Here is a 132,665-nt window from a genome sequence, read left to right on the forward strand (position 1 = left end):
ATTTGATTTCACTCTATCTTCAATTTCTTTTCTTTTCCTTTTTTTTTTTTTTGGAGACAGAGTCTCCCTCTGTCACCCAGGCTGGAGTGCAGTGGCGAAATCCCAGCTCACTGCAAGCTCCGCCTCCCGGGTTCACACCATTCTCCTGCCTCAGTCTCCTGAGTAGCTGGGACTACAGGCGCCTGCCACCACGCCCGGCTAATTTTTTATTTTTTGTATTTTTAGTAGAGACAGGGTTTCCCCATGTTAGCCAGATGGCCTCGATCTCCTGACATTGTGATCTGCCTGCCTTAGCCTCCCAAAGTGCTGGTATTACAGGCGTGAGCCACCACACCCAGCCATCTATCTTCAATTTCTTCACTCTATGATGGCTACTAAGTGTTTATAATAAAATGTTCCTTAAGACTTGCAAAGTTGTTTCTGCCATCTTGGTAAAATAGCCATTTTGAAAATAAATACTATCAGAATGTTACAGAACTATGCTATAAATAATGTTCTTGTTAATATTTTTGTTTTGTTTTATTAACCTTTGTTTCCCAGGTTTCCCTCTAGTAATTGGTTCGTGTGAAATTTGATGGATTTTAGGACTAAAGGTTACTAAAGTATGAATAATATTCTAGCATTGGTTTCACAAAAATATTTGGTGTTCATTTGCATTTATTCTCCAGAAGCTAAGTTTTATGTCACGTTCACGCATAGTGTTACTTAGCCAAGAAACAAAAACCATGTAATTTAATTTCTTCTTCAAAACAGCATTATTTGGAAATGCAAGGAAGTTGTATTCAGTACAGCATGACAACATGTTCCACTTTTGCAGGAAGTTTTTGTGTTTTGCAATCAGTGCTAAGAAAAAGAGTAAGGTCCAAAGCAGATTGGTTATCGTTTTTAACTACCTGTAAAGATTTCTCAAACTGAGGTCTCACAATAGTGAGAAATGTGTAGATAATTAGAAAATATTTATCTTCAATTTATTTTATCCAATGGGTTTTCCTTCCTGGTTGGGATTGTTACTGACTCTTTTCCAAAAAAAAAAAAAAAAAAGACATATTTACTGGGCTTACACTGAACCAAGGGGAAGTGATTCCAGAATTAGGAAACTTCCATCTATCTGCGCTTTGAATTTCAAGGGGTTCATGCCAAGTTGAGACAGAAAGACTGCTAGTAATGGTTGCTGTCTGGATATGAAATGCAATCTGTACCAGCTTACCAGTCAGAGTGCTTATTGTGTGTTTGGGACACTTCCAGCTGTCTTCTTTACTCATCTTTATGTTCTAGATTGCATTGACAATAGATTAGCTTTGATGTTCATTTTAATCTAACTCATATAAAATGGCTAGATTTGGAAGAGGAGGTTTTCTATTTTCTCTAAGCATAGATGTGTCCTGGGTAGGTAAAAGAGCCTTGTATTAAGAACCAAAAGAATCTAGCAGGTCCTGTTCATAGCAGCACTATTCACAATGGCCAAAATGCAGAAACAGCTGAAATGTTCATCGGTAGACAAGAGATAAAACAAATTGTGGTATATACAGAAAATGCTATATTATTCAGCTACGGAAAAAATGTAGTACTGATATATGCCACAATGTGAATGAACATCCAAAACATTATACTAAGTGAAAGAAGCGAGACACAAAATACCACATATTGTGTGATTCCATTTATATGTAAGGTCCAGAATAGATAAATCCATACAGAGAGAACACAGATGGGTGGTTGCCAGAGGAAAGGGGGAGGAACCGTTTAATAGGCAAGAGTTTGACTTTGGAGTGACACTAGACATAGGCGGCGCTTCACAACATTGTGAATGTACTGTCAATGAATTGTTCACTAAAAATGATTAATTTTGTCCTGTGAATTTTACCTTAAATTGTTTTTAAATTACACATGTGAAAGAGAAATGGACATTTAAAAATTCTTCAATGTGTTTGATCAATATCAACACAAAGAACAACAATCAGATGCAAATTCTACTTAAAATTTGTTCAGATGTTCCAAAATGCCTTTTTCCATCAGCCAGAAGAATTGTGCCAAGAGGAAATGAATTATTTCATTTCAACTGAGCTCTCTTAACACCAGACACTTAAAAAAAAAAAAAAAAAGAGGTCAACATATTGGGTTAAGTGGCCAAAGGAGAAAAAGAAGGAAGGTTGTAAAATAAGAGACTTATGCATTCTCGACATATTTTCCTGCTCCCTTCCTGAAACATGTTAGGCCCTTGTTCTCAGCGACTGTTCTTCATGGGAGTAGATATGCTGAAAATGATTGGGACATCAGGGACCCTTCTTGGATTATAGCATGACTATAACAAGACTCCATTTTAAGTCGCTTGCTCAACAGAGAAATGCATAGCAGTTGGATCATTTGAACTCACATGAAGCAAACAAACTATATTCTGCTATTGTGGTTAATTTTATGTGTCTATTTGGTTAGAGTATGGTACCTAGTTGTTTGGTCAAACATTAGCCTAGATGTCACTGTCAAAGTATTTTTTAGACGTGATTAACAATTATCATCAGTTAACTGTAAGTAAAGCAGATTACCCTATATAATGTGAGTAGGTCTCATCCAATTAGCTGAAAGCCTTAAGAACAAAGACTGAGGTTTCTAAGAAAGATACAGGGAATTCTGCCTCAAGTCTGCAACACAGAAATTCTGCTCGAATTTCCAGCCTTTGGATTCAAGACTACAATATTGACTCTTGCCTGAAATTCTAGGCTGCTAGGCTGACCTACAGAGTTTAGACTTACCCCTCAATCGTATGAGCAGTTTGCTTAAAACAAAACTCACAATAGATGATAGATAGATAGATAGATAGATAGATAGATAGATAGATAGATAGATAGATAGATAGATAGATAGATAGATAGATTAGATAGATAGATATCCTATTGGATTCTGTTTCTGTGGAGAGCCCTGCCTGATACAACTGATGCAAGGCAAGGGAGCACCCAAATTAGAGCTTAGCCTTAGGAAGGTTGTTGACTTCTCCCAAGGAAGAATTCAAGGGCAAGCTGGTGGTGAGAGAAAGCATCTGTTATTGAACCAATGCTGCTCTTCATAGAGCAGAGTTAACCCATAGGCAGTGCGCCCAGAGTCAGTACCTGTGGGCTGTAGCTTGCTGTATTTACACCTACTTTTAATTACATGCAAATTAAGGGAGGATATTCAGAAATCTCTAGAAAAGGGGTGATAACCTCTGAGTCATTGCCATGGCATTTGTATACTGTCATGTTGCTGGTGGGAGTGTAGCTCATTATGCTAATGAGCAGGGAGGATAACTGGAGGTCACTTTCATAGCCATCTGCCTTTTTCATTGCACCATTTCAACCAGAGCCTGTTCTGGTCAGCAGGGTCACGGCTGGAAAACAAGTCCGGCCGGTCTCCTGTCTCACAACCACTTGAGCATCCTCCACCTGCATCCCACCACCTTACACTGATCTCGGGCACTATTCCTGGCTCTTAAAAGAGGGCTGCTGCCACCTCATTAATATCCCCCCTAAGGCCACTATATCAGAAACTGAGGGATTAGCCCTCACGGGTTTATTTGCCCTTAGACTCACTCAGATAAACCAGGGCTTAATTTTATTGTTCCGATTCATACTGTGTAGTGAGACAAGGTTTAACAATTCTGAGAATCACGGACCACTGGTGTCATCAGGTCTCAAAGACAGCACAAAATTATAGCATGCTATAAACCAAACTATAATCAATAGTCAAACAGATTCAACGTAATGTTAATTCCTCAAAGAAAATAAATTACAACAGTCAGAAGGAATAAACTGACAGCTCTTCTTTTCTCATTATCTCCCAAGATGAGTAAATAACAAACAGAATTTTTGAAATATCCTGTACACAGCCTAGATCAAATGAATTTGGAAATAGCCAGTTTTATTTCATCTTATTCCAGGAAGACAGAAGCTGGATAACATAGGCATGTCAGGCAAAAAGCAAGCATCTTCACTTATGTATTACTGTGTAGTAACACATGCAGCTTCCTCAATGCAAATAAACCTTATTTTTCTCTTGGCCTCTTACAAATAATAAATAAAGAGAAAAAATGTGGTTCTTGGCCAGACACAGTGGCTCACACTTGTAATCCCAACACTTTGGGAGGCCGAGGCAGGTGGATCACCAGAGGCCAGGAGTTCAATACCAGCCTGGCCGACATGTGAAACCCCATCTCAACTAAAAATACAAAAATTAGGTGGGTGTGATGGCACACACCTGTAGTCCCAGCTACTTGGGGGACTGAGGCAGGAGAATCACTTGAACCTAGGAGGTGGAGGTTGCAGTGAGCCGAGATCATACTACTGCACTCCAGCCTGGGCAACAGAGTGAGACTCCTTCTCAAAAAAATAAAAAAGAAAAGAAAAATATGGCTGTCATAGGTCTTATAAGCTATAATTAAGGAGAGGGTTTTGTTTGTTTTTTGTTTTGTTTGTTTTGTTGTATTTATTTTTTTGCCTGAGATGCTCCATGTTATTAGTTGGAAAAACGTAAATTAGAAAAATTATAAATGATCGTGCATCAGATTTGTAAACATTAAAACATTATAACATCCAGTGATGACCAGGATATGGTAAAGCTAATAAAACTGACACTTTCAGAGCCAGGCATGGTGGCTCCTGCCTGTAATCACAGCACTTTGGGAGGCCACGGTGGGTGGATCACTTGAAGCCAGGAGTTCAACACCAGCCTGAACAATATACTGAGACCTTGTCTCTAAAAAAATTTTACTTAATTAGCTGGACGTGGTGGCATGTGCCTGTAGTCCCAGCTACTGCAGAGGCTGAAGCAGGAGGATCCTTTGAGCCCATAAGTTGGAGGCTGCAGTGAGCCACGATTGTACCACCGCACTACAGTTTGGGTGACAGAGCTAGATCCCCTCCTAAAAAATATAAAAAATTTAAAAATTGGCACTTCCACGAATTGCTGATCTCAGGTTCAATTGCTAAAACATTCTGAAGAAGAAATCTGTCACTATCTGCTCTATCAATTAACATTTACGATGCACCCACTGATGCAACAATTCCACTGGAAAATGGAGGCATGAAAACATGAGTATTTATAAACACACGTATTTATGGAAGCTTATGTGCAGTTATTTTGTAAAAGAAACAAACCTGAAAATAACCTTTATGTCTGCAAAGAGACAGTGGTTGGATACATTAGGATATCCACCCTATAAACCAGAAGCATTGATTAAAAGTAAAGATATATCTACTTGTAGTTATGTTGAGGGTTGTTCGCGAAACAAACTCAAGTGAAAAGAGATGTATAGGGTGAGAATTCATGTTTATTTTAAAAACCTACATTTGGGTATAACATGTTTGTGCACCTGTGTTTGCACGGAGCAGATGTGGAAGAATACACATTCAAGTGCCAACCTAACTTCAGATGAGATGGAATTGCACACGGGGGTTGGAGAGGGTGTGGATAAGATGGTTCATGTTTCATTTTTAGGCTTCTGTATTGTTTGATTTTGTGTTGTTTCTATACTTTTTTATTTTCAGTATAGTAGGATGTGTTGACATCTTAAAAACCTTTCTGGCTGGGAAGAGACTGCCCGTCCCAGAGCTAGTCAGTTCTTAGAGACAGCAAAGGTCAGCCAGGAAAAGCATGCCCTTATTATTCAAACTAACCAATCCACAGCCACCCTCCTCCATGCAATCCCTCCAACCCAGGAGGCGGCACTCTTCTGCCTTAACTGTCCCAGGAGAAGTACCAGGCAATTAGGACCACCCCATAACCTATGGCCTAGAGCTGCTGAAAGTTTTCCAATTAGCCAGTCGTAAATTGTTTTCCTCTCCCTGCCTTGACTTTCCCCCAGAAGTCCAACAAGGCTGTAGCCTCCATGTTACCCCTGCTGCTGTGTTCTACCTCCTGAGCACCCTGAGGCTTCCCCACGTGATCCTGCATGACCTGCCACACCTCCTATCTCTTGAGCCTGTATAAGAAGTCGTGTTTTGCCAGACACAGTGGCTCACTCCTGTAATCTCAGCCCTTTGGGAGGCTGAGGTAAGAGGATCACTTGAAATCAGGAGTTTGAGACCAGCCTAGGCAACATAGCAAGACCTTGTCTCTGCAAAAAATAAAAAAACCCATAAAATGAGCAGGGCTTGATGGTGTGCACCTGTAGTCACCCAGGAAGTTGAGGTCGGAGGAGCTCTCGAGCCCAGGAGTTTGAGGCTGCAGTGATCACGCCACTCCACTTCTGGGTAACAGAGCAAGACTCTGTCTCAAAACAAAATATAAGATAATACAAGAAAATAGGCCGGACACGGTGGCTCACGCCTGTAATCCCAGCACTTTGGGAGGCCGAGGCGGGCAGATCACGAGGTCAGGAGATCGAGACCATCCTGGCTAACGTGGTGAAACCCTGTCTCTACTAAAAATACAAAAAATTAGCCGGGTGTGGTGGCGGGCGCCTGTAGCCCCAGCTACTCGGGAGACTGAGGCAGGAGAATGGTGTGAACTTGGGAGATGGAGCTTGCAGTGAGCCAAGATCGTGCCACTGCACTCCAGCCTGGATGACAGAGTGAGACTCCATCTCAAAATAATAATAATAAAAGAAAATAAAAATACACTTTGTCTCCCTGAACCTCTCCTCTATCCTCCCTTGCAGCTGCAACTGACCACCTCATAAAAGAACACTTCTCAAATGTGAAAAGTGTGCTGAATGAGGTGGTCTCTGTCTTCGAAGCTCTAATACTCCAGGTCTGTCCCTCACTCACCCTGCCTGGGGATTTCTGTGCCTCTAATCCTGGAATTCCTATCCAAGTCCCCTCTGTTCCCCTCTGGTTTACCTGACAAATATTCAGCAGCAAAGTTCAGCACTTCCACCCTTAATTCTAGGGCAGTTTTACCAGTGATCATGGGACTACAATGAAAGCACCATCATGGTTGAATTTCACAGTTTCCAGGAAACTTACTTCTCATTCTTTCTAAGCTGACACGCCCTGACAGACTATGTTCCTAAAGCAGGCTTCTGTGATGTCTCTTCGACCATTAGGCTGGAGATTTCTTTTTTTTTTTTTTCTTTGAGATGGAGTCTCGCTCTGTCACCTAGGCTGGACTGCAGTGGCATGATCTCGGTTCACTAAAACCTCCGTCTCCCAGGTTCAAGAGACTTTCCTGCCTCGGTCTCCTGAGTAGCTGGGATTACAGGCACATGCCACCATGCCCAACTAATTTTTGTATTTTTCAGTAGAGACGGGGTTTCATTATTTTGGCCAGGCTGGTCTTGAACTCCTGCCCTCAAGTGATACACCCGCCTTGGCCTCCCAAAGTGCTGGGATTGCAGGTATGAGCCACCGCACCTGACCCTGGCTAAGGATTTCTGATCCAGTGAAACCACATCTTCTTCCCAGCTCAGACTACTGCTTTACCATCTCTCTAGGTTCTCTCCAAAGACTCACGGGATTACCAGTATTGCCTCTGGTTTGGATATTCCTGCCTTCAATGCCCAGTCCACGAAATAGGCCCTGAATGACACTAATCCTTGTATTGCCCCTCAGTAAACCATCTAATAATCTTTTTATTTATTTTTTCCCTGAGGTGCGTGTGTTCACACAGAATTTCCCATCTCCGAAATAAGAGAAAAGTTGCCGAATGCCTATACATATAAGAAGCCCTCTCACCTCCACTCCCTAAGCAGAGGAGGAACAGTTAAGCTTGGTCGTGTCTAAGTACATGTTATTGTGCCAGTGGAGAAACTTTCACTGGAGGCTGAAAGGGCCACTTTAATGTGGAGGCAGAATTTCAGACTCGCCCTGCCCCAGGGCTGCAGTGATGGGCACGACTCTCTCCATCTGTCCACCGTGCCCTCACCCCAGCACCTGGCACAGAAGCTGCTGTACCGTTTGAGAAAAACTTGAGGCAAACACCTGTCTTAGCTTGAGCTGCTATAACAAAATGCCATATACTGGGAGGCTTTAACAACAGACATTTGTTTCTCACAGTTCTGGAGGCTGAAAGGCTGAGATCAGGGTCCCAGCATGGTCAGGCACTGGAAAGGATTCTCTTTATTGTAGCTTGTGGACTTCTTGTGCCATGACATGGCAGAAGGAAAACGAGCCAGCTCTCTGGCCTCTCCTTAGAAGGGCACAAATCCCACGCAGGAAGGCTCCAGCCTGACGACCTAATTATGTCCCCAAAGCTCCACCTCCTAATTCCATTGCCTTGGGGGTTAGGGTTTCTGCGTTTGAATTTGGGGGAGACACAAACTTTCATCCCCTTGCAACACCTACCTGCCTTTGCTGTTATGTTCCCTCTTGTTGGTGAATGAAATTCTTTCGCATTGGAATAGCGAGATATGAACAGCTTGGGGTGATAGGAGGTAGGGAAAGGAAGGCTTTGATTCTTTTGGTTCTAAGCAAAAGGACAACACTGGCGTCTATCATTCTTCCCTGGAGTGATTCATACGGGTGGAAATTAAATGTGGCTTTTCGTTGCTTTGTTAACATATTGTCCTCATAATGCTGCAGAGGAATGGTGGATGCTTAAAAATCAGACTCATTTGTTTGGTCAATTATCTCTTTATTCATTAATGAACATGCTGTTTTATCATTATTTATACTAGATTTCTAACATTCATTTAATATAAGAATAGAGTCTCTTGCTGATTTCTTAGTAATAATTAAAAGTAATAAAATACAATGTTTTAATATAGATAAGTTTTAAATGCCTTGCACAGTGCAATTATAGAATATATGTCCATTTAAAAAAACACTTTTTTAATGACCACTATATTTTTTCCTAAAGAAAGATCTGGCTGGGCAAGGTGGTGCACACCTGTAGTCCCAGCACTTTGAGAGGCTAAGACAGGAGGATCTCTTGAGCTCAGCAGTTCAAGACCAGCCTGGCTAACATGACGAAACCCCATCTCTCCTCACTCACCCTCAAAAAGAGAGAGAAAGATCTATCAATAAATGTCAAATAAATTTTGGTAGTATTTCTGGATGAAAAATTTTAAAGTTACCTTCTTTATATGTTATACTGAATGTAGAGAATGAAAAAAATAATGAATAGAAAAAAATGAATACTAGAGCTAAAATCAAAGCTTTATTAATCAATGTGTATGCTTCTGCACAGATTGAGAAAGGCCACAAAGGGAGACAAACGTTCTTGACAAGGCACAGGCAAACCTTTTTATGTTTGGGGTATTTCTGAGATTCCATGATGAAAATCAAACCTATAGGTGTGCCAAAGGAAAGCACGACTCAACACTGAGAGACAGCTCTGTGGCCCTTCTCTGGGACAGGCAGCACATCACCAAATCCCAGGGTAGGACTGTGAAAGGCAAGAATTTGACTTTATCATCCTCATCCTTCATTCTTCCTCCTTCCTGTTCTTTCCATCCTCCCCCTGCCCTCCCTCCCTCGTTTCCAGCATTCCTGTTTAGTCTTCTGTTTCAGGTACCAGTCCAGATGGGTGGAAATCTCCTGTGATGTGTAACTCATAGGCAGTGATACATGCATTCTCATAATAGCTTTCAAAAATCATAAGCCTGGCTCAGTGACTCACTCTGCAATCCCAGCACTTTGGGAGGCTGAGGCAGGTGGATCACTTGAGATCAGAAGTTCGAGACCAGCCTGGCCAACATGGTGAAACCCTGTCTCTACAAAAATACAAAAATTTGTCGGGCGTGGTGGCCAGTACCTGTAATCCCAGCTACTTGGGAGGCTGAGGCATGAGAATCACTTCAACCCAGGAGGTGGAGGTTGCAGTGAGCCAAGACCATGCCACTGCACTCTAGCCTGGTTGACAGAGCAAGACTCCATCGAAGAAAAGAAGAAAGAAATAAAGAGAGAAAGAGAGAAAGGGAGAAAGGAAGAAAGAGAGAAAATCAAAAACCTTTAACTTTTATTACCAAAGTAATAAATGCCGACATTTCAGGTACCAGATCAAGGAAGGCTGGGGAGAGAAGGAACCAAGGACAAGGTGCATTTCCCATCTCTTCAATCGCATTGTAGAAAAAACTGTCTCTGGTGTAAGGCTTTCAAAGCACGAGAGCCAGACAAGGGTTCAGGTTTGAAACTACTGTAAGCTGTTCACAAAAGATGGTGAAATGATCAGATTGTGTATGTGAAGAGAGAAACAGAATAAAACGATTCATGAAGGCTTCTCTCAAAGGTGCCCCCACCGCCTAACTGTGCCCCTCTCCATTAAGTACTTGATATATAAGACTATTTCATCAGAAGAAGCATGAGATGCTGGAGGAGATGTTTAATTTTAGCCTCTCATTCTTTCCTTTAAGTATGATTCAGCCAATTTGTTTCAAGCTTTTGGCTTCATTTGAGGAAGCAGATGTTTAACCTCCTGTTCCTTGAGCTAGTAATCTCTATAATTAAGAGTTTTGAAAGAATACTGGAAGGGGTACAACCTAGTTCTTGGATAAATTTATATCTGTGCGTGGGAAATCTATTTCCTTCCAATTGCTTTAATTGTAATCTGGAGCGTCTATAGCATTTGTTTAGCATTTAAATTTTAACAACAAAGCTTCACTTGAAAAAAAAATTGCAGAGATTCTTGAATGACTTCTTTCCAAGTAATCTTCTATTTTTACTTTTTTTATTTGCAACCAGTGAATTCTTGTGGACAATTTTGAAGTATAAGTATACATTTACTTAAATGTATAAGTCAGGCTAAACTCAAACTGGCTTGGCTCTGCTATAAGAATGACAAAACCCTGAAATTTCAGTGGCTTTACTTCTTTATTTTTAAGAGACAGGGTCTCACCCTGTCACCCAGGCTGGAGTGCAGTGGTGCAACCATAGCTCACCGCAGCCTAGAACTCCTGGACTCTAGTGATCCTCCTGTCTCAGCCTCCCAAGTAGCTGAGACTACAGACACGCGCCACCATGCCAGGCTAATTTTTAATTTTTTTTTTTTTTTTTGTAGAGAAGGGATCTCCCTGTGTTGCCAGGCTGATCTCAAACTACTGGCCTCAAGTGAATCCTCCCATATTAGCCTCCCAAAGCACTGGGATGATAGGTGTGAGCCACCACCCCTGGCCAAATTTTAGTGGCGTTAAATCAGTAACAGCTTCGCACAAAGTCACTTAGATCAGTTGGCTCTCATTTATTTTATTTTATTTTTATTTTGTTTATTTATTTTTTTTTTAGTCAGTCTCACTCTGTCACCCAGGCTGGAGTGCAGTGGCGTGATCTTGGCTCACTGCAACCTCCACCTCCTGGGCTCAAGCGATTCTTCTGCCTCAGCCTCCCAAGTAGCTGGGATTACAGGCATGTGCCACCACACCCAGCTAATTTTTGTAGTTTTGGTAGAGATGGGGTTTCACGATGTTGGCCAGGCTGGTCTCGAACTCTTGACCTCAGGAATACGCCCACCCTGGCCTCCCAAAGTACTGGGATTACAGGCGTGAGCCACCATGCTCTCTAGAACACAGGGCCTCCAGGGTCACTGTGGCGGGGAAGAGAGAATACAAGGACTGTATGGTATCTCTTATGGACCAAGATTTAAGGCAACTTTAGTTACTTCTCCCTAGATTCTAATCGGCAGACTTACAGCCAGCTTAACTGCAAGGGAAGCCAGGCATGTAGAAAAGTCAATGGAGGTGTGGTCAGCATCATCAGCTTCTATGTTAGATAGAAGCATTTAAAATAAGTCCTCAAAATAGAAAAACAAGGGAGGAAGAGAATCATTTTAATAGTGCACCGTTTCTGTTTGCTTGACATGGCTTTGACACTGAATATCAAAAGGGCACTGATTCTTACATAGAACATGTGAAACACTCTTAGATGGCTACATGTGGAACAGGCAGTGGGGATGGGCTGAGTCTGAAATAAAGTCACAGTTATGCATGGCCCCTGTGAAGTCAAGACAAAAAGAAAACAGGCAGCAAAGGTGGGGTGTGAAAGAGAAAACAATGCTCAAAGGGGATGTCTTTCTGGAAGAGACAAGAGTAGTTAGAGTTTCAGTTTCCAAAACTCTTTTTCAGGCCAGGTGTGGTGGCTCATGCCTGTAATCCCAGCAGTTTGGGAGGCCTAGGCAGGTGGCTCACCTGAGGTCAGGAGTTCAAGACCAGCCTGGCCGACATAGAGAAACCCCATCTTACTAAAAATGCAAAAATGAGCTGGGTGCAGTGACAGGTGCCTGTAATCCCAGCTACTCAGGAGGCTGAGGCAAGAGGATCACTTGAACTCAGAAGGTGGAGGTCGCAGTGAGCCGAGATGGTGCCATGGCACTCCAGCCTGGGCAACAGAGCAAGACTCTGTCTCAAAAAAAAAAAAAAAAAAAAAAGAAAAAAAAGAAACTCTTTTTCACACATTGATCTTTCCCTCATTCTTATTCCCTAAGATTGCCTCAATATTCCTCACTCTCCATTTCTCTACCCACTTCTCCTAGTTGGTCACCACCGGAAAAGAAAAAAAAAAGAAAAAGCAAAAGAAAAACCTTGAAAATTTAATTCAAGGGGAAAAAAGAGGTAGATGATTACAGACAAGTTAATGTTACCTCAATTTTTATAAAGGAAAAAGGAATATATCCAGGGACAGATAATTAAGCCTCATGTCCGTGTCCATCATGAAGGGTGCTGAGATGGGTGCAACAGAGCCTCTTCCCCGAAGGAGCTCACAGTTGGGTAGGAGGTGAACTGTAACTCTTACACAACACGACATGAACATAAGGGCCCTACATGCAAAGCACAAGGGAAACTTTAAAGGCACGGCAAACACTATCTGCCTGGGAGTGTGGGGGATGTGTCACAAAAGTGATATTTGAATGTGTCTCAAAAAATGAGATGGGTAGAGTCAGAGAAGTTTGAACTGATAACAACTTGGTCTAGAAGGGTGAGCCCAGTTGGATGTGGGAAAATGAGAGGGGCCAAAGCTAGAAATGTAGGCTGGGACTAGACCAGAGTGTGCATGTCTCCAAAAGCCAAATGAAGATATTTGAATATTACTGGGCAAATGATAGAAAGCCATCACAGGTATTCAATTAGGGGAAGGAGAATGATTCTACAGGAAGTTTCCCAAAATGGTGTTTGTAGGACAGCGTGCCTTCCCAATGCTGTGGTCAGTATGGTTGAGGAAACACGTCGTACTGGATTTCCTTCTTGGAAACTCATAAGAACATCAATGAGCATCGATATACACTGGAGAATTTTTGAAATAAAGAAATGTGTTAAGCTTAACTCAGTATGTACAAAATGTAGTTATTAGTCTTTTACTTGTGCATAACAAATGACCATGTGTTTAGTGGCTTAAAATAAAGCCTGTGGCTGGGCACGGTGGCTCATGCCTGTAATCCCAGCACTTTGGGAGGTTGAGGCTGGAGGATCACTTGAGCCCTGGATATTGAGACTAGCCTGGGCAACATGGTGAAACCTCACCTCTACAAAAAATACAAAAAAGATTTAGTCAGGTGTGGTGGCGCATGCCTGTAGTCCCAGCTACTCAGGAGGCTGAGGCTGGAGGATCAATAGAGTCCAGGAGGTCGAGGCTGCAGTGAGCTATGATTATACCAGTGCACTCCAGCCTGGGTGACAGAACCAGACTCTGTTAAAAAAAAAAAAAAAAAAAAAAAAGATCCCTTAGTAGCTCACAATTCTGCAGGTGAGAAGTCTGCCACAGCATCATGGGTTTCTCTGCTTAGATTCTCACAAAGTTAAAATCAAGGTCTGGGCCAAGGGGAGTTCCTGTTTGGAGGCTCTGGGAGAAAATCCACCACCAAGCTCATTCTCTTGTTTTAATTGTATAAATTTAAGGGGTACAAGTGCAGCTTTGTTACATGGATATGTTGCATAGTGGTGAAGTCTGGGATTGTAGTGTAGCCATCACCTAAATAATGTACATTGCACCCACTAGGTAATTTCTCATCCCTCAACCCATCCCAACCTTCCAAGACTCCAGTGTCTATTCCACACCTGATATCCTTGTGTATACATTGTTTAGCTTCTAATTCTAAGTGAGAACATTTGGTATTTGACCTTCTGTTTTTGAGTTGTTTCACTTAATGTTTATATATATATACACACATACACACACACAGAATATATAGGTATATGTGTGTATACATATACCACACTATATATATACGTTTTCTTTATTTTAGATGACACCACCTTCTTATTTTATTTTCTTATTTTTAAAACTTCAACTTTTATTTTAGATACAGCAGGTGCAGGTACAGGTTTGTTACACGGGTATATTGCACTCAGGTAGTAAGCACAGTATATCCAATAGGTAGTTTTTCAACCCACTACTCCCTGTCTCCTCCCTCTAGCAGTCCACAATGTCTATTATTCCAATGTTTATGTCCATGTGTGCTCAATATTTAGTTCCCACTTATAAGTAAGGACACATACATATCACATTTCCTTCCTTCCTTCCTCCCTCCCTTTTCTCTCTCTCTTTCTCTCTCTCTCTCTCTCTCTCTCTCTCTCGCAGTTCCACTCTTGTTGCCCAGGCTGGAGCGCAATGGTGCAATCTCAGTTCACCGCAACCTCTGCCTCCTGAATTCAAGCGATTCTCCTGTCTCAGCCTCCCAAGTAGCTGGCATTACAGGCATGCACCACCACTCCTGGCTAATTTTGTATTTTTAGTAGAGATAGAGTTTCTCCATGTTGGTCAGGCTCGTCTCCAACCGCCAGCCTCAGGTGATCTGCCTGCCTCAGCCTCCCAAAGTGCTGGGATTACAGGCGTGAGCCACAGAGCCCGGCTGTATCGCATTTTCTTTATCCATTCACTCCTTGATGGATGCTTAGGCTGATCCCAAATCTTCACAATTGTGAACAGTGCCAAAAATCAGTTCTTCAATGTTGTAGAACTGAAATCCCGATCTACTTGCTGGCTGTCACCTGGGGGTTGATCTCAGCTCCAAGAGGCCCCTTTCATAGTATGGAGGTTTACTTTCTGGGCTGACCAGAGCACGTGTCTCTGTCCTTCCTTCTCTGACCGATGGGGAAAACTCTGCAGGTAAAGCATTCATGTGATTTGGTCAGGTCCACCAGGATAATCATTCCATCTTAAAGCCAGTGGATTTGAGACTTTAATCACATCTGCAAAATCCCTTTACAGCAGTAAGTAGATTAGTATTTGATTGAGAAACCAGGGGTCAGGAATCTTGGAGATCCATCTTAAAATTCTGCCTATCTTTTTTTTTTTAATGGAAAATCTTTTAGCATATTTCAAAATTTTTAGAGGTTTTAGAGGTGCCCAGTTTAGCAAAAACTGAGTTGATGTTTTAGAAAGAACATTCTGGAGAGGGCAATGGAGGCTGGAGGCATAGGAACGTGGAAATCAATTTAAAGGCTACTGTGGTTATCAAAATGAGATAAAATGAGCATCTAAATTATAATTTCTTGGAGATAGAATTGATACAACTTGATGAGCAAATAGGTAAAGCAGGCAATTGAAACAGGTTTTCAGCCTAAAAAATTGGATCAGCTTCGATGGTATCATAACAGAAATGAGATCTAGAAGTGGGATTGGCAAAGAGAAGATAATTAGTTTTTGATGCGTTGAGCCTGATGTCTTGTGTTAGGCCATTCTTACATTGCTATAAAGAAATACCTGAGGCTAGGTAATTTATAAGAAAAGAAGTTTAATTTGCTCATGGTTCTGCAGGTTGTACAGGAAGCATAATGCTGGCATCTGCTTCTGGGGAAGCCTCAGGAAGTTTTTATTCATGGTGGAAGGTGAAGTATGAACAGGCACTTCCCACAGAGAAAGCAGAAAAGACTATATCTGGCCAGGTGCAGTGGCTTGCCTCTGTAATCCCAGCACTTTGGGAGGCCAAGGCAGACAGATCACTTGAGGCCAAGAGTTTGAGACCAGCCTGGGCAACATGGTAAAACCCCATCTCTACAAAAAATATAAAAATTAGCCAGGCCTGGTAGTGCACATCTGTAGTCCCAGCTATTGTAGAGGCTGAAGTGGGAGTATCACTTGAGCCTGGGAGTTTGAGGCCATAGTGAGCCATGCACTCCACTGAACTCCAGCCTGAGTGACAGAGCAAGACCCTGTCTCAAAACAAAAACAAAAACAAAAAACAAAAAAAGATCTCATGAACTCACTCTCACAAGGGCAGCACCAAGAGGATGGTGCTAAGCCGTTCAGGAGAAGTCTGCTCCCATGATCCAATCACCTCCCACCAGGCCCCACTACCAACACTGGGGATTACAATTCAATGTGAGATCCAGAGCAGACACACATGCAAACTCTACCAAGTCTGTAGTACAGATAGGAAGAGAAAAGTTTGAACCTCTGAGGAAACATAGGGGCTGATGATATATTTCTGGAAATTATCACAATGGATAAGATTTCCTCAATTTAATGAATAACAGAATGGAATAGGACTGAAGATGGAGTGAAAAATATATTAATATCCAAGCAATGTCAAGTTAAGTCCATATAATCATTGACTTATTAGGGCAGGAGAAGGGTACAAATTTATCTTAATATTAACAAAAGTATTTTACAGAATATTCCATGATATCCTTACATATAGATAAAAGTGACATAGGGGCTATATTAGTCCATTTTCACACTGCTGATAAAGACATACCCAAGACTGGGCATTTTACAAAAAATAGAGGTTTGTTGGACTTAAAGTTTCACAAGGCTGGGGAGGCCTCACAATCATGGTGGAAGGCAAGGAGAAGCAAGTCACATCTTACATGGATGGCAGCAGGCAAAGAGAGAGAGAGCTCATGCAGGGGAACTCCTCTTTATAAAATGATCAGATCTCATAAGACTTATTCAGTATTACAAAAACAGGATGAGAAAGACTTTCCCCCATGATTCGATTATCTTCCACTGGGTCCCTCCCACAACTCATGGGAATTATGGGAGCTACAAGATGAGATTTGGGTGGGGATAGAGAGCCAAACCATATCAGGGGCTTTGAGAACCATATAAACAACTCTATTCAACGGTGATGATTAATGATGCATTATCAAAGGAATCAGTGGAAAACAGTCCTGGCCTTGGTGTTGGGGAGTATCTAGGCTTTTCCACCAGAAGTCAGTTCATGTAAGAGATTAAACAAAATACACACACATGAATTTCTTAACAAATGGATAACTAGTTGTATGATATTGAACCAGTCAACCCACTTTCTAGGTCTTTGGGTTTCAGCAATATGTATGTTGCATTCAGTGTTCTGAAAAATCCTTTCATTTCAAAAAATTCTATAGGTTATAAAAGACAGGGGGGTGGTGTGCCCTCTTGCAAAGCATCACACAATTCTCATCTTTGTTCTGCCCTGTTTAACATATTTATCTATGATTTAGATAAGTACATTTGTAGCAATTTCATAGTTGAAACAAATCTGAGAGACACAGTTAAGTGACAGATGGCAAAAATCAATATTAAATTGCTGACAGGAATCTGGAAACAAAAACACAAATAGCCAATATTTTGACTAAGTAAAGACGGTTGCTAGAACTTAGAATATATTTTTCAGTACATATAACATGAAAGATTATAACATGGGCTGGGTGTGGTGGCTCATGCCCGTAATCCCAGTGCTTTGGGAGATCACGGAAGCTGAATTTCATAAGGCCAGGAGTTCGAGAGCAGCCTGGGCAACACAACCAAACCTCCTATCTACAAAAAATAAAAGCAAAATTAAATTTAAAAGATTGTAATATGGTTTTCAGACCAAGCCCCAAAGTCCCATTTGGTCAATTTCAGAGTTGTGGGTTACCCTAGCTGGTGTCTGGTGGGGCTCCCATTAGGTTGCAGGTGGGAACCTCAACTCCTTTCCTGAGTTGTCAGTTTCTACCTGCCGCTGCTGTCTGACTTACTGTTTTCATGCTCCCAAATCACTTCCTATCTCATTTCTCCATGTATCTTGCTCTCAGAGCAAAATTTTCTTCTACAATGATCTTGACTAGATGTTTTTCTCAAATACTTCATTACTTTTCAAATTTTCAAAATGATCATGCTCATACAATAGAGTTATGCCTTTCATGTTGTGGGTGGAGGGTGGGTTCTAAAGTCAATGTGTAAAGGTGAAATATCCTATAGTCAAAACTACCATTGAGAACTCTGTAGGAAGCCACCACAGTGAAGAGTGACCTATGGTAATTGTGTAATTCCAGCATAATTGTTCCTCCATGTTGGAACAGGTCATTGTTTCTTCAGCTAAGCACCAGATGAAGTGGTTGGCTTGCATTCAGAGGTCACATTGTACCCCCCAAAAATACGCATCTTAAAACCCTAGACTCACACTGAGCACAGCCAGAAGCTTATTCTGTGGGCCACTTGGTTTTCAATTCCCACTTTGTCCTCACCCTTGAGTAGACAATCATTGAGTAGAGATTGTGACTGGAATGGTTTGAAATCAATATGCATTTACCCATTTATCTGTCTATCTCAAATGCATCCCTGACGGAATGGCATTGTACCACCAGGAGACTAGAGAAAGATGGCTGGCTGAGCAAACTATCCCTCTAACAGAGTTTGGATGTTTTGTCCCCTCCAAATCCCATGTTGAAATGTGACCACCAATGCCGGAGGTAGACCTAGTGGGAAGTGTTTGGGTCATGGGAACAGATTGCTCAGGAATGGCTTGGTGTGCTCCCCACGGTGGTAATGAATGAGTTCTTGCTCTATCAGTTACTGCAACATCTGATTGTTTAAAAGGGCTTGGTAACTCCTCCTCCCTCTCTCTCTCTCTCTTGCTCCCTTTCTCACCATGTGATACACCTGCTCTGCATTCACCTTCAACCATGAATAAAAGCTTCCTGAGGCCTCACAAGAAGCTGAGCAGATGCTGGTGCCATGCTTGTACAGCCTACAGAACGGTGAGCATCTTTTCTTTATCAATTACCCAGCCTCAAGTACCTCTTTATAGCAATGTAAAATGGACTCATACACCCTCTGCATCTAATTCCCTAGAAATAACATGAAGTGTATATTTTCAATATGCCAGTAAATAAGACAGTATGGTCTCAATTGAACAAAAGTAATGGGAAATCCCTAAAAGAAAAGCAATGAAATGTTTGACTGGCGGATCATAGCCCAAAACATAAGTAACAGAGGACAGAAGTGGGAGTTGGGTTGCAATTCACCTTGACCTTAGAGGTGGTGACTGGAGAGCAGGAGAGAGAGGGGGGCAAACATAAACATAACAGGTGCGGTACAGCAAAAGAGCATCTAGGCCAGTTGGCCACTTCCTGTCTCCTCAATTGCACCAACCAATAGACCACAGAATCATCAGTTCTCATGTCCAGGAGTCCAACTACTGGCTTTCGAGACCTAGCAGCACATCCCATACTTTCTTAGCAAACTCTGCAAGGGTTAAAGCTAGGGTTAAAAAAAATACTAAACTCACTAACTGGGCTAAAAAAATAATCAATCATCATCAAATATTTAGGGAAAATTTATACAATGAAATATATACAGAACATTTTTTTTATCTGAAAAGTGGCAATTTAAAAATTAAAAATATCTTACATTGATAACGTGGAATAAGAACTTTCTTACAGTATTAGTAGCAGTAATGTTATTATAGACATTTTTTGCAGGTCATTGAGCAGGATTTTGAAAATGTTTAAAGGTACATACCGCTTTAACATGTCAATTTCACTTCTTGACAAGAGTGAACTTTTAAAATTATTTTAAACTAGTTCTTTTGTTTTCATTAAAGTGGCACCTGCATGTGACAGAAGGAAAAGGAAATCAAGCCATTCAGAAGCTTCTAAAAAGGAAAGTTTAGAATCTCCTCATCTTGTTCCATTCCCCCGAAGGCACCACTTTCTCCAGTTTCTATCTAACAGTGTTTGTGGTAGTAAATTGTGCAACTTAATATATCTATTAATTGATTTTTTGAATGAAAAAATACTAAATTTAGTATCTACATGAAAGGTGAGAAATATACAGTTACGCTACCTTCCACTACCTCTCCCTGCCTCATCACATTGAGAAATTAGTGATTAGAGTAAGTTCCATGGATATAGCAGTGATTACAGACTCCCAGAGCTATCTGCATTTCAAATGTTTCCGTGCAAACTAATTTCCAACCAACAGAAAGAGAAAGAGGAGAAAAGTCAAGTCGAATTTTTAAACAGGTGGATGTGCAATGGAGAGGCTCTCCCACTCCAGGCCACCTCCTACCCCCATCAGAGGGCCGCCCTTCCCTACTTCCTCCAAACCCCATCGTCCACCTCAAACACAAGGCCATCCTTTCTGAGATGTTCCTGCTAGCCTGGATGGTATGGTTATGCAATACTTTTAATTTTTCAGCTGGGAACTCTCTTTATGTTAGCCTATCCATTTACAGAACGTATGAGGAGAGGGCACGAAAGATTTTCCCTCCTCCGTGATCTCTTTAGTAGTTACCACCGATGAACACCTGAAGGTGCTAACCTGCTTCCACTGCATCTATTTTACTGAAATCAAACCCCGAAAACACCACTGATAATTCTGCCTTCCTCAGGGGTGGGCCCTGCCTAGCACTAAAACCTCCCTATTACTCCCTATTAGAGAAGCGTGACTCAAGCCCAGCACTCGTCACTGTAATTAGATTTACAAATGAGTGACTGCAGTAGAGAGAGTACAAATCTTTTAAATTACCTTGATTTAATCTCTTCTATTAACTTAATAGAAATCTTGGTCGGAGGAATCCACCAGGAATACTATGTCATTTGCTCATTAAAAAATTGCATCACAATAACAAGAAGGCTATGACCTGATGAATGCATACAGCTCCCAAGCACGGCAAAGTAATACAGTTTTATTTGTTTCTTTTTACAGATTTAAAAAGGAAGAAAGGAAGGAAGGGAGGGAGGGAGGGGAGGGAGGGAAGGGAAGGAAGGGAAGGAAAGGAAAGAAGGGAAGGAAGGGGAAAAGAAACCCAGCTCAATTAAGAGGACTTCTTAGCTATCATTACTATCCATCCATATAATTAAAGTTACGCCTGGCCTAATCCGACTTTTTAATGACAGTGGATTGCAATGTAATATCCTAGATGTTTGTGTCTCTTCAGTATTCTGATTCTATGGCTCCTACATGGCTATACCCTGGGGTACCTGTTTATGAATGCGGAGTTTGGTGTACGGGTTGTAGAACATGTTGACTGGGTTGAGAATTTCCTTACTGAGAAAATACAATCAGACCATGGCCCTTGGTCCAAACCTCTGGACCTTGGACTCAGAGGAGCATGTTACACTTGGTACAGGGATGTTTAGGAGGTGGGACAGATAGCCCTAAACACAGGGCCATACTTATCATTTAGTGAGGCCACTTTGCTTTCCTATGAGAAGACAGAAAATTCTGGGGGAGGAGTAATTGGGGTATTCTTACACAAACAACTTCAATCTGCTTCCTGGGATGTTAAAACCTAAATGCAAGAATTGTATTCCAAAGTTACGAACAACTTCAGTGGACTCCAACTTTTGGATCTCATTTTTAATTTCTCCATTATGCTTAAATATTTGTTGAATTCTCTCTGCCACAGGTTAAGGCACATGCATTATGGTGGCTAGGAAATTGAATAAGGCAGAAGGTCTATCTCGAAAGGGAGTGCAGAAGGCCTGGCATGGTGGCTCATGCCTGTAATCCCAGTACTTTGGGAGGCTGAGGCGGGTGCATCACCTGAGGTCAGAAGTTCAAGACCAGCCTGGCCAACATAGTGAAACCCTATCTCTACTAAAAATACAAAAATTAGCTGGGTATGGTGGCATGTGCCCGTAATCCCAGCTACTTGGGAGGCTGAGGCGGGGGAATTGCTTGAACCCGGGAGGCAGAGGTTGCAGTGAGCTGAGATTGCGCCACTGCACTCCAGCCTGGGTGACAAAGCACGACTGTCAAAAAAAAAAAAAAAAAAGCAAGCAAGCAAGCGAGCGAGTGTGGAGACAGAGCTGAACTACAAGGAAGGGAGCAATATTTGGGGTAATTTGGTGGCTGGCAGAGATATGCAGAGTGATGGCTGAATATGATTTACCAAGGCAAAATTTCCAGATTGGAAATGTAATAGGTAGGTGCAGCTTTAAAATGAAAACTTAGCATTCGATTCTTAAGGGAGTGTTTTCCCAGATCTGGGTGCTGAATAGCAGATCCAGTAGTGAGGTTAATTTAAAAATTCATTCCAGTGTCTGAGTTACATGTACCTAGTCCTGCTAAGTACTGCCAATCATTTGAATCAATAGTTAACGTCCATCTCTGTTGTCAAGTAAGTGTTTCAAATGTCATAAACTAAGAGCTGGATGATGAGGACTTCAAAAAAGGCTCTGACCGTCTGGCTGCACCCCTCCAATAAACAGCTTCCATTTCAAGATCCTCACAGACAGATGAGATAAAGGCAATTTAATATGTCCTTGCTGGAAATCATTTGACACAAGCATCTCTCTGAAATTCCTGGAACCACAGACTAATAGACTTAAATATTTTACTGCTGTCAGGTTGGAAGGCTCTTGGAACATTGAGTTTAAGCAAGAAAATTAAGTTTAAGCTTTTTAATCTCTTAGCTATTCTGTGGGAACTGACTGATAAGGACAGTGAGATAGACATGAAAATATAACAAAGGAGACTTTTAGATCTTTTTGATTGTGCTTTGATACATCAGCACAGTCCCCTATGTTTAGCTCCCAAGGCAACCAATTGAAATAAATCACAACCCACTTGCGAGTCCTTGTCAACCAGCAGGTACTGAACCCTAATACATGCCTGTCCATGTGCTGAGAGGGCAGGGAACACCAGCAGGTGTCAAACTTTGCTTCCTTGGGAATGATTTCCAATTGTGAATTAGCTGTTCTCCATGATCTTAAAACATAAAAAAGATAAAATCATAAACCGTAATAAATGAGAACTGAAAGTCAGGAAGAGCAAGAACTGATTTCTGGCCAGGTGCAGTGGATCACACCTGTAATCCGAGCACTTTGGGAGGCCGAGGAGGATCGAGGATCACTTGAGGCCAGGAGTTCGAGCACAGCCCGGATAACATAGCGAGACCCCATCGCTACAAAGAAATAAAAAATAAAAAAATTAGCCAGGTGTAGTGGCACTTGCCCGTAGTCCCAGCTACTGGGGAGGTTAAGGTGGGAGTTCAAAGTTGCAGTGAGCTAGGATCACACCACTGCACTCCAGCTGCAGTGACAGGGTAAGACCCTGTCTATATATTTTTTTAAAGGCCTGATTTTTATTAATCACATGCTAGGTATTAGGCAGTAAGCCAGGCAGATCACATTTGATATCTCACTGAATCCTCCAAATATCCATAAAGGTAAATAGTCTTACTAGCTTGTTGAATGATAAAAGAAAAATGTCTTTGTCTTTTAAAACCCCTCAAATGTTACCTAGAGAGCATACATTCTGGTCACCTGCGGGTCTGAGGTTTGCAGATCTTGAGATGGGGCAGAAGCATATTATATATTAGAGATGCTAAAGCTGAACTGCCCTGCTTAAGAAAGGCTGAGGGAAATAGAAAGGATTGGAAGACTAGAGGAAAATCTTCAGGGGAAGAAGAGGCTGTGTGAGGAATCATCCAGGGAGGAAGGAAGGAGGACAACAGGGTGGCAACGGAGAAGAGACATTAGCAGGGAAGTAAATATTTATGGAGTTTAAAAAAATAATACCGGGCATGGTGGTCCATGCCTGTAATCCCAGGACTTTGGGAGGCCAAGGTGGGCAGATCACTTGAAGTCAGGTGTTCGAGACCAGCCTGGCCAACATGGCGAAACCCCGTCTCTACTGAAAAATGCAAAAATTAGCCGGGCCTGGTGGCGTGCACCTGTAGTCCCAGCTACTCAGAAAGCTGAGGTGGGAGAATTGCCCTTACTAAATCTCATGTGAGTGCTTCCGATTGGTGGAACCTACATCCGTCCCATCCAGAAGCCCAGCTACACAGGAATCAGGGTATGTGGTTTTTGCTTTCTGGTCTGCAGCACTGCGGAGCACTAGAGAAAGAGACTGGAATGGATCCTGAGCGCCAGACCTCAGGACTCATTCATTGCACTCCCCTACTTAACCACACAACAGCCAGAGTCACCCTGTTACACACAGTCCTCGCTGGCCACCGCCCTGCTCACGGCCCTCCTCAAACAGCTTGCCATCTTGCTAAGAAAAAGATCCCAAGTACTTAGCAGACTTGACAGCAGGATTCGCTTCTACTCTCTTTGCTCTTTTTTCAGGGGCCACCCTGGCCTTCTTTCATTTCCTGAAACCTGCTAGAACACGCCTGCTTCTAGATCACTTGCTGTTCACTCCGCCCAGAAAGGTTTCTGCCCCAGTGCTCATGCTGCTTGCTGTCCTACGTCGCAGGTAGGTCTGGCCAAAAGGCCTCCGCAGCCTTCACTGAACACCCTAAGTAGCACTGCCTGCCCTCCTCCGCCCACACCTCTCCTTACTCACCCCACCACCTCCCTCACCTCTGACATTTTCTAGGTCCGCATTCTGCTTTATTTTTCCTTGTAGCTCTTGTACTACCTGGGATCATAGTTACAACCCCTGCCACCTCATTAAAATGTAAGGGTTGCAATTTTGTTCAGTTATACCCAGGACCAAGAACAGGGCTCAGTCCATGGCAGGGGCTCGATATGTATTTTGCAGGAAAAAAAAAAAAAAAAAATCAAATTAAGTAAAATAGTAAAATCAAAATTCAAGCTTTTCAGTGAAACTTAAAATTTTGGATAACTTGAATTTACCTTAGCGAGCTTGTCCACTTTCCACTGCTTGAAGACCTTTTCTGAATAAATGGATTATTCAGTCTGAGAGGTGACAACACGCTAGCACCCCTCACTCTGGGTGCCTCCTCGGCCTCGGCGTCCACTCTGGCGGCGCCTGAGGAGCCCTTCGGCCCGCCACGGCACTGTGGGAGCCTCCGTCTGGGCTACCCGAGGCCGGAGCCTGCTCCCTCTGCCTGCAGGGAGATGTGGAAAGAGAGGCACGGGCGGGAACCAGGGCTGCGCGTGGCGCTCGCGGGCCAGCGCGAGTTCCGGGTGGGCGTGGGCTCCGCAGGCCCCGCCCTCGGAGCGCCCGGCAGGCGCCGCCGGCCCTGGGCAGTGAGGGCCTTAGCACCCAGGTCGGCAGCTGCAGAGGATGCCCCGGGTCCCCCAAGCAGTGCTGGCTGGCCGGTGCTGCGCTCGAATTCTCGCGGGGCCTCAGCTGCCTCCCCAAGGGACAGGGGCTAGGGACCTGCAGCCTGCCATGCCCGAACCTCCCGCCCCCAACGTGGGCTTCTGCGCGGCCCAAGCCTCCCTGAGGAGCGCTGTCCCCTGCTCCGCGGTCCCCGGTTCCATCGACCACCCAAGGACTGAGGAGTGCGGGCGCACGGTGCGGGACTGGCAGGCAGCTCCGCCTGCAGCCCCCGTGTGGTATCCACTAGGTGAAGCCAGGTAGGCTCCTGGGTCTAGTGGGGACTTGGAGAGCTTTTAAGTCTAGCTGGAGGATTGTAGATGCACCAGTCAGCACTCTGTGTCTAGCTCAGGGTTTGTAAATGCACCAATTGGTGCTCTTTGTATCCAGCTAATCTAGTGGGGACTTGGAGAACTTTTCTGTCTAGCAGCACTCTGTGTCTAGCTAAAGGATTGTAAACGCACCAATCAGCACTCTGTGTCTAGCTCAGGGATTGTAAATGCACCAATCAGCACCCTGTCAAAACAGACCAATCAGCAGGATGTGGGTGGGGCCAGATAAATGAATAAAAGCAGGCTGCCCAAGCCTGCCAGAGGCAACCCACTTCTGTCCCAATGGACACTATGGAAGCTTTGTTCTTTTGCACTTTGGCTCCACCCCACCTTTGTGAGCTATAACATGGTGAAGGTCTGCAGCTTCCTTCCTGAAGCCAGCGAGACCACAAACCCACCAGGAAGAGTGAACAACTCCAGATGTGCTACCTTTAAGAGCTATAACACTAACCGTGAAGGTCTGCAGCTTCACTCCTGTCAGCGAGACCACGAACCCACCAGAAGGAAGAAACTCCAGACACATCTGAACATCTGAAGGAGCAAACTCCAGATACACCATCTTTAAGAGCTGAAACACTCACTGCGACGGTCCACGGCTTCATTCTTGAAGTCAGCGAGACCAAGAACCCACCAATTCCTGACGGAAGTCCATCATGATGAGCCCCCGGGTATGAACTATGAAATGGAGAAATCAGTAATGAAGTAAATGTAATTCAGGCCCACTCTTCCTTATCCTCAATTCTGATCTCCAAAAAGCTCTATAAAGTTTAAACAAAAATTTTTTTCTGATAATTTACTCTCTTTTTTTTCATGGAATCCTGTTTTTACTTGAAAGAACAACAGATAGCTCTGGGGTATTGGGCTGATATTTTCCTTAAAAGGGAATGAAGTGGCTGGGTGCGATGGCTCATGCATGTAATCCCAGCACTTTGAGAGGCTGAGGCAGGTGGATCATGAGGTCAGGAGATCGAAATCCTTGCTAACACGGTGAAACCCCATCTCTACTAAAAATGTAAAAAAAAAAAAAAAATTAGCCGGGAGTGGTGGCAGGAGCCTGTAGTCCCAGTTTCTCGGGAGGCTGAGGCAGGAGAATGGTGTGAACCTGGGAGGTGGAGCTTGCAGTGAGCGGAGATCAGGCCACTGCACTCCAGCCTGGGCGACAGAGTGAGACTCCTCTCAAAAAAATAAATAAATAGGTAAATAATAACAAAGGGAATGAGGTGAGCCTGTTGCTTCAAAGAAAACAACTGACTGTGTTTATTGCTAAGGAGAAAATTCAAGCTTTTAGCAGGTGGGGTAGCTCACATCTGTAATCCCAGCTACTCTGGAAGCTGAGGCAGGAGCATCACTTGAGGCGAGGAGTTCAAGACCAACCTGAGTAATGTAGTAAGATCCCATCTCTAATAATAAAAAATAATAACAAAAAAACAAAAATTTAAGCTTTTAGATGAAACTTAAAATTTTGGGTAATTTGGATTTATCATCATGAGCATGTCAGCTTTTCACTGATTGAAGTCTTTTCTAATCAGATCAGTGGTGATATTAATGAGTGTGCTATCTTGATTTCGTATAAGACGTGTTAATATTTGGAAGATCACCATAACTCAGTGAACCAGTGTTTGCCAGATGATCAGTGAATCATGTTGCAAAATACATGAATAAAAGATCTAATTAAAAGTACAAGACAGATCAATGGCTTTTAAAGAATCTGAGTAAAAAATTTCATTGACAAATTTTCAGATTCAACATTTTAGCTAACCTCTATGAAAATACTACTTATCAAGTTGCAGTGCAGTAGCAAAGGAAAATATCCACACTTATCTGAAATGGCTATTAAAACACTCTTTCCTTTTCCAATTCCATATCTGTGTAAGGCAGATTTTTTTCATATACTTCATTCAAAACAACATATCACAGCAGATTGATTGCTGTACCAATATGGGAATCCACGTCTCTTCTATCAAGCTGAACATTGAAGACATTTGCAAAAATGTAAAATAATGCCATTCTTCTCACTAATACTTTTGTTTTGGGAAATATAGTTATTTTCCTAATAAACATACAATACATTTTATCGTTACATTTAATTAGTTAATAAATATTTCTAAATTTTATCAGTTTTAATTTCTAACATGACAAATATTAACTAATATATCCCACATAAACAAGAGCTCTGTAACATCTTTATTAATTTTCAAGAATATAAAGGGGTCTTGACACCAAAAGGTTTGGAAACCACTGTTTTAAAGCATGTTACCAAATTAAACTCTACATTAATGTAAATGAAATCCTAATGTTGATGGTACATTTTATGCAACTCAGCCAAATAATTCTGAAGTTGATTTGGGAAGGAATATGTTCATGACCAGCTGAAGACATTCTGAAAAAGTAAATCAATGGAAAGAAACATTCCTACTCATAGTAACCCATCATATAAAACTATAGCAACTAAAACTGTGTGGAATCGGCTGCTCACGCTTGTAATGCCAGCACTTTGGGAGGCCGAGGCGGGAGGATCACCTGAGGTTGGGAGTTTGAGACCAGCCTGACCAACATAGAGAAACCCCATCTCTACTAAAAATACAAAAAAAAAAAAAAAAAAAAAAATCTGGGCGTGGTGGTGCACGCCTGTAATCCCAGCTACTCAGGAGACTGAGGGAGGAGAATCGCTCAGACCCGGGAGGTGGAGGTTGCAGTGAGCAGAGATCGTGCCATTGCCATCCAGTCTCAGCAACAAGAGCGCAACTCCGTCTCAAAAAGAAAAAAAAAAAAAACTGTGTGGAATCAGTACAAAAGTAGGTAAACAGATCAATACAATAGATAAAAATGAAGAAATTGATCCTTCAAATATAATTATTAAGACTTATGAAAAGAGGCATTTCAGGTAGGAAAAAGGTTGTGCAATAAATGGCGTTTAAATAGATTCGGGGCAAAAACAGAATGTCATATTTGTTTTGGTCAAGGTTCTTAGTTTCAAACAATAAAATTCTTTCAAACTAGCTTAAGGTAAAAGGAACATATTAGAGGGTACGTGGAGTACACAAACCTTGCAGCAAATTCATGAAGAAAAAGATTCCAGTCTTTATTTTAGGGAATAACCAGCAAAACCAAACCACAGAACTAAACAGCCCGAGAACTGATGCATGTACTACAAAAGGGGAAGCTGCAGAAATCCGAAGTTTCTACCACAGCAGTGACTTCAGAACCACACCACTTCTCAGGAAGCTGCCAAAACAGGAATCCATCTGCCTGACGAGAAGCGGCCACCATAGTTGCTGATTTCAGGCCTTGCTACTTCTGCCACGACCCAAGCCTGCAAAGTGAATGCCGCGTGCCCTTTCTTTCTCTCAAAATAATTCAGTTCAAATCAAAGTCTCTTGTGAGAACCTCTGATTGGTAGAATGAGATTCGCATCCCCAAACCCTGGTTCTATGGAAGTCTGGAAGGTCAGAATGGTCATTGAGACATACTGCTTTGATGACATGATCCTTATCTCTCACCATAGCAAAAATAAATAAAGAACAAAGCCATTACACAAAAATATAGGCAAGTGTTTTTATAATCATAGGAAGAAGATTTCCAAAACAAAATATGAACCCCAGAAGCCACTGTATAAAAAAGATTAATAGGCTTGACTCCCTAAAAACTGAAAACTTTTATATGACAAAAGATACGTAAACAAAATTTAAAAGTCTCATAGCTGGAAGAAAATTTTAGCAACATTTATAGCAAAAAAAGGAGGGCTTAGAATTAATAAAAAGACTCTTACAAATCAGTAAGAAAAAGATATCCAACTCTACGAAATCAGGGGAAGTGAAATGAGCAGGCAATGATATTAGGCTGTTCTTGCATTGCTAGAAATACCTGAGACTGGGTAATTAACAAAGAAAAGTCTTTAATTGGCTCACAGTTCTGCAGGCTTTACAGGAAGCATGGTGCTGACATCTGCTTGGCTTCTGGGGAGGCCTCAGGAAGCTTTTACTCATGGTGGAAGGAGAAGCAGGAGCACGCATGTCATATGGCCAGAGCAGAAGTGAGAGAGAGAGAGTGGGAGATGCTGAACACTTTAAACCAGATCTTGCATGAACTCAGTCATCACTAAGGTGATAAGCCATTCATGAGGAGCCCATCCCCATGATGCAGACATCTCCCACTAGTCCCTACCTCCAACACTGGGGATTACATGTCAACATGAGATTTGGCGGGGAACAAATATCCAACATATTTCAGCAATATTTATATAAAAGCTACTTTTTATCCTATTTGTATAAGAATATACTTGTTTTGTAATTGCACAGAAGTCTAGAGGAATAAAACACCCTTAACAGAGGCTACTTCTGGGAAGGAAAGGCAAGTGAGGGGAGAAGGAGGTTGTCAAAAGGGCCCTTTCTTTTGTACATCTTCCTTATTGTTTGAATTTTTACCAAAATATATTTGGATATTAGCTGTACAGTTAAACTATAAAATCTTATTTTGCTGTCTTTATAATAATTAGCAATAAACATATATTTTTGCATTTCAGGATATGATTGGAGGCCATTTCAGTGCAATAACAACCACGGTGGGCTTTTTCAATGCTTAGATATATTTTCTGAAATCAGAATATTATGTTTATGCTTTGGATAATTACAAATTCTTGATAATTAATTCCATGCAACTTTTACCATTTTACTCATATGATACACATTTCTTGATTTTATAATTGGGAAATAAATATTTTATTTATTTCATTTTTGAGACCAGGTTTTACTCTGTCACCAGGCTGGAATGCAGTGGTGCAGTTATACCTCACAACAACCTCAAACTCCTGAGCTAAAGTGATCTTCCCACCTCAGCCCCCTGAGTAGTGGGACTACAAGTGCAGGCCACCACCCCAGCTAATTTTTAAATTTTTTTGTAGAAGCAGGGTCTCACTATGTTGCCCAGGCTGGATTCGAACTCTTGGCTCAAGTGATCCTCTTTCTTTGGCTCCTGCAGTGCTGGGATTACAGGCATGAGCCACTGTGCCTGGCCTAGTTTCTTTTCTATTTATAGTACTACTTACTGAGCCTTCAGCAACAGAGTAGGCGTCACCAATTGCCATCTCCCTCACTTCTCCCCAAATAATGATATTCAATTTTTCACCTTCATACAAGCATAAATTCGTGACTAATTATAGAAACCATAAGGGAAAAAGAATATATGGAGGGAGAAGTGTCTAAAAACCCTGTCTTTCCTGAAATAATTCAGCAGTATTGATTTAGAGCAGTTGAATCATTACCACCTCTTCTGTAAATATATCAGTCAAGACAGAAATAGCTTCTGAGAACTGAGCCTCTTCGTGCTCAAAAGTGCTGTGACTGTAGAGGAACCAAGAATCATTAAAGACTTGAAATTGCAACAAAAGGAATTTAGATTAAATTTAATGACAAATTGCCCCTCTGTGAAAGTTATTAAATACTTGAAGAATTATAAAACTCTGATGAACACTTATATTTAAAAAATGCACCTCTCTCAATCATCAGTAATAATACCTTAGCCATTCCACAAACATTTTTTGAGTATCTACTGTGTTCCAAGTTCTGCGCTTGTCTCTGAGAAGTAGAAAGATGAATGAGACATGATCCTATACACAGGGAATGTTTCAAACCTGTGAGAGAAATGAAATGCACTAATTCATTCATTTGTTGGATAATTATTGTAAGTGCTAACCATTGGGCATTAGGGATACAATGGTGACCAGCACTCATCTATGGATGTGGAATATGGGAAGAAAATTCTATGATGGGTTACAGTGGAGCAAGATTATTTTGCCTGTGATATGAAACAAAGCTTTATGTAAGGGGCATTTGAGCTCTGTCATATGTAGAGTTTTAATAGATAAAAATATGGAAAGAGGAAATGTCAGGCTGAGAGAACAGTATGAGGGAAAGGAAGAGAGATGTGATAGTAGAGGGTATGTTGATATGTATCTGAGGCACAACTGAAACTCAATACCTGATAAACACAATAGGATGCTAGAGACTATCACAAACAACCCCCAAATCTCAATAGCTCACATCACAGTCAAATTTAGAATTCAGACTGTGGTCTTCCACATGGAGATTCATGAATCTCTTGGATTTGTCTTCCTTACTAATTCTCCCTGTATTCAGCAGACAAAGAGAGACAGAGAATGAAAGAGCAAGAAAGAGAGATCATAACATAGAGGAGGCTGTACAGAGTAAGGACTAGAACTTGCCATGCATCATTTGCCCGCATCCTATTGGCCAGAACTAAGTCACATGGACATGGTCCCATTTAAACACAAAGGAGACTGGGCTATGTAGTCTCCTGAGTGCCCAAGAGATAACTGATCCTAGTTTGTTGATCACTTAACATTATCTTTGCCACAGAGACAATATTATCTATAAAGACCAATTTATTTAAGAGGACTATTGTTTAGTGTTTAAGTACTTTGTATTTAGTTACTGATACATGAAAAATGAACACCATTATGTACATTGCAAAGAAATTTTTTTTAATTTTCTTTTTTTTAAGAGACAGGATCTTGATATGTTGCCCAGGCTGGAGTGCAATGGCTATTCACAGGCACAATCATAGCACAGTATAGCCTCAAACTCCTGACTTCAAGAGATCTTCCCACCTCAGCCGCCCAAGTAGCTGGATGGAAGCAAATATTGAATAACTGTTTTACAGGATGCACTCAACTCTGAAAGTGCAGTAAATAATACAATTACTGAAGGTGCTTACAATTTAAACAGGGAGAGGACACACAGAATGAGAGAATTACAGTACAATGTGGCACATGGTAAATGACAATATCCAAAACAACACTTTATATGGTTTTAATTTATTATTCATATAACGCTATTCTGAAAAAGCAGCAAAATATATTGTTATTTGGATTTCCTTACATAGTTTTCAGGTAGGCTTATAGTATTCTCCAAGCATAGACCAAATGTATTGGCCTTTAAAAAATCAGACAAGTGTAAATGAAAACTGAAGACCTTGATAAACAGACAGTATTATTTACTCTCTAAGGAAAGATGCAATTCACACAGCTGTCGTGGCAATTTAGTCAGTACACCTGAAAAAAGTTACTTGATCTTCTGACAAGTTAAAAAAAAAAGATTTTGACATTTCATTTGAATCATTTACATTTCTCACATAGAGAAAGTTTACCATAATCATTAATAATACTGGCGTTAGAGTTAGATGCAAATCATTGCAAGTCACAGCCCAGCTGTGTCGGCTTGGGGAAAGTTCCTTAACCTCCCTTAACCTCGGTTTCCCCCATTTGTGAAAAAATAGGGATAATAACAGTAATAATACTAACGCTTCCTGAGGATCTCCTAAGGATTACATGAGTTAAAGCACCATTGTACTTTGTCCACCACGGGGCATATGATAAATACTTTCTTAATGAAAGATTATGAGGATGTTAAAAATCAATGTTTTTGTAGATTATTTAACAACACGATATGTTGCACAAAAAATCCAATTTAAAGTAAAAATGAATACAATGTAATCCCAACTTTGATTGATTGACACAGACAGAAAGGAAATGCACCAAAATACTAACAATGATATTTTTAAGTGGTACAATTGTGGATGTTTTTATATTCCTGGTCATGCAGAAGTTTAGGGGTAAACATTTGTTTCTTTTATTTGCATCGTATTATTCCTAAAATCCTTTACATCTCTTAAACTGTGTATGCATACATAATTGCTTTATTAACATGATGTGATTTCATCTGTTATTTTCTCCTAAAGATAAGACCTCCCCAAGGAAACTCTTGACTTTGCTCTTGCCTTAGAATAATTGGCCAGCAACATTAAAAATTCATCTGCTGAGAAGCAAACAGGTTTTTTATGTGTTTGTTTGTTTCTAATTTTTTTTTTCTTTCTTAGTCAATAGTAAACACTTAACATACCTTTTCAAATTCTCATTTTTTCCCCTTTTTTTCTCTAACAATTCCTGGATCCTGAATGAATACATATTGGAATAATTCCAAATAATTTCTAGCATAAAACTTTACTGACATTTGAACATGACAATTGGAGATACCAGACTCTAGAACCCCAAACCATTGCAGAGTTTCTTTAAAGCTGAAGCTAAGGTATAGAGAATGCATACATTTATTTGGCTTTATATATTTAGGTATAAATTGCAATCTTGAGAAAAAGTGTTCATTTTTGTTTCCATGTAAGATAACTTTCTCTTTTTGCATGAATATTTCTTTAAAAACTTTTTAATTGACAGATAAAATTGTCTGTATTTATCATGTACAACATGATGTTTTGAAGTATATATACATTGTAGAATGACCAAATCTAGCTAATTAACATATGTGTTATCTCACATAGTTATCATTTTTGTGGTGAGAGCACTCAACATTCACTCTCTTAGCATTTTTCAAGAATACAAGATTTTCTTATTAACTATGGTCATCATATTTACAATAGATCTCTTGAAGGCATTCTTCCTATCTAACTGAAACTTTGTATCCTTTGACTTACATCCCCACCACCACACCATACCCTTGTAACTACCACACTACCCTCTAATTCTGAGATAGACTTTTAGATTCCCCATATAAGTGAGATCATATGTTATTTGTCTTTCTATACCTGGTTTATTTCACTTAACACAATACCCTCCAGATTCATCCATGTTGTCACAAATGGCAGGATTTTTATCTTCTTTTTTTGAGACAAGGTCTCCATCTGTTTCCCAGGCTGGAGTGCAGCGGTATGATCACAGCTTACTGCAGCTTCGACCTCCTAGGCTCAAGCAATTCTCCTGCCTCAGCCTCCCAAGCAGCTGGAACTACAGAAACACACCACCATGCCAGCCTTTTTTTTTTTTTTTTTTTTTTTTTTGTAGAGAGAGGGTTTTGCTATGTTGCCTAGGCTGGTCTCGAACTCCTGGGCTCAAGCGATCTGCACCTTGGCTTCCCAAAGTGCTGGGATTACAAGTGTGAGCCACTGTGCCTACCTGCCTCCTTTTTTTTTTTTTTTTTTTTTTTGACTCAACAGTGTGCATGAATATTTCTTGAATCTTGATTATGAAATTACAAGTTATTCTTTGTGTAAACAAAATTTTCTTTTAACATGTATTAAGTTTGAATATAGGAAAATTGTGCTTGACATTTTTCTTAAATTGTGTGCTCCAGGTTATGCTGATCCAATTTATAACCAGATAGAATTGAGAGAAGTGAACTATGTTACTTTACAGTTGCCGGATGTGGCCTGAATAGTAAATGTAGAAAAGCTTTGCTGTGGGGAAAGAAAAGAGCCACGGTCCAAAATCATGGAAAAACTCTCTCCTGCAATTAAAAAAAAAGATGCGCCATCAGAGAAATGCAAATCAAAACCACAATGAGATACCATCTCACACCAGTTAGAATGGTAATCATTAAAAAGTCAGGAAACAGCAGGTGCTGGAGAGGATGTGGAGAAATAGGAAGACTTTAACACTCTTGATGGGACTGTAAACTAGTTCAACCATTGTGGAAGACAGTGTGGCGATTCCTCAAGGATCTAGAACTAGAAATACCATTTGACCCAGCCATCCCATTACTGGGTATATACCCAAAGGATTATAAATCATGCTGCTATAAAGACAGATGCACATGTATGTTTATTGCGGCACTATTCACAATAGCAAAGACTTGGAACCAACCCAAAAGTCCATCAATGACAGACTGGATTAAGAAAATGTGGCACCTATACACCATGGAATATTATGCAGCCACAAAAGGATGAGTTCGTGTCCTTTGTAGGGACATGGATGAAGCTGGAAACCATCATTCTGAGCAAACTATCGCGAGGACAAAAAAGCAAACACCACATGTTCTCACTCATAGGTGGGAATTGGACACTGAGAATGCTTGGACACAGAGTGGGGAACATCACACACCGGGGCCTGTCGTGGGATGGCGGGGAGTGGGGAGGGATAGCATTAGGAGATATACCTAATGTAAATGATGAGTTAATGGGTGCAGCACACCAACATGGCACATGTATACATATGTAACAAACCTGCATGTTGTGCACATGTACCCTAGAACTTAAAGTATAATACAATAATAAATAAATAAATAAAAGATGGAGAAGCCAAGACAACTTCCCACCTGCCTGGCCCTGAGCAGTGACTTCAACCTCTGGGCTATTTCACCTGCAGTCTTCTCCTGCGAACGGCATTTTCTCCTGTTTTGTTGTTTTTGTTTCATGATGGTAATTTATTTTTCTTTTAGACAAACTACAAGAAAAAAATACCTTCTCTGACCTTTAGTGGCTGTTTTGACTGCTCAGTTGGATTTTTAAAATGCTTCTAGTCATCTTCCTACTGATAATCGTTATTTGTGGCAACCTCATGGAAGAGGCTAAGGCACAAAATACAATTTTAAAGTGTTTACTTGAGCCAAGATGAGGACAGCTGCCTGGAAGACTCAGACCCAAGTAACTCTGGATATGAGCTTCATTCAACCTTTCTTACAAGCAGGTTTTAAAAGGCAACAAGGCAGACAAGTTGTCAGAAATTCCCATTGGTTTATGGAAATGACAATGATTAGTAATTGGCTATATATTTTTAAACTATAGGATATTAGTTATGATGTCCAGTGCACGCCATCGTTAGGTTAATTTACAGCTACTTGTGGCGACAGTCAGTCTAGAGCAAGCAGATTCTAGAGATGATGAGCTTAGCTCCAGGGGAGAAGTGGAGCATGACTGCTGCCTCATTCCTTTGCCTCTCTGGGCCTGACCATTTACAGGAGGCTTGCATTCCTCATAAAGTTTCTTTTCTTTCTCATTTGCTTATTCTCTTTCCTTTTCTTCTTTCACATTAAATGGGAAGAAGAAAGTACAAATTCCAGTTCAACAGGTACGTGCAGTCTTATGCCGAAACTAGGACCCCGTTTTCCTTGATTATCCATGCAAACATTCTTCATGGTCTCCAAGGCAGATTCCCTGTTCTAGTCTCAGCTGGATCCCTCAGATAAATTGGATGAAACCAATCTTTGCATCTCTTTCTCACGTTACTTATACCTTGACTACTATTCCAAACATAATGAGCTTCATCACCAGTACAAAAGGTGACACCATCAGAGCAGGAAAGAGAAATTAGAGCTACAAAGGCTGTGTTGTGAAAATACTAGGCTCATTCTTTCTCCAAACACCGGAAAAGACTGTGTATTCTGTCATTTCCCAAAGTACATTGTCACATCGCATCAAAGAACCCCAGCCCAGGATAGGACATTGAGGTGTCTGGCACGACTTTCTGTCTGATGTATGAGCACCCTCTGCAAACATCACCAGTAAATGAGCTGGCCGATTCCTCTGCCCATTCAGAAGCAAAGAGTTGTGCCTCTTGAAAAAGCTCTACTTTTATGCAGTTGGAATTTTAGAAATCTCTTCCTCTAATTTAGTCTAAATGTTCCTCCTCATAACTTGCATTCACTGGTCCAAGTCTGCCCTCTGGAGCATCTCAGAATAAGTCTCCTTCCCCTTCCATCTCACAAGTTCTTCCTAAATTTTTCGGATGAATTAAATAGAAGCTTCTATCAACTATTAACTCCACATCCAGTCTTTTGAAACGCAGCTTGGAAAATGGGAATTTTTCCTACTGAACGTTTAGATCATAAATGAATGCAATAAAGAAAGCACCAAATCTCTTCTTTATTTTACAACTCTACATTTTCACTCCAGATCTAAACAAAAATGCTTTTTCTTTTAAGAACTGTGGGAGATCTCAGTGATTATCTAACTCAACCCTCTCACTTTTTAGATAAGTGACTTAAGGCCCAGAGGTCTTGATTAAGATCAGAGTCACCGAACTCTGGTTATTTGAACCCTGAGCGCAATGCTGAAGTGGAGTAGTATTGTCTTGCTTGCTCTCAGAAGATAAGAGTTGTGCTTTGCCAATTGCAAATACTTTGTGAACAAAATTTTCTTATGGCACAGCTTTCTGAAACTATATTAAAATGTGTTAATTTCTAGTGACATACATTAGAATCTATTCTTAAGTGATAATTTATTTGAAAATATCTCAAAACTTGTATCCCCAAAAAGTTCAAAAAATATCTTCAGAGAAAAATAAAAACCAACCATCTCAAAATTCACCGTTTCTTTTCCCTAGAATCAAATCTCTAGGGATGACATAAGCACATGTGAGTGTACAACTACACAAAATGCACGAGCGCACACACACACACACACACACAGACCCTATTTCTCCATTTTTCCTAGAGCTGACTTTCATACAAACCCAAGATTACCATTACTAATAAGTAGATCTAATCAAGACACTTAGCCAGGGAGCCAACATTTGCCTTCACCTAACAAACAGGATGTAAATACAATAGGCAAATTATTTTTGACATAGACATAAAATAGCTTTTTACAATGAGAATGATGAGGTCATTGTGACTCCTTCACTTGAAACAATTGGACTTTCTTGTACTGTTGCGCTAGAGATTGTAAAATAATAATAAAGAGAAAGAACAAGAGAGCACTATGTTGGTACTGCTCCTCACACACTTCATTGGTAAGAGCAGTGATGAAATAGCAATAAAATTTATGAGACAAGAGTTGTGGCTATAAATAGGGATCTGCTTTGCTCCCAAACTGCATAGGGTCCCTTTCCCTTTAAGAAATATGTACTTTGGGAGGCCGAGGCAGGAGATCGAGACCATCCTGGCTAACACGGTGAAACCCCGTCTCTACTAAAAATGCAAAAAATTAGCCGGGCGTGGTGGCAGGCGCCTGTAGTCCCAGTTACTCGGGAGGTTGAGGCAGGAGAATGGCCTGAACCCAGGGGGCGGAGCTTGCAGTGAGCAGAGATTGTGCCACTGCACTCCAGCTTGGGCGACAGAGCAAGACTACGTCTCAAAAAATAAAAATAAAAAATATATAGATGAGGCCAGGTGCAGTGGCTCACGCCTGTAATCCCAGCACTTTGGGGGGGCCGAGGCGGGTGGATGACCTGAGGTTAGGAGTTTGAGACAGCCTGACCAACATGGTGAAGCCCTGTCTCTACTAAAAATACAAAAACATTAACCAGGCCTGGTGGCACTCGCCTGTAATTCCAGCTACTTAGGAGGCTGAGGCAGGAGAATTGCTTGAACCTGGGAGGTAGAGATTACAGTGAGCCGAGATTACACCACTACACTCCAGCCTGGAGGACAGAGCGAGACTCCCTCTCAAAAAAGAAAAAAAGTATATATATATATATATATATATATATATATATATATATGAAGATAAAATTCCATCACCCAGAGAAAATCATTAGTCATGTTTTTGTATAGTTGTCCAGTATTTTCCCCTACATATATGTAAATATACTATATAATCTTAAAATATTGGGGTGAAAATGCTTTTTATTTAACACTGCATTGTATCTCCAGGTCATTAAATTGTCTTCAGTATCATGGCTCTGCATTTCTTGACATGTAGTTGCTCCCTTATTTATATAACACATTCTCTGTTGGTGAGATTTATTGTATTTTTTTGCAGTTTTTCTTTTCCTACCATGACAAATAAGCTCATCTTTTCCAGTCCTTGTTTGTTCAAAGCTGGAAACAACACACACACCCAAATCAGACCTGAGATTCTATGCACAAAAGTACTTCTTGAAACGAATTATGTAATAGTATTGTAAAAAAGAAAAAAAATAGAGATAAAATAAGCCAAGTGATGTGTGTCACTCAGTGTTCCAGCGAAAAGCTGACTTCAAAAATTACATGATCACAATAGCAGAAAGACGAAAGAGTGACAGACAAAAGGTAAGAGCGGGAGGATGAAGAGGTAATACTCAAACAGCTTTGGAGATGGAAAGGAAGCTGGCAAATGACACAAAGGATAGCTGGAGGATGACCCAGTTTCCCATGAGGCAAAAGAAACAATGTTGTTTGACATCTTCAGCAAATATTCCAAACTGTAAGGAAGAGGGATGATGGGTTTGTGTTGGTGATAACAGCAAAGTATTAAAGCGTGCATAAAAACTTTCACCATAAAGCAACAATTATTCTTGGTAATGCTACCGGGATAACAAGTTTCTACATGTTGCAATGCTGGCAAAGAAAATAGGGTGTGTTTAGAGATTAGATGCCCCATGGACTTGTGGTCATGGAAACAAAAGCAAAGAGCTAACATGGCTACGTGTTGAGGTTGGTATTTGAGGGAACATCCGGCGTGTGTTTTATTCAGTATTGTGTAGTACAGAAAAGGTCACACACTTATGTGTCAGAAGTAAGATGCATATGAGGCTTTTTTTTCTTTGTTTTATTCTTTTTTCATTTTTTGTGGGGATTTTCGTTTGTTTTGATTTTTTTTCTTGATGCATATGTTCCTTCAACAGAAACTTATTCAGCACTTCCACGTGCAGAGCTCTGGACTAGACTTTGAGGATCTAAGGCTGAATCCTACACAGTCCTCCCTCTGGGAGAGTGATGAGACCTGCGAGCTCTCCTAGCAACTCTGCAGTCTTCCTTCAAGGTGCGTGTTGCAATTTGGGGTTGCACATTTTAGTTGTGATATTTGTGATTATTTGATTAATGTTTGTCATCCCACGAGACTATAAGTGCCATGAGGGTAGATATCTTACCTGTTTTGCTCCCCCTTGCTTTTCTCACAGACTGCTCAGCATAAAATAAATGTCCAGTAAATCTTTGTTGAATAAAATAATACTTTATATGAAGGTTAGAGATAAATGTTACAAGAGGGATCTAGATCAGGAACTGATAAATTCCTAGGACAGAAAGATTAATCTAGACAAAAGGTTTTTGTCTGGAATTATCTTTTATGGAAGAGACGGCCTCGAAAATCAGAAGAGCAGATTAGGCAATTATTGTAATCATCTAGGTGGGAAGTAATGGGAAATAAACAACTAGAATAGAAACAGTAAGAAGGGAGCAGAGTTGATAAATAAAAGCAGTACAGATATAAAATTGTCAGACGGTGGTCACCAGTGGGCTATGAAGGACAAGAAGAGGCAGAGTCTAAGAATGTGCCAGGTGACTGGGAGGATGGGGATTGTAGAAGAAAGCAAAGGGCAGCTGCTTTAGGTGCACGGAGGGCAAAGGACCTCAGTTTCGTATGTGTTGAGGTCACCCTGATGGAGATGTCAGGAAAGATGAGCATGGGGATCTGGAGGTTTATGAAAAGACCAATTCAGAGATATAGATTTTTGAGAAATCTACACAGAGTTTTCCTTGCAGTTAGAAAGGTGGATGAGGTTGTCCAGGGAGATTATATAGACAGAAAAACAGAGGACCAAGGAAAGGTACTTGAGAAATGATGAGACTTGGCAGGACTAGTTTTTAAAAAGTTCAGGAAGACAGAGAAGTGGCATTTCTCTTTTTGGTGCATTAAACCCTATGAGAGAAGAAACCATCCTGTTCCCAATGCTGGGAAGTTCCCTATGTACCTTAAGAAGGTCTTCTGGGTTTCACAGATGTGAAGGATATCAGATAAAGGATATCTTGGATAAAGGCAGCAGCTACACACTCTCTGGCAGCAAAATCACTGGAGAACTGAAGGGTTTAGGTTTTAGGAGATGGCAACTGGGACTCCAGCCCATGAACATCCCAAAATGACAAGGACAGCTCTGGGTTAGCACTCCTGTCTCTAAACTGTGCTGACTAATAAGTAGCTGTGAACTCTTTGATTCTCAGTCCAGTCTGACTGGGTCACTGTGGGGAATCCTTTAAAACTAATGAGGCCATAAAGCTGGAGCTTTGTCTATCCCTGTTGTTGGAATATTTTGTCTCCAGTGTCCTAAAGATCAGTCTGGGAGACTGGAGCACACCTCACAATTTCTTCCTGTAATCCGAAGCTAAGCTCGCCCGCTCTACCATTCGCCCTGGTGAGGGTTCCACTTCCTTATGCATCAAGATGTTATTCTGCTAAACTAGCTAACATCACTAAAAAAAAATGGGATGACTTGGAAAGGTGGAGAAAAGAGGGTAAAAATACAGTAATTTTTTGGTAAGTCTCCATTATGCTAATAATAGGTAAGCACCCCCAATGGCTAAGAGCCTGTACCTTAGACCAGGTCCTTTAATAAAATAGACGGTCAAGGCTGAAATGAATGAAATGGTGACATGAGCATCATGCAGCACATTTTGAGGCTTATGGCAATACATGCATATTAATGCATATATGTGCATTGAGTTCTAAGTGCGAAGGACTGTGATAGCCAATGAGGATAAGTAAAATAATGGTCAAAAGCTCTAGGAAAAGAACTTACGTGCATTCCTGACTTAAATGCCACACCTTAAGAGACTTCAGGTGTGGAGTAGTTATTACATAAGCTGGAGAAATTTCATGCTTTGCTAGGCAATGGCCTTGTAGTCCACAGGACATGCTAGACTGAACTGGTCACATTGGGAAAGTGTGCAGCCTGTGTACCTATGTGTAAGGAAGCACTGGGGCTGCCTTGCTCAGAAAGAGGCAGTGAGAAAGGCAGGCACTCAAAGAATCATGGCCAGCCATCTGCAGCCTCAAGAGGTATGTGCCAGACCCAGGCAGTTGACTAATAAAGAAACTGAGTTAACTGAGAAAGGTCATAATAATATTATATAGTACTGATGCTCCTTGACTTATGATGGGGGGTTACATCCTAATAAACCCATTGTAAATGGAAAGTGTTGTAAAATGCATTTAACACACCTACCCTACCGAACATGATAGCTTGGTTTAGCTTACCCTTAAAATGTGCTCAGAACACTTACATTAGCCTGCACTTGGGCAAAACCATCTAAGACAAAGCCTATTTTATAATAAAGTGTTGAATATCTCATGTAATTTATTGAATTCTGTACAAAAATTGAAAGACAATGGTTGTATGAGTACTAGAAGTATGACTTCTTGTGAATATGCATTGCTTTCAAATTATCATAAAGTAGAAATATTGTAAATGAACCATATAATGCAAGGAACATCTGTATATATAATATATATAAAATATATTGCTACATATAAATATATGTGTATATATGACATATAATACAATAATTTATATTATAGAAATATAATAAAATATATAATACATATGAATATATATTCATATTGCATATATATATTTATATTGCATAAGAATATATAATATATGAGTATATAAACTATATGCATGATATAATAATAAAATGTAATGATAAAGAAAGTTAAGCAACATACAATGAAGTTGAGTGTAATGTTAGAAAAAAACAGAAGGCCTGGCATGGTGGCTCACTCCTGTAATCCCACCATTTTGGGAGGCCGAGGCAGGCGGATCACAAGGTCAGGAGATCAAGACCATCCTGGCTAACACGGTTGAAACCCCGTCTCTACTAAAAATACAAAAAATTAGCCAGGTGTGGTGGCAGGTCCCTGTAGTCCCAGCTACTTGGGAGGCTGAGGCAGGAGAATGGCGTGAACCCGGGAGGCAGAGCTTGCAGTGTGCCGAGATGGCACCACTGCACTCCAGCCTGGGCAACAAAGCAAGACTCCATTTCAAAAAACTAAACTAAACAAAACAAAAAACAAACAAAAAAACCAGAAAACCACGTGTTCAGTGTTTCATAGTTGTCTAATTTATGTTGAGACTATGGCCAACACACTTTATAATTCTTCCTCAGAGAAAACGTATGGTTCTACAAAGACTCTGCTTATTAATAACAATCTTATATGTGGCATCCCTGACCTATTTGTATTGTTTTCTTTTTCTTTTTTTATATACAAAAATCTCCATTCTAAGAACCCAAGTTAGGAAATGCTATAGGATTGGGTATGACTACCAAGAGTAAAAATCCACTGAAATTTTTTTTAAATGAAAAATGCTAAACCTCAAAAATAATGAGAGAATAATACAATAAAGCCCCACGTGTGCACCCAGCATCAGCAACTGTCAATATTTTGACAGTCATTTTTTTATCTATTCCTTTCCCCTTTTTGCTGAGATATGAAAGTGAAATTCTCAGGTACGAAAAGAACATAAATGGTTTAAAAGTCTAGCTATGTTTCTCTAGTGTACAAATTTTCTTTACAGTACATTTTTCTTTCCATTTCCACAACTATTACCCAAATTCTACTGGTGGTCATTGAAATGCCTCTTATGATGGTCTCAACTAGAAAAATCTCTTTGTTTTTCTACCTGCCTCCAAATAAGAAAGACATTGGTAACTCATGTCATAGTTCACGAGTCTCTAGGGATTCTACACATCTGCTTCAGCCAGTCTGTGAACTTTCAGAAAACATATGCAAATATTTCACATTTGTTTATTATATAAGGGGGTTTCAAAGCTTCTATCAACATTTTCATAGGGGCCTATTACCTACAAAAGGTTAAGAATCTCTGCCTCTATTACATCTTGAAAGCATATCAAATATACTATCTCACTTCCACTCCCTAATTGTATGTATGTATGTATGTATGTATGTATGTATGTATTTATTTATTTTGAGATTGGGTCTCTGTCACCCAGGCTGGAATGCAGTGGTGCAAGCATAGCTCACTGCAACTTCAAACTTCTGGGCTCAAGCGATCCTCCTGCCTCAGCCTCCTGAATGGCTGGGATTGTAGGCATGCACCACCATGCCCAGTTAATGTTTTGTATATCTTTCAGAAATGAAATTTCACTATGTTGCCCAGGCTGGTCTCAAACTCCTGGCCTCAAGCGATCCTCCCATCTCGGCCTCCCAAAGTGCTGGAATAACAGGCATGAGCCACCTCACCTAGTCCTTAGCCATTTTTTTATATTTAAATCAGGTACCGGCCACCACTTCCAGGATGCCTTCCCTGACAATGTCATCTACAACTGATTTCTCGCATGGTTGCTTGCAAAAGTTAAGCTAGGTTACTTTCCTGTTTATCACAGTCGCTCAATCACTGGACAAGTATTTATCAGGTCCTACTATTTGCCAGGCACTATCCTATACTTTAGGTATACTTTGTCGCCTGATGCACTGTTAGAAGAGGACAAGGAACATCACAGTATCCAACACATCTTCTGTGTCCAAGGACATATTGCAGTTGTAGCTCCAGTGAATGGAAGCAAAAGGATGAGCAGTTGCATTTCTGTAGCTGGCGTTCAGCTCAAGAATACCAGACTCGTGGTGTTTTTTATTTTATTTTATTTTTTTCTTTCTTTCTTTTTGAATGTGAGGCCTTTACAAAAAAAGAAAATGTCAATCTGATTATCCAGGGCATGACGATAAAGAGAAGCCCAAACAAATGTTCCCCCACTCTACCCCACTCAATATACTGTGGCACTAGAAAACCATTCCGGAATCAGAAACTATATGCTGATCTCCACCAACCCTCTTAGTAGCACCTGAAATAGACCAGCGTCTATGTGAGACCTGTAGTTGGGTCCCCACAAATAACCTGTTATAGACCAGTGTCTATGTGAGACCTGTAGTTGGGTACCCATAAATAACCTGGACTGGAAAAAACAGCTCGACATGAACTCTGCCCCCTAGGCAGGGGATCAGGAGCACGAACCTCTATACCAAGGGCGGCAGAGCGGTTACTAAACGTGCTCGTTTTTCGTCACTGGGAACGTGCATTTTTAAAGTGCATAGGTCCCTGATGATAAGGGAGTTGTTTAATAATAGGCGGTTGGAGATATTATCACGTTAGGGACTTGGAAGAAAGTAATTAACGCTATTGTAACAGAAGCAATGGGGGGAGGGAAGGTTTGTGTCCAGTTTTGGGCAAAAACTTATAAGTTCCACCCGCCTTTTGATGGATGCTTTTTTGATGGGGCTTGTTTTGCAAAACTCAACAGATAAGTCATGCTGTGTACTGGAATGATTTGGAGCGTCTAAGCCGTGGCACCCTACTTAATCCCCCATCTCCAGTTATCCCAATGGACCGACCCCAAGGGGGCATTTCCGCTGAAGTCCGGGGCTGTAAAAATTAAGTGAGAAAAGCCTCGCTAAAGTCACACGTCGCCGTCACCCCAGGTACTACGCTGATGCGCTTCGGGCCGACCAGGTGCGCCCGCCGGGGCGTCTTCTACGCAGGACGGGCCACGCCGAGAGACACCGGCAACAAGGGCAAGGCGGGAGGCCGGAAGGTCACCCCAGTCCCCGGCCGGGCGGGCGCGGCCCAGCCTCACTTCCCGGGCACGTTCGGGCGGGGCGATTGCAGGGAACGAGGCGGGGAGGCGACAGTCCCCGGCTCCGCCGCCCGCCAGCCCGCCTTCCCTGCCCGGAGGCGCCGCAGGCCTGGGTTCCCGGACAGCTGAACCAGAGCGCCGCCTCCCGAAAGGTGAAGGCAGCCCGGGGAGGCGGGGACGACGACTGGGGCGGGGGCCGCGGGCGGTCTCCCCGCGGCTGTCGCGGGGCCAGCCCAAAGCCCCGGATCCCCGGGAGCTGCGCTTCCCGCGCGGGGCGCCGGAGTAGGGCGGGCCAAGCTGGCCTGCGGCTGCGGCGGGAGGAGGGGCTAGCAAAGCACCCCCGAGCTGGCCCAGGCGCGGGAGGCCGGGGCTCGCTGCAACTTCTCTTTGGAAGCCCCTACACTAGCCCGGGCCCGCGCGCGCGCTTCCCCACGGCCACGCGCGCACCCTGCCGCCCGCTCCTCCGCGCGCCCTCCGTCTATTTTTTCCCTCTTCCTTTCATCCTCACACTCTAAAATAGGTCAAGGGGTGGAAGTTACACCTGGTGCAGCCCTCGGCTCTGATGCAAAAGCAGCTTTTGCCCCTGGCTGCGGGACAGCAATGTGACTACTCGCATCGGGAGAGCTGCTGTCCGTCCCCACACCGTGCAGAAAGCGCCGGCGACTCGGGCGCTGACAATGGTCTGCAGCGGGGAGCGGAGAGAAGCCTCTGTTCCACCCTAGATCCGCCGCCTCGGCGCCCGCCCGCGGGGAGGAGGGGGCGCGACAAGTCATCTAGCGCGTGCTCCGGAGCCCGCGCCCGGGTCCGGCCGCCTGGGTGAGTTCCTGGTCCTCCCCTGCCTTTCGGTAGCCCAGGGTGGCCTGTTTACCTTGCAAACTTAGATACGATCAAAAGAGGCGAGACTGCCATGCCGTAAGGGATTGCGGGATGTGCTTTGGGTGTGAGATCAGATAAATCAGAATTCAGAGATAAAGAACATGTCTAGTGCTTTAAAGGTTAAAATGGATTCGTATTTTTTCATGGAGTGCACGTGTATCTTTCCCTGGGGAACTGATTTTTAATTAGTAAGAGGCAAAGAACTAAGATAACTTGAAGCCAGAAAGTTTTCAAAACTCACGATGAAAATACAGTTTAAGAAGGAATGCCAAAATAGGAAGGTAAGGATTTGTATGATATTATTTGCTATGTGTGGGATTTGTTTGTTTGTTTGTTTGACGGAGTCTCTCTCTGTCACCCAGGCTGTAGTGCAATGGCACGATCTCGGCTCACTGCAATCTCCGCCTCCCGGGTTCAAGCAATTCCCCTGCCTCAGCCTCCTAAGTAGCTGGGATTACAGGCACCCGCCACCACGCCTGGCTAATTTTTGTGTTTTTAATAGAGACGGGGTTTCAACATGTTGGTCAGGCTGGTCTCGAACTCCTTACCTCGTGATCCGCTCACATCGGCCTCCCAAAGTGCTGGGATGGGGCCCGGCTGGGTCTTTTTATATTACCTGGGTTCATTGTGATAAATGATGTGAGCCCACAGTGCTCTATGTAGAAAGAAGATAAGGCTGTAAATGTCTACTTGCAGAGCTTTATGTTAGGTGGTGGGCATGAATTTAAATGTACATTGAAAATTTAGTGTGTAGAAAGAGCTAAAATATATCTACACTGTTTTAGGTTAAGATTTTGGTAATATTACAGCTAACCATTGGCATTTAACCCTGTTTCAGCAACTAAAAGTGCTATTATTCATGTGACATCAGCAAATGGAAGCCTTTATCTTTCTATTTTTTATTATTTATTTGTTTGTTTCTTTGTTTGTGTTTGAGATGGAGCCTCACTCTGTCGCCCAGGCTGGGGTGCAGTGGTGCGATCTTGGCTCACTACAACCTCTGTCTCCTGAGTTCAAGCGATTCTCCCGCCTCAGCCTCCCCAGTAGCTGGGATTACAGGTGCAAACCACCATGCCCAGCTAATTTTTTTTTTTTTTTTTTGTATTTTTAGCAGAGAGGGGGTTTCACCTTGTGGGCCAGGCTGGTCTCAAACTCCTGACCTCAAATGATCCACCCACCTCGGAAGCCTTTATCTTTTAGCTAATGAATGGTTAACTTGTTTGAAGTTTGGGGAAGGGAGAGTTGGAGCTTTCTTTGTCCTTGATGACTGGCTGAGAATACAGGGTAAAGAACTGTCCAGTATTATGAGTGGTGCCTTAGAGTTGCTCATAGCAAGATCACTTAGGAGAATGGAAGTGGCTGTCAGATGGTCATTGGTTATCTATAACTTATTTGAAGGAGACCTTGAGAAGTTGGGACGTATCTTGTCACTGAGGAAATTATGCCAAAGAACTGCTGCTTTATTAACGCATTTGATCAGATTTGAGACGGGAGCTTTGTATACACTCTTTTTCTAACTCCAAAGAAATTTTTTTTCTAGAAAGATTCAATTGCCGTAATCATGTCCTTTGGAAATGTGCCGTTTTGCGTGTATATCTTAATATGGAAAAAGTTCCAAGGTAGTTCAAAGGTTTTAATAAAATTTTACTTACCAGAGGGATGTGAAATTGGGAATACCCTGTGTGGATAGTTAACTCTGCCTTAAATTGGAAGGTCAATGGGAGCAGGGATCTTCCCAGTATATCTTAAATCTCTGTGTATGTGTATCTTTGACAGCCATATCTTACTGGAGATTGCAAGGGTTGTAAAGAAGAGACCAGACCTTATAGTATTTCTGATAGGTGGATATGTGGATGCTTAAATGCATTTCACTTGTAAAGAATTTATATGCTCCTTTAGAGAACTAGTCTCCACAATTTGAAACAGATTTATGAAGAAGACTCTATCATTGCTTTAAAGAAGACACAAGCAAGACATACTTGGCACTATACAGGCTCATGATGTTGAGAGCAAAATGCAATTAAATGCCTGTGTTTACTACATGTCAAAGTTCTCATTTGTATTTTTAAACAGGAATTGAGTGAAAGCTCTCACTGCAATTAAGCCCCTGGTATAATGCATTATTGAAATTAGGCTGTCAGCACTTGTCTGTGCAATCTTATGTTTTCACTTGTAGATAAATTAGGAATTCTTCTGAAAAGAATGGCATGAAAGCATTAAGATAACTGGAGAATTCATTTAAGGACAGACTGAAGAGTGATGCCAAATGGCCAGTTAAATGTCCTTCAGCTTTTGTGATTCACTTCTCTTGATGCCATAGAGAAAGTACATTGCATAGACCTCCTAGCGGAGACATCTTCAAAAGGAGTTAACATCATTGACTTTGGATACTCACTTCTCATCCAGAGAAACTTCTAACCACTCAAAGAAAGCATTTTAAGAGTTTGAACTAGATCACCTGGATTGAAGCCCAGCTCCGAGCCATTTCCTTGTCTGTGAAATGGAGATAATGACACCTCCCCAGGTGGCTATGGAGCAAATGACTAGGTGTAAAATGCTGAGTACACAGTTGGCACATTGTGAGCAGTCATAAAGAGGGGTTTATAACAAGAAGTAGGAATATGTTGACTAAATATCATCTCCTGGAGGCTGCAGAGAGGTTGCTGCCTAATTGACTCTAGAACTGAATATATGGGTCACTGGTTCAGTCCCCCATCTGGGTATACTGAATATATTCCTAGTATACGCCTATAGCATAGAGTATAGAATATGTTGTACTCTTAGTAACCAGTGTCCTTTGGGAGCCAGAGGCTGTCACACTTGCATCTCCTCCACCCTAGACAGGCCTTTGACTCAGCTAGGTTAAAGAAGTAACCTGTGGTTGTTTTTAGAGATGACAATGAGGTGGTGGGGGGAGGTGGGCACTTGAGGGGTTTGGTGTATGGTCCTCTTCACACATATGCGTGGTTTTCTTCTCTTTGCTTTTCCCTGTTCCCTTCTATCCTCCCTTCTTTTCTCTCTAGGGGTCCGGACGATTATTTCCCAGCCTTTGTTAATATGTCTCGGCATCAACCCTAGGCCGTAAAGGGTTGTTAGTCCTGATTTGGGTAGTTCTGGAAGGTGCAGCCTGTGAGCTTTTTGTTCTTAAAGGTGTAACTGCGAATGTCAAATGGGCACAACCTTTGCCACTTCCATGGTTCTTCTGGGGTGTGATGTCCCATCTTGCTATATTGAATGTGCTCATTTCTACCTTCTCTTTCTTCTCCATCAAGTTGCAGATAATGGAAACTATCCTAACTATTTCAAGCATGCAGGGGTTGAATATGAGAATTAGGTGCTCACAAGAAGGTTGGAATGAAGGTTGCAACTGAAAGTAGAGGAGGGGACCTGGCCTGAGCCTCATGTCTTGGCTCCCAGGCAGCAAGCTTGATTGGCCCCCAGGGTTGCTGCTGTCATTGCCACAGCCTGGGGGATGGGAATCAGAACCACCACTAGAACTGCTAACATCAAGGGTGCACCTTTCGGGCTAAGTTCCATTGATCAGAGAGGCTGCTGCAAAATGCCTCTCCACCCTAGGAAGCTAGTGACTGAACATTGCTACCAACAACAAAAACAAGGAAGCAAATGTTTTCCTTCGATGCTCTCCACCTTCCTTCTTACCCTGCTCATCTCCCTGGAAGAACACTGTGCCCAGAACCCTAGCTGCAAGGGACTCTGGGAAATGCAGCTTATAGGTTTCTAGCCTCAAAGATAGAGGGATGCACACCTGAAGGAGATAGGAGTGAATGTTGTGTGACAATCCATCATGCCTAACACATATCTAAAATATATTTCATCCAAGATTTGGCTAGAATATTTATTTTTAAAGCTGGTAGAGATTGACTTTGGAAAGGTAAGAGGATATGTTGTAAAAAATTTTTAAAGGAGTTAGTTGCTAACCAGTTACCTTTTCAAACAGATGGATGTTATCCTTTTGCAACTGAAATTGCTGGAAAAAGCATCAAGCAAATGAGTAACTAAAAATTACCAAGCGCCTGTCTCTGCATGTGGTACTAATTGAATGGAAATAATGTTCCTTAGGTTTGGTTTCATAATCAAGGTAAAATATTAGGAAAATGATTTTTTAAAAATTATTTTTCCTTCTCAAAGCCACAGATAGTCTACTCATTTAATGAACCACAATACAAAGGAAGACAATAATGTCCTAAGAGAGAAATAATAGCACCTGGCTTGCTAGTTCTTTCGTCAGACGAATTATCTGTGTTTTTCCCAAATCCTTCTCTCCCCTGTAACTTTCAGCATGCTCATTTTAAGGATTACAGGAATAGACGTGACTTGTTTATTGGAGAATAACATAAGAGTATGCTTGAGTTCACTTTAATTACTTATTTCATACCCTGGTGCTTGTCAGATTCCTTTTTTTCCAAAGTATTGAAGTAGATATGATTGGATCTCTTCTATTTTTAAGCAATAAATTACCAGTTCATTTGCACTCACAAATTACATTAGCACATCAAGGGATGGTCTTGATTATTGAACAAAATTGTGTTATATTTACCTCTGATATTTGGAGTTGGAAAATGAGAGAAGATATTCATCCAGGGGGTGGATAACAATAAGCTTATGATAGTATGGTACTTTTATTATAAGTGCAGAACAGTAGGTTACTCGAAGAGAAAGTGGTGTGTTCTCTCATGGTGAGGTGGAAGATGGAAATAATTGAAACATGAACATATTTCTGACTTCAGGGAATATTTGTTGATATTTTTAACAACAACAAAGAGGTAGCCAAGAGAGACAAGAAATAGCAACTGTCTGGAACCATGTCTTTCTCTTCTCTGTTCCCTTTAACCCAGAGCTAGTGAAGTAGGAGAGCTTGACAAATGTTAGAGGGTTTTAGTGTTTAGAGAAATAATGTGTCTATAAGAAATGAGGACTACTTTTGGTGCTCTAATCAGTGTTCAGAAAGTAATCAGAAACCTTTAAAATTTTATCAGAGCCTATAACTTTCCATGGGTCATCAAATTTATGATTAGAGTAATCCAAGAAAACACAGGTACGTTCTGAATGTTAAGGCATTTGCATACAAAGATGGCAATTCAATGATTTATACAATTATGAAATAGATCTAGGGTGATCAGATGACTTATTCTTCAAGCCAGGACACTTTTGAGAGTGAAGAGGGAATGATTAGTGATTGCCCTGAATACAGAAGCATAAATAGAGACTGCCTCAGCAAACCTTGGGGTGACCAGGACTTAACAGTCACCCAAGATTAAGGTGCTAGTATTACAGCTTGATTGCATTAACTGCAATACTGATTTTTAAAAGTTGTAATAAAATATACATAGAATGAAATATACTATTTTAACTGTTTTTTGAGTATACAGTTCAGTGACCTTTATTTTTACATTGTTGTGCAACCATCGCCACCATCCATCTCCAGAATGTTTTTATCTTCTTAAAGTGAAACTCCATACCCATTCACCCATAATTCCCCATCCCTCCTCCCCACAGTACCTGGCAATCACTCTGTCTATATACGTTTGATTATTCTAGGAACCTATATGACATGGCTTGGCTGGGCACCCACCCAAATCTCATCTTGAATTGTAGCTCCCACAGTTCTCAACATGTCATGGGAGGGTCCTGGTGGGAGGTAACTGAATCATGGGGGTGGGTGTTTTCCCTGCTGTTGTGATAGTAAGTAAGTCTCACGAGATCTGATGGTTTTATAAGGGGGAGTTTCCCTGCACCAACTTGCAGCTCTCTTGCCTGCCGCCAATATAAGACATGACTTTTACTTTCCGCCATGATAGTGAGGCCTCCCCAGCCACGTGGAACCGTGAGTCCATTAAACCTCTTTTTCTTTATAAATCACCCAGTCTCGGGTATGTCTTTATCAGCAGCGTGAAAACAGACTAATATACTATATAAGTGGAATCATATAGTATTTGTCCTTTTGTGATTAATTTATTCCACGTAGGACAATATTTTCAATGTTCATCCATGTTATAGTGTATATCAGAATCTCCTTCCTTTGTAAGGCTGAGTAATATCCCATTGTCGGTTTATGCCACATTATGCTTATCCATTCAGCTGCAGTTCGGATACATGGCTTGCTTCCACCTTTTGCGTATTGTACATAATGCTGCTGTGAACATGAGTGTGCAGATATCTCCTAGAGTCCCTGCTTTCAGTTCTTTTAGGTATATACCCAAGTATTGGTTTTTAAATGAAGAAATTAAAAATGGAAGGAAAAGAAAGCATTCTTTTCCTCTGTAAGATATTTCTGATTCTGTTCCTCCAGCATAGTACTGCATCACATTGGTGCCCAGCTATGCCTCTGTAGGATTCATCAGAAAAATCAGGTAATTCAAAGAAACTACCGCTGAAAAAAGCACCCAAGATCTTAAATTTCATCTCCATACAAGAAAGGAAGCTAGTTTTTCTGTAACAACTACCATGATGCATTAACCACAGGTGTATGTCTCTAAATGAACAGGGCTGGCATCTACAATGTCAGAATCTGAACAAAGTGAATGATGACCTTCAGTAGCACAAAGAACCAGCATGAGATTGAACAAAAGAATTCTCCATGTTACCTATACACCATGGAATACTATGCAGCCATAAAAAGGATGAGTTCCTATCCTTTGCAGGGACATGGATGAAGCTGGAAACTATCATTCTCAGCAAACTGTCACAAGGACAGAAAACCCAACACCACATGTTCTCACTCATAGGTGGGAATTGAACAATGAGAACACTTGGACATAGGGTGGGGAACATCACACACTAGGGCTTGTCAGGGGTGGGAGGCTGGGGGAGGGATAGCATTAGGAGAAATATCTAATGTAAATGATGAGTTGATGGGTGCAGCAAACCAACGTGGCACATGTATACCTGCGTAACAAACCTGCACGTTGGGCACATGTACCCTAGAACTTAAAGTATAATAATAATAATAATAATAATAATAAGAATTCTCCATGTGACCAAGACCATCTTTGTAACACAGGGGACCATGAACTTCCCGAGTGAAAGGGTACAGACTAACAACTACAGGTTGAGCATCCCTAACCTGAAAATCCAAAATCTGAAATGCTCCAATATCCAAAAATTTTTGAGCACTGACATGATATGCCACAAGTGGAAAAATCCCACACCTGACTTTACTTGACAGATTGCTGTCAAAACGCAGTCCAAACTTTGTTTCATGCATACAATTATTTTAAAACATTATATAAAATTACCTTCAGCTATGTGTATATAAATCACAAATGAATTTTGCTGGTTTATGTCTATGCAAATATGCTACAATTGGAAACATTTCTGATCCCAAGGATTTTGTCCTCTCCTCTCCTCTCCTGCCCCTTTTACTCTTTTCATTTGTTTTTGTTGTTGTTGTTTGTTTGTTTGTTTGACAGAGTCTTACTCTGTAGCCCAGGCTGGAGTGCAGTGGCATCATCGTGGCTCACTGGAACTCAACCTCCTGGGCTCAAATTATCCTCTTGCCTCAGCCTCCTAAGTAGCCGGGACCACAGGTTGATGCCACTACACCTAGCTAATTTTGTTTACTTTTTGTATATACTGGGTCTCACAAAAAGCCTACTTTGCCCAGGCTGGTATTGAACTCCTAGGCTCAAGTGATCCTCCCACCTCAGCTTCCCCAAGTGCTGGGATTACAAATGTGAGCCACCGCGCCTGGCCTGGTCCCAAAGATTTCAGAAAAGGGATAGTTAATCTGTATCTGTTGATTTGGAAGCTGAGATGAAAGGAGACAGGCTACAACAGAATAGGGAGCTTCCAGGTACAGAGAAAAGTATTCTTCCTTTGGCTGTGGAACTAGATACCTGCATGCCAGTGTCAAGAACATTCGCGCAGCTGCTCTCAATTTAGACAATCCCTTTATGGAAGTGGAGACATCAAAATGCAACCCTTCATTGGAAGTTTTAAGTAACACAATTTCCACTGGAGCTTTATAGTCCTGGAAAGTAATGTCCATGTGTCTGGGACAAATACGGAGTTGCTGCATTTACTATATGGGAATTGCTCCCCCTGTTTAATTCTCTGAGCCAGTTTTGACGCTCTGAGGAGTCAACAGAGGAAATCTGCTCATTTAAAATGGCAGCCTTGAGGAAAACAGATACATTTCAGTCATTAGTAGTAACCAAGCTTAAGAAAATACATCTGCAGAAGTTACCTGACGATCAGAAATGGTAGCTGAGAGCCAAACAGGTATTAAGGAGCTTTCAGAAAAATGGAGCCCACGGAGTATCTTACGGCAGCCCAGAATGGACAGTGTTCCCAGGCCTGCTCTCCTTGGGCAGTACCTGTATCGGTGAAGACTGAAAAATGAACAGGCAAGTCCATACAGAAACCTGCACACAAATGTCTGTAACCACTTTGTTCCTAATTGCCAAAAACTGGAAGCAACCAAGATGTCCTTCAGTAGGTGAATGGATAAGCAAATTGTGATATATCCTTACAATGGAATATTATTTAGTGATTAAAAAGTAATGATTTTTCAAGCCACAAAAGGACATGGTGGAACCCTAAATACATATTACTAAGTAAAAGAAGCCAGTCTGAACAAGGCTAAATGCTGTGTGATTCTAGCTAATTGACATATGGAAAGGCAAAACTCTAGAGACTGTGAAAAGATCAGTGGTTGCCCTGGGTCTAGTGGGAGGGGAAGAGAAGAATAGGTTAAACACAAGGGATTTGTAGGGCAGTAACACTAGGCCAGGCGCGGTGGCTCACGCCTGTAATCCTAGTACTTTGGGAGGCTGAAGGGGGTGGATCATGAGGTCAAGAAATCGAGACCATCCTGGCCAACGTATTGAAACCATGTCTCTACTAAAAATACAAACATTAGCTGGGCGTGGTGGTGTGTGCCTGTAGTCCCAGCTACTCGGGAGGCTGAGGGAGGAGAATCGCTTGAACCCAGGAAGCAGAGGTTGCAGTGAGCCGAGATTGTGCCACTGCACTCCAGCCTGGTGAAAGAGTGAGACTCTGTCTCAAAACAAACAAACAAACAAAAAACTATTCTGTGTGATACGGTAATGGTGGATATGTGACATTATGCATTTGGCAAAACCCAAAGAACTGTCTAATACAGAGTGAATCCTAATATAGCCTATGAATGTTAGTTAATAATAAATATCAATAGTGGTTCATCAGTTGTAACCCAAGTACCACACCAATGCAAGATTTTAATTTAAAAAAATTCATAATTTTTTTTTTTTTTAAGTTAACAAATACATCACTTGATGCTAGCACAGGAGTTGTAGAAAACGTTAACTTCAGGGCTCCAAGTGATGACAGGTCAAATGGTAGGCTACATAGCTCCAAGTCAAGAGAATTAACAAAACAGAGCAGCTCTGTTGCCCTAATCCCAGAGGAAACATCTAATCAGCTACACTGCACCTTCAGTGCAGACATTTCAACCAAGCTTTCAACAGGCGAGGAGAATATATTCAATCAGACTTCTCAGCAGACCACTTCCTTGCCTTCCAGTTTCATATTAGTTAAAGACTTGGGTCAGAGACCACAGAATCCATTAACAGACACACCTGAAACCAGAGAGAATGCCAGCCCTGAAGCTGCAATGCCAACCATCCACAAGTTTCTCCAACCTTCTACCATTAATGTTTCATCCTACAGACATGGACTGGATTCTCCATGCTAGCTTTCCTCTGCAAGAAGCTCTTGGGGCTATGCATTGAGTTGGCAGAAATGCAGACCTTGATATTCTTGCTTTGCTAGCAAACCATCATAACTATGGAAAAATGGGCTTGATCATATGTCATTCCCTTCAAAAAGCTATGTAGGCACACCCATACATATACATTATGTGTAGAAACCTACATGTAGAATGTTGAGTTAGATAATTTTAATGATTTTTTTCAGCCAAAATAGTTTATGATTTCTTGTCTGATAGTTTGTCTATTCTACTTGTTAAAATGTGGGCCTTTAAAATATGTTGGCAGTATGTGCATACAGAGGATTTTTTTCACCTTAAGATGATGTGTTCTGGCATAAAATTAATAGCTTTTTTTTTTTTTTCGGTAGAGTCCCTCTCTATTACCCAGACTGGAGTGCAGTGGTGTGATCTTGGCTCACTGCAACCTCTTCCCCCTGGGTTCAAGCGATCCTCCTACCTCAGCCCCCTAAGTAGCTAGGACCACAGGTGTGTGCCACTGCACCCAGCTAATTTTTATACTTTTTGTAGAGACGAGGCTCGCTGTGTTGTCCAGGCTGGTCTGGAACTCCTGAGCTCAAGGGATCTGCCCACCTTGGCCTCCCAAAGTACTGGGATTACAGGCATGAGCCACTGCACCTGGCCAGATGGATGGTTTTATGTGTAGCATACCACTTTAGAATGAGAGCGAATCTTTGAAAGGCAGAACCTACTATAAATCCTACCACTTGTGCAGCTAACAGCTGACTGACTTCATGCTGTGGCTGTGTGTTTCTGCTGTAGATGAGGTAGGCCTTGTCAACTCAATTGTCAAATTAAAAACTTGTAGCCACATGGTTTAGGGGTTTGGATTCTTCCCAGTCTGCTGAATATTATGATTTATCCATTAAAGCAGGAAATTCAAGAATAATTGAATAACTAAAAAATGGAGGAAAAATTATGTTATATTTTTACATAGAACTTTTTATTACAAGTAAATAGTAATCACTAAACCATGTATACTGGCGGCTGGGCGCAGTGGCTCACGCCTGTAATCCTAGCACTTTGGGAGGCTGAGGTGGGCGGATCATGAGGTCAGGAGTTTGAGAGCAGCCAGCCAATATAGTGAAACACCGTCTCTACTTTAAAAATTCAAAAATTAGCCTGGTGTGGTGGCATGTGTCTGTAGTCCCAGCTACTTGGGAGGCTGAGGCAGGAGAATCGCTTGAACCTGGGAGGTGGAGGTTGCAGTGAGCCGAGATTGTGCCAGTGCACTCCAGCCTGGGTGACAGAGTGACTTTGTCACAAAAATAAAACAAAACAAACAAACAAACAAAGCACATGTATACTGTCAGGACACAGTGGCTCATGCATGTAATCCTAGTGTTTTGTGAGACAGAGCCAGGCAGATCTCTTGAGTCCAGGAATTCAAGACCAGCTTGGGCAACATGGCAAAACCCCATCTCTACAAAAACAAAAATTAACCTGGGAGTGGTGGAGTGTGCCTGTAGTTCTAGCTACTCGGGAGGCTGAGCAGGGAGGATTGCTTGAGCCTGGGAGGTCAAGGCTGCAGTGAGCCATGATCGCACCACTGCACTCCAGCCTGGGCAACAGAAGAAGACCCTGTCTCAAACAAAACAAAAATGTATATAAGTTTTTTAAAATCTTGTGCAATGGCTGCCTTCGTTAAAGCTGTACCTGAGTAGCTCCTGTTTTCTGTTTATTTAAACTAGACTGCAGCGTGGCATGATAGATCTGTAGACATGTGGATTCAGCCCATGTGGATTCTAGTCCTTGCTCCTCAAGAAACCAATGATATTGTTTCCATACTGGTTGATTCCCAGATATTTATAAATGACACCAATCGCATCAGCTTTCGTTTTGTAATCCATTCACCTGTTTTTGACTTTGGTCTTTTCGTACATGAACTATGTAACTTCTCATTTTCTAACAATTTAGGATGCCCTAAAACAAAGATTTGATGATCAAGGTAGAATATTGGCTTTTCTAAGGAAACTCAAAAAGACTCATGTCATTATTGTGATATTACTTTTGTTCTTTTAAAGCTATTTTTCAAAAATATCGTATTTCATCTTTTTGAAAAACATTACATTTCAACATCATTGACATGGGGTACATCTTACAGTTGATGACACATCCTCATCTTTCTTGGCAATAACTAAAATAGTTGTGCATTTTACAAAATAGGTGGCTTCCTAGCTTCTGTGAAATGTTTTATAGCCATTTACCAGAACATTTCCATCCTGCCACAGGAACTTCAGGTCAAATGCTTTGTCTTACTTATTTTGTAATTTTAAATTTCGGGCCAGAGTTCTGTATTCCTGTTTAATTTGTTTTTTTATTTTTAAGGTAGTTTATGATAGAACTCCTTGAGGTTAAAAAATAGTATTTATAGTTTTTAACTCTAAATAATAGACTGTGGTTTTTTGTTTGTTTTTGCTTGTTTGTTTGTTTGTTTTTGAGACGGGGTCTCTGCCACCCAGGCTGGAGTGCAGTGGCACAATCACAGCTCACTGTAGCCTCAAACTCCTGGGCTCAAGCGATCTTTCTTCCTTATCTTCCTGAGTAACTGGGAGTATAAGCATGCACCACACGAGGCTAATGTTTTTTTTAATATTTTTTTTAAATTTATTTTTATTTTTTGTAAAGATGGGGTCTCACTATGATGCCTAGGCTGGTCTTAAACTCCTGGCCTCAAATGACCCTCACACCTCGGCCTCCCAAAGTGCTGAGATTACAGGTGTGAGCCATATGCTTGGTTCAGAGATAAGACTGTTTTCTTATACACCGGCTTATCTCTGAAAAAACAAACACAGTCATAAAATGGAATATGAAAACCGAAAAAATCAAACTTTCCAAAACAGTCTGGTTTATTCTGGTCGCAGACTTCGTAACTCCTCCCACTAGGAGAAGTACAATTTGCTGCCACAGGAAAGCTTAAAATGCCAAACACATTCTTATGAAATACAGTGCAAGCTGCCTGCAAATGAGGCCATTCTTTCAACTGGTGTTATTTCCTACTTCAGTGCAGTTTTCATAATTGTGGCACTTACCCAGAACCAAAAGCCTCTGTGTGTGATGTAAGCATTCAAGCCATATGGCTGCATTGGTTTTTGTAGATACCAAGCAGGTGTGGACTCGGAGACTCTGGAGGGAACTACAGAATCCAAGCTATTGAGGAGCTCAATTTGAAAGAAACAGAGCTAGCACCACAGTGAACACAGAGCATAGAGATGGTGGCAGGGAGATCTGACTAAAAAGCCGAAGGCTGGCAATCAGAAGGCCAGCTACCCAAGGGTTTAGCAGGAAGACATGGTGTGGCCAGCTTTCCCCAGCATCCAGATCCCTGTCCAGAACCAAGGTGGCCTGTGAGCTGTCAGTACAGGATGTCACCAAACTCATTTATCCGAAGCTGACCCCTCTGATGACCTGAAAGTCTTTTTCTTCATATTTTTGATAGGATCCCAAAAGGCTTAGTTGTCTGAAATTTTTTTTTTTTTTTTTTTTTTAAGCCCAAGGTATACTACAAGCAGGAAATTAGAAAGTAGAGGAGCTTATGGAGACAGGCACAATGAGAGTGAGAAATGACAGCCGACCGCAAGATGGGGCAGGCTGGGGCACGGCGACTCACGCCTGTAATCCCAGCATGTTGGGAGACTGAGGCAGGCAGATTGCTTGAGCTCAGGAGTTCAAGACCAGCCTGGGCAACATGACAAAACTCCATCTCTACTGAAAATAGAAAAATCAGCCGTGTATGGTGGAGGGCACCTGTAGTCCTAGCTACTCGGGAGGCTGAGGCAGGAGAACCACTTGAACTCAGGAGGCAGAAGTTGTAGCGAGCCAAGGTAGTGCCACTGCACCCCAGCCTGGGTGACAGAGCAAGACTTTGTCTCAAAAAAGAAAAAGAAGAAGAAAAAAAGAAGCATTCCACGACTAGGCATGTCATGCATGCCTGTAATCCCAGCACTTTGGGAGACCAAGGCAGAAGGATCGCTTGAGCCCAGGAGTTCAAGACCAGCCTGGGCAACATAGTAAGACCCTCCATCTCTACAAAAAGTAAAACAAAACAAACAAAAAAAAACCCAGTAGCTTGGCATGGTGGCCCATTCCTGTGGTCCCAGCTACTCAGGAGGTTGAGGTAAGAGGTTCACTAGAGCCCAGGAATAGCAGGCTGCAGTGGGCTATGATTGTGCTACTGCACTCCAGCCTGGGTGGCAGAGTGAGACCCTGTCTCTGTGCTCAGGGTGGGGACGGGGGGAAGAAACACTCCAAACAAATATAGCCATGTGCCATTTAGTGTGGATGCAGACACTTTGTGAACTCTGGAAAGCATTGCTACTGTATAACACTTTGTCATCTTTATTGATAACCCCTATGTTATCAATAAAGATGTGTTATTTACAAGCTAGACATTGCTGTTCTGTAATACTTTGTCATCATTAGCTCATATGTTACCAATAAAAAATGTGTTATTTATAGACTATTGAGATAGACATAAAAGCATGTGTTGGAAAGATTTCTATGATAATACAGCTATTTCTATTGTCAAGCCATGTGGCACAGCATTTATTTAAATTGGTCTACATTTTTAGTTCAGTGTCCATTTATTTAGCCTGGGACTTATTTGATTAATACAGGAGATGGCACACATGAATACCATCCAAAGTATGAGAGTAAGAACTAGATGCTGTGGGAACTCTCAGAGAACCCTCATTTCTAACACATAGGGTTAGGGGAACCATCCTGTTCAAGATGGGGCCTGGGCCTCATAGGGTTTGTTGAGGAGCTGGGTACAGTGGGGAAGTCTGCAGGCCTTGTTTTCCTAGAGGAGCAAAAAAATAGACTTTACCACATTCTTACTACCTTGCTTTCATTTTACAGTGTTCCTTTCCATGTTTACATTATGAGATTATAATCCAACAGCATTTTAGGGCTAGGTAGTACTCTAGTACTCACCTTCCTTACAGACACCGATGGTGAATACTCCCAAGGTGTGGGAAGGATAGGTCATGACATTCTAGGTATTTTTTTAACAGCACACAAAATTTGAATTGAGAAGCAGAAATGTTTTACAAGTTTCATGTCCAAGCAAGATATATCTCTAGGATCCTGGGTAAGTCATCTCCTGAATTTGTTCTCTTTCTGAAATGATCATCCAAAGATATGCACAATGTCCAGAAATCTTTGATCACTTAAGTTAAATACCAGTGGTAAAAGTCATCAAAAGTTTTAGGAACAAATGTGTTTCATAGGACTAGACAGTGGCACAGCTGAGACTTGACCTTAGGACTATAAGTCTAGAAAAATCCTTTTCTGAACTACTACTCCACCCTGTAGCTCCCCCACAAACACTGAACCTCATCAGACCATAACGAAATGGCAACAGTGATGACAAGGATGATTTGTTTACCCTGGAGATTTTTCTTGGGTTGAAGTTGACATTAAAAAAGGATGACATTCTCCAGTTAACATTTGACCAACTCAGACCCTCTTCATTTAGATTGTTTTTTGCTTTTCCCCACCAATGAACTAATAATGAAATGCGTCCTTTCTAATTAAAGCAGCTCCTTAACACTGGCACAGCCTCCTGAGTTTTCAATTTTTCTTTTTAAGTGAGTAGTCACTTCCATAGTAGAATTACAATTACTCACCACTTAGAATGTCAGAAGAGTATTAAGTACATCTTTATGCATGAAAGTGGTCAGCATGAATGTGGTCAGCAGTACAAAGCTTAACAAGTGGATTTTGAAGCAATATTATTAGTTTAATTTTCCCATGTCGTTGGACAGGCTGAAGGTCCTTATACAGCTGCTAAAACAGACAACATTCTTCTAATTTATTTACTTATTTACTTTTTGAGACACGGTCTTACTCTGTTGCCCAAACTGGAGTGCAGTGGCACGATCTTGGCTCACTGCAACCTCCGCCTACTGGGCTCAAACAATCCTCTCACCTCAGCCTCCTGAGCAGTTGGGACTACAGGCACATATCACCACACCCAGCTAATTCTTGCATTTTTAGTAGAGATGGGATTTCACCATGTTGCCCAGGCTGGTCTCAAACTCCTGGGCTCAAGCAATCCACCCCTCGATCTCCCTAAGTGCTGGGATTAGAGACATGGGCCACCACCTGGCCAAAAGTGCTATTTTAAATGAAATGTTCAAGTCACAGAAGACATACATCCCAAGAGACTATAAAGTTCTACAGGAGTATCTGACTTTCTGGGCATGTGACCTGTGTGATGGGGATGAGGGCAAGAAGAGTGAGGAAGTGGGCCGATCTTCCTCGTTTTTGTCTCTTTAATTTAGAAAACCTCAGCCTTGCTGTTTGGTGGGAATTGCTACAAAAGGAGACTTTTCCTTTCATAAACAGACATTATCCAGTGACAGACATTTTAGCAATTTCTGGTATATTTGTTGTAAAGAGCTAAATAGTTTTAAATAAATTACCAAAATCCCTTAATGCTTTCTAACTGGAGGTCTGCATTTTAATGGAATGCAATCAGGTTAATTGGAATCTTAAGACAGTGACATTTGGAGGCATGAGCTGTGAGCCGATGGCCACGTGGACTCCAGGTTCAGCTACCCACTCTGGGAGGAATCAGTCCTCAGGGTGGGAGGGGCAGCCTGAGCAGCTGGCAGCCCAGAAGGCCCCTCCCTGAGTCACAAGAGTGCACCCCTACCTCTCGCAGGAGGTGTGGTCCTGTTTGACAAGGTCAGTTACTAGAAGAAGTGAAGTATGGTGGGTAGAGAGCCATGCTGTTCATTATCTACACAGGCCTGGCCTGACTCACCCCATGGAGAAGCAACACACTTGCAGGCCTTCAGCAGTGGTCACGTAAGCCTGCTATTACATATTTATATAAAACCAAAAAGTGGGCTGGGTGTGGTGGCTCACACTTGTAATCCCAGCACTTTGGGAGGCCAAGGCGGGCGGATCATCTGAGGTCAGGAGTTCGAGGCCAGTCTGATCAACATGGTGAAACCCCATCTCTACTAATAATACAAAATATTGGCCCGGTGTGGTAGCATGCACCTGTAATTCTGGCTACTCGGGAGGCTGAGGCAGGAGAGTCACTTGGAAGGTGGAGGTTGCAGTGAGCTGAGATTGTGCCACTGCACTCTAGCCTAGGCGAGAGAGAGAGTGAAATTGTGTCTTAAAAAAACAAAACAAACCAAAACAAAAAGCAACAACAAAAAGAACTGAAAGGCCTGCCCTCTCTTGATTACACAGGTTTCCATCCATCCTAGGCTCTGGGACAGTGCTAGCTACCTTTGGGCTCACAGAGGCGTGTAAATCTACCTTCCTATGTTTTTGTGTTGTTTATATATAAATACATACACACACACACACACACACTCGCTCCTTTGCATCCAAAGGGGATTGGTTCCAGGGCCCACTCTACCCCCACACCCCTGTACTAAAATTCATGGATGCTCAACTCTGAGATATAAAAGGGCATAGTATTTGCATGTAACCTGTGTACATTTTCCCATTATTTTAAATCATCTCTAGATTACTTGCAATAACCTAATACAATTTAAGTGCTAAGTAGTTGTAATAATGTATCATTTATTTGTATTATTTTTTATTTTTCCTAATACTTTTTCTTTTTTAAAAATTCTCTTCTTATTATTTCTTGTTTCTTTTTCTAGAGGCTGAGTCTCACTCTATACCCCAGGCTGGAGTGTGGAGTGCACTGGCACAATCACGACTTACTGCAGCCTCGAGCGCCTGGGCTCCAGGTGTCCTCCCACCTAAGCCTCCCAAGTAACTAGGGCTACAGGCCTGCACCACCACACCCAGCTAATGTTTTAATTTTTTTTTTTTTTTTTGTAGAGACATGGTCTTGATATGTGGCCCAGGCTGGTCTCAAACTCATGACCTCAAGCCATCCTCCCACCTCAGCTTCCCAAAATGCTGGAATTACAGGCATGATTCTGATTTTAAATGTTTTTGATACACAGTTGATCAAATTGGCCCACGTGGAACTCAGATACAGAGGGCCAACCATGCCTAACGAGGCAGAACTATTGCAGATCCTTGGTGACCTCACTGTTGCTCACCTCCCTTCCCTTTAGCCCTCTTCTGGTGATAACTCCAGTTCCACTTGGTTTTCTTCCAGGTATGTGCAAACTATTTTACTTCTGTGAACAAAAATATATGAAACAAAACAAAACAAATTGACTTTGTTAGCTTGTAGACATCTGTTATTATTAAACAGGCCAGTGTCTTCCTTCACTGTCCTTGTTTTGGTCCTGTTTTTTATGTAAGCCTATTTCTCCTCATTTATTCACTCTTATTTCCAAAGTAGTATTTACCCAACTTTTAGGTTGTCATGTATTCACTATTCTCCATCCCAGCCTAACAGTGAAGAGAGCACATTATGGCAGGTGCCTTCCTCTTCTCATTGCTCCCTGCTTCCAGTCCATTTTCATGGCTTGGTGCAGGGCTTCTTGCTAAACGTGGGCTCTGTGGTTCAGATCTAGAGCAGACGCCTTCTAGGTGGTCCTACAGATTTACATGCGTGAAAGAGATGAGCCGGCTGTGCTGACCTTTTTTGAGACTTGCAATGTATTCAAATGTGTGAGATGGTTAATGCTGCTGTCAATATTAATGCTATTCCATGGATTAAAAATGGTCTTAAAAATATCCAGCCAAGTTTAAAAAGTATTACTACAGAAAATCACAATGTTATTTGGAACTGGAAATAGAATTGGCACCAAGGCTTTTTACGACACTTTTGGCTTCCTGTCAGTCACTTCATGTCTTTCTAGCCTCTTAGTCTGTACAGGGTGATGCGTTTGGGAACTGTGATAAGAAGAAATTCAAGTCTGTATATTGACTGCCGATGCTCGAAAGTTCTGTTGTGATTTGGGGGATGTTAAAGCACATTTCTTTTTTTTCTTTTTTTTAATTTTTATTATACTTTAAGTTCTAGGGTACATGTGCACAACATGCAGGTTTGTTACATATGTATACATGTGCCATGTTGGTGTGCTGCACCCATTAACTTGTCATTTACATTAGGTATATCTCCTAATGCTATCCCTCCCCACCCCCACCTCCCCACAATAGGCCCCAGTGTGTGATGTTCCCCTTCCTGTGTCCAAGTGATCTCATTGTTCAATTCCCACCTATGAGTGAGAATGTGCAGTGTTTGGTTTTCTGTTCTTGTGATAGTTTGCTGAGAATGATGGTTTCCATGCTGCATCCATGTCCCTACAAAGGACACGAACTCGTCCTTTTTTATGGCTGCGTAGTATTCCATGGTGTATATGTGCCACATTTTCTTAATCCAGTCTGTCACTGATGGACATTTGGGTTGATTCCAAGTCTTTGCTATTATGAATAGTGCTGCAATAAACATATGTATAAAGCACATTTCTATATGAAGGCTCAGTCTTGAAAGAGGAGAGGCACTTCAGAAAGTATCTGTATTTCTTCATTTTTTGCATTTTTAATGATATATCATAGTGATACATATTTTGGGGGTACATGTGATATTTTGACACATGATGATGATTAATCTGAGTAATTTGCATACCATCACCTCAAACATGTATCTTTTCTTTGCCTTGGGAACAGTACAGTTCTTCTCTTGTAGCTATTTTGAAATAGGTAATAAAGTTTTGTTAACTATCATTTCCCTACTGTAGTATCAAATACTGGTATTTATTTTTCTTTCTTTCTTTTTGTTTCACCTTTGTCCAATTTTTTTTCTTTTTTGTTTTGTTTTTCATTTTGGCATTTCTTTATTTCTAAGGGGATTAGCAGGTACGTAGAGAAGCTAAATACTTTGCTGAAGGTCACTTTGCCAGGGAATGACAGAGTTGGGCCTATGACATCAGGGTTCTCCCACTACAGCATTTTTTCAAAATAATGAAATCCTCTAAGTTCTACTTTGGAAGTTTTCTTTGTGAGGTTTAACATATGGTATTGGTGTGCCAATTTCAAATTGTGTATCAGCTGGATTTAAAATGAACTTGTCATGACTGTATCGAGTGTGATATCCAGTATACAGTTGACATTAAAAAGTATTTTACTGGCTGAATGACTATCTCATGGATAACATGCCCTAATCTACAAGAAAAAAAAATGGAGAAACACCACTGACAAAAATTAGCAAACAAGAAAATGGGGGTGGGGGGGAAGCAGAAAATGGATATTACTAAAAATTTCAGAAAAAGAGAGTTCAGCTACTTACTTTCCTCCAAATATATTTAGATGTGGTTATCGCTTTTACACAAGCATGTTTTCATGACCAAAATTACTTTTTTTATGTTTAAATATTTCCTATTTATTTGTCCAACAGATATAATTGGGTGCCTACTTTGGGCCAGGCTGTGTTTAGAATGCAGAACATAGCATCAGTGAACCAAATTAAAAAAAAACCCAAAACCCTGATTTTATGGAATTTATAAACTCATTGGGAGAGACAAGCCATAAGTAACTCTAGCCAAATATTGAAAAGGAACTCTTTATAGTTTTCATGTTTTGCACAATAGCGCAAAAATGCAGCAGTGTTACGTAGAGTCTGGGAGGGAAAATCCCATCAGTTATGTTAACAGAGAACATTTAACATAAGGAATTGGTTAGACAGGTATTAGGAGACGAGCAATGCAAAGAGGGAACAAATGAGGCAGGATAGCAAGAACAGCAGCAGGAAGCAGCCGTCCCTGTGCTGAGGGGACAGATAAGAAAATGAGCTTCTCAGAACCTAGAAGCTTGGACAAGGGGTCTGCAGAACGGGGACCCAGACTCCCGAGGAGACGGGGCTGGCCAGCTGGTGCGGAGACTTCGAGAGCTCAGAGGAGAGTCCCTAAGGAGTTGGGAGACAGGTCTCTTGGAGGGAGCCTTGCTTGTGGGTGAGGTGTCTTTTGCGGGTGCGCAAAAGAGCTAGTCCTGGGGAAGTGAGAGAAGCTGGAAATGAACCGACTGCTAACGGAAACAAATGCTGCTGCCAGGGTGAAAGGCTGTTGCTGGCCAACTCTGGCAGAAACAGGAAGCAAACAGAGGGGCCAGTCCCCTCTCCCTCCCTGTCCTTCCAGGCTCCCTATGGTATCCCCTGTCAGCAGAGACAGTAAAGAAGCAGTGCTGTTTACAGAGTCCCCGCCCTCTCCACACAAAGCGGTGTGTAGGAGGGAGTGTTTGGAGGGGAGCGACAATGTCTTGATAACAGGCACAGTCCCAAATACGCTAGGTGACAATGACTCTCGTGTTCTGAAGCTAGTTGCTAGACTGCCCAAGCAGGACTTGCAGAAGAAATGACTGAAATGTTTTTTATTGTGGTAAAATATGTATAATATAAAAACGACCATTTCACCATTTTTAACTGTACAACTCAGGGGCGTTAAATACATTAACGGTGTTGTACAACCATCACTATTATCCATCGCCAGAACTTTGTCATCTCCCCAAAGTGAACCTCCAGGCCGCTTAAACACTAAGCCCCATTTACTCCGACTCCCCAGGTCCTGGCAGCCACCATTCGACTTTCTGTCTCTGTGTGTCTAACTGTTCCAGGAACCTCACATGAGTGGAATCATGCAGCGTTTGTCCTTTCGTGTCTGGTTTATTTCACTGAGCATAATGTCTTCCGGGTTTATCCGTGTTTGTGGCATGTGTCAGAATTGCATTGCTTTGTAAGGCTGAATAATATGACATCTGGTTTTGTGACCCTTAGTCCAACACCCAGTTGGACACTGGGGAGAAGACGTATTGAGGAAGATTTTTTTTTTTTTGGCATGCTGTGGGTGCCCCTTCCCTTGCCAACACATGCACAGCATCGTGGGAGGAAAGAAGAACGTATTTCTCCCCATCCTCAAGTCAATGACAGGGGTTTCAGGAGGACCACACAGAAAGCTGGATATGTGCCACTGCAGATGAGATCTCAGACACAGTGGTCTGGACTGAGCTATGCCTGAAAAATCTAAAGACTGGTAGAAGCAATCTGTGGCAGCAGAGTGGGTATTGCTTGGGAAGTAACTGCCACTCTCACTGAAGAGAGAAAAAAGGCGCTTGTTTTCCTTGGACTAGATGTGGGCCATGAAAGACAGATGGCATTGGCTAGGATCTCATCTGGAGAGGTGAAGAGATTGCGGGTGAAACATGTTGGAAGTGTAGGGGTGGATGACATGGAACTGTCATAGGCAGCCAGCAGGACAGTGGATTATCCGTTTCAGAAAACTGCTGGCTAAAGGACTTCATCCATGAGCATCTGCACACAGCCAATGAAAGATTCCACGAGGTCCACAAAATGCTTCATGAACGAGAACAGCCTTTAGTTCCCACCATGCCCAGAGAGCACTGAACTCAGTTCACACCAGTACCAGTCAAAAAGAACATTTTGGCCAGATGCAGTGGCTCATACCTGCAATCCTAGTACTTTGGGAGGCTGAGATGGGAGGATCGCTTGAGGCCAGGAGTTTGAGACCAGCCTGAGCTCTCTAAAAATATATTTAATTTTTTTTTTTTTAAGCCAGGCATAGTGACAAGCACTTGTAATCCCAGCTACTCAGAAAGCTGAGGCAGGAGGGTGGCCTGAACCCAGGAATTCAAGGCTGCAGCGAGCCATGATCGCACCAGTGCACTCCAGCCTGGATGACAGAGCAAGACCCTGTCTCTTAAAAAAAGAAAAGAAAAGGACTTTTCTGGCTCCCTAACCTCTACTTGCTGGCTCCCTTCACCACCACCGCGACCCTGTCCCATTAACTACTGAACTGGGAGTGAAGGATGCACCAAGAGAAGAAGCCACCTTTCCCACCGCAAGCTTCCTGATAGCAGCAGGTCCAAGCTGGAGATGAGAAGTTTCAAACGGTGATGAAACGTGGAGCCTGGATTTTACACTGGACGGGGAATCTTAATGTCAGAAGTGAGAACGTTTTGTGATTTGGAGAGCATTTCCTTATTATTGAAATTTATGAAAAATCTGTGGCCCTGCCCGAGTTTCATTCAAGGGCAATGGAAGAATGAGCCCCTACAGAATAGGTTTCCAGGGATATGAAGTCACCTATAGGTCCTGCTTGTTCCAGAGAAGAGGTTGGCCGACAGATGTTTCAAGTGGTGATGAAAGCTGGGAGCAAAACGTGGCAGTCTGGAGTGCTGCCTGCGCTGCAGTGAAAGTAATGTTGTGGGGTTGATGAAAAGTAAACCACTGCATTAGGTGTAAAATAAAAGCATTTCACTTCTCTTGCATGAAGAGGGACATGAGGTGGGACAGCAGCAGGCAGGGTTTTGTTTTGTTTTGTTTTGTTTTTTTAAAGTAGCTCCCCTGGTTACACAGCTTGCTGGGTGCAGCTCTTCACTGCTGAGGTTGACAGGTGTTTTATGATCCCCTAAAAGATCATAAAGCTAAAGTTTTCAGATCAAAGGAAAACCAACAAATAGAGGCAGCATTATTTGTGAAAAACTTTACCATAAAAGGAAGCAGGGAAGTTAGGGTTGAGACTGGATGACGGTCTATGGTCATACATAAGCAATTGTTTTTTTTAGTTGAGCTATTGAAGTATATTTTTACACTAATGGGGAAAATTAATGATTGAGAAGAGAGAGAAGAAAATTACAGGAGAGAAGCTGTTAATTGTCCAGAACATAGGATTCCATGTACGGCTAGTGGGGTTTGCATTCTAGAAGTACAGATAGTTCATCCTCATCTCTCTTCCAGGAATCTATGAGAAGAGATACAAATAGATTAGTAGATTTGCTGGTATAGGCCCATGGAAATCAAAGTGGGCCACTCCCCTGAACTTGATACTTGATACTATACTTGATATAGATATCAAATATTTTGTTGATCATATAATTGTTGAACATATATAGACTGACCCCAGAATAAAATTTAGAACTTCTTATTTGGTCCTTTCTTCTAAAAGTAGCAGGAAAGAAAAAAAAAATGCTCTTAAATTGATGCTTCTAGGGGAGGCACAGTGGCTCATGCCTGTGATCCGAGCAATTTGGGAGGGAGAGATGAGCAGATCACTTGAGGCCAGGAGTTCCAGACCAGCCTGGCCAACATGGGGAAACCCAATCTCTATTAAAAATACGAAAAATTAGCTGAGTATGGTGGCACGTGTCTGTAATCCCAGCTACTTCAGAGGCTAAGGTCTGAGAATCCTTTGAACCCGGGAGGTGGAGGTAGCAGTGAGCCGAGATGGCACCACTGCACTCCAGCATGGGTGACAGAGCAAGACTCCGTCTCAAAAATAAAAATAAAAATAAATAAATTGATGCTTCTAGCTATTTGGGGGCATTCATTCCTTCAATTGATGATAATCCACCACCACCATATTTGCCAGATATGATGACAGACATTGCAGATAAAGAGATGAGACAGGTATAGTCATTGTCCAGAAAGAGTAAAAGTTGGGGGCAATAAATAAGCACCAACAAATGAATACGATAATGTTTTCTCAGTTCTATGTGAGCCATGGTTGTTGATTATAAGCAACAGACACTGACTCGTGATCTTTGGACTAATCAGGAATTTATTGAAATATGGAGGACATAGAAAGCCAGAGAACTAGACTTGGAAAATAAACATGCCCCAGAGAAGCTCCATCATGCCAGGAGTCTTAGGTACAACAGTCAGTCGGACCAGGACCCAGTGCCACTGGTGAGGTTCTGCTGCCACACTCGGCACCTGCACTAGTTCTCCCTTGGGAGGACAACATATACAATGTCACTTTCCCAGCTCTGAAGATTTTCCCACTTGCAGCTTAACTGAGCCTTTTTACCATCGTAAAAGGCCAGGGATTTTTAGGTGATGAGTACGTGGTAGGATCAGTAATAGGGCATTGTTTATGCTTTACTTTTTTTTTTTTTTTAATTATAAAGTGAATTTCTTGGTCAGCAGCAACGTTGTGTGAGATACTATATATTAGTTTCATTAAGATAGCATATGGGCTGGGTGCAGTGGCTCATGCCTGTAATCTCAGCACTTTGTGAGGCAGAAGCGGGTGGATCACTTGAGGTCAGGAGTTTGAGACCAGCCTGGGTAATATGGTAAAACCCCATCTCTACTAAAAATACAAAAGGCTGGGCGCAGTGGCTCACACCTGTAATCTCAGCACTTTGGGAGGCTGAGGCGGGCGGATCACAAGGTCAGGAGATTGAGACCATCCTGGCTAACATGGTGAAACTTCATCTCTACTAAAAATACAAAAAAATTAGCCAGGCGTGGTGGCGGGCACCTATAGTCCCAGCTACTCAGGAGGCTGAGGCAGGAGAATGGTGTGAATCCGGGAGGGGAGCTTGCAGTGAGCCGAGATTGCGCCACTGCACTCCAGCCTGGGCGACAGAGCGAGACTCCGTCTCCAAAAAAAAAAAAAAAAAAAAAAAAAAAAAAAAAAGATGACATATCAGTACAGATTTCTGTAAAAAGTGGCATATTCAAAAGATGTTACTGAAGAGAATTTAGTAAAGGGTCCATTCACAAAGCGTCAGCGAGGTTAAGAAAACTAACTAGGGACCGCGAAGCATCCTGGGATTAGCAGTGACAGGACTACCATCCTTAGCCTGAAAGGCAGCAGAGAAAGACTGGATTCCAGAACTTGGCATAACTTTAACCCCAGGAAAGAGCTGCCCAGCAGGAGCTGTGACCTGCAGGCAAGAGACAAAGCCATTGTTCAACCTAACTTGACCTCTGCTTCTGCTGCCTCCTCCCAAATCCTGCCTGTGCCTGCTTATGCCCCAGATGGAGGTCTGAGAGGAAAGAAGCTTCCTTGGAGAGCCTCCCGGAGGTGTTGCTAGCAGATGGTGTTGCAAATAGAAGCATGGTGGGCAAAGAGGAAATTCAAATGCAGATTAAATGTCTATTCTATTGAATTCCTCTCCAGTTGCTGCCCCCTCCGGGATGGAAGGTGACCCCAGACAATCAGCCTGCTGTCAGGCAGATGGCTGATTCGCTTGAAGCTTTGTATAATACCATGGGCTCAGGGTTTATTACTTCTGCTGGTCGATGGAGCACTCAGCAGTGCCAATGGCAAGATCAGCCTGGAGAGGAGAGGAATATGTTACTGTGCACACAGATAGCCGTCAACCTATTCACGACCTCAATGGAGCAAGCCCTAGAGTGTCAAGCAAGGAGGTCACCACGACCATCTTATTTTCTGGACTTAAAAATATTCTTGGCTGGGCATGGTGGCTCACACCTGTAATCCCAGCACTTTGGGAGGCTGAGGGGGTGGATCACGAGGTCAAGAGATCGAGACCATCCTGGCCAACATGATATAAACCCCATCTCTACTAAAAATACAAAAATTAGCTGGGCATGGTGACACGTGCTTGCAGTCTCAGCTACTTGGAAGGCTGAGGCAGGAGAATAGCTTGAACCCAGGAGGCAGAGGCTGCAGTGAGCTGAGATAGCACAACTGCACTCCAGCCTGGCGACAGAGCAAGACTCCGTCTCAAAAACAAACAAACAAAATATATACTTGCAGCTGGGCGCAGTGGCTCATGCCTGTAATCTCAGCACTTTGGGAGGCCAGGGTGGGAGGATGGCTTGAGGCTAGGAGTTCAAGACCAGCCTGGGCAATATAACTAGTCCCTCTCTCTACAAAAAAAGGAAAAAAATAATACAAAAACATTAACCAGGTGCCATGGCATGTGCCTGTAGTCCCAGCTACTGGGGAGGCTGAGGTGGGAGGACTGCTTGAGCCCAGGAAGTCAAGGCCTCAGTGAGCTGTGATTGCACCACTGCACTCTGGCCTGTGTGACAGAGCGAGACCCTGTGTCCAAGAAAAAAAAAAAAAAGGATAGTGGGATAGTGTGGAGTCTTAATTAGGGAAAAGGAGTCAGGCTGGCAGGACCAGGGGAGAGCAAAGAGAGAAAGCAAATAAGCTATAGGTCTGCCTTTCTTCATGGCCCAGGACATATAGCCCTTCTGAGCAAATAACGTGCATAACTCACAAACTTCCTGCTCATCATCAAACACTGCGATTTATCATCAAGCTCCTTGGCTGACAGAAGAATGCAGGTGAGCTCCCTGCTACCTTGGCGTTATCGATCAACCCAGGAATCGTTCTATAAAATCTCCAGCAAGCCTTTGTTTCCTGGCAGTCAGCTCCTCTTCCACTGATTCTGCCCATTGCACTCTGGCGGCATGTTTTCCTACTTTCTCTAATAAATCTGCCTCTCTTTACCTACAACTGTCTTGGTAAATTTGTTTACCCCTGCACCACTGGCGCAGACAGTTGCTGCTCACCCGCAACAGAGAGATAGATGATAGATAGATAGATAGATAAATAGATAGATAGATAGATAGATAGATAGATAGATAGATAGATAGATAGATTCTTGCACTATGAGCAATTCTGAGAAGTTCATTTATATGACTCTTCCCAGACTGTTTCTGTGTCACTAACCAGCCAATACAGTAGCCACTGCAGGGCATGAAACAGGCCCACTTGCCATGCCTTAGTTGATCTTTGATCAAGAAATGTACAGCATCTCAACTCTGGTTAGGCCACCACTGAGTCCAGGTTTTGATTTAACAGATGAGCAAGCTCCTAGAACTGCATTCAGTCGCCCAGGTTGGCACATGAAGCCCAGACTCTCTGGTAAGCTCACCCATGTTGATAAACTTAGTACAGTCTATAATTACATTCCTCTCTTTGGCAGTCACCTTCAGAATCCGTATGTGTGGATACTTACCCCAGATCTTTTCCTTCTAAATTCAATGGGCTGTAAATCTGGTGTGTAAACCTTCTGGGGCTGACTTTGTAATATTTTTTCTCTGGAACCTGCAGGAAAGTGGCCAGTTACAGACTTGGGGACAGTGAGAAGGGGAGGGAACATGGTGGTGTGGAATGGGCTGAGCTCTCTCCCTCTTACAGGAAACTCCGTCTGGTGGGTGCATGGCGGGCCTATGAGGAAGTAAGGGTTGTCCTTTTCAGGGGAGTGAGGGAGGGCTGCATCCAAAAATTCTCATTCCTGTTCTCGGGGCCCAGTTTTGCCCCCTGCAGGCAATGCCCTGACTTTCACATAAAATATTTGGGGAGGCTATGAATTCAAATAATTTGGCAGCCTATAGATTCTCACTAACCTAGAGCTTGTATTTCAGCTGCCTTAGCACTACCGCTTCAAGAGATAAGAGAATCAAGCCTGTGTCGAGTTAAGAATTAAATGGGAGGTTGCAGTGAACCAAGATCATGTCACTGCACTCCAGCCTGGGTGACAGAGTAAGACTCCATTTCAAAAATAAGAATAAAAAATAAAAATAAAATAAAAAATGATTTGAGTATTTTTTTTTCTTAAGCTCATTCAAATGCCTTCCTGCCTTCTTGAATTCCTCATGCCCTTGGTAGCATTCTCCAGTGAGAACGGTGTTAATTCCCAAAGCCTTGCCCTACTTGGATACCTAAATCCTACAACTACAGGTGATTAGTTAAATGAGCTTTCTGCTACTGTACCCCACTGGTTGCCAGAGTCCCGTTCTGGACTTAATGATGTTTCTCAGAATCTTCATATTTCTCTTGGAATGGCCGGAACAACGACCAACACGTTTTTAAAAATTTAGTTAAAATTGTGAATTGCAGGCAACAGAAAGGAATTCTGGATTTCTTAAACAGAGAAGAACATTGTCTGGAATACAGCAGGGACTGTACAGAATCAGGAGAACCTGGGTTGGAGAATGGGTTTGAATCCTGATTGTCTGAGAAGGACAAGGGCCCCTATTAGTGGGAATGATGTGGCCAGGACACTGTCACCCCGCCTGTGCCTTTGAATGACTCCCTTTGCATTCAGAGTCCAGGATAAGAGTTCACGGTTGATTGAATCTAGGTCACAGGACCAGGCATCTATATTTGTTTCCTGGGGCTACTGTAATAAACGACCACAAACTGGGGGCTGAAAACAACAGAAATGTATTCTCTTGCAGCTCTGGAGGCCAGACGTCCTAAATCAAGTTGTCAGCAGGGCCCTGCTCCCTTTGAAGACTCCACAGGAAAATTCCTCCTCGCCTCCTCCAGTTCCCAGTGGGCCCAGGGACTCTTTGGCTTGTGCCAGTGTAACTCCAGTATCTGCCTTCCGCCTTCTCTCCTGTCTATTTCAAGGACATTTGTCATTGGCGTGTAGGGCCAACCCAGATAACCCAGGATGATCTCCCCTTGAGATCCTTAATTACATCTAAAATAAGGTCGCATTCCCAGATTCCAGAGGTTAGGATGTGGGCATATCATGGCAGGAGTACACCATCTCACCAGGGGACAGGGAGTGGGGAAAGCTCCCTGCTTCCGTGTCTATGGTGAAAGGCAAGGCTCTGCATCCCACCAGCACTGCACACTATGGAGTTGAGTAGAAAATGCCCTGAGATATGAAAGCCAAAATAAACCAGATTGCAACCACAGCACTAGTGCCAAAGCCTACCATATAATACAGGAGAGGTACAAGAGAGCACAGAAGACGAATCCTACATGGGGGGCAAGAAAGGCTTCGTGACACAAGCTGAACCATCAGAGATACTTGGTCTGTTAGGTGGTGTAGAGGAGAAAGGAAATTCCAGGCAGAGAGGGAACAGATGAGCAAAAAGCACGAAGGTATCAAATGTCCAAAGCTTTCAGGGAATTTCAAGTCCAGAGGGAAGAGCAGTGGCACTAGATAAGGAGCTTGTGCTGGAATATAAATCCACGAAGTCACTATGCGGATTCCTTTTTTGTTTGTTTCTTTGATCACTGCAAGAGTTTCTCTATGATAGAAGTAATGCACTGATTTACATTCTGGTGCAAAGTCCTCCTCTCGTTGTCACAGAGAAGTCACTAGCTGGCTACTTCAAATGGCGCTGGCAGAGCACAGGGTGCACGAGTTGCGGGTGGGACATCATGAGCGAAGATGCAGATCAGATCCTGGGGGCTTTAGGTGACATGCTCAGGTATTTGGACTTCCTCTTTAGAGCTGGAGAGTGATACAGTGGTGACATAGAGGATGACTTTCAGGACTTGAGTGTGATGGCACGGAGCGTGTGAGATTGGAGACCATTATGTTATCTGCTTCCCCAAACTCAGTTCTTTATTCCAGTGTTGGTTTCTTTTTCCTTTCCTTTTGTTTTTCTTTTTTTTGATAGAAGCAGGGTCTCGCTCTGTTGCCCAGGCTGGAGTGCAGTGGTGCGTTCATACCTCACTGCAGCCTCAACCTCCTGGGCTCAAGTGATCATCCAGCCTCAGTCTCCTGAGTAGCTAGGACTATGGGCATGCACCACCACACCCGGCTATTTTTCAATCTTTTGTAGAGATAGGAATCTCATTAAGTTGCCCAGGCTTATCTCAAACATGTGGCCTCAAGTGATCCTCCTTCCTCAGCCTCCCAAAGCCAGTGTTGGGAGGTGACAACATTTTCATCAATCTGTAGTGAAATGAGAAAACTAAACCTGATATAGTCAGTTCTTCATAAATTCTGTTCAATTTCAAAGGACTCTCCTTTGGTTTGAGATCATGACTTCCTAAATTTTATGAGGGTAAAATTGTCCATTTGTCTATGAAATTGTGGTAATAGTAAATAATAGGCTTTACAATCTCTGTATCTATCTATTATATCTATCTATCTACATACCTATCCATGTGTTTGCCTTCAAGTAAAAAATCAGCTGGTCCCTCTAGTTCTCTAATTGTCCCTTTGAGATTTTTCTGTACTGTGCAATCTGCAAGAGTGAGAACTCCTGGCCCAGGTGAGGACTTAATCCCAGGTGGAGGTGATAGGGAAGGGGCAGGGGTACTCACAAGAGGGATATGACAGAGCTGGAATCCACACCATGAGATCCATGACAGTCCAGATTCTACTATGTTTTGCATACACATAGACTCTGTCTGAAATTCAAATACATAATCAGGGTCGGACACGGTGGCTCATGCCTGTAATCCCAGCACTTTGGGAGGCCATGGTGGGCGAATCACTTGAGGTCAGGAGTTCAAGACAAGCCTGGACAACATGTTGATACCACGTCTCTACTAAAAATACAAAAATTAGCTGGGTGTGGTGGCAGGTACCTGTAATCCTAGCTTCCCGGGAGGCTGAGGTGGGAACGTCACTGGAACCCAAGAGGCGTAGGTTGCAGTGAGCCAAGATCATATTGCTGTACTCCAGCCTGGGTGACAGAGCGAGACTCCATCTACAAAAAAAAAAAAAAAAAAAAAAAAAAAATCATAATAATCAGAGTTTATTTAGTTTATCTTTTTAGTACAGGTTGGATATTTCTAGTCTGAAATTCCAAATCCGAAATGCTCAAAAATTTGAAACTTTTGAGTGCCCACGTGATGCCACAAGTGGAAGTCACGCCTGACTTCATGTGACTGGTTGCAGTCAAAACACATGGTTTCTTCAGCATCTCCAAGGGACAAAAGGTCCTTCCATCCCTCTTTAGATACGATCTATGTTCTCCTTACATGCCCAAATTTCCCCACGCGAGCATGCTCACAAAGTGTAATAAAATGACCTGTGTTCGGGCACCAACGACGGGTTCCCCACGATGCCCCACATGAGGCCAAGACCTGCGTGCATTACTCAATGTGGTCTTTTGCTTATTTCCTGCTCTGTGGTGTGAAGATATTGTTGAAAATGTCAAAAAGACCTGCAGATACCCCTATGAGTAACGGTGATGAGAAAAAGGAAGCATTTACGTAGTAGTGACGATGAAGATGACATTGTCAACACTGCAGAAAAAGCGCCTGTCAATGGCATGGTGAAAAGGTACGATGGGCTTATTGAAGGACTAGAGCAGTGTGCAGCCATAACACAAGAAATCATGTCAGTTTATAAAATCAGAGAGTTCCAAGACAAAAAAAAAAAAATCTTAATGAGGCAGGTGACTCTGGAGGAAACATTTTCTAAAAGCCATCTAGCCGGCTAGGTGCAGTGGCTCACGCCTGTAATCCCAGCACTTTGGGAGACTGAGGAGGGCGGATTACCTGAGGTCAGGAGTTCAAGACCAGCCTGGCCAACACAGTGAAATCCCATCTCTACTAAAATTACAGAAATTAGCTGGGTGTTGTGGCGGGTGCCTGTAGTCTCAGCTACTCAGGAGGCTGAGGCAGGAGAATCGCTTGAATCCAGGAGGCGGAGGCAGCAGTGAGCCGATATGGTGCCACTGCACTCCAGCCTGGGCAACAGAGCAAGACTCTGTCTCAAAAAAAAAACAAAAACCAATAACAATAAAACCCTTCTAGCAGAATGTCTCCTCATCCCTAGAGGCCCCTCTTCTTGGTCCCTCAACTGCTTCTGATGTTTCTTCTTGCCTTGAAAAATAAAATACAGTGTACAGTAGCCTTTTAATGAAAACACAGCATTGCAGATGGAGACTGAAAGCCTGTCCTTACTTGTTGCTGTTAACAGCTGACACAGGTATCTGATGTTGTGCTGCTCGGCTACCCTGAACACTTTTTAAAAAAACTGTATTAATGATGTGTCCTATTTTTACTGTTAAGTATTTAAGCGTGAATAAGTATATGAACACGATTGCTTATCAGAAGCATATAAATTTAGAGTCAGGAACAATGGTGCTGTCACACAACCACAGATTGTCCATATGGGTGGCTGAGATAGTGACACCTTTTCTTTCTGATGGTTCAGTGTACACAAACTTTGTTTCATGCACAAAATTATTAAAAATGTGGCATAAAATTACCTTCAGGCAATGTATATAAGGTATTATGAAACATCCATGAATTTTGTGTTTAGACTTGGGTCTCATCCCTAAGAAATGTCATTCTGTCTATGCAAGTCTTCCAATATCCAAAATCCGAAACACTTCTGGTCCCAAGCACTTCGGTTGAGGGATACTTAAACACTAATAATCCCATGAGTGCCTCTTTGGGATCAACTGTGTTATAAATTTATTTTATGAAATACACTAATATATAATTTATTGTCACATTTCCCCTTAATTCCATCCTTAGAAAAATCATTAGATAACTTACAGCTTTATGGTTGAAAACCATGATCTTCATCTAAAAACTCTTTCTTGAGCAACCTTTTTTCAGTAAAATGACTTTGGGATTCTTTGTCCTGTATCCTGCCTAAACCTTCTTTCCTGGGAGAAAAGAGGATGAGTAATACATGTTCCACTTCTTCTCTGGAAGTGCCTTTCATATGTAATAGCAGAGCAGCCTTCTTCCAAGCTGCTATTTTGGAGGACCTATTGCTTTTATCTCAACACAAACCGAGAGCTGTTTTTGTCAAATTGACACCAGCAGCCAATGCCTAGGGGAAGCCGGCCGCTATATTTTCATTTTTCTTCACTCTCGTGTTTGATTTTCTTGTTCATTTCTGACATTCTTTCATCTACAAAATCAAAATGAATTGTAATATAGTTGCAATGAACATGGCCTTATCATTGCCTGAGGAGGAATGGCCTTTGGTAACTGATCTCATGATCAATATTAAGCCGCGAACTCTCTTTTCCTAATTTTTACATTATCCTCTTACACCCACTCCCTGAAACACACACACACACTCACACTCCCCACCCAGATGTTGTCATGTTCATTTCCCCTATTTCGTTTTTGGGGCTAATATCCTACTCTTAATGAAGGCCATTTAGACACGTACTCCTTGACATTTTTCGAGGAAAACAAAGTGCTCTCGGGGTATTTGATTTCTTCCCCTAAGGTAAACTCCCCTCACGTTGTTCACTTTCTTTCAACATGGTTACGGGGAGTAACTTTCTAGTCCCTGATGGGATTTCAGAGAGGATCATATTCTCCAGATGCAACGTATTTTGTTGTTTTGAAGCTCTGAGTTTGTTCTGCTCATAGGATTTCAAGGAGAGATGCCAGCTGTTCCTTTCTTTAGCATTTCTGTTGTAATCTCTCTGGTGTATCATTGAGGAGTTTTGTGTAGACGAGAAAATATTTATGAGGTTGTTTTACTTGCTTCATTTTTAGAGGGAGTCAGAACCACAGTCCAAGTGTCACCCCAATCTGGAAAAGCTAATATTGCTTGCTGTCTATACTTTTGTATCCACCTGTCATATGCTTACCCCTGGCTATGGTTATTCAGCTGTTATTCTGTGTCACTCCTGAATTAGTCTGTAGCTTCGAAAGAGTAAGGACCACCCATCTTTGTTTGTCTTACAGTTACCAAAGCATCTGTTGCCTAGTAGGTGCTTAGTCAACATTTCTCAAATTAAATTTAATTATAATAGAGCTCTAGCGTACATGGTAGTCTCTCCTCTGATGCTAACATCTATGAGACTTAAGAGTTTGTGATTCTTCCTCTTCTAGCTCCATTTCTTTTCTTACCATATGTATTCTCTTTTGATTTAATATACTTAATGTCTCTAATGGGCTGTGTACTAGGATAATGATTGTTTTATTTTATTTTATTATTTGCTGATTTATGTAGTTTTTTTGAGATGGAGTCTCACTCTGTTGCTCAGGCTGGAGTGCAGTGACATGGTCTTGGCTCATTGCAACCTCTGCCTCCCAGGTTCAAGTGAATTCTCCTGCCTCAGCCCCTGAATAGCTGGGATTATAGGTATGTGTTACTGCACCTGGCTATTTGTAATTTCAAAAAAAATTACTGTATTTGTATTTTCAGTAGAGATGGGGTTTCACCATGTTGGCCAGGCTGGTCTTGAACTCCTGACCTCAGGTGATTCGCCTATCCCAGCCTCCCAAAGTGCTGGGATTACAGGTGTGAGCCACCATGCCCAGCCAGTGCTGATGTTTAAATGAAGTTCTCCTCAGCTTCATGTCCATCTAACTTTGTGGTCCTTCAGATACCACAGAGACAACATGCCCAAGTCTAAAACCTTGACCTCTTATCGCATTTCCTCTGATGGTGAACCACTGCACTGTCTACCCAGGGGCCATCCTTCTTTTCTGTTCTTCACATATTTATACAGTAGACATTTATTGAACATTGTAAAAATACCGAAAAAGATGCAGAGATCATAAGACATATTGTTCATGTCTAGAAAGTGCTGCCGTCAATTATAGAACTTATGTTCAAACAGCTCATACCGTAATATAAAGTATAATGCATTACTGACCATCATGGCATTTCAAAATCAGTTACCAGTATCTAGTCCTTCTTATATCCTATTTCCCGCAAGTGCATACATCTTAAGTAAACTAATTTGGATGTATACACATGCATTACAAAGGAAGGGTTTATTAGAGTTTATTTTATTTATTTATTTATTTATTTTTTTTGAGACGGAGTCTCACTGTGTCTCCCAGGCTGGAGTGCAGTGGCGCGATCTCGGCTCACTGCAAGCTCCGCCCCCCGGGTTCACGCCATTCTCCTGCCTCAGCCTCCCAAGTAGCTGGGACTACAGGCACCCGCTACCGCGCCCGGCTAGTTTTTTGTATTTTTAGTAGAGACGGGGTTTCACCATGTTAGCCAGGATAGTCTCGATCTCCTGACCTTGTGATCCACCCGTCTCGGCCTCCCAAAGTGCTGGGATTACAGGCTTGAGCCACATACGGCCATTACTAAAAGTTTCCTTTGCTTTACCTTGTATTCTTTTTTTTTTTTTTTTTTTTTTTTTTGAGACGGAGTCTCGCTCTGCCACCCAGGCTGGAGTGCAGTGGCCGGATCTCAGCTCACTGCAAGCTCCGCCTCCCGGGTTCACGCCATTCTCCTGCCCCAGCCTCCCCAGTAGTTGGGACTACAGGCGCCCGCCACCGCGCCTGGCTAGTTTTTTGTATTTTTTAGTAGAGACGGGGTTTCACCGTGTTAGCCAGGATGGTCTCGATCTCCTGACCTTGTGATCCGCCCATCTCGGCCTCCCAAAGTGCTGGGATTACAGGCTTGAGCCACCGCGCCCGGCCTACCTTGTATTCTTTCTTCTTCTTTATTTTAGGATAGTAGGGGTACATTGTACTGTATCAGGCTTATTATCAGAGCTTCATCTTCAGTATGTTCCCTGCCTTAACTTTTCATGAATCATCAGGTCCTATTAATTTGGTTCTTTCTCCTTAATATCGCTTGTATTGAATCCTTTCTAAGCATTATTAATATCATTCTTTGCTAACATATTTAACCAAGTTCTTTCTCTGTCTTCATTGTGGACGCATCCACGCAATGCCAGTCTACACTACTACCAGAGGCAATTTCTTAAACCCAGATCAAATTTTGTCATTCTTCTTTTTGAAATAATTCAGTGGTTCCCCCATGATGTTCAGAAGCTGGACTAGGACCTATGTGATCTGACTCCTACCCATTCTTCCACCCTCTTATTTCACCATCTGCTTCCCTGCCTCCATTTCTCCTCACCATCTGTATAGTTAAGAGTGTGAACTCTAGGGTCAAATTGCCTCGGTTAAAATCCTGGCTCTGCCACTTACTAGCTATGTAACTTTGGGAAAATCACTTAGGTCTTCTGTGCCTCAGTTTTCTTATCTATAAAATGGGGGAAGTAGTAGTTCCTATTTTATATAGTTATTGGGAAGATTCAATGAGTTAATATGTGTTAAATGCTTACAACAGGGCCTGGCCCATAGTGAATAACTAATACAGACACTTCTCAACTTATGATGGGGTTACAGCCCAATAAACCCATTACAACTTGAAAATATTGTAAGTCAAAAATGCATTTAGGCCTGGTGCAGTGGCTTACTCCTGTAATCCCAGCATTTCAGGAGGCAAAGGCAGGAGGATTGTTTGAGCCCAGAGTTTGAGAGCAGCCTGGGGAATGTAGGGAGACCCCATTTCTACAAAAGTAACCAAATTAGCCGGATGTGGTGGCCCACGCCTATAGTCCCTGATACCTGGGGGACTGAAGCAGGAGGATCGCTTGAGCCTGGGAGGTCAAGGCTGCAGTGAGCTGTGATGGTGCCACTGCACTCCAGCCTGGTCAACAGAATGCAGACCCTGTCTCAAAAAAAGAAAAAAAAATGCATTTAATACACCTAACTTACAGAACATCATAGCCTACCTCCCTAGCCTGCCTTAAACGTGCTCAGAACACTTACATTAGCTGACAGCTGGGCAAAATCACCTGGCAACAAGGAACACTGTCGAATCTCAGTTGTCTACTTTCATGATGATGTGGCCGACTGGGAGATGTGGCTCTCTGTGGCTTCCCGGCATTGTGAGAGAGGATCCCACTGCATGTCATTGGCCTGGAAAAAAGATCAGAATTCCAAATTCAAAGCACAATTATTGCTGAATGTATATCACTTTCACACCATCATAAAGTCAAACCTTCATAAGTCTGGGACCATCTGTATATATTTGTGTGCGTGTGTTGCTGTTATTGTTGTTGTCATTCATTTATTGGCTTTGTGTCTTTCTTTTTGCATATGCTGTTTCATATGCCTGGAATCACCCACTTCTCCTTGTCACCTGGCTGACCCCACTCATCTTTTGAACTTCAGTTTAGGTGTCAGCCCCTTGAAGGAGCCTTCACTCCCCCTTCCCACTCCAGGCTGGATTAGTTGCATCGCCTATGTGCTCCTGTAGCACGGGTGCACACCCACATCATAACATTCATCACACCAGATAAGGGGTATTGACACTGTGATTTTAAACACCATAAGTGACCTAAAGGTCCATGATGTTTAATAATTTGCAATGACACAAAATAATTATTTTATAATGATTGTATAAATATATGATTATTGTATTAGTCCATTCTCAGGCTACTAATAAACACATACCTGAGACAGTGTAATTTATTAAGGAAAGTTTAATTGACTCACAGTTCCCCATGGCTGGGGAGGCCTCAGGAAACTTACAATCATGAGTGGAAAGGGAAGCAAACATATCCTTCTTCACATGGCGGCAGCAAGGAGAAGTGCCAAGCAAAAGGGAGAACAGCCCCTTATAAAACCATCAGATCTCGTGAGAACTCACTCACTATCATGAGAACAGCATGAAGGTAACCACCCCTATGATTCAATTACCTCCCACCAGGTCCCTCCCACAATACATGGGGATTATGGGAACTACAATTCAAGATGAGATTTGGGTGGGGACACAGCCAAACCATATCAATTCTATTATTTTGTAGATGATTATATCAAATAATCTTGATTCTTGGTATTAAATAAGGCAAGGCATGAGTTTGGGGAATCACATTAGCTCAGGATGTATCCATCCCAGAAGTAAAGGTTCTCCTACACTTTAATTTTCTATTTATTTGTATGCTTCCAATATTAAATTCTGGGGTCCCGAATGCGGTGAGAGCTGTTTTATCTCTATCCTTAGTGCTTTACATTCACCAGAGATTCAGTTAATATTTGTTGAAAAGATGAATGTGTATTTTTAATTTAATACAGAAAATTTTTTTTTTTTCCCCAAAAATCTGGCTTTGCCCCTGAGCCGTGGTTTGAGGTGCTGACCCTCTTCCCAGGAAAATACATGCATGGCTCATTTCAGAAGGTTTAAGGTACAGACCTTGCCCTAGAAGATGGCCTCCTGCTTAGTCAAAGAGAAGAAGGGAAGAAATGTGTTTCTTTCAATACTAAATAGGACTGATTTAATGAAAAGACTCAATTGGAATTCAACTCCTTTGAGATAGATATGACCCCATTCTATCTTTGCCCAACAACTTCTTGGAGAAGGTGATATGATTCATGTACTTTAGACAGAGGCAAATTTGGATCCGAATTTAGGAAAATGAAGCGAAATCAGTCATATCTGTAGGTGTTTTGGGTGCCTGATTTGGCATATAGACAAACCTCCTGCCCAGGTAGCTTACATATGCCTCCTACTTCTACGCTAGCTACAACTTCTCTTCTCATTGGTACCCTTACTGACGGGGGCATTCAAGACTTTGCCTTCGGTGGCTTATCTGAGGGGTCTAACACATTTAGGCACAAATGCCTGAAGAAAAGGCACAAATGCCTGAAGGAAAGGCGCGTAGACAACCACATTGTCTGATGACAGTTGACTGCCCAGGTCAGAGCCTGGCAGGGTAAGTCTGAACAGAGAGCTTTTAGCTTCACCCTGTCATAGGGACTCAGTCAGCAAACATCATCTCTCTTATAATTAAGGAAGGCTCTAAAATTGCATGAGCAAAGATGAGGTGCTTTGGTAGCTCTTTCAAAATGCTTCTTAAATGCACTTCTAACAAGTTAGCTTCTGTGGCTCTCAACGGCACAGATCATGTGCCTACATATGAGTGAGACGTAGCTGGGGTTAAAATCTATAGGCAAGTTCTGAAGACTAGAGAGAAGCTTTCCAAAGCACATCCAGATCAATGATGTTTTAAATAGGGGCCAGGACTGGGGTGGGGCTGGTGTAGGGGAATGTTGGGGGAAGCCACATGCATCTCTGAGTAGGAATGCCACATGCACTCTGCCATTGTGGGAATCACTGAGAGTAATGAGAAGTACAGTTTGTGGCAGTGTGGTGAACACACAAGTGAAAAGGAAACTAGGCAAAATGGTTGCAGGCTGGGACTTAGATTATAGTCCATTCACCCCACTTGCAGACAAGCAATTAGGGTCCAAGGTGTTACAGGATGGGCTTTTCCTATCACATCAGGCATCTCTCGGGATCTCATTGTATACCACAAGGCCTCTATATTACAAAGTGGTTTTTGGTGCATTATTTTTTTTAATTACTAAAAGCTTTTTCATGGGTTTCATGACACTCTTATGAACAAGAAGAAAAATGTGAACAATGATGAATAACTACAAGTACTTGTCAAAGTGACATGAAAGTAGCTGGTAATATGGAAAATATTGAGCAGTCCAATTGTACTGGAATGATTTAGTACAATTTAGTAATATTGTCTTAGATAGCATACATTTAATTGAGCCCCTGGAATCAGAGATGACTCTCAATGTTAGCAATTTTCCCAGGAACAAGATGAAATCATTCAATTTAACTTTAGGAGAAAGTATTGTATGTTTTATAGAAAGCTTAGGAATTGATTTATTGGCCCATTGATTTGAACTACTTTTATAATTCTGGCACACTCCACATATTAACAATTCTTTCTAATTCCTACTTGGCTGGGTAATTTATGCATAGGTCAGGAAGTCAACCTGGGCTGTAGCTGGTTTCATATACTTATCATGTGAAATGACGTTTACTATCTGTTTTCTTCCTGATAGGGCCTGTGCTCCCTTCAGAGACTCACACCAGTGGTTTCTCATGAGAAGGACTGCACTATTTGATTTCACTCCTACAACTTTTCATTGACGTTACACATTGAGAAAGTTATGAGAAGTAACTGTCACTCTCTGGAGGTGGAGACTGCCGTGATTCACAAAGACAAGAGGTAATTTTCCTGTAATCACAGGATGACTCAGGTTAGTAGCTTTCAGCCCTTCAGCAACTCACATACCATGAGGCGTTTTTAGCAATGTGCATCTTTAGCGAATCTAATTCTTCCCAATCCCTGTAATTTTAAATTTATGACAATGTGATATAAAGTACGTTGGAATTTGTTTTTGCACAAGGTGGAAACAGTATCTGAAAGTAGTTGTACAGGGTAAGTAAAAATTATGAGAACATATTTAGCATTTTTAGAAAGCAAAATGCTTTGGTAGGACTTAAACATATTTTTAAATGAGATTTTTATCACACAAAAGTTTACAGTATCATTTGTACTTGGAAATGATAGATGTTAAGTGTGAAGTCGCATGTATTAAAAAGTAAAATTAAAAAGCTATGCATCTTGTAATTAGGTCTTTTTTATAACATAAAAGATCTGTCTTTTAATTGTGCGGGCCAATTTGCATTTTCAGTTTAGAATTGTAGTTTAAGTATGTCTTTGAATTTTAAAGCAGAATTTTATGCTCTCTCTTTTGAAATTCTGTGTCCTCTGTGGCATTTATAATAGGAGAACCATTTCCAGTATTTATATTGCTTTTTAGTTATGAAAAAGTGACCATTGTATGCCTAGATTGTACCTATAATACAGACCTGGCTGGATGCGTTGGCTCATGCCTGCAATCCCAGCACTTTGGGAGGCCGAGGCAGGTGGATCACCTGAGGTCTGGAGTTCAAGACCAGCCTGGCCAACATGGTGACCCCATCTGTACTAAAAATGCACAACTTAGCCGGGCGTGGTGGCGGGCCCCTGTAATCCCAACTACTCAGGAGGCTGGGGCAGGAGAACTGCTTGGATCCAGGAGGCGGAGGTTGCAGTGAGCCAAGATCGCACCACTGCACTCCAGGCTAGGCGACAAGAGCAAGACTCTGTCTCAAAACAACAACAGCAACAACAACAACAGACCTCTGGGGCAGCAAATCAGAAAACACAAAATAAAACTGGAAAAGCTCAGTCTTCGTTCTGCTTTCCTCCAAGTGTCCACTGACTCACAGCCGGCTCTTTAGGATTTATGACCAAAGAGTCAAGGACCAGCTTGTACAGAGTAAAGTACTGCTGTTTTGCAGAGGGAGCTAAGAAACAGCTCCTTGATTCATTGGCTCTACAATTAATTATTGAGTGATTCTCTGTGTTCTGCACTATCCTAGGCTCTATGATGTACAGATGAGATATAGATATAGATATATAAAAATGTCACATTTCCATCTCTGCCCTCCAAAACCTTATAATCTAGTTGGGAACATATATATAGTTGAGAGTTCATGACAGTATCTGGAAAAATGCCCTAAGAGTGATAGAGATAATAAGTTTGCAGCGTATAGAAGTCCTGGGGCCAGGCACAGTGGCTCACACCTGTAATTCTAGCACTTTGGGAGGCCGAGGCAGGCAGATTGCCTAAGCTTAGGAGTTCGAGACCAGCCTGGGTGACATGGTGAAACCCCATCGCTACTAAAATACACACACACACACACACACAAGCCATGTGTGCAGCGTGCACCTGTGATCCCAGCTACTCAGGAGACTGAGAGGCAGGAGAATTACTTGAACCTGGGAGGCAGAGGTTGCAGCAAGCAGAGATCGTGCCACTGCACTCCAGCCTGGTGACAGAGCAAGACTCCATCTCCCCCCCTGCAAAAAAAAAAAGTACTGAGACGGATGATTTTTATCTGTAGTTATCCATGAATCCTTTATGTAGGAGGAAGAAACTGTGCTAGACTTTGCAGACCAGAAGATTTTGGCAGGAGGAAGTGATAGGAGAGCATTGCAGGTGAGAGAGAATAGACTGCTGGCTTCAGCAAAGACCTGAATAAGGTCCTGAGCAAGTCCTACTTGGGAAAAAGTGAGTAGATTTGTGTGGGTAGAACTGAGAGCTTGAGGTACTGTAGTTGCAGGATATAAGACTGGAAAAGTGGACTGGGCCAGGTCAGGGAGGCTTTTCATGACAGACTGAGGAGTGCAGGTGCTATCCCGTAGGCAGTAGAGGTCCCCTGAAGGGCTTTCAAGAAGGAGTGAATATTATCCAATGGGTTGTATAGAAAAATTAACCCTGCACCGGCATGAAATACAGATTCCAACCAACTTTTCTTGAATTCATAGAAGAAAAATCATGAATTGTAGCCAGCAAACCAGGAATGGCATGTGTGCTACGTGGTATACGCAGTTACCTTTTACTATAGGAATGTGTTGTGTCTCCAGCCAAGTGGACATTAACAGAGAAGGTTGTGTTGCCAACTCCCATCATTATGAGTATATTAGAAGGGATAGATGTAGGCGGTGCAGAGACAGCGAGAGGAACAGACAGACCAGCTAGACTAGCTGAGATACTAGGGGATGGCAGTACAAACAGAAAGACAGAAAGGGGGCAAAGGTGCCAGCACTGCAACAACTTTGATCTTCTAGGCTGGCATTCCAATAGCACATTGCCATCTCAGTAGATTCTTTTGCTCCAACGAGAGTCCCTTCATCCATTTGTGATGAGTCCCGTTGGCAACCCTAGTGGCCATGGTACCTCTCTTTCACTGTGGCCCCCACTGGGGTAGACGCTGTTGTTGTGAAGGAGCATTCAAGTTTGTAATACTTTAGTCCTTTTGCTATATATGCCAAAATGAACTAAAGCAAGGAGGAGGATGTGTTGGGAATGCCTAAGTAGCTGGCACAATAAAAGGAACCGCTACAAACCAAACCTCAGGAAAGTTACAACTTGGGATGAGACATGAGGATCTTTGCTTCAGGGCTGAGCCATCAGCAGTTCTGCTCCAACCTCTTGTCAATTTCCCGGGCCAGGGAGAATAACTGTCCGAGATTGGATCATGTACCCACCGCACTGCCACTGTCAGTGTGCCTGGCAGGCCCCAGTGACACTTGGAGTCTGAGAGAGGTGCAGTTCCCCAGAGGAACAGAGGATAAACAGAGGCTTTTAAAAGTATTTTAATCTCTAAAATGTCTGCGATTGCAAATAGTGGTCATATGTGCGTGGCCTCAGGCTTGGGAAGGGATCAGATATTCCCCAGAATCTTAGATCTCCAAAATTATTTTTCACTACTACCTCTGATGGACCCTCTGGTCTTTCAAACTAATGTCTTTTTTGTTTTTTAAAAAGATACTGATATTGACTAGAAGCTTTTTCATTTTTTAAGAAGACACTGATATTGACTAGAAGGTATTGACTATGCATTACCTTCATGCCTGCATGCCTCTAGCTCCGGGGATTAAGCATCTTTACTCTTTCTCCCTTTCCTTTCCTTCCTTCTGTAGTGGTCAGCTCTTCAAACACATCAAGTGCCCTGAAGTGACTTGATTTATACGCCTTACTTATGTTAGAATTCTCAAGTTTGCTACTTTCCCTGAAAAGCAGGCTAAGAGGACCTGAAAAGCACAGTGACTTGTCCACCTTTGGGGAACCCTGGAATTGATTCTTCTTGCAAGTGCAATTTAAATGACAAGAAACGAACATTTTCCTTTTTTTTTTTTTTAATTTGAGATGGAGTTTCGCTCCTGTTGCCCAGGTTGGAGTGGAATAGAGCGATCTCGGCTCACTGCAACCTCCACCTTTCAGGTTCAAGCAATTCTCCTGCCTCAGCCTCCTGAGTAGCTAGGATTACAGGCATGCACCACCATGCCTGGCTAATTTTTGTATTTTTAGTAGAGACGGGGTTTCTCCATGTTGGTCAGGCTGGTCTCGAACTCCCAACTTCAGGTGATCTGCCCGCCTTGGCCTCCCAAAGTGCTGGGATTACAGGCGTGAGCCACTGCGCCTGGTTGAAACAAAGATTTTCTTTTTTTTTTTTTTTTTATCTTTTATTTTCTTTTATTTATTTATTTATTTATTTATTTTTTTATTATTATACTTTGAGTTCTAGGGTACATGTGCATAATGTGCAGGTTTGTTACATATGTATACTTGTGCCATGTTGGTGTGCTGCAGCCATCAACTCATCAGCACCCATCAACTCGTCATTTACATCAGGTATAACTCCCAATGCAATCCCTCCCCCCTCCTCCCTCCCCATGATAGGCCCCGGTGTGTGATGTTCCCCTTCCCGAGTCCAAGTGATCTCATTGTTCAGTTCCCACCTATGAGTGAGAACATGCGGTGTTTGGTTTTCTGTTCTTGTGATACTTTGCTAAGAATGATGGTTTCCAGCTGCATCCACGTCCCTACAAAGGATGCAAACTCATCCTTTTTTATGGCTGCATAGTATTCCATGGTGTATATGTGCCACATTTTCTTAATCCAGTCTGTCACTGATGGACATTTGGGTTGATTCCAAGTCTTTGCTATTGTGAATAGTGCCGCAATAAACATACGTGTGCATGTGTCTTTATAGCAGCATGATTTATAATCCTTTGGGTATATACCCAGTAATGGGATGGCTGGGTCATATGGTACATCTAGTTCTAGATCCTTGAGGAATCGCCATACTGTTTTCCATAATGGTTGAACTAGTTTACAATCCCACCAACAGTGTAAAAGTGTTCCTGTTTCTCCACATCCTCTCCAGCACCTGTTGTTTCCTGACTTAAGATTTTCAAATCTTGCCTACGCTTCTAGGCTGAGTTCCAAGGCGCAGTTGCCGACTTCTCAAGCATTCATTAGAAGGCGTGTCAGCTTGCACACACATAGGGCTCACTGAAAATTTCCCTTTTTAATAATTTCCTATTATTCTGGAAATGAACATAATATATTAAACTTCAAAGCACTACAACTCTAGACTTTCTAGAGCAAGAATTTTTAACCTTTGGCATTATTTTGGATTTTAGTTTCTTAACACAAAGGTTCAAGCAAGTTTCAGTTGCAGTTAGAAGTCGTCAAAATCTAATTTCCATTAGTGATACATGTGTAAAAAGTTATACGAGCAATTGATATTTGACTATATAAATCTAGTTGGAGTGCTAATTGGAGTAGATATAAACAAATATATACAAAATTATATATTTTTACCTTTTCTTCTCTTTATTCTTTATACATATTAAGTCATAGCTCTTAGCTCTTCGTCTGCTTTTCTTACTCCCCGTTTCTGGCTTTCTTTGTGCTAACATATATGAACCACATGATAATCATTCAGTACATATATTCATTCCCCCGTTTCTTCTCCTTTTACTTCCCCTGGTTTCTTTCTTCTTTTCCTTGTCATTCTATCTTGATCCTTTTCTTGATTTTTATTAAAAAAACTTCATTGATACATGTTTTTGTCTTCTTTGTGTTGTTTTTGTTCTGGGTTTGGTTTTTTTGGAGGGAACACTGATTCTTCTGTTAGTTGTGTGTGTTTCGGGAGATTCACCATCCAGATATCAATTAGGCCCCAAGTCATTGTTGTCTTAGGTTTTAAGCCTTATAAACACTATAACATTTTTCAGAAAGATTTTATTCTCTGCAGAATAAAAAGCTCAGCAGATTTTTCCAATAACTGCACATATAAAGAGCCACATAAACAGTAGACTGAATATTACAGATGATCCACATGGGAGTAATAAATGAGGACACTCTAGTTTGTCCATACATTCTTCGTAAGGTACTGAAGTAACTGAGAATTGTCTTAACGAGTAACAGTAACAATGAAACAGCAAGGTAATTAGAGAATGAAGGTAAGTAGCAATAGCAACCACCTGCTGCTACAAGCAGAGGATCATGTAGCCTCCTTGCTGGACCTTTAAACAGTTTTATGTTCCCATCTATTTATTGAGATCAGTAATCCTCATATATTATTATAATTGTGCTACTTGGAAGCTGTGGCTGGCACAATTCATCCTTAATTTCACTTTGAGTTATTGAGTAAAGCTCTTCAATGTGTAATAAGATCACAAATATAAGGTAGGTAGAATGAATTTCCTTCCTCTCATCATACTGATGAATCACTTACCTGCTGCCCTAACTGAAACAACTTCTTTATTGAGAGCAAATGGACTCTATTCTTCGCTGGTTACTGGATAATCTGGCATTGGACATTACCTCATTTAAGTCACTTATTTCTTCAGTTAGATTTCTTCTGAGCTAAAACTCTCTCAGCAATTTCTGTATATACTATGACATAATCTTATTGAATGGGGATACTGCTTTGACATTTCACCTGATCTTTGAACCCAGTGATCTCCAGTTTCTAGCTGCCCGGAAGGCACTGACTGGATGGCATTCATCCCTCAGGGGAATGGCAGAACACGGATGAGAGAGGACACTCTGCTCAGTTTCAAGTTCTAACATGGTTTAAAATAAAGGCAATTGCCTGAAAGCAAAAGGCAGTTTTAATGGAAATATACATGGACCAAAGTACATATATCATAAATGTGCAAATAAATGAATGAATCTTTCATAACCTAAGCACCCTCATGTAACCAGAGCCCACATCAAGAAACAACATTACCAGCACCCCAGGACCACCTCCCGACCCCCAGTGCTCCCTGCCAGGTGCTACCCCCAGGCAGCCTCTATCCCACTTCTAATGGCCCACATTTGTTTTACCTGTTTTTGCACTTTTTTTTTTTTTTTTTTTTTTTTTTTGTCTTTTTGAGATGGAGTCTCCAGTCCACCCAGGCTGGAGTGCAGTGGTGTGATCTCGGCTCGCTGCAAGCTACGCCTCCCGGGTTCACACTGTTCTCCTGCCTCAGCCTCCTGAGTAGCTGGGATTACAGGCGCCTTCCACCACGCCCAGCTAATATTTTGTATTTTTAGTAGACACGGGGTTTCACTGTGTTAGCCAGGATCGTCTCAATCTCATAACCTCATGATCTGCCCGCCTCGACCTCCCAAAGTGCTGGGATTACATGTTTTTGTACTTTATTTTATTTTATTTTCTCTGATCTATATATTGGCTCATGTTTTTGTACTTTCCATAAATGGAATCCTACAGTATGTATTCTTTTGTGGACTTCCCTTTTAATATGATATTTATGGAATTTTTATCGTTTGGATATTTGTCCCCTCCAAATCTCATGTTAAAATGTGACCCCCAATGTTGGAGGTGGGGACCGTTGGGAGGTGTTTGGGTTATGGGGATGGATCCCTCACGAATGGCTTGGTATCCTCCTTGTGGTAATGAGTGAGTTAATGCTCTATTGGTTCACATGAGAGCTGGTTGTTTAAAGGAGCCTGGCATCTCCTCCCCTCTCTCTTGCTCCCTCTCTGACCTTGTGACACACGTGCTCCTCAGTCACCTTCCACCATCAGTAACAGCTTCCTGAGGCCTCACCAGGATCCAAACACGTGCTGTACAGCCATGCTTGTACAGCCCGCAGAACCGTGAACCAAATAAACCGCTTGTCCTTATAAATTACCGAGCCTCAGGTATTCCTTTACAGCAGTACAAAATGTACAGATATAGAGATTGATCCATATTGTTGCATACGGTTGAAAACTTTCATTATTTTAACTCTGGTAGCATTTCATTCTATGAATATACCACAATTTATTTGATCATTTCACTGATGATGGGCACATATGCAGTTTCCAGATTTGTGCTACTTTGAAGAGTGCTTCTTTGGATATTCTAGCATATGTCTTTAGGTGAATATAGGTGTCCATATCTTTTGGATATATGTATATACCTTTAAGAGTGGGGTTGCTGGGCCATAGGATATGCATATGTTTAGCTTTAGTTGTTACTGCCAGGCAGTTTTCCAAACAGATTGAAACAACTCACATTTCTTCCAGCAGTGTATTAGAATTCACCAATTCCATATTTCACCAGCGCTTGATATTCCTTGTGTTTGTCATTTCAGCCATTCTTTTGTATAGGTGGTGGGATCCCATCATGGGTTAAATTTGCAGTTCCCTGATACTAGTGAAGTTAAGCCCCTTTGTGTGTGTTTCCTGCGCATCTCCTGCCCATTGTGAAGTGTCTGTTAAAGTCTCTTGCCCATTTGTCGGTTGTGTTGTCTGTCTATCGCTTTTTTATTTGTAAGGAATTGTTTATATTCTGGATACTACTCTACTGTCAGCTGTATGTACTATGAATACCTCTTCACACTCTGGGGGTTGAATTTTCCCTCTCTTCATGGTGTGTTCATTTTAATATCGTCTACTTTATTTTTCCTTTTATGGTTAGCACTTTATATGACCCTTTGTAAGAAATTTTAACTTACTCCAAGGTCATGAAGACGTTCTGCATTTTCCTCTAAAAGCTTTATTGTTCTATATGATAGCAAGAGGTTTTAATTCATAAACGTATGTCAGTATTTGGAGACAGAACTGTTTTAAAGCCACGTGTGTTTTCCATTGAGCTCAAACATAGAGGACTCACTGCAGGGAAGAGTGTGGTACAGAAAGAAACTCAACATAGAGGTAATGGAAGTTCCCGTCACAAACGAATGAGAAATCCTTTCTGATGACAGTGCTTATAGCCTATCACCTCGGTCTCTGTGCTAACGTCTTAGGAGGAGCGGGTATAATAAGCACCATCTTGAGGACATTCAGTTATAGCACCTCCTCCCTGGGGACAAGGAGCCACTCTTGGGGACAAAGCCTTCTCAGAGTTCACTAGACTTCTGTGGCTCAAGTACAGAGTCTCATCTCCTTGATGAGACAATAGAAAAACCTTTTCCCTGGAAGCCTTTTCAGTTCCTCGGAATATTTTTACTATTTGCATCTGGGTGCGAATATGTTTGTAGCTTTCCAGTGATCATTAAGGAACTGGAAAAACTTGGGAAACCTTTTTATTTTTATTTGTCGACACATCAAATGCTCAAAGTTGCCTTTGAAATTGTTGTCGTTGGATATATATGTCAGTGTCCACCTCTCTATCCCTATTTCTTTGCCTAGAAACATGACATTAAGAAAGATTGTTCAGAGGCTGAGTGCAGTGGCTCACGCCTGTAATCCTGGCACTTTGGGAGGCTAAGGTGGGTGGATCACAAGTTCGGGTGTTCAAGACCAGCCTGACCAACATGGTAAAACCCCGTCTATACAAAAATACAAAAATTAGCTGGACGTGGTGGTGTGTGCCTGTAATCCCAGCTACTCAGGAGGCTGAGGCAGGAGAATCTCTTGAACCTGGGAGGTGGAGGTTGCAGTGAGCCGAGATTGCTCCACTACACTCCGGCCTGGGTGACAGAGCAAGACTCTGTCTCAAAAAAAAAAAAAAAATAATAGGGAAAGAAAAAGAAAGATTGTTCAGGGTAGGGGAAGATGGGAGGGTTGATTTATTGTGGGAAGGATATGTTCATTATCTTGAGTATCTTGATGGTTTCACAGATACATACACACATACACACACATATGTGTGTAAAAACATCAAATTATATTCTTTAAATATATGCAGTTTGTTATATGTCAGTTATACCTAAATAAAACTGTTAATATGATTTAAAAATGTAAAAGAAATATTGTTTAATTGGCTAGAGTTCCATCATTCATGTATTCACTAAACGTATTTAGACCTATTACATTTAGGCCCAGTGCTAGATACTACGGGCTAACCAAAGATGTGTATGAAATCTTGTTTCTTCTTTAGAAGTTCAGAATCTAGTAGAAATACTTAAGCCATTATAATACTTTACAGCATGCGATATATTTCAAGTGCTGTGGAATTATGATTGTGGAGATTATGTTTCTTTGAGAAGGTAGAGAAGACTGTAGGTAGAAGTTGCCACTTGGTTCATAATATTAAGTTCAAAAAAGTAGGATTTAAAACTGTATCCAGTTTTCTCTCAATTTTTTAATAATATATATCTATGAGAAAGAAAACTTTTAATCTTTATGAAGAAAAAAGGGAGAACTTATATGGTAACAAGTTGTCATCTAATAAAAATTGATGTATACTTTTTACTTTTTCATGATCTAGATATTTTGCAGTTCATATGATGAACTGAGCTGTTTATTCCTTTTGGTAGGTGGGGTTAGAATACCCATGATGTCTCTCCCTCAAGAGTTCTGAGGGACCTAGGCTGATGCCTCCAGGACAAGGAACCTTTCCTTGCAGAGACAAGGGATAGGGAACTTGGCAAGCAACACACTGGGATCACATTTATGCTATAGCAAGTCACATAGGGTTTACCTGAATTCAAGTAGGTAGAAAAATGTTAGCCTAATCACATGCCCAGGGCAGGAAAACTAAACATTCGTGACTTCTCAATAGAACCCTGTTGCTAGAAGCAGGAATTGCCAATGTCCTTCTCTTTGTTTTTCTAGCCTTGGGAAACATGCCAGGCCACTCACTCTCCTGTTAGTTTTCTGTCACTTTCTCTCCTCTCTTCCATCCTCCAAGGAATAAATGCTAGAAATAGGCAGAGTTTGTGGGGCAAGAGAAGGAACAAAGATGATTCAATGTCTGAGGTCTGCTCTTCTGTGCCTACATCAGCTTCCCCCTGGCAAAGTTAGTTGTATCTTTGTCTACTCAGTTTCATTTGTGTTTTTGTCATCATATTTATGATTTCTTTTGATCATTAGCATTCAATTTTGGGGGTTTGATTTAAGGTTACATTGTAAGCTTTACAGGTTGCTTGAAAAGTAGCAATAAAGGTAAGATATTACAACACTGTGTGTCAGCATCACTGCACACTAGTTATTTAAAGTGTAAAATAATCATTTCAAATTGTTAATAAAAAAAGCAGTTTGCCTGCCTTTGGAAAGGTGTGGTTATAGAAACAGAAATGAGTTCAAGTGAAGAATATTTTAGGGCTAGAACAGTGTATCCATTTGAGATTCAAAGTTAGGAAATGTGGTACCTCAGGACGCAAGGGTGGTACTCTAAAATGAACAGGTTTCTTGTGAGTTGAATGACCCTGAGACCCTGTCCAGAGCCTACATAGGGACTAGAACTAGAATATCTTCTACTAGACTTCCCTAGTCCTTCTGCTTTTCCCCCTGCCATGTTATGAAGCATCCCAAATTCTCATCTTGTTTTTTTGTTTCCTACAGCTACATTTATTTTGCAGAAAAATATTCTTTTGGTTCATCCATATGTGCATGGCTAAAAACAGACTCCCTAACACAGACTCCAAGTGATCACAACCAACCACTTGCGGTCATTTGACTATTCAGGCCTTTTAGTTCAAATTCTCAAGATTGGGTCAGTCTCACCCATGGACTGGTTCCCTGTAGGTCTGGTTTTCAACCTGGGTCCACTCAGTGAGGCAGGGATCCCTGGAAAGAGGAGGCACAGGCTCAGAAGCAGGTTCTCTTGGATCGACAGCAATGAGCAACTCTGATGTGCATCCTTCTGACTTTCTAGTTAAAATGTTTACCGTCTCATACTTTCAGTCATTTTATAAACCATCTTAGAAGTTATGATTTGTAGATAACATACTTCACTAAAACTACATGAATGAAAAAGGATGCTCAGGAAAAATGCTTCCTTTGTTTGGGGGACATTCTTAAATTGCAAAACATTAAATTAGCATTTCCAAAGTGTCTCTCACATAATATTATTTCCTAAAAACACAGGAGGTGTTTAAAGACAGAAAGAGTATGTTAGGCCGGGCGCGGTGGCTCAAGCCTGTAATCCCAGCACTTTGGGAGGCCGAGATGGGCGGATCACGAGGTCAGGAGATCGAGACCATCCTGGCTAACATGGTGAAACCCCGTCTCTACTAAAAAATACAAAAAACTAGCCGGGCGCGGTGGCGGGCGCCTGTGGTCCCAGCTACTCGGGAGGCTGAGGCAGGAGAATGGCGTGAACCCGGGAGGCGGAGCTTGCAGTGAGCAGAGATCCGGCCACTGCACTCCAGCCTGGGTGGCAGAGCGAGACTCCGTCTCAAAAAAAAAAAAAAAAAAAAAAAAAAAAAAAAAAAAAAAGAAAGAGTATGTTAGACCCAGTAATTCTGAGAAAAGATTTTTCAAAACTTGTAGTATACTGGGGTGCATTTTGAATCTCAAAGGAGGGACACAATGTGAGGCTTTAAATACTGACTTTTTATGTGGATTATTTTATGGGCCTGCAATTTGACAGCACACAGATTAGGAATCCTGGCTAATCCAAACCCTTTATCCCTCGCTTCATCTGGAATCCTGTGCTCCTGTTTTAGTACTAGTCTTATTAGCTTAGTCACACTTTCAAACTCAAGGAATTTGTTTATATACATAAAATTCATGTGGAAAATAGTGTAGGAAATTTAAATCCACAGCGTTTAAAATTTAAATCTGCAGTGTTTATAAAGTTAACTGGAAAACATCAGAAAAACAAAATAGATTCATATTGCTTATACACTTAAAAATAACTCTTAGGTTACCTGATGATAGCAGAGGCCATAGAAAACTCAGGGCAAGATCTCAGGGGGTGCTGTTCAGGTACTACAAATTCTGAGCTTGAAATTGGAGTCATTTTGTAAACTGCATAGTGCAAGGAATCCAGTTTATGTTGGTTACCACTTAACATTTGCAAGTGCAGTAAAGAAAAACTTACTTGTTCTAGTGTTCTCTAAATTGTATTGCTTGATTGATTCCTTGAGGAAGCGGAAATGTAAATAGACTAAAATCTACTGAGATTTTGATTTAAATGAAAAGCACATAGTGTTTCTGTTTTTCTCTTGTGTGGGCAGTTCTAGCCAGCCATATGTTTACTTTGTAAATTTCAGTTGAAGGTGCAACATAAGCTGTTTCAATTTGGGTGGAAGTTTTGTCAGACCTCACAAATTAGATTTATACTCAGGAGTTTGCTAGAATTTTTTGCAGGGGCTGTGGGTTGGTTCATACTGATTAAAGACAACCTATTACATTTTAAGAGTAAATCCTGAATAGCTCTTCCTTGAAATGGAAGGAATGATGGAATTATATTATCATCATTTGGTGATACTTGTAGTAATAATTGGGGCAAGAATCATTGGTAGATGCTAAAACTGGCGGGTGAGCAAATAAGAAACAGTATTTGCACAGTCTGAAAGTCTCTCTCCATACAGGGAAGTAACTTGGCAGACACCACCTTACCCAAGTACTTCCCAGTTCCCAGGACAGGGGTAGAGGTGTGGGGACAGAGGCTGTCCAGGGATGGTACCTTCTCTCTAGTTACACTCCCATCTGCCTACTTTGCAGGTGTCGGGTCCCCTCCCTTCCCCAGCTCCTCAGAGTGATCACTCCCTCTGCTAACCAAAGCCAGTACTACCCTCTGTACTCAGAGCCAGATTCCATTCCCGTGATGTGTGTTTATTTGATCATTTGCTGAGGGTCTGCTGTGTCCTAAGTGCTGGGAACTCAGTATTAAATAGGACAAGTCCTTGTTCTCCAGAGTCTTCCAGCGGACTCTGCCAGAGAAAAATATCTTATCTGAATTCAACGATTACAGGACTCTGTGATCCCTGTAGAGGTATGCATGGGATGCAATAGCTGATAGCCATCAGTAGGGCCAAATGGGTTATTAAATGATTGAAAATACTTTCCTACTGATTGGTAAAAGCCACAACCTGGGCCCCTGGCCACTTCCCTGGGCTAGCACTCACTCACATGCCAAAATAGAATAGAATAATTACAGAGTTAAGCCCAAAACGGGACCTGCTCTCATGCTTTTCTTACTCCTTCCCTGTTGCCCTTATCCTGCCTGGAAGGTCAGGAAAGCCTTCCTGGAGGAGGCGATGCCTTTTCCAAGAGTCACTAGAATTTAGCCAGGTAAAGCATAGCATCTGTTCAGGCCCCTGGATGAGAAGGAATGTGTCACCGCTGAGAAACAATGGGTCATTGGGTATTATGGCTAATGCTGAGGAAAGATGGTGAGAAATGACCCTTAAGAGGTCTGGTGAGGCTAGATCAGAAAGAGCCTTATGTGCCCGCCTAAGCCAGCTGAATCCAATGGGACAAGCTATAAAATGCCTCTGAAGAAGTTGAAGGTAAGAATTGAGGGGAGTGGCGTGGAGTAAGATGGCCAAATGGAAGGCTCCACTGATGGTGTGTCCTCCCTCCGCCACCCTCCCGACAAGGACCAAAGTTAACACCTATCTACACACAAAAAAGCACCTACATGAGAACCAAAAATCAGGAGAGCACTCACAGTGCCTGGTTTTGACTTCATATCACTAAAGGAAGCACCGAAGAGGGTGACAAAGATGGTCTTGAATTGGCCATGCCATCCCTCCTCCAACCCCCTGGCAGCAGCCATGTGGCATGGAGAGAGAATCTGTGCTTAGGGGAGGGAGAGCACTGCATTTGTGAAACACTGTATCGAACTCAGTGCTGCCCTGTCACAGTAGAAGGCAAAACCATGGGGCTGAACTCAGCTGACACCTGCCCACAGAGGGAGCATTTAAACCAGCCCTAGCCAGAGGGGAATTGCAGATCCCAGCAGTCTGAACTTGAGTTCCTGCAGGCCTCACCACTGTAGGCTAAAGGGCTCTGGGGTACTAAATAAACTCGAAAGGCAGTCTAGGCCACCGCTCCTAGGTGAGTCCTGCTGCTGAACTGGCCTCAGAGCCAGTGGACTAGGTGGGGAGGAGGGAAGGCCACCTATGGAGACACCAGCAAGGGCTGCTAAGAGAATGCTTGCACCAACCCCTCCCGCTACCCAGGCTGCACAGCTCCTGGCTCCAAAAGAGAGCCCTTCCTTCTGCTTGAGGAGAGGAGAGGGAAGAGTAAAGAGGAGTTTGTCTGGTATCTTGGATACCAGCTCAGCTACGGTAGGATAGGGCCCAGCCAGAGTCCTGAGGCCCTCTTTCCAGGCTCTCCCTCCCAGATGACATTTCTAGACACTCCCTGGGCCAGAAGGCAACCTGCTGCCTTGAAGGAAAGGAGCTAGTCCTGGCAGGACCCATCACCTTCTGACTAAAGAGCCCTTAGGCCCTGCATAGCCAGCAATGATACCGAAGTAGTACTCTGTGGACCTGGGTGAGACTCTGAGTCTTGCTGGCTCCACATGAGACTCAGCACATTCCCAGCTGTGGTGGCTGTGGGGCAAGACTCCTGCTTAAGAGAAGTGGAGGGACAAGGAAAGGGGACTTTGCCTTGCACCTTAGGTACCAGCTTGGCCACAGTGGGGAAGGGGTCTTTGGAAAGGGGAGGGAAGAGTGGGAAGGGCTGCATCTCGTGGCTGGAGTGCCAGCTTGGCCACAGTACAATAGAACACCAAGTAGACTTCTAAGGTTTTTGACTCCAGTCCCTGGCTCCCAGACAGCACCTCTAGACCTGCTCATGGCCTGGGGAACTGGCCACAGAGGTTACAGTGAGCTGAGATTGCGCCACTGCACTCCAGCCTGGGTGATAGAGTGAGACTCCATCTCAATAAAATAAAATAAAATAAAATAAAAAACAAAAAGGACAAAATATCTGAATAGACAATTTCGCAAAAGAAGACATAAAAAATGGCAAACAGGTATATGAAAAAGTGCTGAACATCATTGATCATCAGAGAAATGCCAGTCAAAACTACAATGAGACATCATCTCACCCCAATTAAAATGGGCTTTCTCTGAAAGTCAGGCAATAAAAAATGCTGGTGAGGATGTGGAGAAAAGGGAACCCTTATTCACTATTAGTGGGAATGTAAATTAGTACAACCGCTATGGAGAACAGTTTTGAGATTCTACAAAAAAACGAAAATAGAGCTACCTTCCGATCCAGCAATCCCACTCCTAGGTATATAACCAAAAGAAAGGAAATCAGTATATCCAAGAGATACCCATGCTCCCATGTTTTATTACAGCACTATTCACAACAGCCAAGATTTGGAAGCAACCTAACTGTCCATCAACAGATGAATGGATAAAGAAAATGTGGTGCTTATAGACAATGGAGTTCTCAGCTTTAAAAAAAAAAAAAAAATGAAATCCGGGCGAGGCGTGGTGGCTCACGCCTGTAATCCCAGCACTTTGGGAGGCCGAGGCGGGCAGATCACGACGTCAGGAGATGGAGACCAACCTGGCTAACATGGTGAAATCCCTTCTCTACTAAAAATACACAAAATTAGCCACGCATGGTGACATGCGCCTGTAGTACCAGCTACTCGGGAGGCTGAGGCAGGAGAATGGTGTGAACCCGGGAGGTGGAGGTTGCAGTGAGCCGAGATCATGCCACTACACTCCAGCCTGGGTGACAGAGCGAGACTCCACAAAAAAAAAAAAAAAAAATCCTGTCATTTGCAATAATATGGATGGAACTGGAGGTCATTATGTTAGCTGAAATCAGTCAGGCACAGAAAGACAGACTTCGTAAGTTCCCACTTATTTATGAGAGCTAGAAATTAAAATAATTGAACTCATGGATATAGAGAGTAGAAGGATGGTTACGAGAGGCTGCGAAGGGTAGTGGGGAGTGGGAGAGAAGTGGAGATGGTTAATGGGTACAAAAAATAGAGTAAGACCTAGTATTTGCTAGCACAACAAGGTGACTATAGTAAAAAAATAATTTATTTGTACATTTTTAAATGCCTAAAAAAGTATATTGGATTGTTTGTAACACAAAGGATAAATGCTCGAGGTGATGGACACCCCATTCTCCCTGATGTGATTATTGAACCTTGCATCCCTGTATCAAAACGTCTCGTGCACTCCATAAATATATACACCTACTGTGTACCCACAAAAATTAAAAATAAATAAATGAGAAGCAACAAAATCAGTCCTATATTTTACAAAAATAATTATGACGTAATTGAACTTGGGAAAAGCAATTGAAGGGCAATAGAACTGTTTGTCAGCTGTTGAAGTAATTCAGTAAAGAAATGGGCACCTATACTAAAATAAAAGCAGTAGTGATATAGAGACATGACTGGAACCCAAACGCTAAAAAGGTAGAATTAATAGGGCTTCGTTATTGGGTTGAAATGGTGAGCTACCTGTTATGAAATTTTGAAATCTATTTAGCGTCAGATACAATGGTGTTATCCAAAGTAAACCGTTTAGTAAGAATTTTGGTTATGCTTCTAAAATTAAGAATTCATCTTGGCCGGGCGCGGTGGCTCACGCCTGTAATCCCAGCATTTTGGGAGGCCGAGGCGGGCAGATCACGAGGTCAAGATCAAGACCATCCTGGCTAACACGGTGAAACCCCGTCTCTACTAAAAATACAAAAAATTAGCCGGGTGTGTTGGCGGGCACCTGTAGTCCCAGCTACTCTGGAGGCTGAGGCAGGAGAATGGCTTGAACCTGGGAGGCGGAACTTTCAGTGAGCAGAGATTGTGCCACTGCACTCCAACCTGGGCGACAGAACAAGACTCCACTTCGAAAAAATAAAAAACTCATCTTGTCCAGGAACTTATTATATAATAATTAACTCATTTTCAAACCATTGTTTTCCTTAACATAGCAGGTAAAAACCGTGTATTTGCTAGTCTTTTGGCAACGATGGTTACAGTGAAGGTATTGTACTTTGCAGCTTATAAGAAAGTGTGTGAACAGCAAGACTTTTGCAGTTGTAGGTTCCAAAGTTTGGGAAATATGCATCCTCCTTCAGTCACCTATGGTGCATAGGCTGACCTGCATGCCTTGGGTTGGTCCTGTTTTCCCCAGGATGGATCATGAAGCTGCCCAGCTGGAGAAGCAGCATGTGCACAACGTGTATGAGAGCACAGCCCCTTACTTCAGTGACCTGCAGAGCAAAGCGTGGCCTCGTGTCCGCCAGTTCCTCCAAGAACAGAAGCCAGGCAGCATCATCGCAGACATAGGTAACCCACTGTTGGGCCATGCAGCATGAAATATCTTCCATTGAGCCTTTGCTTTTGAGATTCATTTTTTATTTTTGTTCTAATAAGAATCCTGAAATTGTACCCTTGGCATGCCAGTACCTAGAATATTCATTTTACAGCAGAAACTCAGTCAAGTCAGCAGCAAGTAAAAAACTTTCTCAAACTCTTTTTTTTTTTTTTTGAGATGGAGTTTCACTCTTGTCAGCCAGATTGGAGTGCAGTGGTGCAATCTCAGCTTGCTGCAAACTCCACCTCCTGGGTTCAACTGATTCTCCTGCCTCAGCCTCCCAATAGCTGTGATTATAGGTGCCCACCACCATGCCCAGCTGTTTTTTGTATTTTTAGTAGAAACGGGGTTTTGCCATGTTGGGCAGGCTGGTCTCGAACTCCTGACCTCAGGTGATCTATCTGTCTTGGCCTCCCAAAGTGCTGGGATTACAGGCATGAGCCACCATGTCTGGCCTCAAACTTTACATTTAGACAGTGACTTTTCAGGGCCTTTGTGTACATCCTCCACCAAAACGGACCTAACATTGATTGAATAAATTAGGATGGAAATGATGGCTTGTGAAACTGACCATTGTAAATTTAAAGACCTTCACATTTGCCAAATGTGTTCACCGCTGATGGCTCACTTTCAGTGGTTCACATGCCTTCTATGGAATTGTGAGATTATGCAAGAGGTCCAGTAATGCCTTATGAATCTCATGGGTCCTTTCCCTTAATTATTCTGTAGGTGTTTCATTATAGGAGCATATCTTTAATTAGACAGTATTTTCATAATAGCTTATTTGTCTGGAGGACATTGGTTCAGCATCCTCCTAAATCAAGAACTGGTAAACCACAGCTTAGTAGATCTAGGACTAAGACTTAAGTTGTGGTTGGAATCTCATGCAAGGCCTGCCCACCTAAAACTGCATTCTAACAAATGCATGCTGACTGCACCCATGAGTCGTTAAGTCTGTAGTTGCAAAGTCTGTCTAGTTTGATATTCACTCTAAATACTGGTAAGAGAAACAGACATACTGTAACTTGTGACTTGCTGAAGATGGTATGAGTAATGTGGAATCTGGGGAAGGGGTGCAGGTCACATGGAAATTGGGAATCTTTGAAAAATATCTCTACCATGTAATTTAAAAAATAATAAATCTAGTTTCAGAATGTGCAGTGACTTTGGATCTATTACCACCTGTTAATGTAAGTAAGCCACGTACCAGGATCTTAAAATCAGTGGGGAAAAGGAACTATTAGGTAAATGGCTTTGGGATAACGACATACACAATCAGAGAGTTACTTTCTCACACCTTACATCAAAATAAATTCCAAATGAAGCAAAGATTTAAGTATAAGGAAATGCGCTCATTAAAGGACTAGATGACAACTAGATTGTTATTTAAAATATTCTCAGAGGCAAAATGCCTATGTATGATACACATACAAAAAGAAATCATAAAAGAATATACAGTTCATTGCCATTATTCACATTACTTACATTTCATATATTATCATAAGCATTGAATTGGCAAATACTGAATCATTACTCATAGGGGAAATATTGGATTAGGCTCCTGTAAGCTTTGGGTCACAACATTTTTATCAATTTACCAATGTGTAAGCTTGTTGCATTTGTGCTTCTGTTTAAAGACACCTTGATTACTATGTATCATTATTTCATAAACATTAGGCTCATGGCCAACACACTATAACTCTTTCCTGAACAAAGCTTATCTAACACATATATTTTGTCCATCAGAGACATCCCAGCCTTCTTATGTTCAGGAACACTAGACGGCATTTCAGCCCCAGGCTTAGGCTCTTTGAAACAGCAAAATCACCAGTAAAAACTGTACAAATGGAGAAATCATGGCCCTAAATAGATTATGGAAAGGACACACGATTACAGTATGGGAGCTGAAAAAAGGAGGCTGGGTATGTGGGTCTCAGGTGACTCAAATATTTTGCTGCACTGTGAGTATATAAGTCTGATAATGTCCATGCAATGCTGTAGTATTGACATTGGAGTTACAAATAAATTTCAGCAGGTAGATTAACTGCAAATATGGAAGCTGTAATTGATGAGGATTAACTGTATTGACGGATAACTTTGACCCTATAAAAATGGAAAAGTTCCACAAGACAAAAATGTAGACAGACATACAATTCAAGTCAAAAGACCAAAATCAAACTAAGTAAAAAGATCTGCAACATATGTCATAGAAATCTAGATAATTTTTAAAAATTTTTTTTAATTTTTTTTTTATTTGAGACGGAGTCTCGCTCTGTCGCCCAGGCTGGAGTGCAGTGACCTGATCTTGGCTCACTGCAAGCTCCGCCTCCTGGGTTCACGCCATTCTCCTGCCTCAGTCTCCGGAGTAGCTGGGACTACAGGCGCCCGCCACCACTCCCGGCTAATTTTTTGTAATTTTAGTAGAGATGGGGTTTCATCGTGTTAGCCTGGATGGTCTCAAATCTCCTGACCTCGTGATCTGCCCGCCTCGGCCTCCCAAAGTGCTGGGATTACAGGCGTGAGCCACTGCGCCTGGCTGATAAAAAAGCATTCTTCAATGTCACTGTAAAAAAAAAGATCAGCATCCTGTCATTTGCGACAACACGGAGGAACCTGGAAGATATTATGCTATGTGAAATAAGCCAGGCACAGAAAGACAAATACCCCGTGATCTCACTTATATGTGGGATCTAAAACAGTGAGACTCATAGAAGGAGAGATTAAAATGGTGGTTACCTGGGGCTAGGGTGTCAAAACAGGTGTGGTAGGTGTAGGAAATGGCAAGATGTTGGTTAAAATGTTCAGAGTATCAAACAGAAGGAATAAGTTCAAAAGAAAAAAAAGGAAAAATACCATCAAGTCACAAGAAAAATAGTTAAAGGATGAGAACAAGTGGTTCAAAATGTGTAAAAGTATTTTAATAGGTAACCCACCGATATGGTTCAGCAACAAAGCACAAAAGAATGCATAGTGTAAAATCTTCTCCCATCCCGGTCACTGGCACCAAGCAACCCACACCAGAGGCCTCTGATGCTATTAGCTTCTTGCATGATCTTTTTGAGACGTTTTATGTAAATATAAGCGTATTTGTGCCTGTGAGTGTGTGATGGGTAGTTTCCCTTTTTTTGGTTACACTAATGGTAGTATACTATTAATTATACTCCTAGCTTTTGTTACACTTTTAATATATTGAGGAAATCATTCCATATTTATTTTTTTATAGAGCTACCCAGTATTAAAAGCTGCCTAGCACTCTGTGCTAATAATGCCATATTAACATTTAATATACGTTGTTTGCTGTATTTTGCCACTACAAATTACACTACAAATAGGCCGGGAGCGGTATCTCACACCTGTAATCCTAGCACTTTGGGAGGCGAGGCAGGCAGATCACTCAGCTCAGGACTTTGAGACCAACCTGGACAACATAGTGAAACTCCATCTCTACAAAAAATACAACAACAGTAAAAAAAAAGATTGGCTGGGCATGGTGGCACATGCCTGTAGTCTCAGCTACTTGGGAGGCTGAGGTAGGAGGACCGCTTGAGTCTGGGAGGCAGAGGTTGCAGTGTCCTGATGTATTTCAGAAGCAGCAAGCTAATCATCTCTGAATAGTGATAGATATTTTTTCAGGTAGAAAAATTGTATAGGTAATGTCAATAGGTACAAATATAGGCTCTAATGGTTTCTTTTAATATTTCTGGAAAGGAATTAGATTATATATCTGTGATAGAATATAATATAAAGTATTCGATTGTAGAAGGCTTTGTTTCAAGGTGGTTATTCATTCATGTTACTACCTTCTTCAACCATAACATCGGTAAGACCTCAATGATCTAAACCTTTGGGCTTTGTAAATCCTGAATTATTTAGGTCTTTTCCACTGGAAAGTGAATATCAAAAATTGTCTATTTAAGAAAAAAAAAGTAGTTTTTATAATCTAAGTTGTATACTGGGCCCATAGAGATCATTTTAAATGTAGCAATGAATAGAGATTGGATAAAAACAATGTTAAAAATGCTTTTCTAATTCAAGTTCAAATTTTTAAAAGTTGAAAGACATGTTTTAGTGTATAAATAATTGAAAAGTTGTTGACAGTTTGTTTTGCAGTCAGCAAGTGGTAAGAATCTTTGGAGGGACAACAGGAGAATAAAGGCCGTAACATGCATGTATATACAATGAAATACGGATGTGAGCTTAGAGGCCGCACACGGTCTCTGGGATACTAGAACTACCTTTCTTGCCATGGATCAGCTAACGTGCCTTGGTTGCACTGGTGTACTGAGCCCTGTGGACATTACCTCATTAAATATTCAATAAATGTTATTTTTTTCCTATGGCCTTTCTCTCTTCTATATGAGAATATGTAAGTATTCGCTGAAGACTTTTCTTTTACTTTTGTGAATACCTTCACACCATGTTGTATTCTGTCTTGGTTAGTTAAAAAAAAAAAAAAAAAAAAAAAGGTTGGCCGGGCGCGGTGGCTCATACCTGTAATCCCAGCACTTTGGGAGGCTGAGGCAGGCGGATCTCCTGATGTCAGGCGTTCAAGGCCAACCTAACCAACATGGAGAAACCCGTCTTTACGAAAAATACAAAATTAGCAAGGCACAGTGGCAAACGCCTATGATCCCACCTACTCAGGAGGCCGAGGCAAGAGAATTGCTTGAACCCGGGAGGCAAAGGTTGCAGTGAGCCGAGATCACGCCACTGTACTCCAGCCTGGGTGACTGAGCGAGACTTTGTCTCAAAAAAAAAAAAAAAGTTAATTATATTTCTTGTTATGAGACAAATGAACTATTTCACACTTTCCATTGAGGACAGCATGTAATGCAGGTTTTTCTCTTATAGGTTGTGGGACTGGAAAGTATCTTAAAGTGAACAGCCAGGTACATACCGTGGGCTGTGACTACTGTGGGCCACTGGTAGAGATTGCCCGGGATAGAGGATGTGAAGCCATGGTATGTGACAACCTTAATCTCCCCTTTAGGGATGAGGGCTTCGATGCCGTCATCTCCATAGGAGGTAAGGCAGCCAGATCACACATTCACCCTTTGCCATGAGAATAATTGACATGGTTTAGTCTGTTCTCATGACTCACCATCTGTTCTGTGTAGAAATGTCAATGTAATTTATTTTCTCTAATTTAAAATAATTGTTTCAACTACATGAGTGATTTGACTCAACTCCAAAATGTATTTATGGCACATAAAATTGTCATTGCAGTTTTTTTATGATTCATTCCAATTTCTTTTATTTGAGTAAGAAAGGATAAAAGGAATCTTACTCATTGAAAACAGCACTTCATTATATTTAAATGAAGCCAGATTCATGCAAAGCAAAGTAGGTTTTCAGAAGTTATATTACCATTTTTTAGGCCAAAATAGTGGCCTTTGTTAGCAGAGAATTCTAGGGCTCACACACCAAATGTCACCTGGACCAATCTGCCACTCACGGGCACTCAGGTTCAGGGAGAAGGCGGGTCCCATCTGGTCTTGGATGGCATTGTTTTTATAATGCCACTCTGCTCATATACTGCCAGAGATTGTTCATGAGTCTAGGGAATGTGTTTCTCATATCTTCCCAAAAAGTGTGACCAGAAAACACGCATGCCAAAAAATGGGGAAAAAATTCTATGCCTGAAATACACGCAGGTAAGGAATACATGACACCTCCCATATTTAAATATGCAGGGAAACTTGATATTTAAAAGAATCCTATAGCAAGGTTTTTTTGTTTGTTTTGCAATGGAAAAATCTTTTGCAAAGCAAATTACTTGTCCCAATACACTCTTAAAAATCAACCTATTTGGCTGGGTGCGGTGGCTCACGCCTGTAATCCCAGCCCTTTGGGAGGTCAAGGTGGGTGGATCATGAGGTCAGGAGATTGAGACCAGCCTGGCCAACATGGTGAAACCCCATCTCTACTAAAAATACAAAAATTAGCTGGGCATGGTGCAAGCGCCTGTAGTCCCAGCTACTCAGGAGGCTGAGGCAGGAGAATCGCTTGAACCGGGAAGGTGGAGGTTGCAGTGAGCTGAGATCGTGCCACTGTACTCCAGCCTGGCTGACAGAGTGAAACTCTATCTCAAAAAAAAAAAACAACAAAAAAATAAATCAACCTATTTGAATAACAAGTTTTATCCAAGAAAGATGATCTTTTGTAAAATGGAGTTATTCATGACAAAAATGCAGAATACGATGATTTGCTCTTTTCCTAAAATACATGAAAGATTGATTTATCCAACATTAGGTGGGGACTGTTTCTTCGTATGGTGAGGGGAGGCTGCCTAGAAGCCATAACCTTGGAACTAGTAAGGACTGGCAAGAGATGGTTGCCATGGAAACTTCCTCTCTGATAGCCTCGTTTGCAGTTGAAACTGTTAGATCCATTTTGGTTGTAAGCATAAAGAAGATTGTCTTAGCCTTTGCAGCCTGCTATACCAAAATACCATAGACTTGGCTTAAACAACAGACATTTATTTCTCACAGTTCTGGAGGCTGCACATCTGAGATCAGGGTGCCAGCAGGGTAAGGTTCTGGTAGGGACCCTCCTACCAGCTTGCAGATGGCTTAATTATTGTTGTTTCATCACGTGGAATGTAGCGGGAGACTGGAAGGAGAAGAAGAGAAAGAGAGAGAGAGAGAGAGCAAGCTCTCTGGTCTCTCTTATAAGACCATTAATCCCATCATGGGGGTCCACTCTCATGACTTTGTCTAAACTTCCTAAAGTTCTGATCTCCTAATACGTTCACTCTTGGGTTTAGGACTTCGACATATGAGTCTTGGGGGCCACAAACATTCAGTCTATAAACCAGGAGAAAACCTTGTTGAATTAAGCAACACTATACAATGCTTTGAATCTTTAGTGGAAAAAGGTTTTGGTTTGATCATTCCACTTAACTAGAAATTGGAGAAAGGTCAAAGAAATGGGCCGGGCGCGGTGACTCACACCTGTAATCCCAGTACTTTGGGAGGCCGAGGCGGGTGGATCACGAAGTCAGGAGTTCAAGACCAGCCTGGTCAAGATGGTGAAACCCCGTCTTTACTAAAAATACAAAAATTAGCCGGGCGTGGTAGCAGGCGCTTGTAATCCAGCTACTTGTGAGGCTGAGGCAGGGAACTGCTTGAACCCGGAACACAGAGGTTGCAGTGAGCCGAGATCTCGCCACTGAACTCCAGCCTAAGCAACAGAGTGAGACTCCATCTCCAAAAGTAAAATAAAATAAAATAAAATAAAATAAAATAAAATAAAATAAAATAAANTCCAAAAGTAAAATAAAATAAAATAAAATAAAATAAAATAAAATAAAATAAAATAAAGTCAGATAAATGTGTGGACTCTGCTTTTCTTTTGTCTACACTCATTTTGCTTTTTTTCCTTTTAACTATTTAAACCTTCAAATTGTTATTGGATTTTTTAATGATTCAAGAGTCTTTTAGTTTTTTGAAACAGGGTCTTACTCTATCACCCAGGCTGGAGTGCTGTGGCAGCCTTGACCTCCTGGGCTCAGGTTATCCTCCTGCCTCAGCCTCCCAAGTAGCTGGGACTACAGGCACACACCACCATGCCTGGCTAATTGTTTTGAATTTTTTTGTAGAGATATGGTTGCCATATTGTCCAGGCTAGTCTTGAACTCCCGGGCTCAACCAATTCACCTGCCTTGGCCTCCCAAAGCATTGTGATTACAGGCATGAGCCACCATGCCCAGGCTAAATTCGTTTTAGTCTGCAAAGCCACCTACATCCAGACCATGCCACTGAGCCACTGGTGAAGGAAGGGGATATAGACCAGCTTTCTTATACTTAGGAAATGCTCCATGCGTATCTGGCTCCATCCTTCTCTATTTTCAGTTTACATCTCATGCCTTGCCCTCAGAGAAAATGGAGTACACCTAGTTACCATCTTCAAATTTAAAATGCTTCCTTGAGTGGAAAAACAGCACACGCTTGTATGATCTGTAACTATGAATTAATGTGATGTGGTTATTTTCAGTTAGATTTCACATTTATAATTATATTACAGCAGCCAGGCATGGTGACAGGCACCTGTAGTCCCAGCTACTTTGAGAGGCTGGGGTGAGAGGATCGTTTGAGCCCAGGAGTTTATGTCCAGCCTGGGCAACATAGTGAGACCCTGTCCCTAAAAAACATATATATATACACACACACACAACATATATAAATATAAAAGGTAAAATATATATGTGTGAGTGTGCATATATGACTGTATGAGACATAAGAGAGAGAGTCTACTGAAATTTCTCCTATTACATATATAGGGACCTATATTATAAGAAATATATATAAATAAATATATAAATATGAATAATATATAAAAGAAAGCATAGTATGAGAAATTTCAATAGACTGTCTCTCTTATGTCCCTATATATTTGCTTCTCTATTTAAAATTCTATATGTTGGCACTTCCTGCTTAACAGGAAGAAATATATATGTATATATATGTTTGCTTTTCCATATCTTTTAATAATGATAATGTGAGCTAAGCATCATACCTAGTTATGCCTTCATTTACTGGTGGATTAGAAAAAGAAGTATCATTTTACTTACCTTTGGAATAGTCTGATAAACATCCTAGGGAAATGTGGTGGCATATTAACATAGCAGCAATCAACGATGCCCTTCAGGCTAGTGCTTCTCAACTGGGGGTTATGTTGCTCCTTCCCCCTTTCCCCGGGAGACATGGGCAATGTCTGGAGACATTTTTAATTGTCACAACTGGATGTGTGTATGTGTAATGTCATCTAGTACGTGGGCTCCCACAATAAAGAATTATCCACTTTGGGAGGCTGAGGCGGGCGGATCACGAGGTCAGGAGTTCAAGACCAGCCTGGCCAATATGGTGAAACCCCGTCTCTACTAAAAGTACAAAATTAGCTGGGCATGGTGGTGCATGCCTGTAGTCTCAGCTACTTGAGAGATTGAGGCAGGAGAATTGCTTGAACCCGGGAGGCGGAGGTTGCAGTGAGCCAAGTCATACCACTGCACTCTGGCCTGGGTGGCAGAGCAAGACTCTGTCTCAAAAAACAAAAACAAAAACAAAAAAATGAATCATCTAGCCCAAAATCTCAGTAGTACTGATGTTTACAAAAAGCCTGCTTTACGCTAAACCTGCAGATTCTGAATGCTGAAGGTTAGAGAAGCGAGGCATGTACACTTGAAAAGTTAAATGTAAACAAATGATAAAATATCAAGATGGAACAAGACATTAAAGGAGATCGTGTGTAACTTCTCATCTGAATCTCAAATCCAGTAATTGAATTCAACCTACCTACTGTCTGGGCTCTCAGCAGGAAAATACTGCTTTAGGATACATATATTGAGTACTACTTTTTTTTTTTTTTTTTTTTTTTTTGAGACGGAGTCTCCCTCTGTCGCCCAGGCTGGAGTGCAGTGGCCGGATCTCAGCTCACTGCAAGCTCCGCCTCCTGGTTCACGCCATTCTCCTGCCTCAGCCTCTCGAGTAGCTGGGACTACAGGCGCCCGCCACCTCGCCCGGCTAGTTTTTTGTATTTTTTAGTAGAGACAGGGTTTCACCGTGTTAGCCAGGATGGTCTCGATCTCCTGACCTCGTGATCTGCCCGTCTCGGCCTCCCAAAGTGCTGGGATTACAGGCTTGAGCCACCGCGCCCGGCCTTGAGTACTACTTTTGCCTTAAGGTTGTAATTATGATTTTTTTTAAACAAAAGGGACTTTAAAAAATTCAACATAGTTTCCAGACATTGATATTTCAGGTAAATATATTCTCACTTCCCATTTTAGATACATTTACAATGTTTCTTAATAGAACATGCATGTGTATGCATGTCTAATGCATTTAACATGTAAAGAAGTAATCATTTGTAGGGTTTTTGTTTTTTTCTTTTTTTTTGAGACAGGGTCGTATCTTGTCACCCAGGTTGGAGTATAGTGGCATGATCTTGGCTCACTTCAACCTCTGCCTCCTGGGTTCTAGTGATCCTCTCACATCAGCTTCCTGAGGAGCTTGGACCACAGACACACACCACCACACCCAGCTAATCTTTTTTTATTTTTTATTTTTTTGGTAGAGATGGGGTTTCACTATGTTGCCCAGGATGGTCTTGAACTCCTGAGCTCAAGTGATCCGCCCACCTCAGCCCCTCAAAGTGCTGGAATTACAGGTGTGAGCCACCATCCCAGCCGGCTATTTTTTTCTTAAGAACATTTGGTTTAAAGACTGTTACTTATTACACTTTAAATATAAAACATAATATAAAAGACTGATATTCCTGGGCGAAATTACAGTATTACATCTGATTGGAAAGGAATTGTCACTCAGGCATTAATAAACGAATAAATAAGGACTTTCTGTTTAAAAAAACAACTTGGCCAGGCATGGTGGCTCATGCCTGTAATCCCAGCACTTTGGGAGGCTGAGGTGGGAGGATGGCTTGAGCTCAGGAGTTCGATACCAGCCTGGGCAACACAGCGAAACCCCATCTCTACAAAAATTACAAAAATTAGCTGGGTGTGGTGGTATACACCTGTGGTCCCAGCTACTCAGGATGCTGAGAGAGGAAAACCAACTGAACTCAGCAGGCAGAGGCTGCAGCCAGCTGAGATGGAGCCACTACATCCTGGGTGACAGAGCAAGACCCTGTCTCAAAACAAAAATGAAAACAAAGAAAAAAACCTACTTTGAAGCCCAAAAAATTCTGAATGTTGATGTACGAGTCTACTGAAGAGACCATTTTATTAAAATAGCCCCATTTTAATGTTTTTTTTTTTTTGGTCTTATACCACCCCCCAAAAAATACAGTCAATTATCATTATCTACAGTAGTAATGTTCTATAAAGTCTCTGTGAACACTGAATTAATAAATTCAGTGGAATATAGAATCCCAAGAGGCATACAGGATTGGGTTTCTGTGAGCCTCTGGTCACAACATTTTTGTCAGCTGAACAATATATTGCCTTGTTTTATGTGTGTTTCTGTTTAAAGACAGTTTATTTGATCTTAGGCTCATGCCAACAGCACTGCAACTCAGGCCTGAATGAAGTTATCTAACTCATATATTTTCTCTGTAAGGCACATCACAGTCTTCCAGGGCTTAGGAGCACTAGGTAATACCTCACCACTATGTTTGGAGGCGATTTCAAAGAGCAAAATCACCACCAAGAAGCACAAACATGCAGAAAATGTGGCACAAAATAGATCACAAAAATAACCCTTGTTTACAGTATTAGAGTTGAAATCAGAAGGAAGAACATTGCTTTGTTTCATCTCAGCTGGGAATACGTGCATTGAGAGGCTCGAGTTGCCCCTCTGCATTTGTCAGTGAATGACCATGAAAGTCTGGGAGTATTGATTTGGGGGCGATTGATGATCAAGTGGGCAAATGTGCAAACACAGAATCCATGAATAATGAAGATGGATTGTATTTAGAAAATATACCCATAGAAGAAGCTCTAAAGTGAATTAGGTGCAAGTTATGGGAGATACATACATACATATGGGAGATACTTGAGACAGTGTCTCACTCTGTTGGCCAGACTGAACTGCAGTGGCATGATCATGGCCCACTGCAACCTCGACCTCCCCGGCTCAAATGATCCTCCCACTTCAGCCTCCTGCGTAGCTGGAACTACAGGCACACACCACTGCGCCCAGTTAATTTTTTTGTATTTTTTTGTAGAGATAGGGTTTTGCCATGTTGCCCAGGCTGGTCTCAAACTCCCGGCGTCAAGTGATCCACCTACCTCAGTCTCCCAAAGTGCTGGGATTACTGGCATGAGCCACTGCACGTGGCATGGGAGATATTAATGGCTCTTAGTAACCACTGATAAATGTGAGCATTAGCAGTGGATTGAGTCTTTCTCAGTCCCGACTCCTATACCTCCTTAGCTTAGTAATCAGGACTCTACTTCTAGAAAGGTTTGCTTTCAAATGAGCCATTTTAGAGGACTCTTCTTTTGGGGGGTGGGTGGCGGCAGTCTGAGGCCAGGTGGATGGAGTGATTGGTCAAAGATCACAAAACTAGTTACCAAAAAAACTCTAGCAGAATAAAATACACTGGTGTCTTGTTCTTCAAACCCATTTTACCCTCACACCTCTGGCTTTCTTACATTGCTGCATGGTAGAGATACCAAAGTTTATGTGCTGTGGATAGGAATGAAAACTTGATTGCTAACAATACAAAATGTATCTGTTGAGTGATATTTCTTTACTAGTTTGATCTGTACACAAACCCCATTTTTGATATTTAATATATCTCTGTGGCAGGTAAACTACAAAGATTAGTTTGCCTAAAATCACCACTAACAGTTGGATTATTTTGACCCTTAGAGCAACCCTTTCAGCCTCTATCTCTGCCCTCACAACTCATATCAAAACAAGAAACTTTGCTTGAGATTAATTTCCTCCCTGATATATTGGTAGGTCTGTGTAGGAAAAAATAATTTGAAGTTTTCTCTTGACACAGTACTGTGATTACACTCCCTCAAGAACTAACAGACTAGCACTTTCTGTCTATTGGTGGATAAAATTATGCCTAATAACACACTTATGACTTAATAAAGGCAGTCTTACTTGAAGCTCATTTTGACTTTGCAGAAATTGAAAGTAAAATGATGACCTATAGACATTGATTTTTTTAATAGACACAACTATTTTATATCTTGTTATAAGCAATCAATTGGACTTGTGGTGAGCTGGCTGATCTTTGCATTATCCAGACAGAGAAACAATCTTTAATATATTTCTCTACTTCTCAGCTATTACTTTAGAAGTACAAAGTATTCATTAAAACATTCAATTACATCATAGAATTCAACCAGGGAACACTTAATATCCCTTTCAAATTTTAGTAATTCACATTGGCCATCCTTCTGGTTAAGAAAATCCGTAGTTTTTTGGAACTGGAAGAGACTTTATGGATTTATGGACTCTAGACTTCTTATTTTAGAGGAAGCATGTTAAAATCTATAGAACTTAAATATCTTGCCCAAGATCAGCTATCTAATATTAAAGTACAGCAGCCAAAGCTAAAATTTATATCTCTCCTAAAATCAGGCCTGTGCTATTTCTGTCATCATCGTTGCCATGGAGGAAATAAGAAGGTTTTACTAGATGTCAAAATTTCATCATTGTTATGTGGTAAACACCAGTATATACATGTGTGGGTTTATGTGTGTGCATACACAGTAAGATCTAGTTTTGTCTTTTTCAGTCATACATCATTTTTCTACGAAACAAAGAAGAATCAGAGCAATAAAAGAAATGGCCAGGGTCTTGGTTCCTGGAGGCCAGCTGATGATTTACGTTTGGGCAATGGAGCAAAAGAACCGTCGCTTTGAGAAGCAAGACGTGCTCGTTCCATGGAACAGGGCCCTGTGTTCCCAGCTCTTCTCAGAGTCCAGCCAGTCTGGGAGGAAGAGGCAGTGTGGACACTCAGAAAGAAGCCATCCCTACCATCCTCCTTGCTCTGAGTGTAGCTGTTCTGTTTGTTTTAAAGAGCAGTGTGGTTCAAAACGGTCCCACAGTGTGGACTATGAACCTGCTATGGCAAGAACTTGTTTTGCAAATATTTCTAAGGAAGGAGAGGAAGAATATGGATTCTACAACACATTAGGAAAATCATTTCGTTCCTGGTTTTTCTCCAGGTCTTTGGATGAGTCAACTCTGAGGAAGCAAATTGAAAGAGTAAGACCCTTGAAAAACACAGAAGTTTGGGCCAATAGCACTGTAACAGTCCAGCCTTCCAGACACTCTAGTTTAGACTTTGATCACCAAGAGCCATTTTCAACAAAAGAGCAAAACTTAGATGAGGAAGTGTTTGTGGAATCTTCTTCTCGAAAACACTTAGAGTGGCTGAGAGCACCAGGCACTCTGAAGCATTTAAATGGAGACCATCAAGGAGAAATGAGGAGAAATGGAGGGGGGAGTTTTCTGGATAGCACTAATACCAGTGCGAATTGTGTGGATGCAGGTAACTTAGAAGATGATAATCCTTCTGCTAGTAAAATATTGAGAAGGATTTCTGCAGTCGGTTCCACAGATTCCAACGCAGATGATACAATGTGTGTCGAAGATCCACAGCCTGATCTTTTGGACTCCAGAGCCTTTATGCGCTACTACCACGTGTTTCGAGAAGGGGAGCTCTGCAGTCTGCTCAAGGAGAATGTATCAGAGCTCCGTATCCTGAGTTCTGGAAATGATCATGGTAACTGGTGTATCATTGCAGAGAAAAAGGGAAGTTGTGATTGACTGGATCCTTTTAGACAACTCCTCCAAAAGACAAACCACATTTTTTTTCACTAGGTTTGATATGGTTACCTGAATTTGCATTCAGTGTTATTTGTTAATACATTTATGATTTGGTCTGCAGAGACTGTGAATTATATGGTTGTTTTTGTTTTTATCTTTGAATAAGCACAGATCCTGGCACTGAAAGCACTTGACAAAGGGTATTTGTGCTTAAATGTTAATATAAAAGATCTGAAGAAGCAACAGAAAATGCCCTTCAGTACAGCTCAGATTTTTTTTTAACCCCTGAGAGAGAAAATACATTTATAGTGTTTTTCAGTGTTACACATGGATTTGAAAAGATGATGCTGTTAAATAATCTTTTAAAACAGTATTTTTATAAAGTGAGGGGATAATTTCTGGTTCTCAGGTTATAATTGAGAGCAGTGTGCAAGATAATAGGTAAACTTGATCCATTGCACAAATATACATTGAACCATGTGATGACTTATCTTGCTGCCAAGGTCTTGCTTCTACTTAAAGTTTTCAGAAAACTGAGTAACAGTAGAGAGAACCAAGAAGTGTTACAAGGACTTTTCTAAATTGTAAGCTAACTTGCTTCAAAATAAGTTGACATGTGATAGTAAGGTTTTCAATGTAACCCAGGAGGTTTTTAAAGGCACTGTTAGGCTGAGCATGGTGGCTCATGCCTGTAATCCCAGCACTTTGGGAGGCCAAGGCAGAAGGATCACTTGAACCCAGGAGTTCAAGAGTAGCCTGGGCAACATAGCAAGACCCCATCTCTATAAAAAATCAGCCAGGTGTGGTGGTGCAAGCCTGTCATCCACGCTACTGAAGAAACTGAGGCAGGAGGATCACGTGAGTCCAAGAGTTCAAGGCTGCAGTGAGCTATGATTGCACCACTGCACTGCAGCCTGGGCAGTATAACAAGACTCTGTCTCAAAATAATAATAATAATAATATTGATAAACGCAAATGTTAGCTTGTAAGTAGTGGAGGATGTAGGTACTAGTAGCTATATGCAAGTACCCAAGTGGTATTCTTCCAATCTTATTAGAAGCATGAATATTCAAGATTGATATTACTATTGCTTATTAGCAAGACTGTTATCAATCATGCTTATTAGAAGCATGAATATCCAAGACCAGGATTGACTAATGATGAGTCTGCATCAAGAACTAGGCATTTCTTTTGAGTTGACAGACTCTTTAGGAAAGGAGAATCTAGGTGAAGCACTGATTTTGGCTCTGAGAACAAACAGATTAAGGTACAGCATAGTTAGCCTTGGTAGAGGTATGACTGGGATTTGCTGTATCCTTTAAAATAGTGTCTGGGCATTTATTTTATTGAAGGCAACTATATTTTATTAGTTATGTTAGGAATTTAGGTAGAATCAACTTCTACTTATTAAAGGTTGAATTTCTGTCGCTTTGTAGAGAAATGAATAGACTGGACACTGTGTAGTCAGTGTTTAGATTTGCCCATGGGTCTGTTTAAATCTATACCATGGATCCTGAGACATATATAATTAAGACAGGTCTAGAGACAGGAGAAGCAGAAATAAGCTGACCCAGGAGTACAGTCTCAAGTAGTTCATGAATGAGAAAGTGGACATCTGACAAGAGTCTTTTACTTTGTCCTGGCTGAAAATCCTAATCTTGTTTTATTTTTTCCACTAAAAGAGACTAAAATAATAACGAATTTCATTTGTTCTTGGGTTCTTTTTTCCTTTAATGATTGTGCTGTAACTTAAAATAATGATGTTACTTTTGAACATTTTTAAAGCATATCTGAAAACGATTGATGTTTATAACTCTCTTTTGGCTTCAAAATAAGATTGTGTTATCACCATTTTGGTAGATGAGGTTGTCTGATGAAAATGATGTATATGACTTCTACCGTTCAGTGTACATCCTGCAGTAGTGGACGATTGAAAACATATATAAGCGGAGTATAAATTAAAGATTAATTTGGTTTCTTCTATTCCTTAATTTAGGATGTTAAACCATGACTGTAAGGGATTTTCTTGGTAAAAAGAGAAGATTCTCAGAGTCAAAAATGTTCTTACAACTCGGGCTTGATGGCCTTTGAATTAGGAATGGATTGTTCCTCTCTCTGAAGCCTGTTGTCACATGGGTTTTTAATCCTGGCCTTGCTGCTAGAAATCTGTGCTTGAAGTCGTCTCTTTCTGGTGGTAACCTACCACTTAAAAGTCATGACGTGGTGCAACTCAGTTTACTAGACTCTTTAGCCTTTGAGCTAAACTGAGCAACCTCTTAGATGTACACACACCACTTTGTATGAAAGGGTTCTCTAGAATGGTTCTTTGGAGAGAAATATTTTCATGTAATTTTGACAGGGGTGTAAATAAAGCATGGTGACTAATAACTCTTTCACTGTTCATCTGATGAACGTAAGAATCTATGCATCCAGATATTATTTTGTATACAAATATTTAACTTGGTGATTGATAATCTCTCTTTGGGGTAACATGGAAAGCTCTTTTAAATTTAACTTCTGCCTTTGGATTTTTTTTTTAAAAAGGCCATTGAAGAGCAAAACTAATGTAAACGTCTTGATCATTTAAAAAGCTTACTTGTCCTCGAAAGGAAACACGAGTCATCAGTGAGTATAAACGTAGACAGTTGATTTGTGAATGCTATCGGCCTCAACGTGCTTGATAATAGATTCTACCAATCTAGCTGGAGTAATTTGATCACTTACTTCCTTATTAATACTAGATCACACAGTGTCTTTCTTATTCCTTCTTCTTTACTTACTGGCATGAGCACAGAGTCCCACTATCTGAAATAGAACTGAGAGTTTGGGGGATTATTGGAGGATTCTTAAAAACTTGGTTGGCAGCTGGGCACGATGGCTCATGCCTGTAATCTCAGCACTTCAGGAGGCCGAGGTGGGTGGATCAACTGAGGTCAGGAGTTTGAGACCAGCCTAACCAACATGGTGAAACCTCATCTTTATTAAATACAAAAAATTAGCCGGGTTGGTGGTGCACGCCTGTAATCTCAGCTACTTTGGAGGCTGAGGCAGGAGAATCGCTTGAACCTGGGAGGTGGAGATTGCAGTGAGCCGAGATTGTGCCATTGCACTCCAGCCTGGGCAACAAGAGTGAAACTCCATCTCAGACAAAAAACAAAACAAAACTTTGTTGGCTTCCTGATGCCTCACTGTCTATTTGAGGAATTCCATGGAATCTTCAAAAGATTTGGGGGAAAGTGCATTAACGTGGACAAAGGATGGAATCAAAATAATGTTACAGTGGGAATAATTCAAGCACCTATTTAAATTGTTTCCAATTGCCAGCATAGTGATGATATGACACCAGCATATCAAAGTAAGTAACAAATTGGCTACGCAGACATCCTGGAGTTTGGTTTGGTTCTCTTTTCTCATCACAGATCTCCGTGCAGAATAGTGCTCATCTTTCTTTCATTCTTTTTTAAAAAAAATTTTTTTTCATCCTTATTTCTTGTTTGCCTTTCTATTTCCTTCCAAATTCTACATGCCAAGAATTTCTCTGTCTTTTAAGTGGCCATCAACTCAATAGGCAAAAATTTGGAATAATCCAGAGAAAAAAACAATCCAAATATAAACCAGGTAGGAACATGAATGCCCCTGAATATTAATGACCAAAAAAAAAAAAAAAAAAAGGACTGGTGAATTTTTAAATTAAATTACTACATATATATGTACATATATAGGGGTTTGGAGGAGAACAGAAGGTCTAACTCGGGAGTTGGACTTGGTGGGGGCGGGCACAGGTTAAATGTGAGCTGTGAGCATCCAGTTTGGGAGGAAGGAGGAAATGGGAACCAACTGCCAGTCAAGCAGCTGCAGTCTAAGAAGAACGAATTAGGGCAGGTCTCAGCATCTCCTTCCAATTACATACAAAATCGGAAATAAGAATAGCCGTGAACTTTTCTTAATATACAACATTCATTAGTTTATATGCAGTCCTCACCACAGCCCTCCGAGAGAAGTATACTTATTGTTCCCATTTTGCAGATGAGGAAAACTGAGGCAGAAAGAAATTAAATTGCTTAAGGTTACACACATAGTAGGTATCACACATTTAGTCAGAGGCAGAGCTGGGATTCAAACTCAGGTCTGGCTCCTAGCCTCTGCTCTTAACCACAACACCATATACTCCCACCCCTGGGCCCAGCTCATGTGCTTGGGAGAGTATTAGAGCCTTTCAAGGTAAGTGTGATTATCCGCTTTACAAATGAGCTTTGGAAAAGTTAAGCAAAGATTACGCAGCTAGACAGTAATTCAATAGTAGTCTCTTACCTATTTTTCCTTTTATTTTTTCATTTGTAAATCTGTTTTAATTTGATTTGAACTAAAAAATAGTACTTGATTGTGAAATATTCTGGGACCACTTTTCTCCAACTCTTCAACCTTTCAACAATTATATGATTGTTTTCCCATTTTATAAGTAAGGCCACTGAGGACTAGTCGGATATTTCATTCACTCCATTTGTTTACTAAGCCCTGCTGTGTGCTGGATACACAATCTGCTGTGTGCTGGATACATATGATACAAAGGAATGATTATCTGGCATCTTGAAGGTACCCAGAATATTGGACTTAACTGACCTGAAGGTGCCAAGCTGGAACATTCTTCATATTCCCTGTCTGCCTATTACCAAGTTACATTGTTTAGTTTGAGAAAAAAAACAAAAAACAAAAAACCCTCCCTTAGAGAATCACGATGCATATTAGCATATTTAAGGACTACTAAAATTTAGACTTAATCTAGCCTGCCTTAGACATATTAACATCCGGTAGCACAAGTGTTCTGTGAGATATATTTCAGAAAAATACATTGGATAGCATTCAGGCCCTTCATAAACTAACTCTGAATTATTTTTCAGTCTCATTTCCTGCAATTGCACCCGATTTTTTCTGTTCTGCAATCTGCTATTTTAGACAAAGCTTTCATAAGAAATTACATAATGACAAGTAATTCCCACATTCCCTAGATATATATTTGGATTTCAAATGCCATAATTGTAATCTTTCTCCAAAGAAAAATGCACGATACAGGCTTCATTCCATCAAGAGGCGTATGAGGTAAGTGTTATTATACACGCGTCCAGCATATGGGAAAACCACGAAAGTGGAAGGGAATCAGAGAAGCATTAACAGACCCTCAAACAACCATAATGCTTAACTCCTCTTGTTCCAATCTTGACTCAAAATTATGATTATTTTGATTATTTGATGATTGTTTTGACAGTATAAACTCCATATCTGCAACCTCAGTTATCTACAAAACTGAAGTACAAACATTGAAAAAGAACTCTTACCAACCAAGGATTGAAATTGTAATGCAAATAGAAAGGGCTCAGCTTGAGAGCACAATCAGAAACTGAAGAGAGTTGATCAAAGAGAAAATTTTAGCTGAATTGTCCTATTTTTCATTCCCCAGGGATCCCACTGTCTATGACACATTAATAGCGGTGGGAATCGTTTCTGTTACATCACATACTCTGTCCTCTCGTGATGTGGGTCTTCCCCAATTGAGTATATACAGATAATCAATGACTTTATCTGGGAGGGATTGGAGCTATAGAATAATCTATCTGACCAATCTGATGGACCATTTGTAAGAGATGATTGCCAGATTGGATCTTCATTTGACAAATAAATACTAGAGCTGCAGAAAGTAAAGTTTACTCCAACCCAATTAATCATTAATTCATCCACAGGAAAAATACATTTTCTCCACATGGAATATTGATTTTTCTATGAATATTACCTCCGCATTGAAAAACGAGTGAGTCACTGCAGTTAAGCCAGTGTACCCTGACGATGAATTCCCTGAAGAAGGTACAGTTATATTTACATTCCCTTAGCAAGAATTTGGTTAAGTGATAAGCATTTTTCTCTTTTTTTTTTTTCTTTCTTTCTTTCTTTTTTTTTTTTTTTTTTTTGAGACCATGTCTTTGTCACCCAGGCTGGAGTACAGTAGTGCAATCTCAGCTCACTGCAACCTGTGCCTCCCAGGTTCAAGCAATTCTCGTGCCTCAGCCTCCCAAATAGCTGGGATTACAGGAACGTGCCACCACTCCTGGCTACTTTTTGTATTTTTTGTTAAGTAAAGACGAGCTTTCAACATATTGGCCAGACTGGTCTTGAACTCCTGACCTCTTATGAGCGAATCATACCACTTATAACTAGATTTTCTATTAATGTATAAGGAGGGACTCTACTACTAAAGTTTGTTTTACTTCTCTGGTTATTTACACAGAACGCTGGCAATACATTAAGGCTCACTAATGTGGACCTAAGTGGAATTTCTGAGAGGCTTTGAATATGTATGTGCAAACTGTCCTATTTTCTTCATATGCTCTCTTAAATATGTATGTATGTAAATATATATATGACACATATATATATTCCTAGACATCTAGGGTTTGCTGTCGTTAGTGACCAAGAAAAAGTAGTTCTTTTGTGCACGTGTGAAAACATCAAATTAGCAATGACCATAGAAATGTATTTCATTGAATAACTAGGTTTTGTTTGTTTGTCTGTTTCAGGGAAATGTAAAACAATTATTAGATGTTATTGTGCCTCTTCTTGTGTTGATATGTGTATTTGGGTCAAAAGTGCAAAAACTTTTTTCTACAATATACAGTTATTTTGGCTTTTCCCAGGGGAAGCTAGCAATAGTTTTAAAAGCACAAATTGATGTAAAATATTTTAACTCTTAAAATAATGTGAAGAAATTTTATTTGCATTAACCAAAAATATTCAGGATCTTTTTGTAGTAAGTATATTTTAAATGGTGTAATTTGTATGTTTATGATATGTATTCAATTATTTAAGTTAGGTATCAATGCATTTTTTAAAATATGGGCTCCCAGGTGAACAAAATTTTGCTTTTCTTCTCCATTCTGTACAGGACACGCATTATTTAGTTCACACAGTCAGCTCTCACTACACTTCAACCAGACGGGGCAAGTTCGTATTTGAATTCTGTTATCTTTATCTAAGGGAAGCAAAATTAACCATTTAATACTAGATTATCTTTAATGGTTATTAAAATAATGTTATTGACCAAAAATACATATTTGGAGATTAATAAAGATGTATTAGACTATTCAAAAGTGGATGCGTGCAAATGTGGTCCTAATCTAGAAAGGATGTCATTTTTGTATGTTGCTTGGGAGGTAGGCAAGTTTGTTCTCTTTCCTGACCTGCTCCATCTGCAGCTTGTCAGCTCATTACCAGCATGGGGGTGTGAAACGAGGGAGGATTTGTGCCGGCCCTGCTGTGGCTCTCATGCCACTCAGAGGGATGCAATCTTGCAGCAGATGGTGCCCTGACATGGCGCAGCCTGACGGCTCCTCACCTGTGATGGACGAAGCTACTCCATCTCCCTGAGCATCAGTTTGGCCCTCAGGTGGCTGCTTGAAAGACAAAAATCATGACAAATAAAATTCACTCTGTGCTGACCTTTGGCAAGAATCAGTGAGACCTCAGTCCTGTGCTTTGTACTCTGCCAGAAACCTCCAGTTTAAAAACATTGCTAGTTATTGTCTTTAGAAGCCATCCCTTCTTCCATCTTTGTGCTCCTTTTCTATTTTTGAAATATCTAAGCATAAATTCAGCTTTAAAATTATATATTTAACAGATGTATAGTGGGTTTTACAGTTTTCTTAATGGGTAAAATCAGAAGGAAACTGTCAACGTCAGTACACTTCACTCCCCACCGCATCCCGGATGCAGGGCACAGAAGATAATCCCCATGCAAGTGCACGTGTGTGCAAGGAAAAGCAGCAGATGCTTGGGATACCAGAAACCTTGGGAGCCGCTGACTCCGAGAAGGAGTGACTTCCAAAGGCAAGAACCAGATCCATATGCTTCCTTCTGCATTCCTCCACACACACCTGCGTTTGCATTCCTCCAGGGAGCTGTCCTATGCATCCATCCAGATCTTTGTCACACTGCAGCCCACTCAGGTCCCATCTGCAAAGAAATGCCCCTGATCCCACAGCTCCATGTTGATCTTCTCCCCTTTCACCATCTACAGCCCTTTGCATTTAGGGCATTTTACCGCACTACTCGTTTTACACCTTTACAATTTAGCAGTTAAAAAACCATTCTGCATCAGCCACAAGTTTTCCCTTATGTGTCTCCACCAATTTTTGGTTAAGGGGGATAGTTGACCAAGGCCATTCCAGCTCCAGTCACTTTCCTACCTAGCACAGTCATCCCTCCCCATCCCTGGGTTCCACCTCAGTAGATTCAAGCAATATTTGAAGAAAGGAGATGGTGTCTGTGCTAACACGTACGAACATTTTCTCTTGTTATTATTCCTTACACAATAGAGTATACCAACTGTTTACACTGTGTGATGTATTATAAGGAACCTGAAGATGATTTAATGTCTAAGGGAGGATGTGTGTCAGTTATATGCAAATGCTATGCATCATTTCTATATCAGGGACTTGAGCATCCATGGATTTGGTATCTGAGGGCGTCCTGGAACCAACTCCCCACAGATATCGAGGGACCACAGTATTTTTATCCTCCATGTCACCCCCTGCCCTGACCTCCAGAAACAAACAATCATTTGCCATTTTAAAGGACCTACTCTAAATGAGCAACAGAGGAGCTCCGCCGCCCACCACCGACTGCCCGCCTGCCTTCAGCCTTGTGGGGAGGAAGAGCCCCGGCCCTGGCTGATGGAACTCAGCTCCTGGGATCAGCTGGCAATAGAGGGTCATGTCCCAGTTTCATTGACTTCCTGCATCGTAGGTGTCCTCTTAGGAGATAACCTCTCCTCTCAGGCCCTTAGGACCAAGTGCCCTCTCTCCACCTTCTCTGACACCTCAGGTGTGAAGAATACGCTTTTATTTATTTGCTAGATGTTTGTTTGAATACTGATGAAAACTAATCATGTGGACTTGGTCCTCGGGGTTAAACGTCCAAGTGTAAAAACGAAAACCACCAGTGAATGATGTTTGACGATCAGTTACAAGTTTTTCTTTCTCTTGCAATGAAACAGCTCACAATAACTGAAAATGAAGGGCGTGGTAAGTTGAGATAGAGATATCCCTTCCTTCCCAACACCCCACCCCTAAAAAATCAGGGTAGGCAGGCCTCTGTTAGAGCTCTCTTGCTGCAGAAGAGAACTCCCAGCCACTTTGAAGTGAACCCCACCCATCTTTCAGAGGCCAGGGCCCTCAAAGGGTTTACCCAGGGAGACACTGCATTGAGGGGAGGGTGGGAACAGCCCCACTCACCAGCAGCTGTTCGCAGCTGTGAACTTGAGCCCCCAAGATGCTGCCCAGGAGTGGAAGAAACCTGACTTGGAATAGCCCCGGATGTGGCGCTGAGCCTGAGCCCTGGCCTGCCTGCCCGGGAAGCTTGGCGACGATTCCTGTGTCCATGCTTGGCATAGAGTGAATGGAGCTGCCACCTTCAAACTGCATGGGGGGGCCACTTCCACAGACCTGGTTCTTGCTGCGTGGGGGAGCACTGTCCCCACCCCAGAGGCAACTAAAAGCTTCTCATTAAAACAAATGTAGTTGAGCCCCAAAGTTCCAGGAAATAAGATGACTCCAGGAGAAGGTGATTGTTAGGGTGTCTGACTCAACCCTATACTCTTGTTTGGCTAAGGAAGGAACTTCGGTGTGATGGAGAAAGTGACCTGCACACCCCACACGGGTAGAACTCTCCTGCTTCGGGGGTAAGAAGCTGTCCTGAAGCAACCCTCACCCAAGCCATCTTGTGAGCTCTCGGCCCTCAGAAGAGGTGGTCTGTGAAGAACTAGAGTTTTTCATTACCATATCATCTTGGGACTCAAAATATGTAACCACCCCGAGAAAGGGACAGAAAACACAGGAACGGAAAGAGCTTGTTTCCCTATCGTTTTAAAGACTTCAATTTTAAAAACTGCCATTTCTTTGCATTTTTTTGTTCATCAATTTCTGAAGAATTCCTATAGGCAAGGGCCTTTCCAGGCTCTGCTGGAGATTTTATGGGAAAAAATTCAGTGTCTGATCTTGGAGAATTTAAAATTGGCAGGAAAGATAAGAGGGACACAGTTCTCTCTTTCTAGAATGTGATTCCACTCCTCAGTTGGCCTGACTTAATCACGCTTCCATCTCAGCTTCGACGTGCCTTTCCGAGGTAGGCCTTTGGGGCCCCTGCCCCTGATACAGAAGAGACACTAAGCTATTTTCCTGCTCTGTGGTCTCAGAGTTACGTGAATTTCCTTTTGAAACTCATCACCCATATTTATTTATTTATTTATTTAAGCATATTTCTCTGTGAGAGTATACCTGTCACCATGGCAGGGATTTGTCTGCCTCTTTCACTGTAGTACCTGCATAGTGCTGGCGCTGTTGGGGGTGCCCAGTAAACCTGGGTGAACGAATTTTTACCTGACTCTGAATGAGGGTGCTCAGAAGTAGCAGTGAACACTGGGACCCTGGGGGAGGAAGAAGGTTATCATAAAGGAGGTGACACAAGGCTGGACCTCACAAGATGAAATCTCAGTAGGGCAGGAGAGCAGGGAATTTGGACAATGGCAGAGAAGAAGCGAAGCTCAGAGTAAATTAAGTAAATTGATGATGATGACAATGACAGTACCATTTATCATGTGGTCAGTTTATGCCAGGAACTCTTACATTCGTAGCAACGTTTATTTGTTACACCAACCATGAGGGGCAGGTACCACTGAGCCCCATCTAGTGATATGAAAACCAGGGTTCATAGAGGTTAAGTTCCTTGCCACGGTCATATGGATGGAAAGTAAAGACATTGAGCTTTGCATCTGGACTCGGACCTAGAGTTGTTCAAACCCTAGTTCTGCTTACTCCATGGAAACGTGGGTTTTTTGAGGGGAGTACAAGTAGAGGAAAGTGGAGAAGTAGATTGCAGTTTGATTCTTAGGGGCCAAGAATGCCACCGGGGGATTTAGACTTTAACCTAATCACACGTATTTATTTCTTCAAATGCTGGACAGCCTTGGAACGTTTTTGAGCACGTGCTTTGGAAACATTCCTCTGGAATAGAGAGAAGGTGAGGGAGGGGAGGGGAGGCTCTGAGATTTGAGGGGTCTACAGCAGGAGGTTGGGAGACACAGTAGGGAGCTGGGACAGCAGGTCTAGAAATGAAACTAGGACACGTCCAGAACTCAGGTGGAATTAACTAGAATCTGGTTAGAGAGCCAGAAAGAACAAAGAGAAAAAATACCTCCCAAGTTCCCACCTGGCTGCCCAGGAGGCTGTAATGCACTTAACAAATAAAGCCTGCCCTTTAACAAACAGAGGAGGGAGGAGGTGGCTGCAGGGAGGCCTACAGACAAAATGTGGAACGAGGCTGCCCTCTTCTGGACAATGAAAGCCGGATGCTGAATCAAAATCCTCATCTGCCCAGGACAATTTATTATTATTATTATTATTATTATTACTATTACTATTATTATTATTATTATTTTATTTTCAGAGACAGGGTCTTGCTCTCCAGGCTGGAGTGTAATGATGCAATCATAGCTCCCTGTAACCTCGATTTCCCGGGCTCAAGCGATCCTCCTGCCTCAGCCTCCTGAGTAGCTGGGACTACATGTGTGTGCCACTACACCCAGCTATTTTGTTTGTTTGTAGAGAGGAGATCTCACTATGTCACCCAGGCTGGTTTCAAACTCCTGGCTTCAAGCGATCCTCCCAACTTGGCCTCCCAATGTGCTGGGATTACAGGTGTGAGCCATCACACCCAGCCATCAGCATGCTTAAATATACATCCTTATATATATTTAAATACATATCTTATGTATATACATATATATCCATACAGAACCGACCAATGCTGAGTTGATACTAACTAGTCAACCAACAAACAACTGGTAACTAACGACTTGGTAACCAGGTAGGAATTCGGACAAATCTGGTTGTTCAGGGAGAACAAGAGTCTGTCAAACAAGTTGTTACATCTTTAATGCATCCTATTTCAGACTCAGGAGCAATTTATATTTTACACAGTCTCTGTCTCTCTGATTCCTTCAAACTTATCAAGCACAGGAGAAAACCTAGGTAAAAAATAAATAATAAAACACTCAAGAACATCTCAAATGAAAAAAGAGTTATAATATCAAATGTTGCTGCAGATGTGGAACAAGATGTGGAAAAACTTGAAACTCCACTAATAGGAGATACTGAAAAGCCAGACAGCAAGGACATAGAGAGGGAGACAGAGCTGAGCTAAAAGTGCAATCTAAGACAGTACACTATGACCCAGCGATTCCCACTGCCAGTGTAGACCAGATAAAAAGAGTCCTATGTTACCAAAAGATATGTACGTGTATGTTCCTAGCAGTACTTTTCATTATAGCCCAAACCTGGAAATCATCAAGTTATCCATCAACAGAATGGACAAGTGTATTTATACAAGTGTATTCATATAATTTAATGTAATAGAGCTATGGGAATTTACTGCTACCCTGAACAGCAAAAGTAAATCTCACAAGCGTAACTTAAGTGAAGGAATCCAAACCAAAAATCACATATATCATTCCATTCACAAATTTCAAAAACTGGCAACATTTTATATGGCGATGGAAGGCAAAATAACAGCTCCTCAGGATACAGGCTGGGTAATGTTCTGCTCCCAAATCTAATTGTGGATACAGGGGGGGTCACTGTGTGGATACATGGGTGTGTCACTGTGTGAATTCAGGAGTACACACTTTGATATGTGAGTTTTTAACTTTGTATTTATATATATATATATATATATATGTAAATATATAAATATATATAATATATAAAAATCTCTAAATATATAAATATATAAAATATATATATAAATATATAAAAAATATATAAATATATATATATTTAATGGACAGGGTCTTGCTCTGTCTCCCAGGCTGTAATGCAGTCCAGAACTCCTAGGCTCAAGGGCTTCTCCTGCCACAGCCTTCTGAGTAGCTGGAGTAGCTGGGACTATAGGCATACACCACCACCCCTGGTGGTATTTTCAGCTTTAAATAAATGAATTGGCTGTGTGCGGTGACTCACACCTGTAATCCCAGGACTTTGAAAGGCTGAGGCTGGAGGATTGCTTGAGGCAAAGAGTTCAAGACCAGTCTGGGTGACAGAGTGAGACTCCATCTCTAAAAGATTTTTTAAAATAAAACATACTTAAAATTTAGGAAAGATCTCAGTTGCAAGGGCTAAGTTGAAAAGACAGGAGTAAAAGGGTAATAGACAATTTAGAATATATGGATATATATCATTTGGACTTTAATATATATTATTATTTTTTAATTATTTAATAGTCCATGAATAGATGAAATTCCATGAAGACAAGAACTGTACCTCATTCATCTTTGTAGCCTCTGGATGCCCAGTGTACATCATAAAGTAGCTATTCAGAAAATATATATTTAAAAAATTTTTGAATGTTCTGTTTACAGCAAAGTTCTCTAAACTAAATATAGTGATTGAATACATTTCTACAATAAAAAAATTAGACAATAAAGACAAATGGCATTTCTGGGCTTATACTGGACAAAATAGGAGCAAGAATAGAGGCAATTTACTCTGTTTCTGTTACCTTAGGATGAAAAGAGTTTGCTTGGATTTATCCAAAATCTTTTTTCTCATCCAAATATGAAAATACCATGAAGTTAAATTTTCAGCAATAACATTGTATTAGTCCATTTTCATGCTGCTGATAAAAGCATATCCAAGACATGACCATTTACCAAAAAAAAAAGAGGTTTAATGGATTCACAGTTCTACATGGCTGGGGAGGCCTCACAATCATGGTGGAAGGTGAAAGGCACATCTCATATGGCAGCAAACAAGAGAAGAGAATGAGAATCAAGCAAAAAGGGTTTCCCCTGATAAAACCATCAGACCTTGTGAGACTGATTCACTACCATGAGAACAGTTCGGGGGAAACCACCCTATGATTCAGTTATCTCCCACCGGGTCCCTCCCACAACATGAAGGAATTATGGGAGCTACGATTCAAGGTGAGATTTGGGTGGGGACACAGCTAAACCATATCAGATATATTATGTATTGCTACATAATAAATTACGCCCCAAACTTAGGGCTTAAAACTACATACATTTTTTTTTTCTTCACAGTTTCTGAGGCTTAGGGATCTGGAAGTGACTTAGCGTGGGTTCTGACTCAGGGTCTCCCAAGATGTTGGCTGGGGCTGCAGTCACCTGAAGGTTTGACTGGACTTGGAAGATCCATTCTTCAAGAGGCTCACTCACATGGCTGTGGGCTGGAGGTCTACTCACAACTCTCCCCAGAGCAGATCATCCAAGAGTAAGAGCAAGCCGGAAAACACCATCACTTTTATGACCTAGTCTCTGACATCACACACAATCACTTCTACATTCTATTCACTACAAACAAGTCACTAAGACCGGCCCACATTCAGGTGGAGGGGAATTATGTTCCATCTTTTGAAAGGAATATTAAATAATCTGTGGATGTATTTTAAATCATCACAGTCCACCATCTGGCCACAAATTATTTCTATTTCTCCCACATGTAAAATACTCTCATTCCTCTCAACTCCTCCCAAAAGTCTCAAACTTGTACAGGAT

The 132,665-nt window shown here is 41.6% G+C and overlaps 1 protein-coding gene across 2 annotated transcripts; it reads left to right on the forward strand.

Annotated features, from left to right (window-relative positions):
* The first annotated feature begins 45,260 nt into the window (after nucleotides 1–45,260).
* On the forward strand, nucleotides 45,261–120,037 carry TRMT9B (tRNA methyltransferase 9B (putative)). 2 transcript variants are annotated; one of them, XM_025394239.1, is made up of 6 exons: nucleotides 45,261–45,310; nucleotides 45,986–46,281; nucleotides 86,047–86,213; nucleotides 103,623–103,777; nucleotides 108,657–108,830; nucleotides 117,018–120,037. In XM_025394239.1, exons 3-6 carry the CDS (start codon nucleotides 86,155–86,157, stop codon nucleotides 118,052–118,054), a joined length of 1,425 nt encoding a protein of 474 aa, XP_025250024.1. In that variant the 5' UTR covers nucleotides 45,261–45,310; nucleotides 45,986–46,281; nucleotides 86,047–86,154; the 3' UTR covers nucleotides 118,055–120,037. The 2 variants fall into 2 exon arrangements, with proteins under 2 accessions (XP_025250024.1, XP_025250025.1); XM_025394240.1 differs by lacking the exons at nucleotides 45,261–45,310; nucleotides 45,986–46,281; nucleotides 86,047–86,213; nucleotides 103,623–103,777 and having other exon boundaries at nucleotides 107,379–108,766.
* Nucleotides 120,038–132,665: the final 12,628 nt, after the last annotated feature.

This window comes from Theropithecus gelada, chromosome 8, assembly GCF_003255815.1.
Source record: "Theropithecus gelada isolate Dixy chromosome 8, Tgel_1.0, whole genome shotgun sequence".
Lineage (NCBI taxonomy): Eukaryota > Metazoa > Chordata > Mammalia > Primates > Cercopithecidae > Theropithecus > Theropithecus gelada.

Excerpts from the sequence above, each read along its gene's own strand:
- TRMT9B (XM_025394239.1), top strand. The coding sequence starts at position 86,155 with ATGAGAAGTAACTGTCACTCTCTGGAGGTGGAGACTGCCGTGATTCAC. Across the intron at positions 86,214-103,622 it reads GTGATTCACAAAGACAAGAG|GATGGATCATGAAGCTGCCC; the intron begins GTAATTTTCCTG and ends TGTTTTCCCCAG. Across the intron at positions 108,831-117,017 it reads TGCCGTCATCTCCATAGGAG|TCATACATCATTTTTCTACG; the intron begins GTAAGGCAGCCA and ends TGTCTTTTTCAG.